This window comes from Geotrypetes seraphini, chromosome 4 (genome assembly GCF_902459505.1).
Source record: "Geotrypetes seraphini chromosome 4, aGeoSer1.1, whole genome shotgun sequence".
Lineage (NCBI taxonomy): Eukaryota > Metazoa > Chordata > Amphibia > Gymnophiona > Dermophiidae > Geotrypetes > Geotrypetes seraphini.
In genome coordinates this window covers 271,030,556-271,174,734 of record NC_047087.1, presented here as the reverse complement: position 1 = coordinate 271,174,734, position 144,179 = coordinate 271,030,556, and the positions used below count along the sequence as shown (strand labels likewise).

Genomic DNA, 144,179 nt, shown 5'->3' with positions numbered 1-144,179 from the left:
TGTTGGGTATAAGTTGATGGAGGCAGAGACTTGGGGGCTCCTTTTACGGAGGTGCACTAGTGGTTTTAGCGTACAGTGCCACGTGTGCTAGATGCTAATGCCTCCATAGAGCTGGCGTTAGTATTTTCCACGTAGCATGGGGTTAGCGTGCGCAGCATTGAACTGTGCACTATAAGTGCTAGCACACCTTTGTAAAAGGAGCCCTTGATGATCTTGATGGCATCTTCAGAATAACAGGTGGTGCAGCCAGAAACATTTCAGTATGCTAATGTCAAAGCCATTCAAAAGAAAGATCAAAACAAGAGGAAAGAAAACATGAAACCCAAAAGAGAGGACCTATAGGATTGCCTTTGCAAAACAGGCTACATACAGACAGGTGGCAGACCTGGGAGCCACAAATCTACTGAATCCCTCAGTCTTCCAGGGCAGATCCTGGTCTGGTTTAGCAGGACTGAATGAAAGGACATTAACAGCAAAGAAAAAATTTCACTTTCCTTATCATACTGCTTGACCAGTCCATGTTTATGGGATGTACCAGAGCTCTTATCTCACATGGCAGGAGGAAGGCACAACACCCTACAAATATCTTCCGAGGCAATGGGCCCTGCTTCAGTCTCGAATGCAGCTTCTTTTCTTTGACGAATGTAGGCTGACTCAATAGTCAACCTAATCCAATGAGCAATTGTTGACTTTGAGGTCACATGTCCCTTGCATGAACCATAAAAGAAGATCCAACATCCAAAAAGAATTTGACCTCCAAAGAGTAGAAAAGAACTAGGTTTTAAAAAGTTTGGAAAAGTTCCTGGAGGAAAAGTCCTAGTCCATTATTAAGAAAGAGATGAGGGAAGCCATTGATTGCCCTGGGATGTTGCTGCTATTTGGAAGAGATCAAACCGGCTATGTCACTTGATGCCTAAATGATGAAGCTACGACTGTCTTATTTTGGTCACACTATCAGAAGAGAGAGCTCACTGGAGAAGGACATCATGTTTGGGAAGATCAAAGGAAACAGGCAAAGAGGGCAATCTGCAATCATATGGCTGGCCACATTGAAAACAATGATTGCTCCTACACCAGCTTACTTATAGCAGAGAACTGGCAGGCTAAGGGGTATTCCTTGACAAAGCTATGGCAAAACATAGACTCTATGTCGGAGCAAAATACCCCAGCAATTCATCTAATTTAATGACAGATGAGTATCAAAATAGTTAAATGTTTACAATTAATTTAAAGGATACAATAAATCGATTGATACAAATTTAATCAGGTTGCTATCAGGGTGTTATTCCAGCTCCAGAAAAAAATGAGCATGTAACTTATTACTATATTAATCTTTTTTGGCTGAAAATAAAGTTCAGAATTAAAAATAAACTATTGCTACTGGTTTACCTAAGTATATAAGGGTGTGCCCCGCAATATCTGATGGACAGTGTATTTCCTTACATCAGGTTGCAAAAGCTGTGATCAGTAACACAACATGATCTGGCAATTCCATCAAGAAAAGAGCTGAGCCTGCAAGCTGTGAGAGTGGGGGCATTTTCATGTTGTGGTCCAGAAGAGTGGAATAGACTCCCATCTTACATTAAACATCATAAAAATTTGGATGCCTTTAAGAAACTGTTGAAAAGACATCTGTTTTGTTGTATGAAATACATAGTATGAGATGTTGGTTGGTGAACCTCTGAGTTGTATTAAGTTGCTTGAGATTGATTCTTGGTATAGGAAAAGTGATTGGTATTGCTATTATTATCAGGCTGGTATTTTATTTTGGTTTTATGCTGAATATGATGTAAAGTCAAACCTCGATTTACAAGTAACATGGTTTGCGAGTGTTTTACAAGAAAAGCAAAACACTCAAGCAAATCGTGCCTCGCTAACTAAGCATTGACTTGATTTGCGAGCCCCCCTGCCTGCAAACTGGCATCGCCCGCCCAAACCCAAACCCTTACCCCGATCTGGCACCGGCATGCAGCACCAACCCACAGGATGTGCTGGTGGCTGAAGATCCCGCAGATCCTGCCTCTTACTGCTGAGAATCTCGGAGAGAGCGAGAGCCAGCAGGCTTTGAGCATGCGCAATTCTTCACAATCCACATGCGTTTTAACAACTTTGAACAGTTTAGTGTCATCTGCAAATTTAATCACCTCACTCATCGTTCCAATTTCCAGATCATTTATAAATAAGTTAAATAGCATAGGTCCCAGTACAGACCCCTGCAGCACTCAACTGTTTACTCTCCTCCATTGAGAAAAATGACCATTAAACCCTACCCTCTGTTTTCTATCCGATAACCAATTCCTAATCCACAGCTGAACTTTACCATGACACTTTAATTTTCTCAGGAGCCTCTCGTGAGGAGCTTTATCAAAAGCTTTCTGAAAATCGAGATACACTATATCAACCGGCTCACCTTTATCCACATGTTTATTCATACCTTCAAAGAAGTCAAGCAAATTGGTGAGACAAGATTTCCCTCGGCTGAACCCATGCTGACTCCGTCTCATTAAATCATGTTTGTCTACGTGTTCCACAATTTTAATTTTTATGATTGTTTCTACCATTTTGCCCGGCACTGAAGTGAGGCTTACCGATCTGTAATGTCCCGGATCTCCCCAGGAGCCCTTTTTAAAAATAAGCGTAACATTGGCCACCCTCCAATCTTCAGGTACTACAGACGATTATAGCGACAGGTTACAGATCACTAACAGCAGGACAGCAATTTCATGTTTATCACTTTTTAACTTGTTGATTTCACTTAGTACATCTTCCAGATTCACCGAGATTTCTTTCAGTTTCTCCGTATCATCACCCTCGAAAACCATTTCCAGTTCAGGTAGATCTCTTACATCTTCTTCCATAAAGACCGAAGCAAAGAATTAATTCAGTCTTTCCGCTATGGCCTTATCCTCCCTAAGAGCCCCTTTTGCTCCCTGATCATCCAACGGTCCCACAGATTCCCTCACAGGTTTTCTGCTTCTGATGTACCTAAAAATATTTCTAGGGGTTTTATATATATAGATATAAAAATGCAGTAATATACAACCTTATTACCAACCAAGGGACCCAACACGTTTTGCAGACGTTTTCGATTTTGAGATTTTTTTTCTGTATATCGATTTTTACAGGCAGTTGTTGTTACTTACTTTTATGCGGTTTGTTTCATACCTTATTTACCATGGACCCCTGAGGAAGGTGTGTTGTCCGAAACACGGACTGTGTCGGGTCCCTTGGTTGGTAATAAGGTTGTATATTACTGCATTTTTATATGAGTATAATAAACTTTGCCTGCATCTTGTACATAGCCTGCAGTTTTCGTTTGGTTTACTCCAATTGTTTGGTACACTGCAGATTTTGTTGGATTTTTCCTTTTGTTGCCGTTTGATTCAAGATGGAGAGCATGAAGAGCTAAACGCCTCTCATGGAGCTGCTGGAGAAGAGCCCCCCCCTGGTTGACCTTCATTTCTAAGTCAACAATTTGGGAAGTTAGTTCACCCTCATGTGCCTCTTCAAGAGAACGCAAGTGGGCCCATAGAGCAATCAAACGGCTGTGCATCACCACTTTATGGCCCTGCTGAGTAGCTGAGGACACCTCCCCTGTGTCATTAATATCAAGATATTCCATCAGGTTCCTTTCAAGCTGAACAACTCGCTCAGGCACAAGCAATCAAGCACAATCATCAAGATGCCACCTAAAAAACCTGCAATGTGGTTCCAAAAAAGCCAAATCTAATGTAAGGGGGGTATGATCCAACAACGTACGGGGCAGGATTTCAGTATCACTCATTGTACTTAAAACAATACAATCCCCAAACCAATACAATCCCCAAACCGGGAAAAAGTATTATAAACTGCTGAAAAATATGTATAATCCCTACTATGAGGATGCTGCTCCCACCATAGGTCCATTAAGTGCCACTGCTGTAAAACTTTTTAAACACCACACTGGCAGTTCCACCATAGGAAGCAGAAACAGGAGAGTTGTCCATAGTCGGGCTCAGTGACAAATTAAAATCCCCTCCCAACAGTAAAGAGCCCGCTGCATGTTTCAAAAGCAACTGTGAGGGACTCTGAAAATCCAGCCTGACCTTCACTGGGTAAATAAACATTCCCAAACGCAAAGATCTGGGATCCCATTGACACTTTCAACAACAAATAACGAGCCTCCCGATCCCGGACCACCTCTGGACCTGCCAAGGAAGGTCTCTAGATAATGCAATAAGTACTCCCCTAGACTTTTTTTCCCATTTGATTAGAAGCAGAAAAAAAAATTGCTATGAGTTTTTGCCACTTTTGCAAGTTTCTCTTCATATTCTTTCTTAGCTGTCTTTATCAATGCTTTGCATCTAACTTGCCAGTGCTTGTGTTTCTTCTTATTTTCTTCATTCAGATCCTTTTTCCATTCTTTAAAGCACAGGTGTCAAAGTCGGTCCTCGAGGGCCGGAATCCAGTCGGGTTTTCAGGATTTCCCCAATGAATATGCATGAGATCTATGTGCATGCACTGCGTTCAATGCATATTCATTGGGGAAATCCTGAAAACCCGACTGGATTACGGCCCTCGAGGAGGGACTTTGACACCCCTGCAAGTTTAAAGGATGTTTTTTTGAGTCTAATAGACTTTTTCACTTCATCTTTTAACCACACCGGCTCTTGTTTCCTCTTCTTTCCACCTTTGCTGATATGTGGAATACATCTGGTCTAGGCTTCCACGATGGTATTTTTAAATAACATCCACACCTAGAGCTCCTTTTATCAAGGCGCGCTACGGGGGTTAGCGCGTCGGACATTTCATCATGCGCTAATCCCCGCGGCAGCCTAAAATCCTAACGCCTCATCAATGGAGGCGTTAGGTACTAGCGCAGCAGGCAGTTTAACGCGCGGTATTCCGTGAGTTAAACCGCTACCGCGCCTTTGTAAAAGGACCCCCTGGTTTATAGTCCTAACCTTTGCAACTGATCCTTTTAGCTTTTTTTTAACCATTTTCATAATTTTATCAGTCGCCTTTTCAAAAATTAAATACCCCTACAGTAGATTTCTTTTGCAACGTTACTCCCAGTATCAGCTCAAATTTGATCACGTTATGATCGCTGTTTCCCAGCGGACCCAATTTGTGCTAAGTTCATAGTATTAGGACACCTAGTCTGAGATGTCAATTTACAGAATTTCCTTGCAAGTTTGTGCCTCAGGTGATGGAGCATTATATGATTTACCCAGAATTCCAAGAAGCATCAGTGGAATTTCAATCCTGGCTTCCCTGGTTCTTCGTTTCTGCTCTAACCATTAGGCTACTCCTGTTATGCTTCATCTGTAGGCCCTGACTTCAGCACCCTGAGGTTGTGGGTTCAAACCCCGAGCTGCTCTCTATGACCCTGGGCAAGTCACTTAATCCTGCACTGCCCCAGGTACATTAGATAGATTGTGAGCCCACCAGGACAGATAGGAAAAATGCTTGAAGTACCTGTATGTAAACTATTTTTAGTGTGGTTGTATAACTACAAAAAGGTAGTATACAAGTCCCAATCCCTTTCCTTTTCATGAACTTCCCTGTTGTTCTGGCTTATTTAAGCTAGTGAATTAGTTTTCAAAGAGGCAAGCAAAAAATTATGATAAATAAAAAGAAAGAATATTACAGGAGCACCTACATGATAAATAAATAAATAAAATATAGGAGCACCTACACGGTTGGGATGCTCTGTGTCCTCCAGCAGTCGACGTTTATGCAGTGCAAGGAAATCCATAATGAAATAGCATTTAATACTCTTCAGTCCATTGATGATCTTGTTCCAGACCTTAGAAGGACAATAGCATAAAATTAGAGTGGTATGTTACTAAGTAAAGACAGAGCTTTTGGGAGGTACTGAGCCCCGGTTTTGTTTTGTATTTTAGGACTCCTCTCATTTCCAGTATTCTTCCAGCAACCTTTCCTCTCAACTGGGCTGAAGATTCCTAGGAAGAAGGAGATGGAACAGAAGGAACATGAACAAAGGGCTCCTTTTACTAAACTGTGATTGTGGCATTAGCGCACGCTGAATTGCCACGCGCGCTAGACCTTAACGCCAGCACTGAGTTGGCGTTAGTTCTAGCCACGTAGCACGGGTTTAGCGCGCGCTAAAATCCTGCGCGTGCTAAAAACGCTATCGTAGCTTAGTAAAAGGAGCCCAAAGTGTTCTATGAATAAGAGCAAATGCACGGTGGGGATCCAGTGAGTGACCATCCACTTGACAATTACATAAGAACAGCCATGCCAACTCAGACCACGTCCCATCAAGCCCAGCATCCTGTCTCCATCAGTAGTCAGTCCAGCTCACAAGAACCCAGTAAATCCCAAAAGGTACATCTATTTCCAATAGTTCCCTTCCAGAGATGAACAATTACATTCACCATGAATAAGGCCCCCATCCCTTCTGGCATTTTTGCTATAAATAGAATGCACATGGGATACCATAGTGGAGAATAATCGCAGGGAGTGGGAGTGGTAGGTGTGCGCTCAGTTATTAGATCGCCACAGTGCAGCCATCTTGTAGCATTTGTCTCTGATTCTGCTTCATCTTCTTCTTCCAAGGTTGCTGGGGAGACCACTGGAGAGACAGCTGCTAACCAGGAGATGGAAGACAGCTGACACTTCAGGGTCAAAAATCTAAAGGAAAGCAAGAATAGCAGGAATGGAAGCAGAACTGAAAGGGTTGGGGTGCTGGAAGGGAAGGCAAAATTGAAAGAGGGGCAACTGAATTAGTAGTGAGTATGAGAACTGGAGGGGAAGAACTTTAGAGAGCTGGAGGAGCTGAAAGGAAACGACTGGTGAAACCTCATCTGGAACACTTCAATTCTGAAGCCAATAAATCAAAAAAGATACAGAATAGAGGTGATCCACAAAAGTGCTGCCCAGTTAGTGCAAAAGTGGCTTAAAATGGCTTCTGAAATCAGACATATCCATATCCTAGTGCAGAGAGCAGATGAGAGATATAATAGAAGCATTTTCAAATGCTTGAAAAGTTAAACAATGCAAAGAAGCAACCATTTTTCTGTGGGGTAAAAAGGCTCTAGAATAAGAAGTTATGCAATGAAGCTGAAAATGGGTAAAGTCAAGCGTAATGTCAGAAAATATTTCTTCACAAAAGCGTAATGGATTCATGGAACAGTCTCCCAAGGATGGAGACACAAGCAATTATAATTAGGTTGCCCAGATTAAGAGAAGGTGACATCTATGACTAATCTGATAAAACAGAGGGAAAAAAAATCTAGAAAAATAAACTAGAGAACAGATAGATTCCAAAAGGCATGGAGGGGCGTTTTCAATAGGACGTATAAGCCTAAGGTTGGACGTTTTGGGCAGGACATTCACAAAACCAGGAGAAAAAAATGTCCATTTTCAAAGCTGCCAAACATCTATCTTTTAATTTTAAAAATGACCTAGGTATAAGAACGTCTACCTGTGTTAGCCATTTTCAAAAATAAAAACTTCCACGTAAAAAAAGCACAAAAGCAAGTTTTGTAGATGTGCCCTACTACTTTGTCTGATTGCAGCAGAGAAATCCCCATCAGCTAAGCTGGTTTCAGGAATTTCTGCCAGCTCAGCAGACAAAGACCCGAATGGTCCATCTAATCTGCCCAACTTGATTCAATCTAAAAATTTGTGTGTGGGGGTGGGGGAGGGGGGTTTCTTCTTCTCCTTAGCTATTTCTGGGCAAGAATCCAAAGCTCTGCCCGGTACTGTTCTTAGGTTCCAACTACTGCAGTCTCCTTCAAAGCTCACTCCAGTCCATCTACACCCTCCCAGCCATCATCAGATACCATCACACTGTGAATCCTTTCTCTGGTCCATGTCCATAAACTTTTATCCCCCAACACAAAGACCCCTCTTTTTGATTTCTGCACCCCAAATGCATCACGCTTCACCTTAAAAGTTTAACTGCCAAGCATTCAACCAGTCTGCTAGGTTTTTTTTTTTTTAATTTTAAGATAAATTTCTCATTTTGTTTACTCCCTCAGGGGTTTCCACTCTGTTGCACAACTTCGTGCCATTTGTTAAAAGGCAAACTTCTCCGTCGAATGGACCCTTCAGCAATACCAGTCATCAAACTTGAACAAAAGCAGTCCCAGAACTGATTACTGGGGGGCATTCCATTCCTCTCTATTCTTTCCTTGGAGTGAATTCCATTTGCCATTACCCTCTGTCAGACAATCAATTTTTAATCCAGGCCACTACCTTGGGATCCAGTGCTCTTTGGGCTCTTTTTATCAAGCAACAGTAGAGCCTTTTACTGCGGGCTGGCGAGGTAAATGCTCTGATGCATATTCAATTCCTATGAGTGCGGAGCATTTACCTCATCGGCCTGAAGGAAAAGGCTCTAAGGATGCTTGATCAAAGGAGCCCTTTGTTTTGTATCCCCTAACAGTTATCAGTTAAAAATATGACAGTACCTCCTATCCCATTACTTTAATTTCCCTTAGTTTTCATGAAGGATTTTCTCAAATGCTTTCTAAAAATCCAACTAAACTATATCCACTAGCTTGCCCTTATTCTCGTGTTTATTTTTTATACCCTCACATAATTAAGTCACAACTTCCTTTTCAACCTAGGAAGACTTCCCAACCCTCACCCCGACCCTGCAAATGAACCCCAAGCTCCCCACCAACCTCCTTGACACCACAAATGATTGCTGCTGTCCCTTGCACCCCTAAGGTATCTCTGATCGGTGGGATTATGCATTTTTACAGGACTGTTCTGGGAGGAGTAGTGTTGCTGAACTTTGTTATCAAAATATAATGGATGGAGTTAGGACCTTGAAAATGAATTGGAGGTGGGAGGTGCAAGGCTGACAGTTTGCCTAGTGCACTTAATACTTTTTTGCCTCTGCTCTGCCAGTCCGTAAAGTGATAACTAAAAGAAAATAATGAACTGCCCATCCCTCGCCCAAAGCACAGTTAACAATCCCATCCCCCATCCTAACCTCATATCAGTCATACAGCACTCGAACAGCTCCGCCCCCGCCGCATCCCCCCTCCCAGCCAGAGAAACCCTCTTCTCCAACTCCATCGCTAACCACATCCTTTTCTTCACCTTCTCCTTTCTGCCCGTCGCCCGCCCCAGAGCAGAGCCGAGAGGCAGAGGAAACTGGGCACTGGAAACAGAGGAGAGGCGAATACCAATCGATTATATATAGGAGCAGCGTTTCCCGGGAAGCTCGCGACCTCCAGCTGACCGCAGCTCCCTTCCAGACGCGCGCTCGTCATACAAACAGCGATGGGGGAAGGGGAGGTGCTCTTTTTTTAACTTTCACATTACTTGCGGTCCTCCCGGATAAAAGGGGAAGTACGCTTGGTCCTCCGAGAGTCCTGCTACAACGTGTAGCACGTTCAGAAATCATTGCTTGCCGGTTTCTGCACGTAAGAGACGGCAAATCCAGGAAACTTACTGATTCAGCGAGAAGTTCGTTCTGTTTCTGAAAAAGGAAGGGACCTCCGCCGAGTCCAGCCGGGTATCTGTACTTCTTTCCCGTCTCTGGCCGGGCGCAGAGCTGGCTTTTAGCCCGGAGCGAGTAGGAAAGGCGCGAATACAGGTTGATGCTGCTGTTCCAGGCCTGCTGCACATGTCTTACTGATAGCTTTAGTTTCTCTCTCTACTTGAAATACACTTGGTTGCCACCTAGCAGCAAAATCTAACCATCACATGCCTGCCGGAACATACAACATGCAGCTCGTGCAGAATACACAGTTGGATGGGCCAAGTCTTGCCTGCATACAGACATAATTAACCCGGTGTCAATAGATAATTCTTATCTTAGAAAAGCTGTTTTTATAGATTAAAGAGGTTCAAAGTATTATAGAGCAAAGTTACCTGACAACATGTACAAGTCTCCTTTAAAAAAAAAAAAACCTTACTGAGGAAGACAGAGAAGTGTTCATTTTTATCCTTTATTGTTAATGCATATTAGGTTACAAAAATAAATCCAGATGTTCGAATATCATTTGCCCTGTATATGTCAAATCTCAAAGGGTTGTTTCTGGTCTCATAAAATCATAAGAAAGCCATCTAATTTAAAGTTCCCAGGATCTAGCTTCTCAACTATTTTTCTCATTATACAGTACTGTGATATTTTGAATTTAGCTCACACCTTTCTCAGTAGTTCAGGGTGAGTTACATTCAAGCATAGTAGGTACTCTCCTATCTGTGGAAGAATCTACAATAAATTAACACCTGCAATTTAGTACAGTATTTGGGACTGCTACCTCATATTGCATGTCCTGGAACTGGAGTATCGTGCTTTGAAGCATATGAGACTAGGGTGGCCAACTCAGAGATCCCAAATAAGAGGGCATAAATCTGCACTGAATTTTCATATATAAAACTTGAACATGCGGGTATGTTTAAATAGATGCAACATTATTAATTACTATAAATAGAAATACAGCTCATCCTATTGTAGGAGAGTAACCAAAGTAACTTGGACATTTGTCTGAATTCCTATCCAGATGCCAATTGTTTAATTTCTCATAGACTCAATCTTCCTTCTTAAGATTATTTAACTTGCATGTTGGGAGCGTGTGTGATGCATGAGTGGAGGGTAGACTGGAGGTATGAGTTAGGGAATGAGAAGGTGTCAAAAGTGTATAGTTGGGATCAGTGTATGCCTGATTGAATGCAAGAGTGTGGCAGTAAATTTGAGCATGACACCTTTACTACGAAAATTGCATTGGCTACATACCTTTTAAATCTCAAGTAATAATAATAATAATTTTATTCTTATATACCGCCAAAGCCATGAAGTTCGAGGCGGTTTACAGCAAGAAGTGCTGGACAATCAGCGAAGAGGTCACAATTCAGAGTCATCAATACAATCTTAGTGTTTAAGGTGTTGGTATTGATTTTTCAAGCAATTCACCTAGGGATACCGTGGTACCTTTCACATGCTGTGACATTACATCAGCCCTGTCGATCCTTAAGATCAGAGAACAATAATGGCTTCTTTTACAAAGCCGCGCTAACGGCCCCGAAGCCCATAGAGATTTAAAGGGCTTCGGGGCTGTTGCCACGTGGCAGCCGCTAGTGCTATGGCTATTTCTGTGGAAGAAGTGAAGCTTTGGAATAATCTGGTTTGACAATTGAGAATGAATAACTTTCAGAGTTTTAAAACATTATTAAAAACATCTTTTTATAGAAATTTTTTAAATGGTTAAGAAGCAATGAATGAAGGAATGAAGTGATTGATGGAAATGTTATCTATATATTGTTTTGTTTTATTGTGTTTTATACTTTTTTGGTGTTATTTTATGATTTTTTTAAAAATAATACGCTTAGGTATAACAGGAATACAAGTTTTGTAAATAAATATTTTTTTGGTTCTTATTTATCATATTTTAGGAGTGTTGCTCTGCAATAATTGAACTATGTATGTTTGTTTAACATTTTATGCGTGTTATTATGTAAACCGTATAGGTAACATACGGTATATACATTTTTAAATATAAATAAATAAAATATATATATGTGTGTGACTGAATGGATTTAGGGGTGTATCCAAGTGATTGCACTAGTAGAGAGTGGGCGTGGTTAATTTCAGAGGATGTAAGCGCTTAATCTCACCTTTCCTTCCCCCTCCCTTCTACTTTTTCCTTTGGCTTTTACTTTACCTCCCATTCTTTTTATTTTCTCTCCATTCTGTCTCCTCTCAACATTTTCCCTTTCACCTCATTTCCATGTATCTCCTCTCTTGCCTTTTCTTCTAAGCAAAGGCTCATGGGCCTTCAAACTGAACACTCATCCACTCTTTATCTCCTCACTGACTCAGGCGCTCATTCATTGCCTCCAGCAACTTCAGGTTAACTCCTTCAAGCACATTCCCTCATTCACATCCTTTCCAGGCTCATTCAGTCTATTCTTCCTCCTCTTCAGGCCAAGCTTCCCAGTCAGTCCATTAATTAACACCATAGGCACTAACCCCCTTTCTCAAAATCCAAGACTTATTTATTCCCTTAGCTCATTCCTCTTCCTATCTTCCCTCCTCCTCCTTTACCCAGTTTTGCCCCAGCCTCTTCTCATTTCCATTCTGTACAGCATCTGCCTTCCTCTCACCTCCTGCTCCCCAGCACCTGCTAGGAACATCCTTCTCTCCTCCAAAGCATCTGCCACGTGATGCTTTGAGTATTGCAGGAAAATGGTAAGGAAGAGGAAATGAGTGTGTGTGTGAGGAGATCAGATTTGAGGCAATGTGTGTATGTGTAGAGTGAACAAAAAAAAAAAAAGTATGAGGATGAGGAGAGTGTGAAAAGTGAACCCATTTTCCCTCTTTTTCCTGATTCTTAACCTCTCCCTCTTTTTTCTTTCCCCTTTATCAGGTCACTGTAGAAAAGCTAGTCACAGACATATTAAGTCATAAATGTAATAAAAAGGTATTACCTAAACCTTGTTTGTTGACCTTTACTTCTACATATCTAAGTGGACTAGTACAGAAACTGTACCATTTTATTGGAAAAGACACAGATTGAAACTAAAATGTTGTATTTGTTATCCCCAAGGGAGACTTGTTTTCTCTAGAGTTTTTAAAATGGTGCTCCTGTCTGAAAGATAAATTTTGTTTTCTCAGCATTCTGACAAGTGTTGATGAGCTCTTGTCTGTAATACAGATTTCTTGTTTCTATCTGTAATTGTCTTTAAAAGGGAAAGAATAAGAAATTAGGTTGTCCTCTATTTGAAGAGGGTTGTGTGAGTCCTAGCACAATGCCTTATAAGTCTTCACACTGTTGTACATTTTTCACATTCTGCTGTCGAAAAATGCAACATAAAATGAATTAAAATAACATACTCTAAACTTTCAATATGAAAGAACAATTATAGAAGTGGGTTATTTTCAATATGAGGTCCAAATTTGAGTTTGGATATTTTGCGGACTCCACACAAAAATCCAGTAATGAACATGACTATTTTCGAAACAGAAAAATATTTTATCTTTTTGTTTCAAAAATGGTAATTTCTCAGATGTACTTGTCCTCACTAGGTCTGTCTTTTGGGGGGAAGAGTGTGGTGTGGTGGTTAAAGCTACAACTTCAGCACCCTGAGGTTGTGGGTTCAAGCCTGCACTGCTCCTTGTGACTCTGGGCAAGTCACTTAATCTCCCTATTGCCCCAGGTACATTAGATTGTGAGCCCACCAGGATAGACAGGGAAAAATGCTTGAGTACCTGAATAAATTCATGTAAACCATTCTGAGCTCCCCTGGGAGAATGGTATAGAAAATTGAAAAAAAAAAAAAAAAATAACCCTTTTCAAAAAATGCATGGCCAAAAGAAAAATGCACAAAACAAGCCATTGAGATGTAGGAGCGGGTCAGCATTTTTAGTAGACTGGCCACATAGACATCCCAGCAGAGCAGTGGGGCACAACAATGAACTTCACATAAAAAGGCCTAGATATACATATGACCATAACCCCCTTTTGTCTACGTACTTCTGTTTTTAGTTTTTACTTATTTTGTAATGTGTGGGTCTAACTGTTCAGTATGTGTGAGATATGGTTTTCTGTTAGCATTGATTGTGCTGGATTGATCTGTTCTAATTTATTTATTCAGTTTTCTATATCATTTTCCCAGAGCACAGAACGGATTACATAAATTTGTTCAGGTACTCAAGCATTTTTCCCTGTCTGTCCCAGTGGGTTTACAATCTATCTAATATACCTGGGGCAAAGGGGGATTAAGTGACTTGCCCAGGGTCACAAGGAGCAGCATGGGTCTGAACCCACAACCTCAGGGTGCTGGGGCTGTTGCTATAACCCTGTGTCATATTCTCAGATATAGTGTGGTAGGAGATAGCATGGCAAGCATTGTCTGACAGAGATGGCAGACATAGTTAACAATAAGAAGAGAGAAGTCCAACAAGTCTGCAGTGAATGTTGAACAACCAAAACAAAAAAAGAAAACTGCAGGACATATGTATTTGATGCAGGTACTTTATTAAGTCAATCAAAATATTGTATAAAAATGATCCACTTTTGTTCTAGAGCACATGTGTCAAACACAAGGCATGCGGGCCGAATCCAGCCCACCTGGCCTTTTCATGTGGCCCGCGGCAATGCTCCTGAACTGCCCCTTCTCATAGCTCAGCATGTCCTCCCTCCCGCATCAGTCTGACATCGCCGTCATGCCAGAAAATCTGCCGGCGTCGGCAGTGATTCGGTAGTGTTGTCTGTGGCTCCCCCTCCTACATTCCGTCTGCCGCGGTCCACCCGGGTAGAAACAGGAAGTTGCACGTCATTGGAGACAGATGTGGCAGGCGAAAAGCAGGAGGGGGAGCCACGTACAACATTGCCAAATCACTGAGGCTGGCAGACTCCTTGGCTTGGCGGCAACATCGGACTACCACCGGAGGGAGACCCGTCAGGCTGTGAGGAGAGAGGGACTGGCACTGGAGGGAAAGGCAAGCTGTGCTGTGAGGAGAGAGGACCTGCGCTGGAGGGAAAGACATGCTGGGCTGTGAAGAGAGCAAGATGAAAGGAGAGAGGTTGGACCTGGGGTAGTGTGGATAAAAATGGAAAAAGATACTTGAAGGGAGAACAGTTGGGAAGAGAAAGGGAGAAATGGTGGACCTGGGGAGAGGGAGGGAGGCAGGCAGGGAGAGAGATGGGGATGGGGGCAGTTGGGAAGAGAAAGGGAGAGAAGTTGGATCTGGAGTTGGAAAATTGATAGGTAGCTGAAAATTTGAAAAGCAGAAGGATGAGAAAGAGGGCGAAATTTGAGTGGACAGAGGCAGAAAAGATGAAAGGGAAAAATCAATATGTTGGAGACAGGGATTGGAACAAGAGAGAAGAGGAGAAAAAAATGGACAGCAGACACTGGAAAGAGAATTAGAAGACAGACAAAATCAGAAAGAGAAACTGGGACTAAAAGCAAAATGACCAGACAACAAAAGGTAGAAAAAATATTTTTATTTTCTATTTTGTGATTACAATATGTCAGAATTGAAATGTGTATCCTGCCAGAGCTGGTGTTAAGACAGCAAGAATGAACTAGGACCTAAAAGAGAGGAAAAGTCTTTTTTATTTTGTAGCCGGCGTGGGGTTGGAGAGGTTGTATTCCTATACTTCTACTAAGACTAACCCCCCTCCTTTGCTGGCGTGAGGCGTGTTTTGGCGGTGGTGGTGATTGATCTGATGCTCACAGAAGTCTGAGCGTCGAAGCAGCCACTGGCGCAGGGGCCCACGCTGTGCGTCAGCAAAGGAGGGGGTATCTTAAAAAATCCGGCCTGCGACTTAGCCTGTGCTTTAGATTTCGGCCCTTATGTGATTTGAGTTTGACACCCCTGTTCTAGAGAAATCAGGACCCAACACAGTCCGTGTTTCATTTAAAACATCTTCCTTAGGGGTCCTAGTGAGAAATGAGGGATGATTAGATGTTGAATGGATGTATTGCATGGGAAAGGTGTACATTAAGGTTATGCTCTGTGTTATAAATACAACATTGGTGTAAGTGTTTATGCAATTTATAACGTGAATGCTAGTGTGATTGTAAACTGCCAAATGAAAAAGTTCTGGGTTACCTTTCCATATCGAGAGTTCGTTTAATGCCAGCTTTTTATTTCCGAGTAGTAGTTTGGATACTTCGGCGTCTCAGTTTGAGTGGTAGGTATGTTGTAGGCAAACGAGTGAATCTTTATGTGGTGTTTTAAGGTGATGTCTATCACTTGTCTGATATAGAGGTTGAAAAATAGAGGGGACAGGATAGCACCCTGCGGAACTTGATATTTTATCAGTTTAAGTTATGATACAGTAGATTTTAATACAACACTTTGGGTCTTATGGCTCAGGAATAACAAGAACCACTGTAGCACTTGATCGCAGATTCTGATATTTGCGAGTCTGGCAAGGAGGCTGGGGTGAGCGATATCAAAAATGGCAGCAGCTCATCGTTCCCTTATCTAGTATGTCCCAATGTCGATAATTCCTGCCAGGACCATTTCCGAGCTATGGCATTTCCTAAAGTCAGATTGGTAAGGGGAGAGAACATTCTATCTGTCGACGATAGCCTGGAGTTGTGATAATACGTTTTTTCCAGGATCGTGGAGATGAAAGGAAGGTCTGTAGTTGCTGGGTTTGTTCAGATCCAAGGTTGATTTCTTTAAGATCAGCCTGATTGCCATTCCAGCTTTATAGTACTGTTCCCAATTACAGGGAATAATTTATTAGGTAGGATTGATTTGATGAAGGCATCTTTTGTGGCCGGAGATTCTGCAGGCACAGGTCAAGGGTGGATCCAGAGGGTCGTAGTCTGTTGTTTTTGCTAGGTCTTCATGAGGCCAGTTCAAAGCAACAGAGGGTTTCTGTTCTGGGTTCTGTGCAACTTTTTTGTCAGTGTGAAGAGGTTCCTTGAACTGTTCGGAGTTTTTGGTAGGAGATTAGTATAGTAGGTCTTTTTTGCATCATGGATTGATAGTTTGTAATCATGTAGTAGCTTTTTCCAGTGGGTATTGTTTTCTTTATCTTTGGATTTGCACCAATTTCTTTCAGCTTTTCTTAGTTCTCTCTTTTTTTTCCTGAGGTTGTCTGTAAACCAGGGGGAGGATAAGTTGCAAGTGTTAGGTTTTATTTCCTTGGTTTCCGCTAGGTTTTCATACAGGATCTTGACTTGCATGTACCAGTTTGACGCGGCTACTTCGATGGGTGATGGATCGGCCCCAGTCGTTTGGGCTATTTTAAAGATGCTGGATGATAGCTTTTCTAGGTTGACTGAATTAGGGTTGAGTATCTTGCATAGGGTGGTGTCCTTGGTTCTGTAGCTGTGTTCGTGAGATGGAATGTGATGAGGTAGTGGTCAGACCAGGATACTGGCTCGGAGTTGTAGTACTGGATCTAAGGGTTGGTCTTTTTGTGTGAAGACAAGGTCCATAGAATGGCCTGTAGTGTGGGTGGTTGAGGAGACGATCTGGTGGAAGCCTAGGCCTGATGTTGTTATGAAGTCAGCTGGTACACCGGTAATGTTGGAGTAATTTGTAATGTTGAAGTTGCCAAGAATGGTGATTCGTTGGTTAGAGATGACTAGTATGCTGATGACTATTAAGAGGTCATCTAGGGCACTGTTCTTCAACCGCCAGTCCGCAGGAAATTTCTGCCGGTCCGCACAAGGCCAGCGAGATTGATTAACTTCAATGTCCTGCTGGACAGGAGGAGGCAGGGAGAAGGAAAAAAGGAAGTAAACAGCTGGCAGGGAGATTAGATGAGGGGAAGGGGAGAGACAGGCATGAGAAAGTAGAGATTGATGATGGGAAGGGGTCATCAGAGAAATAAGCAGAGAGGGACAACAATGCTAGATCTGGTGTAGGAGAGATAAAAATGAAGAGAGCAGTGAAGCTGGAATGAATCATGTAAAAAGGAGAGGGGGGCACAGGCTGGATGGAAGGGGCGCTGGATTGAAGAGAAGAGAGGGCAGATGCTGGAAGGAAGAGAGTGAAAAGAAGATGAAAGCAGAAACCAGAGACGACAAAAGGAAGAAAAAAAATAATTTTATTTCTATTTTGTGATTAGAATATATCAGATTTGAAATATATATCCTGCTAGAGCTGGTGTTAGACATAACTGGGGACTGCAAGCCCAGGCAGTGCTTCTTTAGCTTCCAGCTGGCTTAGGGCTCTCTCGGACCAGGGGGCACTCCCCTAACACTATTCCTGTCATGTATGACTGCAGTATTCTGTTAGCATATTTCTGTGTAGCATTCTGTAATACATTACATTACATTAGTGATTTTTATTCCGCTTGTACCTTGCGGTTCAAAGCGGATTACATAAGAAGAGAACTGGACATTTCCAGGAGGGTACATGACATTGGAGAATACAGATTGAGGGTATAGACTTAATAACAGAATGAGTGTATAGACATAATAACATTGGAAGATAAATCAGGTTACATTACATTACATAGCAAATTGTCTGTTTCCATACGTTGGTAGGTAATCGGTTTCGGTAGGATGATATAGGTTCCAGGTGGCTTTGTTTTTTTTTGTTTTTTTTATTGGTCGATTGAGGTTATGGTGCCAGGAAGTGTGCAGAACCTGGTTGGTGTAAGTGGAGAAGAGAGGGAGAATAGGAAGATTGTAATGGTATTGAACAGTAGTGTTTTGATTTCTAGGGGAAGAGGAGAGGGAGATTAGGTAGATTGTATATACTTTTTGAATAGCAGCGTTTTGATTTCTTTACGGAATGCTTTGAAGTCAGATGTTGAGGTTAAAAATCTGGTGATGGAGGGTTCGAGTTCTGGGTGGAAGGTTACGGTTTAGGCGATCGTTTAGAAAGGCAGGTGCTGTACCGTTGATTACTTTGAAGATTAGACAGTATAGTTTGAATTGAATTCTGGCTCGGATCGGTAGCCAATGTGAGTCTAGGAAGGCATTGGTGATGTGGTCAAATTTTCCGAGGGAGTAGATTAGTCTGAGAGCTGTGTTCTGAATGGTCTGTAGTTTTTTGATCATGTTTGTAGGGCATGGTAGATATAGGATATTGCAGTAGTCCACAAGACCTAGTACCAGGGATTGTACAATGATCCTGTAGTGTTCTTTGTCAAAGAATTTCCTTATTTTTCTTAAGTTGCGCATTGTGAAGAATGCTTTTTGGGTAGTTTTGTTGATTTGAGTCTGCATAGTGCAGCATCTGTCTATCAACACTCCCAGGATTTTGAGGGAGGTTTGGATTGGGTATTTGATTGCTTTAATTTCCAGGTCTGTTATGGATGGGTTTTTTTCCATTTCAAGTATTAAGAATTTGGTTTTGTCCGAGTTTAATTTAAATTTGTGGTTTGTCATCCATTTTTCTACTTCATCCAGTATTGTTTCCAGGTGCCCTGTTGAGGTGTGGTCTTGGGTTTTGAAGGGGAGGAGAATAGTTATGTCGTCTGCGTAGCTGAATGATGTTACATTTAGGTTGTCTAGAGTGGTACCAAGGGAGGAGATGCAGAGATTGAATAGAATGGGTGAAAGTGGAGATCCCTGCGGGACTCCGCATGGATTTGACCATGGGTTAGATTTCGTATCATTTATCTTAACTCTGTACGTTCTTGTTTTAAGGAATCATTGGAACCAGTTGTAAACCACCCCTGAGATCCCTATTGCATCGAGTATCTGGAGTAGTATGGTATGATCAACTAGATCGAAGGCGGCGGAAAGATCTAGTTGGATAATTAGGATCCTGTATCCTTTACTGAGGTATTGTCGGGCTATGTCCAGTAGTGTTGCTAGTAGTGTTTCCGTGCTGTGGTAAGATCTAAATCCTGATTGAGATGAGTGAAGTATATTGTGATCAGCTAGGTAGTTGGTGAGGTATTGAGCCACAAGTCCTTCAATCAGCTTGACATATAATGGGATCGAAGCGATAGGTCTATAGTTGGTAGGTGTGTCTATAGGACCTTTTTGGTCTTTCATTAGGGGTGTGATTATAATCTCTCCAAGATCTTGTGGGAATTGGCCTTCTATGAGTGCTTTGTATCCATTGCGTGAGGCTGGTTTTGAATTTATGGGAGGCATTTGTAAGTAGATACGATGGGCAGTAGTTCAAGTCGCATGAAGTGTGGCTGTATTTTTTGTATAGTCGGTTCATATCAGGCCATTGTAGAGTTGGGAAGGTGGTCCATGTTCTGTCTGCAGTTATGGCTTCTTCCGTTGTGGGGGTTGTTATTAACTCCTCGAGTATGGTAGTTGAGTTGTTGAAGGTAGCTCTGATTTTGATGATCTTGTATTTGAAATGGTCTGCTAGTTGGGAAGCTGTTGGTGTTTGATTGCCTTGAGTGGCAAGGAATGGGTTTGTGTCCGTAAGTTTTTTTACTAAGTTGAAGAGTGTTTTTGTGTCGGAGGTGTTTGTGCCAATTAGTTTAGTGTAGTATGTTTTGCGCTTTTCCTTAAGTTTGATGTTATATAGTTTGATTTGGGTTCTCCAAGCGAATTTGGTTTGGTCATTTCTCTTTTTTCTCCAAGATCTTTCAAGTTGTCTGCAATGCCTTTTTAGTAGGAGGAGTTCGGAGTCGAACCACTTGTCTGAGGGTCTGCAGGTTCTGTGGTTGGTTTTTTCTGGGGCTAGCTCGTTCAAGGTTGTTTCACTTAGGGTGTGCCAGTGTTTTACGAAGTCTGTAGGGTCAGTGGGGACGATTGTAGGGTCCACTTTGTCCCAGAATGTGGCTGGTTCAATTTTCTGTCTAGATTTGAAGGTTGTTTTTTGGGGCTTAGGTTTTATGTTATTTTAATAATTTGGCTTGTTCAGTTTTCTTGATAGTAGAGGGGATATATGTGAAGGGGAGGGGAGACAGGGGTTTTGTTGATCCTTGCTCTGTATTATTTGTATTTATAAAATGACAATTGCTTCTTTTTATACCTTAATAAAATATACATTCAATATAAAATCATAACTGAGGATTGTGTGAATGGTATCAGATGATTTGCGGGGACCGACTCGCGGAGATGGGGCGGAAACGGGGGTTTTAAATTTTAGTCCTAGTAGTTTGCCGGTCCACAAAATAATTATTTTATTTCTGCCGGTCCACGGGTGTAAAAAGGTTGAAAAACACTGATCTAGGGCATTCATGGAGGAGCTTGGGACTCTGTAGATCAGGGCAAAGGGGAGGCTTCTGGTATGACCTGTGGAGATGAGGTTTTAATGCCATTTAGTGTGATAGTGTCATGGGGTGATGTTTGATTTTATAATGGCTGCTCCTCAACCTCTTTTCTTTGTTTGTTTGAGAGTATGCTAAGGCTAGGTATCCTGGAGGGCATATCCTACCCAGTGTAATTCCTTTGTTATCTTTCAGCAAGGTTTCAGTGATTAGGAAAATGTCCCAGTTTTTTTCTGTGAGGTCATTTAGTATGATGTCTTTGTTATTTACTAATTTTGCATTTATGAGGATTTTTTTGTTGTAATGGTGATTGGGGAAGTGGGTTTTGGCATTAGGTTGTGTGGGCTGTGTGTGTGAGGGGGGGGGGAGGGCTCTGGGGCAGTTTTTTAGGTCACCATATCTGCCCTGACTGATGATGATTGGGATAGCAAAGTACATGATGGGTATGATTGTTAATAATTTAAGGAAGTAAAAAATTTGTGCTATTGAAATTGCATTTATAATTTTATCTTAATTTTCTTCAGGTTGGATTTGGTTGATCCTAGGGGTGGGTAAGCCCAGGGCTGAGTACACAGAGTGGCTGTATCTCAAAAGGTCTCCTAGAAGTTGGTATAATCTTTGTCCAGGAAGTATCTCCCATAAACGGGGGTCAGAAGTTTATAGTTCACAGAATAATATTTTACATACTTTTAAGGTTTCCCCCCAAAAGAGAAGCTAAGTAGAGAGCAAGTTCTGTTTATATAGAGCAGGGACAGTTTCTGAGGTAAGTAGAGTTACTGAATGATTTAGGGCTCCTTTTACTAGTGCAGATATTACCATGCGCTACACGGCTATAACTAACGCCAGCTCAATGCTGCCATTAAGGTCTAGTGCGCAGGGCAATGTAGCGTGCGCTATTCTGCGCGTTAAAGCCCTAATGTAACTTAGTAAAAGGAGCCGTTAGTGTTCTAATAGATGCAATGATGTTCTAGTGCTCATTGAAATGTTTATGGTGGTCTTTTGCTAGATAGGCCATTATGTTTCTTGTGGAAGTTACTGCTTTTATGGAATGGTAGAATTTTTCTGCAGGTCCTGAGTGACATTTGTAGTGTTTTGTATTATTTCATAGTATGGTCCAAGAAAAGAAGTAGGCAACCGGTCTACAAAAGCCAGAATGACAAAGAGAGTGAGTGGGCCAAAAGAAGACTACAGAATCCAAAATGAAATCCAAATATCAATTTTATTTTTCAACAGTAGTGGAGGGGTGCAAAAACAGCACACAACTTAGCTAAGTTTGGCCCTACTGGGCTGCATCAGGGGCCTAAAGAGCAGATGTGAAACAACAAAAATTTGCACCAAAAAGTGTTTTATTTCCCTCAACCAGAATTTGCATGTTGTTTATAGAACAGCACTAAGCACCAAGATCTGCACCCCATTTTGGGTACGAGGATCTATATAAACTGAAACCTGATAAAAATCCTCACACCTAAATTACGCGTGGGTCTGCCTAATTTCAAGAAACAGCCCTGATCTGCCTATGCTCCTCCCATGGCCATGCCTCTTTTATGGATGCAAATGGAAAATTTGTGCATGCATCTTTATAGAATCCTGACTAGGAAGATGCATATGTAAATTTAGTTTCCAATTTGCACCAAAAATGATGTTCCTAATTATTGTCAATTAAGTTGTATGCACAGTTATGGCATATGTCCGTATCTATCTATAATCTGAGGGTTGATGTGCTATGATTGTAAAAAGCTGAGTAATAAACACATGAGCAGGGCAGAATTAATTCTTTGAGGGCCCCTAGGCACACAAGTACACTGGGCCATCTGGCCCTGCCCACCCCCATTTACTTACCTGTTTTCTTATTTGTTTTTATGCTTTTTATTAAATGAATATATATATACTGTATATAGGACGAGAACTGGTGGCGGCCGTTCAGAGAGCAGCACGGGGGCCAAGCAGGAAGAGCTCAGCCCTGTCGGGTATACCGCTGGCCATGAAAACGGAACGGGGATGGAAAGACTAAGCATAGGTCAGGGCGTGGAAAGATCGCTCCTGCCCCGTACACCGCTGGACCACAAGGGATTAAAAATGGCGCAAAAGGTAAGCGCGCGCCGGGGGGGGGGGGGGTGTTTAAAAAAAAGTTAGTTGGCCGGAACGGGAGACAGGAGGCATACCTCCTGTCTCCATACCTCGAGAGACCCTTGACACAGCGCCTGTTGGTGCGAAAAATGTTGGGTTAAACTCCCAGCCGTTGGCTGACCACAACTAGGCATATGAGCTAAGTACACTTATTTTAGTAAAACTGCAAATACCTTAAAAAATATTTATAAACACTTTAATGAACAGGAATAAATACGGTTATGAGCAACCAATGATGAAGTGCCACATAATTCTCTCCGCAGTCAAGAGATAGCACAGCGGTGGAGTGGTGGGGCTGAGGCATACTCATACTCTATTGAAATAACTGACTCTAATACATATACCGGGTTTTGGCTTACTATTATATGGGTGCAGATCCTGGCACTTGAATATTAAGCCCTGTCTTATATTTGAGTCAACCATTTTTCCTCCTTTTTGGGGGAAAATGTGGGTCTTGACTTATATTCGGATCAACATATTTGAGTATATACGGTATATCCCCTTTTCCTCATCTTCTATCTCTTCTTCCCTCCCCGCTATAGTTTTTAGCATCTCTCTCTCTCATTTCCTCCACTCAGATCTGATATCTGTCTCCTTCCCCGTTCTTTGGCATCTCTCTCCTTTCTTCCCTTTCCTTCTCTGGTCTTCTCTATTTTCTGCCTCCGTCTAAATTAAATTCTTTCTTACTAGTCAGTCCTCAGTTTCCCTCTTTTCACTGTGTCTACTCACGGCTTGCCATCCCTTCACTATCTCATTAACTATTTTCTTCCCCCATCCAGCATGTGGGAAAGCAGCAGCAGTGATGAGGTGAGGGCCACTCACCTCCTCACCGCTGCTGCTTTCCTATATGTGCCTGATGCTGAAAGCACAAGTTCTCCCCCCTTCCATCTTTCTCTTCTCCCCCTTCCATCATCTGCCCACTTCTCCAGTCCCCCCTTCTCCCCACTTCCATCATCTGCCTCCTGGGCCTAGGCAGGCAGAAGGGCCTCTCCCTCCCCCCCCCCCCCCCCGAGGCAGGCAGGAAAGACCACCTCCCCCCGGTATCTTTTTTTAATCTCAGTGGCTGCCTCCTGTCCTGATGTCTTCTGGCAGTGGCAGAGCGGCGCACAAGGCAGGCACAAACTTTTTGCGCACCTGCCTGGTACCGTGCCACTCACTGAATGGCTGCTGGTGGCATGTTCTAGAGAAAGTAACTCTGCATGGGCAGGGGGTGGGGGAGGTAAGAGAGATACTGCATAGGCTGGAGGAATGGGGAAGATAAGAGAGATGTTGCAGGAGCTAAGGTGAGGAGGGTTTGAGATGCTGGAGAGGTGGGAATGGAGGGTAAGAGAGATGCTGCACTGGCTGGGGATGGGGAAATGAGGGAAAGAGATGCTGCCAGTGGGAGAGGGAAGAGAAAAGGGAGAATGGTTGGACATAAGTACATGGAACAGGAGGATGGTACACATTGGTAAAGGAAGTGGGAGAATTGCTGGACCTGGTGCTGGGAAGATGGGAGAAACATACAATGTTGGACGTGGTGGTGGAGGGAGAGATGAATTAAAATGCTGCAGAAGGGTGATAGAAGAAATGGGCATAGAACTGATGGGGAGGAGTGAAAGAGCTGCACAGGGGCTGGGGGATGAGAGAGGAAGAAATATTGGATGTGGCAATAGAGGGGGTAGGAGACCTACACCCTGGAACTCTCTTTGCAGCAAGGGAGAAAATGAGATGGTGGACAGTGAGAGGGAGATATGTAGCACATAGGGGTGGAGGAGAGGAAAAACTGCTGTGCAGGGGTGGGAAGGACAAAGGAAACTGATTCAGGGGCAGAAGGATGTTATACAATGGGTGGGAGAAATGCTGGACCATGGTAGGAGGAACAGAACAAGGGACAGGATGATGCTAGTTGTGGGGCTGGAGTGAAATGGAAAATGAGGGTGGGGAGGGGAGAAAGAGGGGCAGATACTGGGCAGGAAGGATGAAGGGAAGAAGCTGGGAACGGTAGCACTATTTGGTAGAGGTGGGAGGAAGGGGTTGGCAGGGAAATACTGCCACATATGAATGGTAGTGGCATGCCTAAACACTATTCCATAATTATTGCTAAAATGGTTAGTGCACAATTGTCAGAGGGAAATTTACAAGGGAGGGACATGGGAATGCCATAGGCTGTGGCCGACATTTACATGGGCTACTTACCAGACACTGTAAACTATGCATGTAAATATGTTATTTAGGCGCTAACATTTACATGAGCCGCAGACCTGCCATAAATGTGTGTCATTTTGGCACTTTGATGTGATTTTGCACTAGAATTCTATAAAATCATTTACATGCTTAAGAGTTCTTATAGAATAGGCTCCCTACCGTGAAAATATGGTACCTAAATGTTGGCACACTATTACAGAATTACCTCCATAATTATAACACATGGCTTTATTACATGGTTCCCTTTGATCCAGAGTGCTGCTTCCTGTGCCGAGACCGTGTTGTTTGGCAACATGCATGTAGATGCTGTTCCTTATTGGTTGTGGAGTAGAAAAAAAGGAATAGTGGGGTTGGTTGCATGAGCCAGCCAGAAAACGCCATGAGCTAAAAGTTTGAACTCCTTCCCAATGAACTTCAGAAGGAAGCACTCGTTGGCACAATGTAAAATTATTAACAAGAGCGCTAGCGGTGAATCTTGAGAGTGAAACCGCAGCTATCATCATTTAAACTGGGTTCATTCCTTTTATGGTATGTGCAAAGTCATTTGACCTCTGGACAAGCTCAGATACTATTATGATCAACGTGCATTACCAAATGGCGAGTTTGACCTATAAGGCTAGTCCTTTCTTGATCTTAGTGCAAGACATTGCACTACATAACAAAGCACCTTTTCACCCGACTCCACTAGGGATACGGTATTACAGTCATAGCAGACAAATAAAAACGGTTAGATTAAAAATAAGCACTGTATGTGTATCCACCCAAGATAGTATAAAACCTATTTAAAAAAGAACTAACTTAGATAAGTACAGTACTGATATCCCACAATCAAAGTTCTAGGCTGGTTAAAGAAAATGTCCCAATTCTGACTTTCATAAGTGTTAAATTAAAATTAAAAAACAAACAAACAAAAACCGCCAAAAACAATCATTTTGACAAGTGAAGGGTAAGCCAGAAGTAGATCAGGAATTAGCAGAGCAAGCAGGCGCTTAAGGTTCACCGCCGCCTTTTCCTCCCCGTGCGCGCCCCGCAGCTGCAGCTCTCTCTCTCCTTCCATAGCTGCTGCCGGCCGCGGGCGCTCTTTCCAGCTCTCGCTCAGCTCCGGAAGCATGGCGGCTCTAGCGGAGGTGCATTCCGCCGAGCAGCTGGACGAGCTGCTCCGCGACGGCGCCAGGTACGTGACTCCTCGCCCCTCTTCCAGAGAAGGAACCCGCTTCAGGGCTGACGCAGGCCGGCAGACGAAGCCGCGGGAATCGTGGAAAGGGGCAATGCGGCGACTGGGCCCGAAGCGCCGGGCTCGGGTGGCGGAGAGGTGGAGGGCTTGCGAGGCGGTTGCGCGTCCCCACCGCAAACCCTACATAGCGGGACACTTGTGATTTATTTCATAGATGTGCGCGCGGTAGAGGAGAGGGCGCGCTGTCTCGTGCTAGGGGACTTTTTTTTTCTTCTTCTTTCATTAAAGGCCTCGCGTTCCGGGGCCTTTGCTGGCGAGCTTCGTAGCCTTTGCGGCGGTTTCCGCTGAAGTGAAGGAGAGCCGGGGATTGGGGAGGAAGGGACGTTCGGGCTCTGAAGGAAGGGAATCATGCTAAAAACGATGTTCCCGCTGTGGAAGAGGAAACCGGAATTAAGGATATTAAGGGCGCCTTTTCCCTAGGAAAGTTGGCGTCGCCTTTTGAGACCGCGGAATCATTTTTCCCAGAAGCCCTTTAGTCTGTTATTTTTCCCACGCTGCCGCCTGCGGCTCATGCAGGTCTGCTGTTACCCTTGAAAACTGTTTGTTGATTCGGTTTTTTTTTTTAAACTTCCATGAAACTTTACTCTACAGAAGTTAAAAAAAGTTTTGTAGTATGAAATTAAAATAAATTGGGGTTCCCCCCCCCCGCAACAGCGTAAGAGATAAATGAAATAATTACATACATAGTGCTATACAAGTTTTCAACAAAAGTCTAAATATTTATTTGATTGGGTTTAAACGACCAACGAAAAGATGTTAAGTGCTTTCCAAATTGAATAGGTATTTTCTTGTCCTAAGAACTCAAAAGAAATAAAAAAATTTGTACCTGAGGTATAAATAAAAACCCTGATACTCAACAATTGAAACAAACGTAACGCCTCTCTACTCAACTTAACGCCCGAAGAACCACCTCATCTCTACGAACCAATCTAACTATTCTATAATTCCTCTGGAAATGGCCATAGATCCTTTATGTAATCCGCCTTGAACCGCAAGGTAACAGCAGAATAGAAATCACTAATGTAATGTAATGTATAAGAATAGACCTTACTGGGTCAGACCAATGGTCCATGTAGCTTAGAGCCTGTTTTACAAAGCCATGCTGCAATAGCCCTGAAGCTCTTTAAATCTCAATGGGTTTCAGAGCCGTTACCGCATTGTAGCCACTAGCATGGCTTTATAAAACAGGCCCTTAGTATCCCATCTTCACAGTGGCAGCCAATCCAGGTCAAAAATCCAAATAATAGCAACATTCTATGCTTCTGATCCAGGTCAAGCAGTGGCTTCCCCTATGTCTCAATAGCAGACTATGTATTTTTCCTCCAGGAACTTGTCCAAACTTTTTTTAAAACCAGATATGTTAACCTCTCTTACCACAACCTCTGGCAATGCATTCCAGAGCGTAATTATTAGAGGGGTCCTTTTATTAAGGTGCGCTAACCAATTTAACGCACACAAAAGATTAGCACGCGCTAAATGCTAAGGTGCCCAAAGAATATAATGGATGCCTTAGTAAGAACATAAGATTTGCCACTGCTGGGTCAGACCAGTGGTACATCGTGCCCAGCAGTCCGCTCACGCGGCAGCCCTTAGGTCAAAGACCAGTGCTCTATTTGAGTCTAGCTTACCTGCGTATGTTCTGATCCAGCAGGAACTTATCTAACCTTTTCTTGAATCCCTGAAGGGTGCTTTCCCCTAAAACAGCCTCTGGAAGAGCATTCCAGATTTCTACTATTCTCTGGGTGAAGAAGAACTTCCTTACGTTTGTAAGGAATCTATCCCCTTTTAACTTTAGCGAGTGCCCTCTCGTTCTCTCCACCTTGGAGAGGGTGAGCAATCTCTCTTTCTCTACTAAGACAATTCCCTTCAATATCCTGAATGTTTCGATCATGTCCCCTCTGTCTCCTCTTTTCAAGCGCGCGCTAAATCGGTTAGCACGCCTTAATAAAAGGACCCCAGAGTGAAAAAATATTGCCTCCTATTGGTTTTAAAAGTATTTCCCTGTAACTTAATCGAGTGTCTCCCTAGTCTGTGTAATTTTTGATGGAGTAAAAAATCAATCCATTTATACTTGTTCTACACCACTCTGGATTTTGTAAACTTATCTCCCCCTCAGCTGTCTCTTTTCCAAGCTGAAGAGCCCTAACCTTTTTAGTCTTTCTCATATGAGAGGAGTTCCATCCCCTTTATCATCTTGATTGGTCTTTGAACCTTTTCTAATTGCACTATATCTTTTTTGAGAGAAGGTGACCTTAATCAAATACAATATTCAAGGTGAGGTCACACCATAAAGTGATAGAGGCAACCCCCCTTGGCAGCTAGATGGATGCCCAAGCAACAGCCCCCCGACAGCTCTCACTGGGCCTCTGACAACCCCCACCCCCCTTGTTTACGAAGGCCTGCCAGAGGGATACCTACTCCTTCAGGCCTGCCTCCTCAAAATGGGCCTTCCCCTCCCTGGTGCATCCTGGGAAGCGCTGGGGAGGGGCCTAAGACTCTGATTGGCCCAGGTTGATTAAGGTCTCTTCTATGGGAGGGGCCTTAGGCATGTGGGCCAATCAAGGGCCTTAAGCAACTTGGGCCAATCAGAGCCTTAGACCCCTACCTGGTGCATTCCAGGATGCACTGGGGAGGGGAAGGCCCGTCATTTTGAAGAGGCATCCCTCCGGCCAGCCTTTGAAAACAAGGTAAGGGGGTTGTTGGAGGCTTGGGAGGGTCATCGGGGGTACACAGCAGTGACAGGAGGGAGTGGGAATCCCACTGCTTGGGGGGAGGAGGGGTTGCTTGACTCCATAAGGGTGTGAGCATCCCTCCCGCTGGTGGGGGAGGGGGGGAGGTTGCTTGACGGTAGCAACATTTTCTGGCAGTTCTGAGCTGTCAAGCCTTACTTTCCTATGAATGCCTGAGCCAGTCAGCACTCAGCCACTGACCAGAAAGTATGGTTAAGGCGATAATAGAGAATCGCTCGGAGTGCTCATTTAAATATTAAGGACTTTGTTGTAGTACATTTGAATGGCAGAGTCGGAGACTGCTATGAAGCTTGGAAAAGCTATTTTGATAATCTGCCTCTAAAATACATGAACGCTAAACCAGCTGCAACCGGTTTAGCGACCACATTAAAGTTCTGAGAATCTTCTCCTTAGTTTTGTTTGCCATCCCTTTTCTAATAATTCCCAACATATTGTTTGCATTTTGGCTGCCGCTGCACATTGACCGGAAGGTTTCAGTGTATTGTCTACAAAGACACCTAGATATTTTTCTTGGCCACTAACTTCCTACTCTGGCACTTAGGTCCAATAGTAGCGGAGTATATTTTCACAAACTTAGAGACCCTTTTACAAAGCTACAGTAGCGAGTCCTAGTATGGCAAATGTGACACAGCAAATGGGATTTGAATGGGCTATGTTGCATTTGCCATGTAGGAACTGCTACCCCGGCTTTGTAAAAGGAGCCTTTAGACTGTTTTAATTTATTTTTTTGCCAATCTTTTGGTCTTGCCCTATTTCATTTTCTCTAGCTCCTGCCTGGGCCCATGCCGCCTTGTCCGGTCCGTACCCCTTTAAATGTCTCCCATTGCTTGGTGGTCCAGCAATGTGTCGGCCGGCAGGCGCAAGCTTTCCGCCCGCCTTCCTGGACCAGCGCCACCCTCCGAATGGTGCCTTCAGTTCTTGCGAGCGACTGGACCACCAGGCAATGGGGGACATTTGAAGAGGTACGGGACGGAATGGGTGTTTTAAGAAAGGTACTTGGGTGTTTTAAAAATGACCAAAGGGGTGTGTGTGTTAAAAATTTGGATCTTCGCTACATAAGAAGTGCATTTTATGGAGCAAAAAATATGGTACATACAGCTGGCACTCCCGTGGGAGTTTGTCCTTCCAGGCAGTTCTAGTGAATGCACTATTTCATCAGGGGTAACAAGCTCTGGGACTGGCTTTAGGAAAGATGTGCGAGTCTCCTCCTGATTGACACTGTCCAGACCTTTTCCTCAACTTGGATTTTTAGGATTCACAATGTAGATGGGTTTTCATTCACATTTTGTATCTGTAAAAATCCCTACTTGCACCTCAGTAGAACTACCCGCACTTACCTTTTCTCTTCCAGTAGGCAGAAGAACAGTTGCCTCTAGTTGTCCACTTTATCATATTGTTTTCTACATACTTTAGTTGTTTGCACTGTTTTGTGGTTTGTTTTTTTTGCAAATTATCTTTTCTAACAAAACTTATTGAAGGCTTTGCTGTTATTTTATTCTTTTTGTTATTTTACCGTGTATTGTGAACCTTTATTGTTTATTGTTTATTTAGTTATTTGATTAAACGCTTTATCGATTCTACAAAGCGTTGTACAGAGTAAAAAATTTTTCCTTTAGACAAACAATATTACAGTTAATACATACTTTCTAAAAACTACAAAGCGAACAATAATACATGCAAAGTTATTGTGGACGAACGAACAAAAGACACACAAGGTAAAGAGGGAGGAAATACAATAGCTATAGTAAATGGAAGAAACATTAATGGCAAGTACAAAAGGGCAGGGAGTTAAAAAAAAAAAAAATTAAAATAAAACATCAGTTAAAATCAACTTTGAAAAAAAATAAAACTTCAGTTAAAAGCATCTTTAAAAAGGAAGCATTTTAAGTTGCTTTTGAATGTTTTTAAATTATTTTCCATTTTTAAATAAAGCGGAAGAGAGTTCCAAATCGTTGGGGCTGTTACAGAAAAAATGGTAGTATGGCGTGTGCCAATTATTTTTAATGAAGGGATATTAAGATTAAATTGGGATATGGATCTCAAAGATCTTGGTGGGTCATAAGGGATCAATAATCTGTCGATAAAAGCTGGAGAATTAGTTTGCATGGTTTTGAATGTCAAAAGGGCTATTTTATAAGTTATCCTATGTGAAATTGGCAACCAGTGGGCATCTTTTAGCAAAGGGGTAACATGATCGTACTTTGATGCTCTTGAAATTAACTTAATGGCCGTATTTTGAATTAACTGCAAATGTTTCAAATCCTTATGATATATTCCTTTTAAAAGTGAATTACAATAGTCTATTTTTGAGATTACAAGTGAATGAATCAGAACGTTAAGGGAATTGGTGTCAAGAAGAGGGGCCAGTGATCGAATCATTCTTAGTTTGTAAAAGCAGTTTTTAACCAAGGCGCTTATCTGTGGACGGAAAGTAAGCCTACTGTCTATAAGGACCCCTAAGATTTTTATAATTGTAGTTGGTGTAAGTGGGGTGTTATCGATAATAACTGGGGAGATTAGTTGCGCCCCCTCTTTTCCAGGGAATAGGAAAGTATTAGATTTTGAAATGCTTAATGAGAGCTTATTAGAATTTAACCAGTCATGAACTATGCTGAGTTTATGGTTGATTGACTGAATCTCAGATTTCCTTTCCTTTGAAGTTTTGAATTAGATATCGTTTAGGTGATATTTTTAAGTACAGATTTATTTTTTATAACATTGATTTCCTGTGCAAACAGCATACGATTCCTTATGGATGGGTTGTATACCCCAATTTGCGAGTTGGATTATAGAAGGCATCAATCATTTTTCTCATTTCTGCTTCCTTATCTCCCTGGGCAGTGTCATCTGTCTTCAGTATTAACTTCTACAAGCAAGTTGAGAAGGTATCTCTTCCTCTGCTCTGCACTAGATTTGTTATTTCATGTCTTAATCTAATCTTTTTTGAGGCTTCTCAGTGCTGAGAGGTTCCCAGTAGTCCTGGGACAGCTCTGCCTAGGAGAAGGATCAGACATTGGGGTCTTAAGCCAGAAGGACCACACTTTTAAAAGAACACCTGTATGGCTAGCTTGCTCCAACACTTGGAGCTTGGGAATAGGTTTCCTGAGAGCGGTGTTCACCTCTGCAGAGTCAGGCTGATTAGACCCCGCAACTGGCTGAGAGTCTTGGTGGAGGTCAGATATCACCCCTCCCTCCCCCCGCAGATCCTTTGGGACTCAAGGGATTGCTCTAGTACACTGTTCTTCAACTGCCGGTCTGCGGACTGGTGCTGGTCGGCAGAAAATTCCTGCCGGTCTGCACAGGGCCGGCAAGATCGACGCGGTTAAATTTCCTGCCCTGGTGGTGTTGGCAGAAATCTGCTGTTCCTCCCAGCCTCGGGCGATCAAGACAGGCTGCTGACGTCGGGCATTCCCTCTATGAGTCTCGCCTATGCGGAAACAAGTTGAAACAAAATAGGCGGGACTCAGAGAGGGAAGGTCCCGACGTTGGCAGCCTGTCTTGATCGCCACCCCTGCCAAGTCGCCGAAGAGGGCCGCGAGGAAGGTGCAGGTAGAAGGGAGATAGTCAGCGTGGATTGGGGCCTGGGAAGCGTCTGTGCTGAGTCTGCCCAGAGAGAGGAGGCACAGGCTGGATGGAAAGGGGAGAGTGGCATAGAAAGAAGTCAGATACATATGGAAGGGGGAGAGGGCAGACGGTGGATGGAACGGGCAGATGGTGGATGGAACGGGCAGATGCTGGATTGAAGAGACAGGGAGATGCTGGAAAGAAAAGAGTGAAAAGAAGATGAAAGCTAGAGCTGGTGTTAGACATAACTGGGGACTGCAAAGCACAGGCAGTGCTTCTTTAGCTTCCAGCTGGCTTAGGGCTCTCTCTGACCAGGGGGCACTCCCCTAACACCATTCCTGTCATGTGTGACTGCAGTATTCTGTTAGCATGATATTTCTGTGTAGCATTCTGTAATAACTTGGCTTGTTCAGTTTTCTTGATAGTAGAGGGGATATATGTGAAGGGGAGGGGAGACGGGGTTTTGTTGGGCCTTGCTCTGTATATTTATATTTATAAAATGACAATTCTACAGAATATTGTTTCTTTTTATACTTTAATAAAATATGTTCAATATAAAATCATAACTGAGGCTTGTGCGGATGAGATCAGATGGTTTGTGGGGACCGAGCTTGCGGAGACGGGGCGGAAATGTGTTTTTTTATTTCGGTCTTAGTAGTTTGACAGTCCACAAAATAATTCTTTTATTTCTGCCGGTCCATGGGTGTAAAAAGGTTGAAAACACTGCTCTAGTATATCCCATCAGTAAGGAGCATATGCTTATTTGCACAGGAAAGAGGAATTAGGTTCTTACCTTGATAATCCTCTTTCCTGTAGAACAGCATACAATTCATTATCCCAGGGCAAGCAGGCATGATATTCTCACATGTGGGGTGACGTCATCTATGGAGCCCCGATGCGGACAGCATTTCAAGCAAACTTGATTGAAGATTCAAGCTTGCTGTGCTGCACTACGCATGCGTGCCTCCTGCTCCACTAGAGGGCGCATCCCCTCCTCGTGATCTCCAGTTCGTTTTTTTCTGCAGTGCTAAGAAGACTTGTTTTTTCCTAGCTCTGCCCCAAGTGCCTTCTTGCACCTCGATTTATTGTTTTTTCGTAGTTTAAAAGTCGCTGTGCGTATAGTTATTTCTTTTTCCTGCTCATTGCGTTTAAACGCGCTTTCGTTTGCGACCTGGGGGCTCCCGGGTCGTCGCGGCCGCGTGGCCTGGTAGGCCACGGTCGCCTGATTTTTTCTATGTCCTGGCCTGTTACCGGCTTCAAAAAGTGCACCAGGTGCGAGCATCTATTGTCGATCACAGACCCGCATCGCTGGTGCATCCTTTGCCTGGGGGCCGATCATCCGACCGAAACTTGCCCCCGGTGCGCAACCTTCCAACACCGGGCGCTCCGCCGCCGCCGGGTCCGCATGGCGGACCTGTTTGCTGCCGACCAACCCTCGACCTTGGCCTCGAGGTCGGCCCCGGCTTCGGCCCCGGCCTTGGCCTCGGTTCCCTCGGCCCCGCCTCGGGACTCGACCTCGAAGACCCCGAGTTCTCAAAAGTCTTCGGCTCCGGGTAAGTCCCCTCTTCCTTCCTCAGGTTCCATGCCTTCGAAGAAGCCAACCTCGGGGACAATGGCCGGGCAGGGGAGGAGTTCCTTACCCACGGTCCCGGCGAAGCCCTCGAAGACCTCTGGACATGCCTCCACCACTCGGGAATGCTCAAAATCGAGATCGCCCTTGGTGGAGTGCACCGCGGCCTCGGACATGCCATCGATGCTGTCTGTGCCGGTGTTCCAGGACATGCTCCGGGCAATGATCACGACGGAGCTATCGGCTGCCTTGGCTCACCTTCACCCGACCTCGACCTCGCGTGCGCCGGACCAGCCTGAGCCCCGCGTCGAGACCCCTCGGGGCAAAGTGCGCCGTTTCCGCCGCCTCTCTTCTTCCTCAGATTCCTCTCCAAGGCACTCGAGGCGTTCGTCCCCGGCGGAGCTGCGCGGGGTGAAACGTAGATCTAAGCCCCTCGACTCCTCGGGCCGCCGACATTCAAAACAGGCCCGGAATTCACCACCGACCCGAGGCCGCTCGCTCTCGACTCGATCGGGGGGAACTGCTACGGGTTACTGAGCTGTCTCTCGCTAACCCCAAGCTGTTACTGACTCCCCCTCGGTCCGGGGCTCCGGTCCGAGGCTCTAGGCTTTCGCCGAGGGAGTTCGGGGAGAGGTCTCCGACCCGACATCGGTCGGTGCCCCTTACCCCGGCGTCGTCCCCGAGGGGCTCCTCGTGGCGACGCAGGTCCTCGACCCCGTAGCGCTTCCATAGCGCGTCCCCGGTGTCGGATCGAGGGTCCGAGCGAGAACCTCGCTTTTCGAGGGAGGCTTCTCCTTCCTTCTCAGTGAGGCGGAGGTCTCGTTCACCGTCCCCGCAAGGGGCCACGGGATCACACCGGCCTTCCTTTACGAGGTTCGTCCAGGACATGGGACGTGCCCTTGACTTGGACTTACAATCTGACTCGAGGTACTCCAAGGAATACCTGGCGGAGCTGGATATGCCTTCTCCACCCCGAGAGTCCCTCCGGCTGCCACTGAACCCGGTGCTCCGGCAGACCCTCATCAGGAACCTCGAGACTCCTTACATGGTGACAGCCGTCCTATCTAAAATGGAGTCTAAGTACCGTACGGTACCCTGCCCGGGGTTCGAGCAACCACAGTTGTCCCACCAATCTTTACTGGTGGAGTCTTCGTTGAAGAAAGCTCACCCCTCTAGGGTATCGGCGGCGGTCCCTCCGGGACGCGAGGGCAGGACACTAGACAAATTTGGCCGCCGTTTGTATCAGAACTCTATGATGGCCTCTAGAGTCCTCAACTATACATTCACTTTTTCCTCTTATTTGAAACACCTCATTGGGCTGCTGAGCGCCTTCTCGGTGGATTTACCGGCCCCTCGCCAGGCAGCGTTTGGCCTCCTTCTCGAGGATTTTTCAAACCTCCGACTGCACCTGTTCCACGCCGCTTACGACGGCTTCAAACTTTCATCCAGGGTCGCTGCCTTCGCTGTGGCCATGCGCCGGCTGGCGTGGCTGTGGCTGGTCGATATGGACCCCCAACCTCCAGGATCGGTTAGCTAACCTTCCTTGCGTCAGTAAGGAACTGTTTGACGACACTATCGAAGCAGCGACGAAGCGGCTATCGGAACACGAACGTTCCTTTGCTTCACTCGTCACGGACAAGAGGACATGGTTTGAAGCTAAGGGGGGACAAGTCCAGGACAAATGTCAGGAAGTTCTGCTTCACACAGCGAGTGGTGGACGCCTGGAATGCTCTCCCAAAGGAGGCTATTAATGAATCCACTGTGTTAGGATTCAAAGGCAAATTAGATGCGCATCTCCTTACGAGAGGCATAGAGGGTTATGGGTGACTAAAACTACATCAGGTATATACCGGATAGGGCCTCCGCGTGTGCGGATCGCCGGACTAGATGGACCATGGGTCTGATCCGGAGATGGCAGTTCTTATGTTCTTATGTAAAAGCCTAAACCGCCGGTCTCTCGACCTTTTCGGGGATTGCCTCGCCGCTACCCCCAGAAGTCCACCCCGGCCTTTTCCAGACCGCCGCCTCGGCGCCCCCAGACTCATTCTAGGGCTTTACCAAAATCTCAGCCTACTGCGTCTGCAAAGCCGTCTCCGTCCTTTTGACGGGATGAGCGGACGGGGGCGGGCCCCCTCCGCGCCTCTGCCTGGCCTCCTTCCCATCGGGGGCCGCCTATGAGCCTATTACCCTCGCTAGGAAGCTATAACGTCGGACTCATGGGTCCTTGGCGTGATCTCATCAGGGTACTCACTCAACTTTCGAGAGGTTCCTCCCGACAGCCGACCAAGTGCGTGTCCCCCCAATCGAGCGCAGTTGTCCCTCCTCCTCTCCGAGGCATAGGATCTCCTTTGCCTGCAGGCGGTGGAACCGGTACCCCAAAAACAGAGGGGCCAAGGGTTTTACTCCCGTTACTTCCTGGTACCGAAGAAGACGGGAGATCTGCGCCCGATTCTGGACTTAAGGCGCCTGAACAAGTTTCTAGTGCTGGAAAAGTTTTGGATGCTTTCCCTTCCGATTCTTTACCCCTTGATCAACGAGGGCGATTGGCTCTGCTCCCTCGATCTGAAGGAGGCCTATACCCATGTTCCGGTGCACCCTGCTTGTCGCAGGTACCTGCGCTTTCAGGTGGGAGACCTCCATCTGCAATATCGGGTCCTCCCCTTCGGCCTGTCCTCGTCCACCCGAGTCTTCACGAAGTGCCTTGTAGTGGTCGCGGCTGCCTTGCGCTCCCAGGGTCTGCAAGTATTCCCCTACCTGGACGATTGGTTGATCAAAGCCCTGACCAGGGAGGGGGTTATCTCAGCGACCCGACAGACTATTACTTCTCTTCAGAGTCTGGGGTTCGAAGTAAACTTCCTAAAATCCCAGCTGTGCCCCTCTCAGTCCTTACAATTCATCGGGGCCATGCTGGACACGGTCCGTCTTCGTTCCTTCCTCCCTCCTCAACGTCTGGAGGCGCTGGTAAATCTGAGCCGTCAGATCTCGAGGTCGACCTCTATCTCGGCGCGACAAATGATGACGCTCCTCGGCCATATGACCTCTACTGTCCACGTCACTCCGCTGGCCCGTCTTCATCTGCGGTTACCACAATGGACTTTGGCCTCACAGTGGCGTCAGGATCCTTGCAAAGATCGCTCCGTTGGTGGGCCGACTCTTTGAATCTTTCCAAGGGTTTGCTCTTTCTCGCCCCTCCACACCACAAGGTCCTAACCACGGACTCGTCGGAGTATGCTTGGGGGGCTCACCTGGATGGTCTCCGCACTTAAGGCATGTGGTCGACAGAGGATCGTCGCTGCCACATCAACGTGCTGGAACTTCGGGCCATTTACCTCGCCGCGGTGGCGTTTCAACATCTGCTTCACGACCGGGTGGTTCTAGTCCGCACGGACAACCAGGTGGCGATGTATTACGTAAACAAGCAAGGAGGGACGGGGTCATGGTCCCTCTGCCAGGAGGCTCTGCGTCTCTGGGAATGGGCGGTCTCCCAAAACATCTTCCTTCGAGCGATTTACATACAGGGAGAGCGGAACTGTCTGGCGGACAGGCTCAGCCGCCTTCTCCAGCCACACGAGTGGTCCCTGCATTCTCATGTCGTGCAACAGGTGTTCGACAGGTGGGGGACTCCTCAGATAGATCTGTTCACCTCCCCTGACAACCAAAAACTGCCTCTCTTCTGTTCAAGGATATACTCCCCGGAACGTCTCAAGGCCGATGCCTTCCTCCTCGATTGGGAGGGGAAGTTCCTCTACGCGTTCCCGCCTTTTCCTCTGATTCTGAGCACGCTGGTTCATTTGAAATTGGTGAGGGCCACTCTGATCTTGATTGCTCCTCGGTGGCCTCGCCAGCCTTGGTTTTCCCTGCTACTTCAACTCAGTGTCAGGGAACCTCTGCTTCTGCCTGTGTTTCCCTCTCTGCTATCTCAGAGTCGGGGTTCACTGTTACATCCCAATCTTCGATCTCTACATCTGACTGCTTGGTTTCTGTCCCCCTGACTTCTCTCCCCGTGTCTCAGTCGGTCAGGGAGGTGTTGGAGGCTTCTCAGAAAGTCTCGACTAGACTCTGCTATTCCCAGAAGTGGACTAGATTCTCGTCCTGGTGCTCCTCTCATCGCCAGGACCCGGTGTCGGTCCCTGTGCTTTTGGTTCTGGAGTATTTGCTCCATTTATCCCACTCTGGTCTGAAGACCAATTCCATTCAAGTACATCTCAGTGCGATTGCTGCCTTTCATCAGCCCCTGGAAGGGAAGGCTCTTTCACTCCATCCCTTGGTTTCTCGTTTCATGAAGGGTCTTTTGAATGTTCATCCTCCCCTCAAACCGCCTCCTGTGGTTTGGGATCTTAATGTGGTTCTGGCTCAACTGATGAAACCTCAATTTGAGCCTATGGATAAATGCCATCTTAAGTTTCTCACTTGGAAAGTGATCTTCCTACTCGCCCTCACTTCTGCTCGGAGGGTTAGCGAGCTGCAGGCTTTGGTGGCAGACCCACCTTTCACGGTATTCCATCATGACAAGGTGGTTCTCCGCACTCACCCTAAGTTTTTGCCTAAGGTGGTATCTGATTTTCATCTCAACCAGTCCATTGTTCTGCCTGTGTTCTTTCCCAAGCCCCACTCTCATCCTGGAGAGGTGGCGCTCCACACTCTTGACTGCAAGAGGGCGTTAGCTTTTTATCTTAAACGCACTTAGTCTCATCGGACAGTTCCACAATTGTTTTTGTCCTTCGACCCTAATAGGTTGGGACGCCCAGTTTCCAAGCGCACCTTGTCCAACTGGTTGGCTGCTTGTATTTCTTTCTGCTACGCTCAGGCTGGTCTCGCGCTGCATGGTCGAGTTACGGGGCATAAAGTCCGAGCGATGGCAGCTTCGGTAGCTTTCCTCAGGTCCACGCCTATTGAGGATATCTGCAAGGCTGCCACGTGGTCTTCGATTCATACTTTCACCTCCCACTACTCCCACTAATCGGTTTTACGTAATCTGTTTTCTTAAATTGCCAACTTCCCTCCGCCCCTTTTTATTAGCTTGGAGGTCACCCACATGTGAGAATATCATGCCTGCTTGTCCTGGGATAAAGCACAGTTACTTATCGTAACAGGTGTTATCCAGGGACAGCAGGCATATATTCTCACAACCCGCCCACCTCCCCGGGGTTGGCTTCTTTGCTGGATATGTGAACTGGAGACCACGAGGAGGGGATGCGCTCTCTAGTGGAGCAGGAGGCACGCATGCGTAGTGCAGCACAGCAAGCTTGAATCTTCAATCAAGTTTGCTTGAAATGCTGTCCGCATCGGGGCTCCGTAGATGGCGTCACCCCACATGTGAGAATATATGCCTGCTGTCCCTGGATAATACCTGTTACGGTAAGTAACTGTGCTTTACGCGCCGCCCTGTCATAGATGGATACAGTCTGTGCTGAATAATAATCTAGGTTGAATTTTCGGTGTCTTGGCTCATGGCAGCCAGAAGAGAAGAAAATTATTTCATAGTCGCGCGCGAAACACCAGCATGCTGACAATCGAGCACTGACAGTTCAGTGCAAGATACCAGTGCGCCGCGGGAAAACTTAGTTTTAAAGAGCTCTGAAGCGGGGTGTGAGTGGGGAACCCCCCCACTTTACTGCATAGTGTTCGCGCTGCTGTTGGGGGTGGGTTTGGGGGGGGTTGGAACCCTATATTATAGAGAAAATGGAACACCCCTTCCAACTGCAGCGCGAACAGTATGCAGTAAAGTGGGGAGGAGGGGTTCCCCCCACACACCCATCGGAGCTCTTTAAAACTACATTTTCCCGCAGCACGCTTGTGTCTTGCACCGAATTGTCAGCGCTCGATTGTCGGCGCGCTGGTGTCTGGCGCACAATTGCCCCGTCACCAGAAAATCATTATAAGGCAGTGGGATAGAGTTCACTGCTCGCTGTATGCTGTTTTCACATAGTTATACAAGTGTTAGTGCTGGTTGCACATAGGTAGGTGGTGAGTTGGTTCCACCTTTAGTTTGCAGTTGCAATGTTTGTTTACTGTTTTTTGTTCCTGTTGCAGAGCAGAGCAAATTTAACGTTATTGGGGAGTCCCCTGACCCCTCCTTATTGTCATTTCCTTTCTTAGGAATTATTGTTTGTTTTGGTATTGGACAGAAGAGAGAGGGCACTACCTAGGGAGACAACAATGATAAACCTCTTTCCTCTCAGAGGTCTAACTTAATTTACCCCTCCCCATCTTCTCATTTTCCCATTAACTACTCAAGTGCTTTCAACTTCGGTCTTATTAATGCCCGCTCCTTAAAATCCAAATATCACTTACTCTATGTATTGTATTGCATAATAAATATGTCATTCTTTGTATTACTGAAACTTGGCTTGTAGAGGGCGAAGAAAGCTATCTCTCCTGTTCATGTCCCTCAGGCTACTGTTACCAATACAATCAACCGAATGGGTAAAAAAGGAGGCGATTTAGCAATAATTCACCGTGGAAGTTTAGTTACTAATCTTGAATTCTCCTCCAACAACAGTCCCTTGGAATTCCTTCAGTTTCGCTTAAAATCTAGGCCTCTCTCTGATTACTTTATCTTCCGCCCCCAGTTAGTGACCATACTTTAACTCTGCTTCAATCGACTGTTTTCAAATTTAGTACTTCTTTTAATCCTGTCATTTTAGGTGATTTTAATGTTCATTTTGATGACCCCTTTAGCCATGTTACCTCAGAATTATTGATCATGTTGAAGGATTTAAATCTTTTTCCTCTGATACAAGGTCCTACACACATAGCAGGTCATTCCTTAGACATGATTCTCGTGCTGACTTCTCAGAAGGACCGATTCCAAATTAAATCTTGCATACCTGTGCTTTGGTCTGATCATTTCCTTATTTCTTTTTCCCAGCTTATTAAGCCCAATTCTTCAAACCTTAGCCCCAAGATCCCTGGTTCAATTCCAACTTGTTAAGAAACAATTACATTCTTTGGAAAGAAAATGGCGGTATAACAAATCTTTAGATAATTTAAATAAATTTAAGGAACAAGTTAATTATTACAAAGCCAAAATAACAGATCCAAAAGACTATTATTCTAAACAAATAAAAAAGCTAGAAACACTTCTACATTATATTCAATCGTCAGATCTCTTACTATGCAGAAGACTGAGCAATGTTTGTCAGTCTCATTACCGACAGCCCAATCAATTGCTTCTTATTTAATCAATAAAATTCAAAGTATTAGATCCTCTTTTTCCCAAACACCGGTCAACAATGCAACTTTAACTCAATTTAACACAGGAGACTCAGTAAATTTGTCCTTATCGTTACGTCTCCCGTTCTCAAAATGTTCCAGATTTACATTACCTATTCTTCAAGATCTCCAGAGAACTTTGAGTTCACTAAACCCAAAGGGCTCTAATCCTGAAGTGATTCCACCTTTTATACTAAAACGCTTTTTTTCTTTTTTTGGTCCAGACATCCTAAATCTGATCCATACAAGTTTGTCCACAGGAATAGTCCCTAAAAGGTGAAAAGAATCTATCATTAACCAATTCTCAAAGATCATAAAATCAGTCTGCTCGATGTCTCTAACTATCGCCCTATCGCAAATATTCCATTTCTAGCCAAACTCACTGAAAAAATCGTCTTTCGACAAGTCTCAGATTTTATCGAACAAAGGTGTTACATCCAAATCAGACTGGATTTCATCAACACCACTCCACCTAACTTTCACTTATTGGGCTGACCACCAAAATTCTTTATCATTTTAGATCATCATCAGTCGGTATTACTCATTTCATTGGATCTTTCATCAGCTTTTGATACCATAGATCACAAACTTCTCACGCGATTAGAAGATATTGGTATCTCAGATCTAGTTATTGACTGGTTTTCCTCTTTCTTTTCTGATCGGATCTCCAAGATTATCTTTAACTCATCATCTTCTGGCCCCATAACTACTGCATATCAAGTTCCAAGTTTAATAGTGTTTGATTTTACGCAATGTCATATAATTCAATGCGTATAACATGTGTCCATTATATATATATATATATATGGTATCCTGCAACGCTCATTTCTATCTCCCTTACTCTTCAATATCTTTTTAGTCCCTCTCCTAACCTTAGGCCAGTCTATTGGATTTACAACATTTGCCTACTGAAAGCTCAAGGTTTGAAAAATAATAAAACATGCAAAATAATAATAATAATAATAACTTTATTCTTGTATACCGCAATACCATGGAAGTTCAATGCGGTTAACAATAGAAGAGACTGTACATTTACAGCGATGATACATATTACAGTGTTGTTACATTTACAGCGAAGTTACATAAATAGCAGTAATAAAAAGGCATATACTAAGGAGGAGACAGTACGTATATAGCGATGTTACATGTTATAGCGGTGGTAAATGGAGGCAATGAAAAGTCAGGGCAATTAGATAAAACAGAGATTGAGAAAGAGAGGCCATAGTGGCTTGGGAGGGGGGCGTAGTCAGAGGGAATGGAGGCATGTCGAGGTCAGGAGGGTGCAGGGAAGGAGGGAAGGCAGCGTTAGCGGAAAATGACACCAGCGCGATGTTTTAAAAATTATAATTAAGATTTATTGAATTATTGTTTCTATTTTTCCATTATGAAATTCAAAAGAATAAAGCATAATTGCTTGCATTAACAGTTGCGCTAATGGGAGATCGTTATAGTTACCAAATGCTGGCCTTCTGATAACGAGCTCACCTCAGGATCTCATGACCCTCTATTATATACTTTTGGCTCAGTGACATCATCATTTTGACAACCAATAACAATTAACAAAGGAGGTGTTTCAAATTAGACAAAGACAAAAGTTTCAGAAAAGTACATTTGTTTGCTTATAGTCGTTTCTGAATATAAATCATAATTTTCACAAAAGTATATTAAGAGAAATTATTTGTTAAAAAGATGCTGAAATGTTCTCAGCCCTATGAACCATGCTGAAAATTAGTCAGCCTTAGAGAAAAAGAGGACTCTCCCTAAATTGACAGGTTCAAATTACATAGCCTTACACAGAAGCCTTAGTCTGGAGGAGGAGGGGCTGGTTCCCTCTCTCTATGCTAGAGACTGTTAATTATGTCCAGATGTTGTGCCCTTTAAATTTCTTTAGGTTGCAAATATATATATATATTATGTTCTTCTACCAATTCTTTTGTTCAATACACAGCCATACACACACTCCAGTCATATTTGCTTGGCCAAGCATTCCATACATAATTTTCATTCATAACTATATTTAATTCCTGTTATATCTTAGTTTGGGACACGTTATCTTCCTAACTAGTCTAAAGCAAGCACATGTGGTATTAATTAACACCACGATGCTGAGAACAAAGACTTGGAAAACAAAATGGATTCCAAAGACTGAGAAGATATAGAAAAGACAGAGAACCCAAAATGGATTCCAAAAACATAGCAGATATAGCAAAACGAAGAACCAAAATGAAGTCCATGTATCCTTTATGATTTCCTCCATGATCTAGCCTAATAGCAAAGTACATAAACAGATATTATTATGCTTTCCCTTATATTAATCTGTAGTGTGTTTTTCTGGCTTTAGCTTCATTTATATTCAGATTTTTATTCACCTTTTTTCGTACGCTTCTATTGGGCGTGGCCTTAACTAACACATATGCTTGTATCTAACTAGAATTACCCAGAATCATACGAAAAACAGGCACTTTTGTAGAAAAACTCCACAAAAATACTGCACTATCATGCTCAGACATCCATTCCATTACCGTCCCATAAACATCACCCCCTACTGGCCACGAGCCACTACTCCTCACTATGCGGATGATGTTCAACTAGTTCACCCAATAGACCTAAATAACCCTAATGAAATTATTCTCATTAATCAAAAATTAGAAAAGATTAACTCCTGGCTTGACGTACACAAGCTTTCTTTGAATGTAAACAAGTCAAAACTAATGTTTTTTCCAGTTAAAAATGGCCTTTCTCTTCAATCCCCGCTAATATTTAAAAATCTACCTATCAAAGTGGTATCCTCTCTTAAATTGCTGGGAGTTACATTTGATAGTAAATTTTCTTATCATTTACATATTAGTTCAATTGTTCAACGTTGTTTCCACCGATTATGTATGATTAAAGCTTTAGCAAAATTGTTAGAGCCCTCTTCTCTGAACATTTTAATCCATTCACTTGTCATTTCATGCTTAGACTACTGTAATGCCCTCCTCAAAGGCATTACAAAGAAGGAAATAAGAAGACTTCAAATAGTACAAAACACTGCAGTAAAAATCATATTCAAAGCAAAAAGTATGATCATGTCACTCCCCTCTTACAGAAAGCTCATTGGCTTCCAATAGAACATAGGATCACTTACAAAATCCTTTTACTTACTTTTAAAACCAGAGCAAATAAACAACCTGAATTTATTAACAACCTACTTATTCCATATAATCAATCTAGGACTTCAAGATCCACAGCTCACAACCTTCTAACTATTCCCTTGTTGAAGTATATCAGTACAATGAGGGCTACAATTTTTTCTGTTAGTGCCCCCTTGCTTTGGAATAGTATTCCAAATCACTTACGTGAAATAACAAGTCTTGCCAATTTTAAGGCGAAGTTAAAGACATTTTTATTCCTTGATGTCTTTGTTACTTAAACTGCCCTTTTAAGGCCAAACCAGATTGGAAAGGTTTTAACTCCAGTCTCCCTTCTGTTTGTTCTTTTCCTTAGGTTTTCTTTCTCTTTCTATCAATTGTAGTTCCACCCCTCTTCCCCTTCATTCCCGTTCGTCAATGTCTTTAAAAATTTGTCTTTTTCTCCATTTTGTCTTTGACTACACTCTGACTCTATTTGGTACACTATTTTGGTATTTTTGTACACCGCCTTGAAGGTTTGATCAGGAGGTATAAGAAATTTTAAATAAACTTGAAACTGAAACTTGAAACAAGCAGGTGGAACTGTGAAAAACGATTGATGCCTTCTCCAATCTAACTCGCAAGTTGGGATATAGAATCCATCCATAGGGCATCTTATGCTGTTCTATAGGAAAGAGGATTATTGAGGTAAGAAACTAATCCCTTTTTTATTATTATTACAGTTCTTTGGCAGTTGTCCATTTTTGGGCACCATGGGCGCCTCAGTGTTCTCAGATGAATAGTGTCATGGCTGAATTAGCCAAGGAGCATGGACAAGCTACATTTGTGAAGGTAACTGTCTATTATATTATCTTTTATAGGACCTACAATAGCAATACATTGATTAGTATAATATGGCAAATAAGAATCTTTAATATTTATCTTTGTTTATGCACAAAAGTACACAGCATATATTAAGCAAGTGACAACACATTAACTACTACTTATCATTTCTGTAGCGCAGCTAGGCATACACGGCACTGTACATTAAACATTAAACACTGTACATTAAACATGTAAGGGACAATCCTTTTATGGTAGAACTACAAGGTGACACCAGGAAATTCTTTTTCACTGAAAGAGTGGTTGATCGCTGGAATAGTCTTCCACTACAGGTGATTGAGGCCAGCAGCGTGCCTGATTTTAAGGCCAAATGGGATCGGCACATGGGATCTATTCACAGGGCAAAGGTAGGGGAGGGACATTAAGGTGGGCAGACTAGATGGGCCGTGGGCCCTTATCTGCCGTCTATTTCTATGTTTCTATGTTACTTTTACCAAGCATTACTGCTTAGACCAAGGGTTAGCTCAAGATGTTCGCTTTGGACAATCAGTTTTAAGTAACCTCTTTGCATTATAGACTATTTTCCACCTCCCTTATGGTTCCTCAGCTTGGGACTCACCAATCAAGTGGGGCTGCATATCCCCTGCCTGTCTCCGGAGAAAGCAAAGTTGCTTACCTATAACAGGTGTTCACCGTAGACAGCAGGGGAATGCAGCCACACTTGCCCACCTGCCATCCCCTCATCTCTTTTGCTAGAGAATAAACTGACAGAGGGGAGGGGGCTCGAGGAGTAAGCAATCCTGCACATGCTCAGTAAGCTCAAAAGCTTACTATAGCTATAGGAGAGAGTACTGACGTTATTGGCTCAGTCAGAGATTTCACCAATCAAGTGTGACTGCATTCCCCTGTTACAGGTAAGCAACTTTGCTTTCCCAGAAGGCTGTCCAGTTCCTAATAAATCTATATCCCTCATCCCTGCACCATCGTATCAACCACACATTGAGACTTTGGAGCTCTGCCTGCCTCTTGGTTCCTGCACATGGAACTAAGATCATTTTAAAAACTGCTACCCTGGAGGATCTGGATTTCAGCTTTTACTTAGGAGCCTAAATTTGGCTTCCAGAACCTCCTTCCCACATTTTCCTATGTCATTGTTACCTACATGTACCAAGGCATCTGGCTTCTCCCTAGCACTATCTAACATCCTATCTAAGTGATGCGTGAGGTCCGCCATCTTCATACCAGGCAGGCAAGCGACCAGACTATCCTCATGACCACCAGCCACCCAGCTATCTACATACCTAATGATCAAATTGCCAACTACAACAGCTGTCCTAACCCTTCCCTCCTGAGGAAAAGCTCCTAGAGACACATCCTCAGTGCAAGAGGATATTGCATCCCCAAGTGGGCAGTTACTGATTCTCTCTGTTTAGGAGACCTCCCTCCTCCAAGGCAGCACAGGGGCTGCCAGACTGGTGGTGGGGCTTCTCTACAACATCCCTGTAGATCTCCTCTATGTACTTCTCTGTCTCTCAGCTCCTCCAAGTCTGCTGGTCTAGCCTCAAGAGAATGGACTCATTCTCTGAGAGCTAGGAGTTCTTTGCAGTGAACACACACATATAACTTCTCTCCAACTGGGAGATTATCATACATGTGACACTCAGTGCAAAAGACTAGATGGCACCCTTCTTGCTGCTGGACTACTGTTTGCATCTTTTTATTGAGTTGATTAATTAAACCATATTAAGCTACTAGGAATACGTTAGACTAGTATAGAGAGCCTTAGAATTATATTGCATGCTTTATTTAGCGTTTTTCTTAGCAGATAATAAAATATAATAAGAATATGTAAAATAACTCCTGTTATCCTAATTAGAATAATTGACTATAAGCAAAGAAATGAGCTAGGGATGGGCGGGAGTGGGGAGGGTGGGAGGGGGAGATTGCTGGAAGACACCGGACTTGAGAGAGACTTGGGTGTGCTAGTGGATCCATCCATGAAACCATCCGCACAGTGTGCAGCAGCCTTGAAGAAAGCCAACAGGATGCTGGGCATCATCAAGAGGGGCATATCAACCAGGACGCGGGAAGTCATCATGCCGCTGTATCGAGCGATGGTGCGCCCACATCTGGAATACTGCGTTCAATATTGGTCGCCTCACCTCAAGAAGGACATGGCAGTTCTTGAGAGAGTCCAAAGGAGGGCAACGAAACTGGTAAGAGGGCTGGAAAACTGCCCATATGCTGAGAGGCTGGATAAACTGGGGCTCTTCTCTCTGGAAAAGAGGAGGCTCAGGGGGGGATATGATAGAGACCTTCAAAATACTTAGGGGCATAGAGAGGGTGGACAGGGACAGGTTCTTCAGACTAAAAGGGACGACAGGTACGAGGGGGCACTCAGAGAAACTGAAGGGAGATAGGTTCAAATCAAATGCAAGGAAGTTTTTCTTCACCCAAAGGGTCGTGGACAAATGGAATGCGCTCCCGGAGGAAGTGATCCGGCAGAGTACAGTACAGGGATTCAAACAGGGATTGGACAGATTCCTGAGGGAAAAGGGGATCGTGGGGTACTGAGGGAGGTGCTGGGGTGTTGCATAAGTATAGACAGCTCACCAGGTCGTGCAGGTGCAAGGCCGGAGGGTTAGGACATTGATGGGAAGATAGGACTTCGATGAGAAACCTAGGGGGCAAGGGGGCCCCTTCTGGTGATTAAGGCAGGTCATGACCTGTTGGGCCACCGCGGGGGCGGACTGCTGGGCGGGATGGACCTCTGGTCTGACCCGGCAGAGGCACTACTTATGTTCTTATGTTCTTTACCCAACGCGTGGTGGACACCTGGAATGCACTTCCAGAGGATGTAATAGGGCAGAGAACGGTACTGGGGTTTAAGAAAGAATTGGACAATTTCCTGCTGGATAAAGGGATAGAGGGGTATAGATAGAGGATTACTGCACAGGTCTTGGAACTGTTGGGCCGCCGCGTGAGCGGACTGCTGGGCACGATGGACCTCAGGTCTGACCCAGCAGAGGCATTGCTTATGTTCTTATGTTATGTTCTTACTCTGCCTGCCAGAGACTATCATTAGCAGAAAGCCCAGGTTAAAATATTGTAAAACTATTAAAGACTTTTATTCTATGGAGACTAGCTTAGTAAAGTTTGCTCTTTTAAGGTCTCAACAGTCTATATAAAGGAGCCTACAATTTAGCTTTTATTCCCAAACTAGAATAAAAGAATGGCCTCTTCCACCTAGAAAGAGAATGGCCTCTTTTTTCTCCTCTCAGAAAGAATGATCCAAAAATTAGAAAGTGAACAAGAAATTATGAAGATTCCTAGTTTTTGTATGGAAGTATTTTGGTCCATGGTAGTAATGGTCTAATTGTTGAATTTAACAGAGGTGCACTTGCATATTCCTGTTTGATGCATCAACGTTTCCTATGTTTCACTGTTTCGGGAAGGCACTTTAAGAATGTCAAAGCAACAAAAAGGCAGTATTCAAGTCCTCATTCCCCTTCCCTATTTGCCCTGCCTTTGGGCTGACCATGGCTCTAAAAACCTTTTCCAAAGTAGTTGTGGTTGTGGCAGCAGCGTTGAGATGAGAGGGGGTATTGCTACAGCTGTACTTGGACAGTTGGTTGATGAGCAAAATTTTACCAGGATAGCAAGGAGGCCACAGCTCAGGTGATAAGTTTTCTAGAAGATTGGACTGGATGGTCAACTGAGCAAAAAGCAATTTAAAATAGCAGAAGGTGATTCAGGAGCAATACAGAGATAAGTGAATCTTATGGTCCAGTTGTGTAACGGTGTTCCCTCAGAACAGCATTTACTGGTGATAGAACAAGGCTGGTATTTCTGTAAGGGAAAGTGAAGATTGCATTCACTGAGAAAGCACTCATGATAAATCTTTGAGAACTGAAAGCTAGTCAGAACTGTATATGAATTGAAAGGTTCAGAGCTGTTCAGATTGCTCCCATCTGGAATTGTTACATTTTGATATATCACTTAGTCATAGTTTCTACAAGTTGCAAATATATTAGTGCAGAACATAAACCAGGTGCTTCAGTTCCAGTTGCAAAATTGTTACATATATCCTACCAAGTCCTAAGTAATTTTGACTTACGGCCTTTATTTCTACATGTAATTACAAAGTGTCATGGCACACCTTAATACAAAGTGAAACAATGCTAGATCAGACTAAATAGAATAATTGTGCTAAGCCAGATGACATTTTAAATATAACACATGAAGGTCTAAAAGACACTATAAACTAACAGAGAAGGCATGGCAAAAATACTCACCTGTCTGAGTTAAATAAAATATGGCACAAAATTGAGGAGCTTATAGCCAAAGTCTCTGAAACTCCTGCAAACCTGCATAACATAGAGCAGCTGCAGTCTAATTTCAACTCGCTGCAGAAAGGTATTTTAAATTCTAGCAAAGGCTAATACAGTAGACTCTCTGTTAACCGGAACTCAATTAATCAGAACTTTCAAGCAACCAGAAAAAAAGAAAAGAAAATCAATTTCTGGCAGAAATTTAAGTGTAAATTTGACATGCAACACCCGAGTATGCCCACGCTTTGCCTACCTGGTAGTTTGTCTGGAACAGTTTATGGTATAGCATAGTATGGGGTATAGTATTAGTTAGGCCTATTTTTAATAGTAACTCTCAAGCAACTAGAAACTATATTTATCCAGCATCTATCAATCCCCATGGGTGCCGGTTAACTGAGAGTCTACTGTACTGAGGAAAGCTTGCAGGAGTACAGCCTTTAAGAGAGTACAGCCAGAGAACGGTAGCATATTCTATGGGAAACAGAGAATTAAATAAGGAGCTTATAAGGGACAATATATCCTAGCACTTTAGCGCCTCTAGGCATAACTCCAGATCCTCAAGGCCACATAATGCAGGCTGTTTAAGCCAGTCCACAGCTAGTTCAGCTGCTATTTGGTACAGGCTGAAGCAGATGCACTAAAAATGTGTGCTCTTTATGGCCAACAAGAAGCAGCCCTGAAGCTAGGGAAGCTCAGACAAGATGAGGAACAGAAAGCAGCTGCTTACGCTGCATACAAGAAAGCTAAATTGAAAAAAGAGGAACAGAAAGAAGCTGCTGCTGAATGTAGGAATTCTGAATTGGATGTTGCAGCAGGAAGGGGAAGCAACTGTCATTGAAGCCCAAGCCAAGGCCCTTGAGGCAGCTACAAGGCAGAATGTAGGGAAGCACCATCTTAGTCACATTACCTCTGAAGATCCTGCACAGCAAACCATGTGTTGACTCATGCTTCAGCAAATACCAGCACACAAGCACAGTTGAACCCAGAGGAGTCCTCAGATTCTGAAAAAACATGGCCTTCATCAGTGGCTGCTTTGCCTGAAAGAAGCAAGCTTATAGGAAATTGGGTGCAAGAAAAAGTTGTGCAGTTTCTTTTGGGGAAGGCATAAGTTAAACACCATCTGCTCAAACAGGAGACATCTCAGTGGCTGCACCACACACCATTATTCATAGAAAATAAAAGGAACGAGCAGCCAAAGGGCAAATCTCACTATAGCCAGCCAGAAATGGCTTCTGCCATTCAACCTGAGCCTTCAGAAAGGGAAGTTTTAGCAAAATATATTCCTTGCAAAGACCTAGTGATTTTGGGGCTTGCCCAATTCAGTGACTTTCCTAAGGGCTACAAGGGATAGAAAACTGACTTAGGGATACTGTATCAGATATGAAGCTTACCCCAAAAGAAGAGATTTGTTTTGGCAAGTGAATCAGCTGCACATGTAAAGGAATTAAAGAATGCATATTTGCCCCCTCTAGAGATTGAAAGAAATGTGGGGAAGACTCAAAACAGTACTGTGAATGCCAGGTCAGAATTCGCTGATGGGAAGGATAAAGAATCTTTCAAGCAAAGATGACCACAAGCTACAAGAGAGAAGGATGGATTTTTTTTGGTTCTGGTGTCTTTTTGTGTGGACAAAACAGTTTTTATTGAACATTTCAAAGAGTGGAAAAACACTAGAAATAACAGTAAAACAAGTTACAGAAAACAGTAGCTGAGGTGCATTTGTATCACATCTCCCCCTGTCCACCCCATCCCTTCACCTCTCCTCCAACCCCCGGTTCCAGAATTCAAAGCACAACTGTCATAGTCAGTAGGCTTGGACTTTTATAACCCACTGAAAAGAGGAAAGTCAACACTCCCCCCCCCCTCATACCCCCAAAACTAAAGAGACACCTCTCCTCACATTACCCCCCGCCTCCCCCCCCCACCGCTCAGCCCCAATCTCAAGAAAAATGAACATTTTATTATAAAGAGTTTAAAATATCACTCTTGGCCTTCGGCGACAAAGACTGAATATAGGGATCCCAGATCTGAAGAAATTGCTTTAGTCAAAGTTTATGCTTAAAACTTTGACTAACAGATCTCCATTCCAAAAGCAACAAAGTGTGTAGGAGATTTCTTCAGGACCAATAAGAAGGCAAAGTATCACTGATCCAGATTGAGAGAATCACCCTTTTCCCCAAGACACCCACCCTTTTCATTAAATTGACCTTCCATTTTATTTAATATTTTTATGTGTTCTTTGAGATTTGTTAGTTTTGACAAGGGGGAGTATCTTTTCTCTCATGCAGATGACATTTTTGTGGTTGTTACTCTTCCTAAGGATCCCTTGTTAATCATATAAAGATTTTAAATTATATTCGTAAGATAAAGACATGGAGGGGCATTAAAAAAAACCCAAAAACCATCTAAATCCAACTTGGACGTTTTCAGCTGGCTGTCCAAAGTTGGAGGAACAGAAATGGCCATTTTTGAATGACAAACTGCTGGATGTCCAAATATATATATATTTGAAAATCATCTACTTAAATGTCAAGGCCACCAGAATGTCTAACTTTATACTCCATTTTCAATCAGAAAAACATCCATGTTGAAAATGTCCAAATTCGGCCCATTTGGAAGTGGGAGGGGCCAGCATAGTAATGGATTGGCCAGGTAGACAATCCCAACAGAGCAATGGGACACCTTGGAGGGCACTGCTGTGAACTTCACATAAAGGGTGCCAGATGTATATCTCACTATAACCCCCTTATAATTTATGGTGAGCCCTACCAAACCCCCCAAACCTACTGAACCCACCTGTGTACCACTCCAGTAACACTTATGGCTGCAGGTGGCATCTTTATGGAAGTATAGTAGGGTATGGGTGGGCTCACACTTTCTACCATAAATATGCCCAGGTTAGAGTGGCTTATGGGCCTGGGTCCTTTTGGTTCACTAGCCCACTCATCAGGCTACTTAAGACACCTGTGTGCAGCTCTACTACGCTCCCCCATACCAGATGCTGCTTTTTTAGAGACAGGTAGGTACTTTTTTTGTTTTCATTTTTGTGTGGTGGAAGGGGGGTCAGTGAGCACAGAGAGAGTGTGGGGGGTGTCTTAACTTGGCACTTAGACACTTCTAAAACAGTTCCAAACATCTAAGTTCCGTCCAGGACTTCTTGCAAAATGTTCAGTTATCACTGCAAGGTGTCCAAGTCTAACCCGCCTAAAGCCTGCCCATAACATGCCTCCACCACACCCATCTCGAGCTCTGGTCTAGAGAGCTGCACGGGAACAGGGACCACAGGAATCCTGTGGAGTCCATGAGGATTCCGCATAGATCCTCTCTAGGTCCTTTAGGATCCCACGGGGACCCCCTGCAGACTCATGGGGATCCCGCAGTGATTAGTCATCTGTGTTCAGGGATCCCACAGGGATGGTACCTTCCTCTGGCACACTCCATCCCTCTTTTCAGGCCGCTGGCAGCGCTCCTTCCTCCACGCTACCTGCAGCTGACCCTGAAACCTTCCCTCTGATGCATTTTATGTCAGAAAGAGGGCTTCCCTATGATGCAATAATAATAATAATAATAACAGTTTATATACCACAGTACCGTTAAGTTCTACCGTGTTTCCCCCATTATAGGACCTCCTCCTTTAGTAAGACACCCCCCTTTTTTTCCCCACCTGGGAAATATAAGGCCCCCCCCGAAAATAAGGCACTATTTGGCAAGCACCCCCACAGCCTCCCGACCACCCCCATCATGTAGAAGCTCCTACCGGTGTCCTGCTGCTTCCTCTTGGCGGTCCCGACACGATTGGGGCAAGAGGGAGCTCAAGCCCTCTTGCCCAAGCCAACCGTGGCACCCCCGACACGATCGGGGCAAGAGGGAGCCCAAGCCCTCTTGCCCCCCCGACTCCCCGATACTATCGGGGCAAAAGGGAGCCCAAGCCCTCTTGCCCCGCCGACTCCCCAACTCCCCGACAATATCGGGCCAGGAGGGAGCCCAAGTCCTCCTGGCCCTGGCGACCCCTCCCCCCCCCCCGCTAGTTGTTCGGGCCAGGAGGGAGCCCAAACCCTCCTGGCTACGGCGACCCCCTACCCCCATCCCGCACTACATTACGGGCAGGAGGGATCCCAGGCCCTCCTGCCCTTGACGCAAACCCCCCTCCCTCCAACGACCGCCCCCCCAGCTGACCCGCGACCCCCCTGGCTGACCCCCACGACACCCCCACCCCCTTCCCCGTACCTTTCTGTAGTTGGCCGGACAGACGGGAACCAAACCCGCCTGTCCGGCAGGCAGCCAACGACGGAGTGAGGCCGGATTGGCCCATCCGTCCCAAAGCTCCGCCTACTGGTGGGGCCTAAGGCGCCTGGGCCAATCAGAATAGGCCCGGGAGCCTTAGGTCCCAACTGGGGACGGGGCCTGAGGCACATGGGCCCAACCCGACCATGTGCCCAAGGCCCCGCCCCCAGGAGGGACCTAAGGCTCCCGGGCCTATTCTGATTGGCCCAGGCGCCTTAGGCCCCACCAGTAGGCGAGCTTTGGGACGGATGGGCCAATCCGGCCTCATTCCGTCGTTGGCTGCCTGCCGGACAGGCGGGTTTGGCTCCCGTCTGTCCGGCCAACTACAGAAAGGTACGGGGAAGGGGGGTGGGGGTGTCGTGGGGGTCGGCTAGGGGGGTCGCGGGTCGGCTGGGGGGCGGTCGGAGGTTCTTGGGGGGGCGGTCGTTGGGGGGAGGGGGGTTTGCGTCGAGGGCAGGAGGGCCTGGGATCCCTCCTGCCCGTAATGTAGTGCGGGTTGGGGGTAGGGGGTCGCCGTGGCCAGGAGGGTTTGGGCTCCCTCCTGGCCCGAACAACTAGCGGAGGGGGGGGGCGCCAGGGCCAGGAGGACTTGGGCTCCCTCCTGGCCCGATATTGTCGGGGAGTTGGGGAGTCGGCGGGGCAAGAGGGCTTGGGCTCCCTTTTGCCCCGATCGTGTCGGGGGTGCCGCGGTTGGCTGGGGCAAGAGGGCTTGAGCTCCCTCTTGCCCCGATTGTGTCAGGGAGTCGGGGTGGGGGGCAAGTGGGCTTGAGCTCCCTCTTGCCCCGATCGTGTCGGGGAGTCGGGACCGCCAAGAGGTAGCAGCAGGACACCGGTATAAGCTTGTACATGATGGGGGGGGGGGTCGGGAAGCTGTGGGGGTGTGAGCGGTCCTTCAGGGTGGGGGTGCGGGTGGGAGTGCGTGCGAGCGGTCCTTCGGGGTGGGGGTGCGAGCGGTCCTGCTTGGGGGGGGTGAATCGGACGTCAGGGGGGGGCATCAGGCTTTCAGGGTGGGGACAGGACTTCAAGGGGGAGAGGAGAGTCGGGGCGGGCGAAAGGAGAGTCGGACGGCGACGGGAGAGTCGGGCAGCATGCGCGGTATACGGGTGTGCGCGGTATATAAAAATTTCTGTACATAAATTTGTGTTTTTCGCGCACTATACCCGTGTGCGCGTTTTACACGGGTGCGCGTTATCTACGTGAAAATACGGTACTTGTAGTGATACCGTACATAGTGATGCTGCCATCTAGTGTTTTAAAAGCAAACTGCAAATCTGTATCTGATCTGTACGGTATGTGGAGGATGCTGTTTTCTAACAGATTTGAAAGCTGATTTCAAGTTCAAACTTTACAAGTGTACATTTACCGTGTTAAGACACATTTCCAAAAACGTTAGCTTGCCATGTAAAAGGTAAATAAAAATTGGCATGCAAATCCTTTAAACCAGATTGTTAACTGTAAAATCAAAAATCTGGTTTAAAGGATTTGCATGCCAATTTTTATTTACCTTTTACATGGCAAGCTAACGTTTTTCTCTCCATACTGTTAAGATGGTAACCGCCCATCCCCCTGATTCTCTTGTGCCATTTTGATTCCCCCCTCTGATGCCCTCTGTATCATTTTAAAAGATCACCCCCCCCCCACCCAGGATACCCTAGTGCCATTTTTTATTCTTTTACCCTTAGGCATGGCCACAAAAAGAAAAAGCTACTCTGTGGAGTACAAGAGGAGAATCGTGGAAGATTCTTGGGGCCAAAATCTTGCTGCTTTCTGCAAAGAAAAAATGTTGAATATACGATTGCTCCGCAAGTGGCGAGCAGAGTATGGTAAACTAGTTGAACAAGTGGAAAAGGGAAATTCTAACAAACGCAAGTGTGGATCAGGTCGGAAACCAATATTTTCTGAGGTGGAAGATCTGATCTGTGAATGGCTTGTTGACAGGAGAACAAAGGCTTTGGTTGTGAATAGGGCTCATATTCAAGAATTCACCCTTGCAATGGCACCACAGTTTAACATAGCCTCTGAAAATTTCAAAGCATCACAACACTGGCTGGATAATTTCCTTCAGAGAAGTGAATTGTCTTTAAGAAGATCCACGACATTGTTTAGGCTGGAAGATGCTCAAGTGATTAAGCGAGCACTTGCATTCAAGTCCTTTATTGATGAGATTGACTTCTCTAAATACAAGCTTTCCAACATGATTGCTATGGATGAAACTGCAGTGTTTATGGGCCAATCATCTCAAACAACAATTGAACAGCGGGGTGCCTCCTCAGTGTACATTCCCTCCACTGCTTATGAAAGTGCACGTGTGACCTGTATTTTGGCAATTCGTCTGGATGGCACTAAAGTCCTACCTCTAATAATTTCTAAGGGCAAGAAGGAAAAGATTGAACGTGTTTCAGGAATTTTTGTCCTTGAAACTGAAAAAGCCTGGGCCACACAAGCTGTTATAAGAAAGTGGGTAGATTTAATGCTGCCACTTGTTATGCGAGGAGGACAAAGAGGTCTGCTAGTCTGGGATGCAGCTAGCACTCACCGTGCTAAAGATATGAAGTCATTTCTTCATGAAAGAAAAATAGATCAAATAATGATTCCTGCGGGAATGACGGCCTATCTCCAGACCCTTGATATTGCAATCAACAAGCCATTCAAGGACAATCTGCGCATGGAAATTAATGACTACATTGAAAATAGAATGGAGAGAAATCAGCGTGGAAACTTTGTGAAACCTAAACTGCAAGAGGTTGTGACTTGGGTGAAGAATTCATGGGATAAAATCACTGACAGTTGCATTGAACATGCATTACGAGCAGGCTACCTTGATAAGAAGTACTCATTTGAGGACACTGCTATTGCTAAACATGAGAGATTTGGTCCACTGATTGTGAAAGAAATGGAGTCCCAAGTAATTGACCTGGAACCTCAGGGTGTGAGTTATTATGATGATGTTCCAGAAGATGATGACTTGATTGTCATTGATTAAATGTGTAAATGTATCATACTGTAAACTGTTATACAGTAAATGTTTTTCTGGTTTGTGATACAGTTTTTTCTGGTTTGTGATACAGCTTTTCTGGTTTGTGATGACCTGTACCATATACAGGTAATAAATGTCTTTTTTTTCAGCAATAAATGTGTACTGTATTCTTCTTCATGGAAAAATAAGACATCCCCCTGAAAATAAGACCTTGTGCATATTTTGGAGTTTTTAAAAATATAAGACAGTGTCATATATTCGGGGAAACAGGGTATGCGGTTTACAAAAGATTAATGAAGTACAAGTTGAGAGAACTTAGGGGATGGGAAAACAAGAGGGGGATAGTGTAAGAGAATCGTTATAGAGGGGAAAGAGAGGAACAGGTCAGCTGTCTAGATACTTCAGGAACAGGTGGGTTTTGAGGCGCTTCCTGAATACCTCGTAAGTGGTGGGCGAGAGCAGTTGTTTTAGATCCTTACCCCATAAAGGTGCTTGATGTGAGAGAAGGTGTTCATGGTGTTTTTTTAGTTTGCAACCTCTAACCGGGGGAGAAACAAAGTGCAATAGGGAGATTCTCTTGTGTCTATTGGCTGAGAAGGAGAAGAGATCAGTTATGTATTTAGGGGCTAGACCGTAAAGAACTTTAAAGCAGAGGCAGGCGAACTTAAACTTCACACGAGCTTCCAACGGTAGCCAGTGTAGCTGTTTGTAGTATGGCGTTACGTGATCAAATTTCTTTAGACCGAAGATAAGGCTGACCGCAGCGTTTTGCATTAATTGTAAGCGTCGCATATTCTTTTGGGAGATTGCTAAATGGGCGATGTTACAGTAGTCGAGTTGACTCAGTACGAGGGATTGTACCAGGATTCTGAATGCAGAGTTGTCGAAATATGATTTAATGGATTTAAGCTTCCAGAGGGTGAAAAATCCCTTTTTGATTAAGGAGTCCACCTGGTCTTTCATGGTTAGGCATGATCAAGAGTTACACCCAGTATTTTAATGGTGGGCTGTATGGGGTAGTTAAGTTTGTTGATGCCTAGTGGTGTTTTGGTGTCAAGCGGGTGTGGTGAGGCGACAAAAAATTTTGTCTTCTCTGTATTGAGCTTGAGCTTGAAGTCTGTCATCAAGTGCTCCATCAAGTTTATGGCTTCTGATGCTTTGGGAATGGTTTCCGAGATGGAGTTGGCAAATGGGATGATGATTGTAAAGTCATCAGCGTAACTGAATAATTTTATCCCCAGCTGGGTTAATTGTATGCCCAGTGAGGTCATGTAGATATTGAAAAGCAATGGGGATAGCGGGGACCCTTGCGGTACACCGGATGGGTTGCTCCAGGAGTTGGGAAGGCTTCGGGCCAGCTGCCGGTAGCATGGAGAAGCAAGGATCACTGCCAGTGGCCTGAAAAGTATGAGGGAGTGTGCCAGTAAGACACTGCATGGGCTTGGGATGGGTGGGAAGAGAGGAAAAAGATGCCGCGTTGGGAGGGGATGTGTGGAGGGAGGGAGGGAAGAGTTGCTGCATGCGTGAAGTGTAGCAGTCGCTGGTAGCATCCCTGAGCCACTGAGGTGCCAGCATTTATGACTCAGAGACACTGCTGCTGCCAAGCTTGGCAAAAGGGACCCCCAGCCTCCTTCAGAGTAAGTCCTCAGATTACATAGCTTCAGGGTCCTAATCAGCTGGAGGCAGAGACCCATTTACAAAGTATATATTATTCTCAATTAATATTTCCAAATTAATAAAGTGTCTTTTGCTTATTTGTAAATGGGTCTCTACCAGAGACTTTAATTCAGTAGCATAATTAAATGAAATAAACTGCTTCTGTAGTTTATGGGGACGGGCAGGGATGGAAGAGATTACTTGCGGGGATGGGTGGAGACAGAAGAAATTACTTCCGGGGACAGATTTGATTTCAGCGAGGGCAGTTGAAGACGGGTTTGATTTCTGTCCCCGCACTACTCTCTACTCTGGACATACAGAGGCTGGGACACCTCACTAGTCATCCAGAAAAGTGTTTTCAATTATTGGCACTTGGACATCCTGGCAGGATTTAGGATGTTTTTTAGACATTTATATTTTTTGATTATGAGCCCCATGATCACTTTAAAATCGGCTAAAATTTAAATTTAGCCAAGTTGAAAATTTTATACTTGGGCAATGAACCCTACTGCCTTTTCTTCTGTTTTTATGAATAGTAAAGATAGTTTGACCATAACTAATTCTTCCAGGTTTCTAGGTTTATTCTCAATTCTACTCTGTGTTGTGATGCTCAAATTAATGATTATAAGAAATGTTTGTGGACAGATTGAAACATTTGAGGACAGTTCACCATTATTTCTATGAGACTCAATTTGCAGTTTTAGTTTAGGTTTTAGTCATCTCACAACTGGACTATACTAAAGCATTATATTAAATGATCTCAGATTTATTTATGAAAAATTACAGCTTTTGCACAATACCACAGTAAGGTTAATCTTTGAAAAATCACAGTTTGAGCATATATCCCTTTTATGGCAGCTGTTGGTTGATTTCCCATTAAGGCTTGGATCATGTTTAAGCTAACATGCTTGATGTTCATAATATTGCACGGTTTAGCCCCCAAAAGCCTAAATGATTTGATACAATTTCCTTGTCCCAGAGTTGCATCTAAGCTGATAGATACTCAGACCATGATTTTTCCTTAAAGCTATGAAGTAGAAAATCATCATTTTCTTAAAATGAGTTTAAATTTGGAATAATTTCTCTTTTGAGATGAAGAAATAATTCTCTTACTTTGTTTTGCAAAAATCTTAATACTGAATCATTTTGAAAAAATTTGACTTAGGGCTCCTTTTACAAAGGTGCGCCAGCGGTTTTAGCGCGCTAGCCGCTACCGCCTCCTTTAAAGCAGGTGGTAGTTTTTCGGCTAGCACGCGCTATAGCACGTGCTAATCTTGTTTGTGCGCTAAAAACGCTAGCGCACCTTCGTAAAAGAAGCCCTCAATGTTATTTCTAGATTCTTTTAAATTCCTATTTATATTGTATGTATATCCTTCTGTTATTGTATACTGCTCTGAACCCTAAGGGGGAGAAAGCAATCTAGAAATGTCAGATTAGATTAGAAGAGTTAGGAGACCTCCACAAACTGGAAGCACTCAAAGCTGAGCTGAACTTCCTAGGGCTTTCCTACTTAGACACATTTTAGGACATAACTGATTTTGGTTGTAAAGCTGCCATATGACACAAAAGAGAAATGGTCCTCATTCGGCATGAAGTATAAAAGAAAACATTCTTCACAAAGAAGAGAAATACACACCTGAAGCAAACAAGACAAGCCATTTTCTGAATGAGAAATCAGCCAAGAAGTATGGCAATACCAAGAAACCTATATCTGTACATAAAATAGAGGTGTCGCCCATAACATCTACACCGTCTGATCTTTCTTTCTGTGATCTTCCTCAGATAAATCAGAGGATCCAAATCGACAGTCTGTCATCCTCTCAGAAAACGTTAAGGGGCTCATAATAATGAAAAAAAATGTTCAAAAAGTGGCATAAATCGGTTCTTGGATGATCAAAAAGACAGATCGTCCAAGCACCGATAATCAAAGCTGGTTTTAGATGTATCTAAAACCAGCTTAGGCTTTACCCTGCCTTTGAACCCGAGGAGTGGATGGGGCGGGAGGTGGGCTGACCTAGACTTAGTCGCCTGGCAGCCATAGCCAAAAAGGTTTTAAAGGTTGCTAAATGAAACTTATACATTTTGACTTAGTCCAAGTCAAAACAGGTATAAGTTCCAAATAGGGGCTGCTGAGCTAATCGCAGCTGCCGCAATCAGCTCAGCAGCCCTGGCAACCTGTCCACCACCCACCGCAACAATCGTGGAAGGAGTTTATGGGCTTTTCCTCCAGGAACTTGTTCACACCTTTTAAACCAGCTATATTAACCACTCTTACCACATCCTCTGGCAAAGCATTCCAGAGCTTAACTATTCTCTGAGTGAAAAAATATTTCCTCCTATTGGTTTTTGAAGCATTACTCTGTAACTTCATGGAGTGTCCCCTAGCTTTTATAAATCTTGATGCAGTAAAAAATTGTTCCACTTGTACCCATTCTATACCACTCAAGATTTTGTAGACTTCAATCATATCTCCCCTCAGCTGTCTCTTTTCCAAGCTGAAAAGCCCTAACCTCTGTAGTCTATCCTGGTCGCTCATCTTTGAACCTTTTCGGAGACGTGGGTTTCGATGCGGACAGTCCTTTCCATTTTGCCAAAAGTGGTTTTGGCTTTCTATGTCAATCAGGAAGTGTGCTTGCCTGTTTTTCAGCCGATGGGTTCCAAACATCAGGATCGGCTCCTAAAGAAGTTGGATGTACGCAGTGTGCTTCTGCGTTATCTGGCAGTCACTTAATGAGTTTCGCCTTTCTGATCATTTGTTTGTACTGACTCATTCCTTGAAGCGAGGTGCTCCCGCTTCCAAGGCCATAATCTCCAGGTGGATCCGTAGAGCTATTTCGTCCACTTACATTCTTGCAGGGAAACAGTCCCCTGTGGCTGGTAAGACATATTCTACCTGGAGTGTGGCTTCTTCGTGGGCCAAAGCTAGATCTGTTTCTCCAGGGGAGATTTGCAGGACGGCGACATAGTCATCTCTTCACACGTTTGCCAAGTTTTACAGAGTGGATGTTGCTGCCAGACAGGACTCGGCTTTCAGGTCTTCAGTCTTAAAGGCCAGCGCAGCAAGCCAACCCTTACTCTTTGGGGGACTGCTTTGGTACGTCCCTATGGTCTAGAATAGAGAGCTGCACGGGAACGGGGATGACGGGAATCCCGCGGGACCCGCGGGGATCCCGCGGGTTCCCCCTTTGGGTCACGGGGACCCCATGGGGACGCCCCCTAGGGTCGCGGGGATCCCATGGGGACGCCCCCTAGGGTCGCGGGGATCCCGTGGGGACGCCTCCGAGGGTCGCGGGGTTCCTGCGGGGTTGGATCGCAGTGCATTCGAGCCGCGAGGGTAGTCTCCTCCTCCTTACCTGCACTGTCGCAGCACACAGCCGAACGGAAGTCTTCCCGATGTCAGCGCTGACGTCGGAGGGAGGGCTTAAGCAAAGCCCTCCCTTCCTCCGACGTCAGCGCTGACATCAGGAAGACTTCCGGTCGGCTGTGTGCGGCAGGGCAGGTAGGAAGAAGGCAATGGCGAACGAAAGAGGGGGGAGGGGGCGGTCTGCCCCGAAGAATGTGCACAGCCGGTCAGGTCCCCCGATCGACCGACAACAGGCCCGGCCGACAAACCTCCCTGCCCTGTAGCCGCGAATCTAAATTACCTCTTACAGCAGCTTCAATACTCCAGCTGCTGTAAGAAGGTAATTTAGATTTGCGGCTACAGGACAGGGAGATTTGTCCGACCGGGCCTGTTCTGTTGTCGGTCGGGTGCGGAAACGCCACAAAGGTAAGGGGCAGGAAGGGAGGAAAGGTGGAGTGGAGAAGAAAAGACGCTTAAGGGGGGAGAAGGCCGCTGAAAGCACTGGGGTAGACAAAGGGGTGGAGAAGGACGCTGAAAGGACATGGGGTAAACGGGAGGAGGGGGGGAAGGATGCTGAAAGCACATGTGGAAGACAGAGGGGGGTGAAGGACCCTGAAAGCACTGGGGAAGACAAAGGGGTGGAGAATGCCACTGAAAGGACATGGGGAAAACAGGGGTGGAGAAGGCCACTGAAAGGAAATGGGGAAAACAGGGGGGGAGAAGGCCGCTGAAAGGACATGGGGAAGACAGAGGGGGGAGAAGGCAGCTGAAAGGATATGGGGAAGACAGAGGAGGGAGAAGGACGCTGAAAGGACATGGGGAAGGCAGAGGGGGGAGAAGGATGCTGCCTGACAGGACATGGGGAAGATGGTGGGGGAGAAGGACACTGGAAGGGAATGGGGAGAAGACAGAGGTGCCAGACTATGGGGGGAGTGGAGGGAAAAAGATGGGTGCCAGACCAATTTGGGAGGGGGGAGAAAGGGAGAGGCACAGTAACAGAGCAAATAGAAGACACAGAGAGAAGAGAGGCAGTGGATGGAAGGAATTGAATGAGAATATGAAGAAAGCAGAAACCAGGCAACAAAGGTAGGAAAAAAATTCTTTTTTTTTTTTTTTGCTTAAGGATAAAGTAGTATATTAGTTGTGTTGATAAAAATTTATAAACATTAGAGGCTCTGGTAGAAACCCGTTTACAAAGTATGTATTCTTCCCAATTAATATTTCCAAATTAATAAAGTCTTTTTGCTTATTTTTAAATGGGTTTCTACCAGAGCCTTTAATTCAGTAGCATAATTAAATGAAATAACTATTTCTGTAGTTTATAGGGACGGGCGGGGACATAGGGGATTCCTCACGGGGACGTAGGGGATTCCTCGCGGGGACGGGCGGGGACGTAGGGATTCCTCGTGGGGACGGGTGGGGATGGAGGGATTCCTCGTGGGGACGGGTGGGGACGGGTGGGACTTTGGCGGGGACGGGTGGGATTTCTGTCCCCGCGCAACTCTCTAGTCTAGAATGTCTCACCTTTTTTAGCGACCGGCACGCTTTCAAAGAGCCGCGCACGCCCGGCTGCTCAAAGTACAATATTCTGCTCTGCTGCAACTTCCTGTTTCCGGTTGGGTCAGAGCAGAAGATTGAATACTGAGCAGCCGCGCATGCGCGGCTCTTTGAAAGCATGCCGGTCGCCGAAAAAGAAAGCCGGCAAACTAAGGTGAGGTGGAGAGAGGAAGCTGGTTAAACGATCGAGCCAGCATGCGGGTGGGCAGGTGGGGGCTGCGGGGACTGCGCGATCCTTGATGCCTCACTGCGGTGACAAGACCATTCACCGCTCCACGGGGCGGTGAATGGCCTTGTCCCCGTCCCCGCAGAGGCTGCTATTTTTCATTCTCCGTTTTGGCGGGTTACCCGCGGCTAAACGCGGTAGCCGCGGGTAAACCACCACCGTGTCATTCTCTACTCTGAATCTCTTCAGACATTAAAGCTGCAGTCTGAGCTGCCTGTCACTGCAGAATGTTCCCTCATGAGTGACTGGAGGCAACAATTTGCATCTTTTTCTGATCATCCTGACCTCATTTGGATTCTTACAGACATTGATGAGACTCCTGAGGGTTCCTTGTGCTGTGCTCATGCCGTGGCAAAGCTTTATTCCCTGGTGGATATGTTTAACAAGGGCTTTGCTTCCCTGAAGGTGGATTCCTCGATGGCACAGGACACCAAGTGCACTTCTCTCCCCAGTGTGAATTTTGTCCTTAACTGTCTGTTTGCTTGATTTGGGGGCCAGTGGTGTTCAGGCGGCATTGATCTTTTCTTCGTGCTCGGGCATGCCATTCAAAGCTGTGCCATGATCCTGTCACTGTGGTGCTTCATAACTTGGATTTTATAATTTGGGGAGTGGATTATATGGCTGATGCCTTGTATGACATTTTGAAAGTCTTTGCTAAGTTTTCCACCTGTTCTGTTTCAGCTCTGGATCCAGCAGTGGTCTGGCAATTCTTCTAAAGTAACCTTGAGCTGGTTGTTCTTTAAGGGACAGCTGCTGTTCGGCCAGGGTCTGGATGACCTTATGGCCAGTGTGCAGGATCGCAGACCAAAGTTGCTGCCTGTGAATAGATCCCGCTGCCCCAGAGGTTTGGAGCATCATAATTTTTGTCCCTTCAGGCACTTTTATCCATACTCGGGCTCTTCCACAGGACAACAGTCCTGCTCATCTGCCAGACAGCGCTTTGGTGGGTCTCGATGTGAGCCATCCACTGGGAGTTGTCCAGCGGCTTCTGCAAGGAAACAGTTCTGATTTCAAGCCGTTGTCTCCTCCCTCGGGCATCGGGGGAGAGGGGGGCGGTTGTCGGGCAGGCCATTTTCTCAGACTGCTGGGTCCTTGAGGTTCTAGGGATGGCTACAAACTGAAGCTTCTCTGTCCTCTGACCGAGCATTTTCTGGATTTACCCGCGGGCCGCACTGAGAAGGTGGTTCAGGTGCAGGCCACAGTGAAGACTTCTGGATATTGCAGTCTTAGAACCCGTATCAGAGCGAGACTCGGGCTCTGGGAAATACTCTATATACTTCATTGTTCAAAGAAAGGATCCGACGATTGGAGACCGATTCTGGACCTCAAGGCAGTCAATGTGGCGCTGAAAGCGCCTCGCTTACGCATGGAGATGGTGCGCTCAGTGGTAGCATCGGTTGCGCTGGGGGAGTTTCTAGCCTTCCTGCAGCATTCTCTCCCTTTATCTGCCATGTCCAAAGTTTCTCTCTGTCTCCTCAGGTACCATTTATCCCTCCCCTCCACCGCTGTGTCCATTTCTCCCTCTCACCACTTTCATCCCTCCTGCAACATATATCTTTCCTCCCTTCCCTCCACCAAACTCCAATCCCATTCACAACTAACATGCTCTCTCTTACTTCAGTGGATCAGCCTTTTCTCTGCTGCATCTCACCCAGGCAGAAACAGGAAGCTCTGACAGAAGGCGGAACACAGAAGAGGAGAGACTTCCATGTTAGTGGCAGGTAGCTGTAGGAATTGCTGCTGCTAACCCATTGAAAACAAGAAAGAGAGAAGTGCGGGAGGTACAGTGATCGTGGGAGCTCATTGCAGGAGGTAAAATGATTGCTGCGGCGGCAGACAGCAACATTGGCTCCAGAAACTAGTTGAGAAGGAAGGAGAGCAGTAGACTCGTGCAGTGCGATCTATCCCCACCAGCGTTTTGCATACTCCTTGGGGTACACGAACCACGTATTGTGAGCCTCTGCCATAATACACAGATGAAGAGCATAGGTAATGAATCCTATGGTGTCGGGACAGAGTGCCAAGGTTCCCAGATTTTTCAGTTGAAGACATGAAATTGGGCAGAAGTTTAGATGTGTGTGTTCAGCTGTGGCCTTTGGGGACCCTGTTGTATGAGTTCCCTCTGTGGCCACTGCTTGGGATAAGTTACTCAGAATTTAAATGGTCAACAAGAACCTGTGACGGTAGAGCTGATTATGAGCTGATGTCCCATTGATGCTGTCAGTGGAGGCAGGTCTTTTATGTCAATGCCCAGTTCAGATGCTAGATGCAAACTAATTATTTCTTACAGGTTGGTTGTTGAGAGAGATATTACTCTGCTTGGGTCAAAGCTATGCTGTCGAAGTTCAAGAAAGACCTTCACATCCTTGGCAATATCAGAGTGTGGTAAAGGCTATCTTCTTGGTGGCTATCTGCTCTGCAAGTTAGTTTTCACAGCTGCAGGCCTTGTCTTGTCAAAAGCCTTTCTTGGTCATTTCTCAGGAGAAAGTGATTGAGGCCATTCCCTTCTTTTCTCCCAAAGATAGTACTTTCCTTTTCCATATATATCTATTTCTCTTTAATTTTTTAGGGCAATTCAGAAGGCAGCATTTAGCACAAATTTATCTTGGTTGGATATATGAAGAGCATTCCACTCTTATTTGTAAAGATAGAAGGGTTTAGGATCAGTAGCATGAAATGTTGCTACTTTTGGGGGTTTTGCAAGGTACTAGTGACCTGGATTGGTCACCATGAGAACAGGCTACTAGACTAGATGGACCCAGAAGGCTATTCTTATGTTCTTTTATTGTTCAGACTATTTGTGTTTGGTAGAGAGGGTGAGGTGACCTGTAAGGTGACAATTGCCTATTGGAATAAGGTTTGATTGTTTCTGCCTACCTGCTTAAGGGCCATCTGGTTCTTTTGGAGTTGAAAGCACATTCAGTGAGGTAACAGGCTTCATTTTGGACAAAGTACAACCACATATTTGTGTCTGCACTCCTTTGTGTGCCCCTACAGATTGAATGGCCAAGCAATGGCAGGTGCAGCTTTTAAGGCTTGGGTGTTGGCAGGAAACAGACAAGCCAGCCCTCCTGAAGTTTACAGCTTTGGTACTTGTTATGACTGGTCTGTGAGACACTCAAGTTTGTATCTAGACTGGTCTGAAGAGGCACTCAAGTTTGTGAGATTAGATCTTACTTGCTACTTTTTTTCCCTTTAGTTCCTCTAGACTAGTCTAGATTGCCCTGTGGAGTTATAAGTCAAGATGAAGAGGTGTTTTTTTTTTTTCTTAGCAATGATGGCCAAACTGAGGGCTTTTATTTTTTTCCTCTGCATTGTTTGTATAGTTTAAAACAAGTTATTTTGGTTTTGGTTGCTCTCTTGTTTCTGATGGAATTCAATTTTTAGGGATTTCTATGTTCTGTTTGGTTATCAAAATACTGACTAGGAAGTTACTGCATAGGATATTTAAACAATGATGTCACTAGAATAGTTCTCAGTCTCCATCTGCTGACTAGAGAAGGGAAACCCACACATCTTGACTGATTTGGAGGTACTAAAGGAATGAAAATTAATAGGTAAGATCACATTTCTCCTTTGTCTCTTCCCTACATGTGAATGAGTAAAATGGCATGGCTTGTTACAGCAAGGCTTGATGATTTTTTCTATAAAAGGAAACATGATAAATTAGCTTTTAATAGTCTATACTGGAAATTTCAAGGGTGCAAAAAGGGACATCTTAGATGTGTTCCTGCCTTGGGCAGGAGTAAATATGTTCAGTGCTGTGTGGTAGCGATTAAGTGCTTATGAATATAGCAGAAGTTAATGGCTCTGCTTCCTGTGAGCCCCAAATTTCTTTATTTGATCTGTGCCAAATAATTTTTCAACACTCTTCATGTCTCCCAAATAGACAGTTTTATGACTCTCTAGATTTCCCAAAGAGCTGGGGCGAATTGTCAGTAATATGTTTAAAGGGGAAGTAGATGTATAGACTAATAGTCTAACAAGCCATATCTGTCTTGATATCTAACAGACTTCCAAGGGTTAAAAGTAAAATTCAGCAGACATCAATAGTTTATTGAAGAAATACTCCTTTTTGCTTCATAATTTGCAGAAGGCTGCAAATGTCAGTCATGATGTACTGCCTCTTGAAATTAGTCAATAGAGCAAACAGCAAGAATTGCTGTGGGCAGAAAATAAGCACTGTAATCATGACATAACTGGGGTCAGTGATTTATGGATTTCAATATAGTAGTAGCTGCATATGATTGAAAATTTACTAGGTCACTAGTGCACCAAAAATTTTATTCGCAGCCTGCAGGCATTTTTTGAAATGTGCAACAAAATAAAAACCTCTGAACCTGTTTTGACACTATGCAAGCTCAGTGGATGACATGCCAGCCCAGAGAGTCTCATTTAAATGTAAATGTACAACAAACTTTTGCATCCAGCTCCTTTTAAACATATAGAATGCTTACAAATATGCCTCTGAGAACATTCTAAATAAGACTGACATATACAATTGGAAGAAAAAAATATTGCAAGTAAATTTAAATTACTCTTTCTGTTTATTTTTTAAAGCTGGAAGCTGAAGCAGTTCCTGAGGTATCTGAAAAGTATGGAATTAGTTCTGTGCCAACAATTTTGTTTTTTAAGGTAAGAAAAAATACTGTAGTGAAACATTCAAGTTTCAAGTTTATTAATATGTTTGATGAATCGCTTATTAAAATTACTAAGCGATGTACAAAATCAAAATAGAGAATAATATAAAGAAACTAACATTTTAACAGTATACTTTCATAGAATACAAACATGAGTCGGGAGGGAAAGAGTAAAAGTTACAATTTTCAATTCTCATTTAGTATTAAGTCAAAGTTTTGGTCCTTGTTAAAAGATGGTTTTGTAATATAGATTTGACAGCTACACATCATTAAATAATTTGAAGTATTACCAGTGTGTAAATGTGACAATTTGCATGCACAAAAGACTAATCTTAAGAAAAGAGATGGTTAGACGTATCATGGATGTTACTGTAGAATTCCTTTCCCCTCTACTTTTAAAAAAGAAAATGGAACCTATTTTGAAAACCAGTTAACTTGACTTATTCAAATATACATCTGTTTATTTATTAGGTATCAAACTATGTTTATATTACAACACTGAAAATTGCAGCTACTTAGTAGAAACAGCAGTATATTTCACCTTGCACATAAGTGGGGTCTGTAAGAGATTTCTAGTGCAATAATAGTGTTGTACTGCTGTGGTTGACTAAGATATGCATGGAGAGAGCTAAATTAGGCAGTGTTGCTGTTTTGGTCTTATTTATTATATCTGCCTACTGTGCCATTATCTTTGTACACCTGGATACTGTTGAGCTCATAGAAAATGTTTCCAAGTGCCTAATTTCAATTTTTTTCTAGAATTCTCAAAGGATTGACAGACTAGATGGTGCACATGCTCCTGAGCTAACCAAAAAAGTTCAGCGCCACCTAGCTAGCTCTTCTATACCAACTAGTTCTAATGAGAAGCCTCCAGAAGACCTCAATGTGCGCCTGAGGAAATTGATCAATGCTGCCCCTTGCATGTTGTTTATAAAAGGATCTCCTCAGGAGCCCCGCTGTGGTAAGAATTTGCTAAAGTTTCAATGTTAAATAATCTGTTTTTAAGTTGTTTTTTTTGTTTGCTTTTGCAGGGGAGGACACAATTACTAGCACAAACATTAACAGAGTAGATGCTGGAAGAACCAATTAGCTTATCCAGGCTTCCCAATTTTTTGGTTCATATCACTAAGGATATAATCCCAATTGCCAGCCATAGAACATGACAGTTTCTCAAATTATTGCTTCTTATTCAAATCAGGTCTTTCTCATTGATTCTTATCTTTTCTGGGTAGATGAGCATACAGGTTTTCATACTTAATCTAACATTCCCCACTCCCATGTCATAAATCTAGCTTTCTAACATTATTCCAGAAACATTGAGACTGTTGCCTGATCATGTGATTATATACTGCCGGTCCTCAAGGTCTTACTGGATGTTAAATGGCGGCCAATAAATTGGACCTAGTGGATTTCTGAGGAATTGTACCATCTGGTTTCAGCCAAGCTACTCATAAGAACATAAGATTTGCCATACTGGGATAGTATGCAGCAGATGGGGTGTTAGCAAGAGTCCCTGTTTATTTCTACCATTAGTAGTTCTAGTGAAGCAAGTGTTATAAGAACATAAGAACATAAGAAAAGCCTTCACCGGATCAGACCGAGGTCCATCCAGTCCGGTGATCCGCACACGCGGCGGCCCCTTTAGGTACTCCCGAATGGAGACCCAGATATACCTTTTTAATTAGATTCATTACTTAAATAATTGGATTTAATAGTATAACTGTTGACTTTTAATCGCATTACATTAATTAACTTCTAATGGGGGCAAGCCTCAAATTTAGGAGAACATGTTTCCCAAAATGGGATTACTTAAAGAGAGAAACACATTGCTCTCTTATCTCCTTGAATAAACGTTTAAAACATTGATAGGAAAGTCATTGATTTAGTGAATTCAAGATTGTCTCAAAACATATGGTCCTTTAAAGAAAGTATACGTTTGATTTTTTTAGTTTATTTATTGAATTTATAATACTGAAGCACTTTCACTAAGCACTTTATAGTATGCACTTTAAGTATTAGTAACACTATTAATATTTTGTGGTTAATATTTTGAGTACCTGATTGTAAAAAACGCTTAGATAACCTTGATAGGCGGTATATAAAATCCTAATAAACTTGAAACTTTAAACTTGTAATCAGTGAAATATGTAAGATACATGAATTGATGAAAATAATGGGATGAAATTGTAATTAACAACAAGAGGAAATGAATTGCAATGAAACTGAATAAGAATTTTAGATGAGATATCTTGATAAAATTTAATTAGGTGAATATATATGGTTTGATACGAGTTGGTCCTGAGTTTCAAAAATGGTATGCTGATCTATTTCAAGTAATATATATCCCATACCAAAATAGTTTTTGTAGTTTAAATTTAATAAGCTTTTAAGGATTCAAATTAATAAAAGAGGAGGTATAGTGTTTAGAATTATTTATTTATAAAAATTAATGTAATGTATTTAAAAAAAAAATAGAGAATTAAACATTTGATTTATCTATATTGGTAGGGAGGTGGGGTAATAGCCGGTGATGTTATAAGGAGATAAGAGAGCAATGTGTTTCTCTCTTTAAGTAATCCCATTTTGGGAAACATATTCTCCTAAGTCTGAGGCTTGTCCCCATTAGAAGTTAATTAATGTAATGTGATTAAAAGTCAACAGTTATACTATTAAATCCAATTATTTAAGTAGTGAATCTAATTAAAAAGTTGGAATATAGAAGTAGTGTCTATTTTTGATGGAATATACTGAACATAACGACATCTTTTGTATGAGGGATTTCATATAAAAAGTCATAGAAATTCTAGTTTAAGATTCTATTCACCAGCAAAGAAGCTTGAAATATTCTGCATCCAAACTTATACAGTGTTCTGCCTTTTGCCCCGGGGGAGAACTATGAGCCTTTTTCAGGGCAGATTCCATAACTAGAGACTGATGTTGCAACTGTGGTCTGTCAAATCTAGAATAAGACTGTATGCGATACAGTGAGTCCAGTCTACGTGGAGCCACTGCAACATGAAGAGGAGATTCCCAGTTCTTCAGTAATTCCTCCTTCATGAAGTTGTGAAGAGGAACCTTTATGCAGTCTGGAGGCAATTTTTTATAGTCAAGTGCCTCTTTAAGCTCAATCTGAGACTTTGAATCAAACTCCATTTTTATTGGGAGTTCCTGTTCCATCTGTCTAATGAATTAAATGAAAGACAGATCTTCTGGGGGTGACTTACTATGAGGCAGGGGAGGAGATGAAGAAGAAGCATAAGGACTCATATGCTGACAACTCTGAGCAATCACTAGAAGAGCACCAAGTTAGATCAGAGTTACAATCCTCGATACCAGGTTCTGTTAGGGGAGAACATTAAGGGGATTGTTGAGAGGAGCATCAAGAAGATAAAGGGTGACATTCAGATGAATGTTGACTAAGTACCTCAACAAACACCAGTAGGAGTGCTGAGAATAAGATGAACTGTGCTCTCTTGATGAAGATGCATGCCTCGATGTAGGCACTTGACATCTGGGCACTGATGGCGTGCTGACGATACCCAGATGATAAGATGCTGACGATGTGCATCGGTCATTTACGTCGATCATAGATGCTGATGCTTGAGGTTGCATGCTCCAAGAATGCCGCCTTAATTGAATATCCAGGCAATGTTCGGACTGAGCTGAGGCTGGCATTGTTTGAGCAAGAGTTTGCATTGTTTGCGACTGCAGCAACAGAGCTAGCTCTTTCTGAAACAGCATGGAAAGCTATTCCTGCAGAGATGGAGCCATAACCGGTGCATGCCCTGGTATCATAGGTGCATTAGTTGAGCATCAAAGCACTGGTGACCCCAGGATCGAAGCACGCTTCAAAGGTGACACCAACTGTACAGATGGTGATCTGTCATTGGTGCATTGGTGCTTAGTGCGCATCAGTGGTGAAGATGCCTGAGATGATGCTGAAGTGTTTCTGAAGGGGGAAGTGTGTTTATACTTCTTAGCCTCCTTATGAGGTTCCCCAAATGCAGGTAGCACCGATGATGAAGATGATGTCAATGCCGTCGGTATTGGAGTTATCAGATGCTAAGGATCGCCATTGGAGATTCCCACTATTTCTGACATAGAAATAGATGACCCAAAAAGTTTTTCAAACTGTAATTTTCTGGCTTTTAGTGATCTTTTCTGTAATTTTAAAGAAAGTGGGTACGAAAAAAATCACGATGATCAGGACCTAGGCACTGAACGCAACAGCTATATGGATCAGTATGAGAAATAGCCCTGTGACACAGAGAACACTACTTAAGTCCACTAGAAGCTATGGACATCAGAGGAAAAACCGCAGATACGAAGTCAAAAGACTCAATGGTTTGAAAAGGTCGAGTAGATTGTAAACTGATAAAGTCTTGGTAATCCCGACCTGATGACAGGCTTAAGAGGGCCCGAGGGCCCAAAATAAAAACTTGATAAAAAATGAAAAACAATGAAACCGGGTTAACAGGAACAAAAGTACTAATAGAAAACATACGCACAAAAATGCATAAAATAGACGCATATAGTATGTGCGCCAAGAGATACTGATAGAAATGGTTTCTCAGTTCCGCAGAAAACTAAAAACTGATGATCCTGCGAGCTGGAGGTGGGCAGAAAGGCATTCACACATGTGCAATGCGGGCTGTCTTCAAGTTTTAAAGTAACACTTCACTTGTGAACTGTCCATTCTGGGCTCCATGGATGACATCATAAGAATATGCTGCCTGCTTGTCGTAGGCTCACATTACATTTATACTACTTTGCATTAACTTCAATCCTCCAGCTGAATCTGATTAAGGAAAATCTTCACTAACCGAGTCTACTACTTCCAAGCCTTTCATCTTCATACTTATCACAGACTCACCCCATACATAGAGACCACCCACAATTCACTACTATATAACTTATTCTACCAACTCAAAGTAACCTTTCCACCACATCCACCTTCCCTACAAAAGGAACCTTACATTCCACCTGCAGACTCCTTCCACCACTATCTAGCACTGACCAACACCAATACCTTCTCAAGTTCCATTTTCAACCAATATCACTGGTGGCATCTGCCCAGACACAATCATAGCAATTAATAACACCTACAGGCTATAGAGAACCAACCTCTGAGCTTGAACCAACTCAAATACAATTACAGCACCTAACCATATTTACCTGCCAAAGAATGCTAATATAGAATATAGAAGTAGTGTCCATTTTTGATATTGTGCAAATGGTTTTCAATAGTTTCATATTTTGTGAATATAATACCATTTGAAGTTTGTATTGTTTTGCAGTATATTCCATCAAAACATCTTTCCTCTTACCAGTGTCTGGCAAATGATCTCCTGGAAATGATGTGCTCTACATTTGATGCTTTTGACATCTTTCCTCATACCTCTGCAGTCTCAATAGCTATGCGCAGACAAGCCTGGCTGAGAATCTCTGATCTAGATGCTAATGTTCAGGACCGTCTCTCTAATATACCCTGTGTGTTGAGGCAGCCTCGCAAAAAAATAAAAATATATACTGACAGCATGACTACTTTGTCAAAAATACAATACATCACAATATATTTATAAAGACTTCATATACAATAAAACTTAAAATCTAAAACAAAAAATTTACAATAAAAATTTCAAAAATTTCAAAGTATCAATAGTATTACTAAAATAGAAGACTTCAGTTATTTCAATGAGTGGTTGCCAAGGTTATCAACCTTGAATTTCTCTAAACTCTGAATTTGTGCATGCAGAGATAACATGCTTCTTCACAGCAAAAATATTATAAAATATAGAGCTCCTTTTACTAAGATGCGCTAGCGGTTTTAGCGTGTGCTACAATGCCTTACGCGCTAGATGCTAACGCCTCCATAGAGCTTGCATTAGTATTTTTTGTTTAGCGCGAGGTTTGCGCGCACTAATCTTCAGCGCGTGCTAAAAATGCTAGCGCACCTTAGTAAAAGGAGCTCATAGAGTTGAGAAAAAGACCTTAGCCCTTACCTCTTAAGTTCTAAGTTTCTATAGCAGCACAGCACAAGCAGCTATGTGAGAGGGGCAAGCAGTAAAACTGAAAGTGAAACCTTTTGAGTAGAATACTCCACTAGTCTTAGAATCTTTGTGTGTATAGCCTGAGGTTTATCATATTCTCTCATTAGAGGAGAAAACTTATAACTGTAGCAAGCTATAAAGAGACCCCTGGGAATATTTTAATGATGTTCCTCTGCCTATGGGTAAGGCATGATTTAAATCAAATCTTTCACTAGTGACTTAAATCATTTTTTTAATTGATTTGATTTAAATCAAATCTACCCTGGAATAAATAATCTAGGTGCTAACACTTACACCTGCTCTAGAGCTTGTCTGCACTTGCAAAGTAGGCACAATTTTTGCTACTTATGCTAATATTCTGTAAACTCAAAAAATTTTTTGTAAGACTATTTTATAAAGACACATAGATGCCTATCTGTCTTTATACATTGCAGCTAAGAAGGCTCTGCTTTGCCCTCTTAAACCAGGTGCCCTTTTTTAAAATTTGCCTTTCTTATCTCCCGGTATTTTTTGGTTATTCAGACATCAGAGGAACATTATTTCACATACTAAAGATTGTAAATAGGAAGACTTCTGTAGCTTCAATCTTCAAAAGTAATAACACATAATAGCTAAAAAGATGTCTCAGAACTGAAGTATGTCTTCATTATAAAGTACACAATAGAGAACAATCATGAGAACTGAGGCGTATGCCAATATGATTTTCAAGTCATTTATGTGTTTAAGCATGAGTAGATTGAGATCTTAGAGAGGCTCAGACCCACAGATGGACATCTTCTATAAGGTTCATTCTTCTCCCATACACATCCACATGAGTCGTGCATGCCATAGCAGCCTTTCTGTAGTATACTTTGCAAAGTGTTGTATATTTGTAGCAAGTTTATATAAATAATTCTTTACAAACAACTGCCTTTGGGGCAGACAAAAATGATAAAAGGAATGGGATGACTTCCTTATGAGGAAAGGCTAAAGTGGCTAGGGCTCTTCAGCTTTAAGATATGGCTCAGAGGTGATACAATAGAGGTCTATAAAATACTGAGTGGAGTGGAAAGGATAGATGTGAATCGCTTGTTCATTCTTTCCAAAAATACTAGGACTAAGGAGCATGCAATGAAGCTACTTAGTAGTAGATTTAAAACAAACTGGAGAAAATATTTCTTCACACAGCATATAATTAAACTTTGGAATTCGTTGCTGGAGAATATGGTGAAATCAGTTAGTTTAGTGACATTTCAAAAAGGTTTGGATACTGTATATACTCAAATGTAAGTCGATCCGAATATAAGTTGAGACCCCCATTTTTCCCCCCCAAAAAGGAGGAAAAATGGTTGACTCAAATATAAGATAGGGATTTAATATTCAAGTGCCTTGCCCTGTCAGTATCTGCACCCAGTGTCCTCTCCCTAACGCCCTCCCCTGCCAGGCTCCGCACTCAGCCCGCCTCCCTGCCAGGTTCTGGACCCAGCCCCCTTCCCTCCCTGCCCTGCAAAGCTCGGCACCCAGCCCCCTTCCCTACCAGGCTTTGCACCCAGCCCCTTTCCCTCCCTGCCCTACCAGGCTATTCAGCCAGCTCCTCTCACTACTTGCCAGGCTCTACACCGCACCCTATCCCCTCTCCCTGCCAGGCTCTGCACCCTTTCCCACCTCCTCTTCCACCTTTGGTCTAGTGGTAGGCTGGGACCGGAGAGATTCCCTCCTGTCCCAGCCCGGCCGATACTAATAATTTTTTTTAACAACCCCCCCTCTCACACCCATATACCTTTTCTGTTATCCCTGGTGGTTCAGTGGTGTATGGGCAGGAGCGAACTTTCCGCTCTACCCTGCGCACCTCCTTCCGAGCTCGCGGCTTGTGATGCACAGGCATGCATTAGCGAGCTTCTTGAGCTCCCGCCTGGTCCTGCGCCACTCGCTGAATGGCTGCCGCCAGGTCCCATGAGAACTGGCGGCAGCCATTCAGCAAGCGGCGCAGGGCTGGGCAGGAGCTCGAGAATCTCGCTTCTGTGTGCCTGTGCACCGCAAGCCCCGAACCATGAGCCTCGAGCCTGGAAGGCGGTGTGCAGGGCAAGAGTGCAGAAAGTTTGCTCCTGCCCATACACCGCTGGACCACCAGTGATAACAGAAAAGGTACACGGGGGTAAAAAGAAATTATTAGTATCGGCCGGGCCGGGATAGGAGACAGGAGGGATCCCTCCTGTCCCGGCCTATCAGAGGCCTGTATCAAGTGCGGGAGGGGGTTAGTGATGAGACTCCCAGTTTTGGGCCATTTTTTTGGCCCAAAATCTCATCCTATATTCGAGCATATACGGTAATCTTCTAAAAGAGAAGTCCATAGGCCATTATTGAGATGGCTTGGGGAAATCCACAGCTTATTCCTCGGATAAGCAGCATAAAATCTGTTTTACTACTTGGGATTTAGCTAGGTACTTGGGTTTGATAGACCTTCGATCTGTCCCAGTATGACAATTCTTATGTTCTTTTCATCTACTACCTCTGGGAAGGAAACCCAGGACCAACTAAATTCATCTGAGAATTCTCTCACCCAGAACTAAATAAGCCAGGCATTGAGCCTGAATCAGAAGACTTGGACCCAACTCCAAATATTTCCTACATCTACGCTCTATTACAGTTAAGTTCCTTACTGAGATTATTGTATAGATATTTGGTAATAGCATAAGTATTTCTATTAATGCTAGCAACTCCCTTATTTACTTAGAGTTTCAAGGGGAATGATTAAGAGGAAAAAAATTTCAAAAGCAAGATAAGTCAGAAACAAGAGATTCTTATCAGTATTGGTGACTGAATTATTCAGTATCTATTTTTGGTAAGACTAGTACTTCAAGATAATGAAATATTTCTATGAGAGGTAAGAACATGAAATACAAGAAAAAAATTAAGGAAATAAATGTTCTATTGCTAAAACTGAATTATAATGGCCAAACTGAAAATGTTAGGTATTCAGTATAGTATGTTTGGCAGGACTGTTAATGCAGAAGAAAGCAGTGTTATCTGTGAAGTGAGGATAATATCCTGTAAATACAAGTTTTCATTTCTCCAGGGTGCAGCAGTGTGATACAAGAAACATTTATTAAGTTCTTAACCTATCTATAGATTTTTCTGGGGTTTCTCCAGCACATACAGAATACATACTGCCGTTAGTTATTGCTTTCCAAGTTATAGTATATATTATGAATGAGTAGAGTTGCCTTGTGTCATTGATATCATCCTTATCAGAAATTGTTCCTTGCTCATAAATCAGTGACAACACTGAGGTGCAATCCATACCTGTGAGGTCATTTTTAATGTTAATTCTAATCTTTCATGTTTTACTAACAAGATTTGGACTGAACTCAAGTGTGGCTGTGAATCTCTAGGGAGTAGCTTTGTTCTGTTGGGAATACTGTTAGAATATCCTATAAAATGCACCTAGTTGGGTTAGCCCAGTTTTTCTCCAAATGCCAATTTTCTCTCTCTCTCTCTCTGACTGTTTAGCTGAACCTTGATCTACATATAAAAGGTGTAATTCAATTCATAATTTACAAGCAGTAGTGATTTCAAATTCACTTTTAGAAATTTGATAGCTCAATTCAAACCTATTTTATATTTTTGTTATACTTTTTGGTGTAGTGCTCCCCATATTTAGCATCCTATTGATCATATAGACCAGGTGTATTCAATTTAGGGCTCCTTTTACAAAGGTGCGTTAGGGCCTTAATGCGCAGAATAGCGCACGCTAAAATGCCACACACGCTAGCCACTACCGCCTCCTCTTGAGCAGCGCACCTTTGTAAAAGGAGCCCTTACTATATAATGATCTAATATGCAAAGAAGAAATTTTAAATGTGATCAATTACCTTGATTTAATTTGGAATTTTTGTTGTATTCCTTTTAAAATATGAGTAATTTTTGACGGATTCTGGAGTAGTTAAAGCTATAGCAGCTTTTTTATTTGAAAACATGAACTGGATACATTTAGCTTTTGATCTTAATATTCCAGAAAATCCTGTTCACAGTGGCTCTGCTGCGTGGGATTGGGTATTATTTTATGGGACAAAATTGGATAGTGGCAAATATGGTTAAAAAATATAATGGCGCTTATCAGGATGTGAAAGATGTACAAATGGAAAAGAATGAGGCCATGGTTTGATAACCTTCCCCCCTCTCCAATATGTTTTTCTGTTTATAAACTTTGAGTAATAGAGTGGAACATTACTTTTGCAGACTGGTCATTTGAATCTGACTTCTATAAATGGCGCTTTGAATTGCACACACAAAATTGAATATGCACAACTTAATTGAATGAGTCAATTAGCGCTGATTGGCTTCTTAACAAACAGCTTTTAGCATTAATTGGTTTTAATTGAAATTTACACACATAAATTTAGGCATTGAATCAGCGCCAAAATTTATGCATGGTGTCAAAAAGAGGGTGCAAAAATGGGAGGGTCTTGGGTGGATTAGGGGCATTGCTCAAAAGTTACATGTATAATTATAGAATAAGGGGCATCCGAGCCTAAATTTAGGTGTGAGGTTTTGCACTATGTTTCTGTTGATGCAAATGGTTACATCTAAAGTTAGGTGCAGCTTGCAGGCGAAAGTGCTGTTTTGTAAACCACACCTAACTTTATGCATCATTTATAGAATAGTGCTTAGGTGGATTTTTTGGGCACCAATTTTTTAGGTGCAATTTATAGAATTCAGTCCTCAATGTGATGTGAGATGATCTTTTAAATGTTGTTTTACTCCATAAGCAAAATCTCTTTAGCCAGCACTCAGCTAGTTGTATATGTTGCAACCACTTTTAAGCAGTTTCAATGGCTACCATATCTTATTTTTATACTAATCTTTGTGTTAAGAGTGTTTGGGGGTGGAATGCTCAAAGACTGAATGACAGAACTAAAAGAAGGGAGGTCCAACCTTGTCTGAAGTAAAAAAACCAGCCAGGAATAAACAAACCAAAACTGCAGATACGTACAACGATGTAGGCAAATTTTATTGTGACAAGCAAACTGTATATTAAAACCTTTTTACCAAACGGGGGACCCAACACGGTCCGTGTTCCGGACAACCTTCATCAGGGGTCCTATTAGGTACAGATATAACATAAAACACAATATTAAAAATACAATTATATAAACAGTTGTAATAATAATAAAAATGAAAAGATAACAAATATTAAGAATAAGATAACAAGATGATCAATTTGACCATAGACTATAATATTAAGAAATTTAAAAGCACGAGGACAAATATATGTTTTAAAAGGTGATAAGTACGCATGCCATGTCAATAGAAATGCGTGCAGAAAAGACAGAATTGATAATAAATGACTGTTAGTGTTAAGTATGAACGAACTGTGACGGAACATAAGCCAAGACTGAATGAGCAAGATATAGATTGATATTCCAGTGCAATAGATGAGACATTCTAGACCAGTGTCTCTCAAACTTTCTCGAGCCAGGACACACTAAGGTAGTGGCCAAGGCTTGAGGCTTCCAGAAGTGTGTGGACGTCACCGTGATGACATCACGCATATGTGTGACATCATCACATTGACATCCGCGTATGTGCAGAGGCCCTCCAGATGGGCCCTGAGATGCCAATAGGGGGTGCCAGCAGGGAAGAGGGCCAGAGAGAAGGAGAGGCACTGGCGCCAGCTGATTGCCTACAGCAGTGTTTCTCAATTACTTCAAGCTAAGTACCCCCTAAGTCTAACAAATATCAACTGAGTATCCCAACCACAGACATCCCTAGGCCCACCCAAGCTCTGCCTCAGATCTCATCCCATTTACTAATTATAATACAATTTTTTCCATTCATTTTTCATATATACACAATATACACAGCAGATATAAATTCTCAAAACTCACACATTTCAATCACTATATTGAAAATAAAATCATTTTACCTATCGGATATCCTTTAAAGGTGAGACCGGGAGGCCAAGGCGGAAGCCGGAGGATGCTAGAGAGAAGGGGGAAACATGCAAGTAGAGAATGACATGGTGGCTGTTAGCCACGGGTAACCGGCCAAAACGGTGGGGGAAAAACTGTGCTCACCGTGGAGCGGTGAATGGCCTTGTCCCCGCAGTTAAGGGAGGGAACGTGCGCGGTCACCTATTGCACTCCCTCCCTACTGATCGCTGCTGCTGCTGCTGCCGCCACCCAGTCCTAACATCTCCCTACTCCCTCCCTGCCCCTTACCTTCATGGCCGCGATTTCTAAACTGCCTTCTTACAGCAGCCGGAGCGTTGAAGCTGTGTGTGGCTGCCGTAAAGGTCATCTCTGACGCAACCAGAAGTTGCATCAGAGACAAGCTTTCTGGCAGCCATATGCAACTTCAACACTCCTGCTGCTGTAAGAAGGCAGTTTAGAAATTGCGGCCATGAAGGTAAAGGGCAGGGAGGTTTGTCAACACAATTGTGCATTGCAAGCAGGAAACACTCCTGCTTGTCGGACCGGGCCTGTTGTCTGGGGGAGGGGCGCGGGTGCATGGGGGAAGCGGCTAAGAGGTGTTCTCGCTACGAGGGGGGGGGTGAAAGCACCACGAAGGTAAGGGGCAGAGAGGGAGAAAGGGAGGAAAGGTGGGGTGGAGAGGAACAGATGCTGAAGGGAAATGGGGAAGACAGAGTGGGGAGAAGGACGCTGAAAGGACATGGGGAAGACAGAGTGGGGAGAAGATGCTGAAAGGACATGGGGAAGACAGAGTGGGGAGAAGACGCTGAAAGGACATGGGGAAGACAGAGTGGGAGAAGACGCTGAAGGGAAATGGGGAAGATAGATTGGGGAGAAGACGCCGGCAGGGAAGAAGACAGAGATGCCAGACTATGAGGGGAGCGGAGGGAAGAAGATGGGTGCCAGACCAATTGGGGGGGGGGGGTGAAGGGAGAGGCACAGTGACAGAGGAAATGGAAGACGCAGAGAGAAGAGAGACAGTGGATGGAAGGAATTGAATGAGAAGATGAGGAAAACAGAAACCATACTACAAAGGTAGAAAAAAAAAAATCACAATTTTGGTGTGAATATTTTGATGACGGCCATCTTGGATTTTTAGCGATCTTTTTGTTTTTTTCTAAAGTTCCCTGTTTCTTCAAAACTGTAAATTTTGCCTAGAAACCTGTTAGGATGTTGTGCCACGTGGCGCAGCTGGGGGGGGGGGGGGGTACAGCATCCAACCTAGTTTCTCCCCTGCTGAAGCAGGTGACCAAACATTAGATTGTGAGCCCACAAGGACAGATAAGGAAAATGCTTCATTACCTGATTGTAATCCGCTTAGATAATTTTGATAGGTGGTATATAAATACATAAAATAAATACATTAAAAAAAAATAGTTGTTGCTTTTGGGGCTCGGCACGGCTTATACTTCCATCAGCCAGCCTGTGGACTCTTTGCAATCTAAGAAACACAAACGTAAGTCATCTAAGGGTGACTTTATGCCCCAGGAGCTGGACACTTTTTTTTTAAATTTATGAAATTTTTGTGGTCGGAGTTTCAGAACAAGTGTTCCTCCCTGAGCAGTCTCAATCAAGTTTCAAGTTTATTTCAAATTTATTATACCGCCCACTCAAACCTTCTGAGCAGTGTACAAAATACCTTAACATTATACCAATTAAAAAATAATTTAGTCTAAAACAAACCAGGGGGAGAAAAAAAAATAATAATAATAAAAAAAAAAATAGATCAAGAACGATTAACAGACACGGACGAACAGGGACAAAAGGGAAGATGGGATTAGAAATTACAATTGATAGAAAAAGAGAGAACACTTAGTGGCAGGGTGCCTTTGGGCATGTCTTTACCTTAACTTGCTGCGGCTTTTGCGCTACCTGATTCTGATCTGGGGGATCCGGATGCTGATATTTCCTTTACTGATCCCTTGTTAGCAGGTACAGCGCTTCCCGGAGCGGGAGATCAGGGGCTGTGTGCAGATCTGTGGATCCCTCTGGAGTCTTGGATCCTGTGGATGATCCTACTGTACTGCACCTATTTAAGTTCACGGCTCTGCCGGACCTTATTTCTGAGTCGTTGCAGGAATTGAATTTAGTCACTCAGCCGGCTCCTTCCACTTCTTCCTCCTGGCTATGTGGTGCTTGCTTGCAGATAGCTACCGTTCCCTGGCACCCAGATATGAATGTTCTGGTTCTGAAGCAGTTTGACTTTCTGGAGGATTCTCTGAAAATTTCTAGAACTATATCCCGCTTGTATCCTGTGACACAGGAGTGTCACCAGCTTTTGGGTCAGCCCAGGGTGGATTCTTTGGTAGTGCAGATCACTAAATGCACCTCTCTCCCCAGTGAGGGTGGTGGTGTGTTAAAGGACATGTAGGACCGCTGTGTGGATGTGGTCCTCGGGAAACGTTTTGATGTAGCTGCTTTAGGTATCAAGGATGCTTCGGCGATGTCTTTTGTGGCACGTGCCTGTCTCTTGGCTGCGTACCCTGGAGAGGGAGGCAGTGGATCCCCCTCAACTTCTGATGGCTGGGACAGATTATATGGTGGATGCATTGTATGAACTCATGAGAGTTTTGGCAAAAGTGTCAGCGTACTCTATCTTTGCTCGCTGAATACTCTGGGTTTGACAAAGGGCTGGTGATTCCACTTCCTAGGCTACATTGGCTAGGCTGCCTTTTAAGGGGCAGTTATTATTTGGCAAAGGTTTGGATGTCCTTATGAATTCTGTGATGGACCATCACCTAAGACTCTGCCCAATAATAGATCCAGACCCTACAGGGGTTCTATTCACTCTAATTTTCATGGCTCACAGCGTTCCAGAGTCACAGCGTTCGCGGCTCATGGCGTTCGCAGAGATTTTCACAGGGCTCCTGACAAAGGTATACTGGCTACAGGCATTCCCAGCCTTCCACCTTCCGTTCTGTGCCTTCTGCCAGAAAGGCTCAATAGCGCCAGGCCCCTCTGCAGATAGGGGGTCGGCCCTCGGCGTTGCTTCCTGCCTGGATGCACATTACGTCTGACTAGTGGGTCTTGTACATTATTCGGTAGGGCTATAAACTGGAATTTGCTTGACCTCTGACAGATTGGTTTGTGAACTCTCCTTCAGGTTTCAGCGCTTGCTGGATATTCAAGTTATAGAGCCAGTATTGCCCGACCTCTTGGGCTCAGGCAGATACTTCATATATTTTATTGTGCCAAAGAAAGGCTCAGAAGAATAGAGGCCTCTTCTGGATCTTCAGCACATGAATGTGACTCTCAAGATTCCTCGATTCCGAATGGAGACCGTGCGTTCGATCATTGAGGCAGTGGTCCCAGGAGAGTTTCTTGCCTCTCTGGATCTCACGGAGGCATACTTGCACATTCCTATTTTTCCGGCCTACTGCAAATTTTTGCATTTTCATGTGCTGGCACAGCATTACCAGTTCTTGGCCCTGCCCTTTGTGCTGGCGACAGTGCCCTGGACCTTCACCAAGGTGATTGTGGTAGTGGTGGCTTACCTGTGAAAGATGGGTTTCCAGGTTCACTCTTACTTGGACAACTTGCTGATTAGAACTCCCTCACTGACCGAGAGACAGCACACAGTGGAGCAGGTGCTCCAGGCACTGGAGGACCTGGGTTAGATTGTCAATTTCAGGAAGAGCCATCCGACACCCACATAATCGCTAGAATACCTGGGAGTTCTTTTCAACACGGTGATGGGCCATGTCTATCTACCAGAAGCCCATATGCAGATACTGTGTGCCCAGATTTTTTTCCCTATTACAGCGGCCAGCTCTGTAGGCATGGGATTATCTTCAAGTTCTGGGAACCATGGTTGCCACACTGGATGTGGTTCATTGGGCGAGGGCGCACATGTGTCCTGTTCAGCATGCTTTGCTCTCTTACTGGGCTCTGCACAGGGATACCTTGCAGGCCTGTCTACCTTAGACTCTGGAAGCCCGAGCAAGCATGGACTAGTGACTTCTCCTGCAATCGCTCTGCAGGGTTGTACTGCTACATATTGCCTCCTGGGTTGTGGTGATGTCAGATGCTAGCTTTTGGGGCTGGGAAGCCCATTGTCCTATTTAGGGATGTTGGATACCCTCTCAGCAAAAATGGTCAATCAACAGGTTGGAGCTCAGAGCTATTCAACTAGCTCTGATGAGATTGTAGAAAATTTGGGAGGGTCAAACAGTCAGGGTCTTTTCTCTGACAATGTGATGGCAGTAGCCTACGTCAATCGCCAGGAAGGGACCAAGAGCACTCTTCTGGATCAGGAAGCCCACCTTCTTTTTCTTTGGGCAGAACATCATCTCCTAGCACTGACAGCAATGCATATGATGGAAATAGACAACATTCAAGCTGACTTCCTCAGCAGACAGACTCTGAATTTGGATGATTGGGCCTTGTCCCCAGAGGCGTTCCAAGCGATAGTGAGGCACTGGGGTTGGCCCCGCTTCAACCTCATGGTCACAGTAGGAAACAAGAAGCGGATTGCTTCTTCAGTTAAAGATCTGAGCCTGGAAGCGAGGGGCTCAACACTCTAGTGCAGCCGTGGCTTCGTGAGATTTTCCTGTATGTCTTTCCTCCTTAGCTGATGATTGGCTGGGTCATTCGACAGATTGCGGCCTATCATTCTGGTGACTCCAGATTGGTCTCACAGACCATGGCGCGCAGATCTGATGCGTCTGTACAGGGGTCACAGCCTTTGGCTAACGCCTATCTAGACCTTCTCACATTCTACGAGTCCCTCAGAGTCCAAGGTCTTTAAATATTTTAGCTACCCTAATTTATTAAATGGAAGTGAATGACTGACAAAGTTATATGTAATAAAGTTAAAGGATGGGATGAGTCTGGAACCCAGACTTTCAAACTGCACAGTTGAAATGTGGCATAATTCCTTCAAGTCTCTGTGTTTTTTTTAATATAAAGTTTGTGTGTGTGTATGTGATCTGGTAGAAGGGGAAAATTCAAGACAGAGATGATGATGATGACTTAAGAATAACAGGATAAAAAGCTGCAATTTTTTAAAACTTTTTTGTCTTATATGAAACCTTATGAGTAGTGCTTTGTTCTTACCATTAAATGTGTATTTGGGCTTTGTTCCAGGATATCAGCTGAAGCCTTTTGTTATAAAAGTGAGACTCTATTGTTGTTTTATCCCAGAGCATAGCATTTCCACTCTGCCACTTTAACCCTTAAAATGAAATACTACCAATCAATCTTTCTAGTCTGCATGTAATTGCCTACAGCTAAAATAAAGCTTTCTTTTCAGCCTGGTACAGTAGAAATGAGCTAATATATTGGCAACAGACTAACCATCAGCAATCAGCCTTTAGCTGTTTACTAATGAACTCCCAGATGAATGAGAAATTTCAGATTCTCTGTTTTACTCCAGGCTGTACATGAACTTAACACTTCAGCAATAGAAAAATCACAAAGCAGATACTACAGAAATAAATACTGCTGTATCACATCACAATAAATTGAATTTCACAGACACTGTACAGATTAGACACAAAGCAAATTCATAACATTATGGTTTGATAAAGTTGGACCTTATTAAATTGTTTACTTTTGGAGGGTCCCTTTGACTTCTATTTATAGATAAATCTTAATTTTTCTTTCTGTATCTTAAAAGGTATGATATTTGTTTCAGATCTTTACATAAACTTGCTTAAGCCTTGGGATTACACTGATGACTTTGTACTGATTATACAGATATTTACTTGCTCCTTATAATATGGTTCTTATTTGCTTTATAGCAGCAGTAAGAGTGTAATTTTTCGATGACTGATCAACACAGAGAGCAAATCATTAAGATGCCTTTTTTAGTTGTGATTTATGTTTTATTTCTTGCAGGTATTAGTGATATAGGGTTTGTTTGGGTTTTTTTTTTTGGTTCAACAGTTTCTTCCATCTCAATCAAAAGTAGCCTCCACTGGATAACGGTGCCATGAACCTTCATTTACATCCACTTCTCAACTCTGTTAGCCCAGCTGTTGCCAAGGGACCATACCCCAGGGCTCTTTATCAGAACACAGCACTCATGAACCCTGAATCTAGCCGTTAGGTTTTCCTATTGCACAGTGACTGGCAGGAAATTATCTGCTGAACCTTCGCAGAACAAAACCCTAAGATAATTTTTAGATATGTAAATGACAAGAATAAAAGGTCCACACATGCAAATAATGAGTTATGCTCAGATATATCTCCTGGGATAGAGATTTAAAGGGGGAGGGGTCATTAGCTTGGGCATGCCTCAAAAATAGACACAGGAGATGCCTCATAGAAAGAGGATGGAAACATAACATAGCTGTTGAAGTGTTATCTTGAATATATGTGGAAATTCAATCGTGTAAGTCAGACTAAATGTAAAAACGCATTGAGGATACTGCTATGATAGCCTAGGACCATTCATACCACGTTAACACAAAACATTCATTAACATCACACCATCAATATAGGAAATTATAAAACAACGGAGAAAAATAAACCTCAAGTGTGAGAGGCCGGGACTACACAAGTACCCGAGTCTATTCACATCATCACTGGTTTATAAAAAAACTCCGTGTACATTTAAATCAATACTTCTTCATTCACACTCAATAATTTTTTAAGAGTTTTCAAAGAATATTTTCAAAAGTGTTTCAGGGTGATATATAAAGACCTATTCATGGCATGAACCAGATCCCAAACTAATCCTAAACAGCACGAGGGCTACAGCTCAGCTAAACAGGTGTATGCAATTTGTTGAGGCATGGAAATTTGGAGCACAAGAATGAGAACAAATAACCACTCATCTGAAAAAACCGGAGTGTCCCAAACACTCCGGTTTTTTCAGATGAGTGGTTATTTGTTCTCATTCTTGTGCTCCAAATTTCCATGCCTCAACAAATTGCATATACCTGTTTAGCTGAGCTGTAGCCCTCGTGCTGTTTAGGATTAGTTTGGGATCTGGTTCATGCCATGAATAGGTCTTTATATATCACCCTGAAACACTTTTGAAAATATTCTTTGAAAACTCTTAAAAAATTATTGAGTGTGAATGAAGAAGTATTGATTTAAATGTACACGGAGTTTTTTTATAAACCAGTGATGATGTGAATAGACTCGGGTACTTGTGTAGTCCCGGCCTCTCACACTTGAGGTTTATTTTTCTCCGTTGTTTTATAATTTCCTATATTGATGGTGTGATGTTAATGAATGTTTTGTGTTAACGTGGTATGAATGGTCCTAGGCTATCATAGCAGTATCCTCGAAGTGTTATCTTGAACATGAGTGATGGGAACAGAGGCCGATATTGGACAGACTTCTATGGTCTTTGTTCCGCAAATCACAAGATAGATAAAGTTTGGAAAACTCTAGTGTGTTGGATCATTTTATTGAAAGTGGGGGTGCTGTACAGCTTAGTGGAGTGTGTGTGGGATGTGTGTGTGCTGTGGGGGAAGGCATGAATAGTAAGGTGAATACTGTCAGCAATATTTGGAGTTTTGGTTATAATCCCATATCATCCCTACCATGTTTATCATGTTTTACTGCCTATATGGTTGGAATGGTGGTGACTTCACAACTGGCACTTGAACATAGGTGACTGTTACCTACATAGAGATTACATTACATTACATTAGTGATTTCTATTCCGCCTGTACCTTGCAGTTCTAGGCGGATTACACCAGAAGATAACTGGACATTTCTAGGAAAATTACAATTTTGAGAGGGGCTGGTTACATAATTGAGTCATTGAGGAGAAATGCAATTGAGTCTTTGAGGAAAAATTACAAGAGAGGTAGATAGTTGAGGGGGAAATATACATGGGGGGAAAGGAAGAGGGCAGATTGGATGGACCGTGAGAGTCTTTTATTCTGCCGTCATTTACTATGACTATGTTTTACAATGAGAGGTCATATCTGTAGCAAAATATATTAGCTCTTGCACCTTCCCCAAAGCCCACATAAGTAGCAGCTATATGTTTAGACCTGGAGTCTTAATCAAGGATCAGGTGCAGAAGCTGATGCTAATACTCTCCATCATCAGAACCCATGGAGGGGCATAATCTAAAAGGACGTCTAAGTCCATTTATATCCATATCGCAAGTCATCCAAAGTTAAAAAGAGCCTAAGACACATTTTCAAAAGATACGTCCAACTTTTTTTTGCTTTCGAAAATTGTCTAATTATACGTCCTGCCAATCTGATCGTCCAAGCCATTAAGTCGTCTATCTTTATACCACATTTCCGTCCAACATTCCGTCAAATCCAAAATGCCTAGAACAAGCTCTGTTGAACGAGGGAGGGGTCTGCAAAGTGATGGACTGCACACCCAGACATGCCACCTAAATAGTGGGGTACCTTACAGGGCACTGCTGTGAACTTCACAAAAAGGGTGCCATAGTTTCTCCTCACTACAGCTCCCTTATAGGTGACGGTGAGCCCCCCAAACCACCTCCAGAATCCCCTAGATCCACTTATCTACCACCCCAATGGCCCGTATGGCTGCAGGAGCCACTTATATGCCAGTAAAAAAGGATTTTGGAGGTGTATAGGGCAGAGCACATGTTTCAGTATCAATGTAGTGATTACAGGGGCTTATGGGCATGGGTCCTCCTCTCTATGGGTTCCTAACCCACCCCCAAGACGACTTAAGCTGCCTCTGGGCTGGACGACTAGGCTTTCCTATGCCATGATGGTCTAGAGGCTGAAATTTAAAGTTGTGAATAAAATTTTTATGGGGGTGGGGGTGTTGGTGATCACTGGGGTAGTGTGTGGGGGTCTGTGTTATGTGTTTGCAGTGCTTATCTGGTGAGTTTAGGTGGGTTTTTGTGACTTAGACCATGTTTTACATGGTCTGAGTCACAAAGTCCAAGTTCCGTCTAGGCTCTGTTGTTAAACTTTCGGTTATACATGCTGTACGACTAAGTCTAAGCCGGCCCACATCCCGCCAAATTCCCGCCTTTGACACGCCTCCCAAAACGCCCCGTGTAGCTTTGGACGTTGAGCAGCACTATGAAGGCCTAGGTCATTTTTAAATATGTCCAAAACCCAGTTTTATTATCAGCGCTTGGACGTTTTTGAGAAATGTTCGTCCAAGTGCTGACTTAGGACGTTTTTTGGACGTTTTTCTCTTTTGATTATGAGCCCCTTAGCTCTTAGCTGTTTCCAAAAGTGGCCGATTCAGGTCACAAATTCCTGGCAAGATATCAAGAGGAAAACAGATTTTATACAGTTTATCCCAGAAATAAGCAATAGATTTTCCCAAGTCCATCTTAATAATAGCTTATTAACTTTTAGGAACGTTTCCAAATCTTTTTTAATCCTTGCTAAGCTAACTGCTTTTACATTTACTTTTTGGCAACAGAGTTTAATTACATGTTGAGTGAAGAAATATTTTTGCCGATTTATTTTAAATTTACTACTGTGTAGTTTCAGTAGCTTCATAGTGTGTCCCCATCCTGTATTTTTGGAAAGAGTAAACAAGATTCATGTCTACTCATTTCATACAACTCAATGTTTTATTTTTTTAATTTTAAATCTTTTTATTAAGTATTTAAAATAGAACAATACTCTGTACAACTATAAAATATTGAATGGTTTTTGTTGATTATTGTTCTACACTTCTCAGTATTTTATACATTGCTATCATATTCTCCCTCAGCCATTTCTGCTGAAGAACTGTAGCCTTTTTAGCCGTTCATCATAGGGAAGTCATTCCATACCCTTTATCATTTCATCACCCATCTCTGTACCTTTTCTAATTCTACTATATCTTTTTTGAGATGTCGTTATCAGAATTGCATACAGTATACAAGATGCAGTCACATCACCGAGACACCAATGCATTATAATATTCTCAGTTTTGTTCTCTATTCCTGTTCTAATAATCCCTAACATTCCATTTGCTTTCATAGCTACCACTGCACATTGAGCAGAGGGTTTTAGCATATCAACAATGACACCTAAATCCTTTTCTTGGGCTGTGAATCTTAATATGGAGCCTTGTATCATGTAGCTATAATTTGGGCTCATCTTTCCTACATGCATCACTTTGCACTGCCAAAATAGAGGTTTCAACCTTGGCCCGGAGCGCTAAATGCTCCAACGCTACTCTGACGCTCATAGGAATTCCATGAGCATTGGAGCAATTAGTGCTCTTGGCTGCGGTAGAAACCTCTACTGCGGCTTACTAAATGTGTGTATGTGTGTGTGGGGGGAGGGGTAAATGACATCTGCTACTTGGATGCCCAGTCTTGTAAGATCCTCTTGCAATTTTTTCAACTTTGATCCCTATTTGCTACTGCTCTGCTGGGCATCCAGGTTCAAAATGGTGGTTATGACCCCATAGCCCTTGTCTTGCGTAGGTACTTGTGCAATATTTAAGATGCCAAATAAACTAAGCAACTGCGACTCTGGTGGTACATGGGACAGCACTACACATGTCTAGAAAGCTCAGAAAGTCAATGTTCCTATTATCTCAGAATTTAAAGGAGATATGTGTCTGAATTGAGCGTTCAAGCAAAATTGTAAAATGTGCTATGTACAGGTCCCTTTGACTATGATTCAGTTAGCAGGCTAAGGGAACGTAGTTACTAAGATGCAAAAGGTAATAACATATGATATTTATCTCTTGATATATATTAAATGGTAGAATTTTATATTATTTTGCCATAACACAAATTTCCATAAGATGCTACATCAGTGTTCTTCAACCTTTATACACCTGTGGACCGGCATCGGTCTGCGGACCGGCGGTTGAAGAACACTGGGCTAAATTGTGGGCCAGTCCCGCCCATCTCTACCCAATCTCCACCCCCAGACCCCGCCCCATACTAGTACTAATTGAAACACTATTTTTTCCATTCATTTTTCATAGATACACACAATATAATCTTATTAACAACACATAATGGTTAACCACAAAATTAAATTACACAAAGCACACTGACAGCAGATATAAATTCTCAAACTTTACATAATTCAATCACTAAATTCAAAAATAAAATCATTCCACCTACCTTCGTTGTCTTCCTCCCTCCATGCTATGCCTTACCTTCTGGCCTGCTCCTGCCTGGCCATTTTATGCCACCCCCAGTGTTATCTTCAGGCCGGCTCCCTCTTCCTCACTGATGAAGTGCACAAAGCTGCGGGCAGTGGCTCCTTGCACATCCCATGCCTCATCTGGAAGCCTTCCCTCTGATGTTGCGATGTCAGAGAGAAGGCTTCCGGTTCAGGCACAGAATGCACATAGGAGCTACTGCCCATGGCTTTGTGCACTTCATCAGTGAGGAAGAGGGAGCTGGCTCGAAGATAATGCCGCATCGATTGCACCGTGGACCAACGGTTGGAGAGCACTATTTTGGGCCTGATACACGTGCCGGCCCTGTGAACCGGCAGAAAATTTCTGTGGACCGGCACAGGTTCATGGACCGGTGGTTGAAGAACACTGTGCTACATAACGTTTTCCAATTTCCACTCTCTTCAATTTTTCCAGTTCCTCGGTTTCACCTTTTTCATCTACACTGATATTCAGCTTCTTCTCCCACTAGATTCTCACTCACTATCTTATTACCCATCCATTTCTGCGAAACTGGACAAAACTGATGACTGGCTTGCCTCCAACAAATTGAAAATTAACTCTTAGAAAACTGCAGTAATACTCTTCTCTTCAAGCAATCTATTTCTAAATCCATCTAACTTCAGTATGAAAGGCACCACTTTACCATTTACAACAACAACTAAGATCTTAGGAGTTGTGATAGATAACACCCTATCTTTCATTTCCATCTCTCAAAGATATCTCTTTTTCTTTTCTTGCTGTTTATTAAATCTTCTCTATTCGCTCACTTCTTCAGCCTGGCGCTCTCTGTATTGTTATACACTCTCTAGTTCTTTTGAAGTTTGACTACTGTAATTCTGTTCTTATCTCTCTTCTGAGTTATCAGCTTTTTTGGTTATAATTAGTACAAAACACCGCTCTCAGATTACTTTACTGTCACTCCAAATTTGACCATGTTACACCTCTTTTAAAAGCAGAGCATATTCTTCCTGTCTTTTACCAAATCCCTTTTATATACAACATTCTTTCCTACCAGATTCTTTCCAGTGGTCTTCCATCTTTCCTGTTCAGCTTTTTAGTTCAATATTCCCCACAGTGAACTTTGCTCATCACATCAACACTTAACTGACTTTCAGGCAGCTATTTCTCGATGTCCATAGAAACTCCTCTTTTTTCAGTCATGGCCCCAATTCTTTGACACTCTTTCCCTTTCTATCTTCACACAGAAAGCTCATTCCTAACATTCAAGACTCAGTTAAAAAGCTTGTTTTGCTCATTGCTTTATTTTCAGTCCTTGTTTACAATGAACGACTTTATCACTGAACAAGAATATTTTATTTACCCTAACGTCTTTTACGTTTTTTTTTCTCGCCTTTTTCTTGTTCTCATCTTTTGATTTTATTGTAACCTTTCCCCATCGTTTCTTTTCCTTGTGTACCATTGACATCTGTAATGTCATCATTAGTCTACCAGTTTTTGTTACCCTCCTACATATTATTTCATTGTATACGGCTTAGATTTTAACCTTGGTTTTATATTGGCAGTATATCAAATAAAATGAACTTGCACTTCAAAGTATCTCATTATTATGTAAATTAATGAAGCTTGTTTTGAATTTTTGTAAGCAACATTTTATCCATGGAAAATAGTGCCATATATGAGTTGGCATTTTTACTCCCTGGTAGTGTCAGGTTGCTAGCATCTTTAAAGCGATGGTGCTATAATGGCATTCAGTCATGGACCCACTACCCCAGAAAGTATCTCCCAGCTCCTCCTGCCAGAACAGAACACCAGGAAGCAATACATGAAACAATATCCCTCCCAGAACACTCCCCCTTGATCTAACATTAGGGAAGGTTCACTGGGTTCTAGCGATGAGAGTAATTCCCAGGTTTCTAAGTTCAAAATAGTACCAAATTACTCCTAGTTGTTGTCTCATAGTACTACTTTCAGGGGTCAAACTGCCATACTACACAAAATTGATCACAAGTCCTGCAGTAATGAGGCAGGTTAGTGTAACTTCCTAATGGGCCCTTTTACCAAATTATAGTAAAAAGAGGCTTTAGCTCATGGTTACATCTATCATTCCTGCCCACTAAAGTCATTTTTATCACATGGGTAAATGTCCGCTTTTTCAATTTTTTTTAAATTATTATAGGGCTCTTAGTGCATGAGCACTTACCAACACCTATTTTGTAGGTGGTAAGGGCTCATGCACTAATCGGTTAGCTTGCGGCACTATAGTTGCGCTAACCAATTAGCACAAAACATGCCTACTCGCTGCTCCCAACCCACAGCCAGTTCTAAAAATTAAAATCAAATTTTTAACATTTGGGAAGAACGTGCTGATTCAAAAATTAGCATAGCTTAGTAAAAAGACCCCTAAGTATTTGGGCAGTGGAACATTATCCTGATCATTAAAACACTGAGTTCAACAACGTTGTAATTCTTTCATCTTGAACAAGTATCTCTGACTAATGTACTGGTTTATTTTGCTGCTGATAAAATTTTGCTCATAAGAACATTTAAAGAAAAATTGTGCTCTTAAGCATGAGCAATTCTTAATTAGGTGATTTTCTATTTTTTTAAATTCAAGATTAAACATGAACATTAGTAACAATGTTTTAACAAATCATTTGTTCTGAGCATTATTACATAATTTTTCTTCTATTTACAGGTTTTAGCAAACAGATTGTTGGGATTCTTAATGACCACAAAATTGTCTTTAGCAGTTTTGACATCTTTTCTGATGAGGCAGTACGACAAGGACTGAAAACATTTTCTAATTGGCCTACATATCCTCAGTTATATGTTGCTGGTGAGCTGGTTGGAGGATTGGATATTGTAAAGGTTAGTCACACGCATTCTTTATTGTTTGTGTTCAGAATATGTATGTATGTGTAGATATGTGTAGATATGTATATATGATTTATCCCAGGACAAGCAGGCAGCATATTCTCACATGTGGATGACATCATCCATGGAGCCTCGGTATGGACAGCTTGAAAAGTGCTTCGGAACTTTAAGGTTTAAGTAAAGTTCACAAATTGCCCGCACCATGCATGCCTGGTTGTGGTGGTGGCACCATTGAGAGCTCAAAATCTCCAGGTATTATGTATCTGGACACTTCGCTGATATATGCTACCTCGTCACAGGGACTGCTTCCAGCGAATCAGTTAAAAATTATCTAGCTTCAGCAGTTGGGCTTTGATGTCACTTTTTCCCTAATTACAACTTCAACCCTTGTAAACTCTGCAATTTCTTGGCGCTCTGCTCGACACCATTCAGCTCAGAGTGCTTTTCTCCTCAACAAAGACAAAACTTTGATTCAGCTTTCCAATCAAATCTTTCAATTTCCATCAATCTTGGCCAGAAACATGATGATGTTCCTCAGTCACATGCCTTTCATAGTGCATGCCATTCCATTTGTGAGATTTTATCTCCGGACACCTCAATGGTCTCTCGCATCTCAGTGGTCTCAAGCTCTCAACCCGCTGTCTCAACAGATTACTGTCATTTCAGCCATATCTGCAGTGGTGGAAGATCTCTTCAAAGTTCTCTAGAGGGTTATTCTTTCCAGCTTCTCTACATCAGAAGGTTCTCGCCACAGACTCGCCCCCATATGCTTGAGGATCTCATCTGGACGGTCTTCGTACATGGAGTTGCTAGTCTGCCCAGAAATAGCAGTCCCATATCAATCTCTTAAAGCTTAAGGCCATACATAATGCTCTAATGACTTTTTTCATCTTGTAGCACTCATGTCCTTCTAGTCAGTAAAGACATTCAAGTTGCAATGTATACATAAACAAGCAAGGAGAAATGGGTTCTCTCCTTCTTTCTCAGGAGAACCAGAATATTTGGATCTGGGCGATTGCATATTTCTCATGGCAATGTACATTCCTGGGAACAGAATGCTCTTGCACACAAGATCAGCAGGTTTCTTCAGCCACACGAGTGGATGCACGTTTCTTCAGCCACATGAGTGGACGCACAACTCTGTAGTTCTTCATTACAAATTCTCTCAGTGGGGGACTCCTCAGGAACACCTATTTGCTTCCCCTCACAATCAAGCTGCCCCAGTTTTACTCCAGGCAGTTCGTTCTTCAGCATCTGGCAGCAGATACTTTTCTACTGGATTGGATGCACAAGTGTCTCTGTTCGTATCCTTCTTATCCTCAAGACACTTGTCAAGCTCATACAGGAGTCGGCCATCATGATTCTTATATTTTCTTGGTGGCCCAGACAATCCTGGTTCTCCCTTTTACTTCAACTCAGTATCAGGGAACCAATGCCTCTTCAGGTTTCGTCCATCTCTTCTTACGCAGAATCACATTATCTCTTCTGCCTTTACATTTGATTGATACCTCTCGGGCTGACATTGGTTGAGGTTTATCTTTCTCATTTTGTTAGACTTATCTTAGAAGAACCCAGAAAACCATCTACACAGCACTGTTACCAGCAGACATGGACATGGTTTTCCACCTGGTGTATTCTTCATCATCATGATGCTCAATCCACCTCTGTATCTTCAGTATTGGATTCTCTTCTATATTCTCCATTTCAGGTTTCAAGACCACTTCGATTAGAGTTCATCTCAATGCTATCTCTCTTTTTCATAGTCTGGTTCATGGTTAACCTCTACCTGCTCATCCTTTTGTGTCCAGATTCATGACAGGACTTTTCAATGACAAACCTCCTTCAGTAGTTTGGGTACTCCATATTGTTCTCTCTAGGCTTAGGAAGCCTCCTTTTGAATCGATGTCTTCGACTCATTTTCGATATCTCACTTGGAAAATGGTCTTTCTCTTCTTCCTTATCTCTGCTCGAGGAATAAGTGAACTTCCAACACTGTTGGTGGATCTACCATTCAGTGTTTCATCCTGACAAAGTTGTGCTTCCCATCCGAAGTTCCTCCCAAAAGTTGTTCTAAATTTCATCGCAATCACTCTATTCTACTTCCAGTATTCTTTTTCTAAGCCTCATTCTCATCCTGGATCATACTTTGGACTACAAATGAGCTTAGACTTACTACTTACAGAGAACTCAGGTATATAGAATATCTCCTCAACTTTTTGTCTCCTTTAATCCTACCAAGTTGGGACGTCCTGTATTCAAGAGTACTATTTTTACATGATTAGCAGCTTTCTATTCCTATTGCTTAAATCTGTAAAGCTGTTACTTGGTCCTCGGTTCATAAATCACACTTATGTCTGGAATCTTCTTCCAGACTGGATGGCTACTTCGGCCAAGCAGTATTGCACAGTTTATTTTCTTAATGGCCAATACTCCCTCCATCCCATTCTAGTAAGCTAGGGAGTCCCACATGTGAGAATATGCTGCCTGCTTGTCCTGGGATAAAGCAGTTACTTACCGTAACGTGTTATCCAGGGACAGCAGGCAGATATTCTCATAACCCACCCACCTCCCCTGGTTGGCTTCTTAGCTTGCTTACGGAACTGAGGAGCCATGAGCCTGTGTCGGGTGGGAAGGCACTCGCGCATGTGCGGTCTGGGCAGTTTGAACTTTATTTAAATCTTTAGTGGCAAAGCACTTTTCAAGCTGTCTGTACCGGGGCTCTGTGGATGACGTCACCCACATGTGAAAATATGCTGTCCCTGGATAAACACCTGTTACGATAAGTAACTGTGCTATATATGATATATAATTTTTTAATGTTCCAAATATATGTTGTGTATAGCTGTTTTATAACTAATTTCCCAAGTAGAATATATATTTTTTCACAAACTAGAGAAGTTTATATTTTATAGGAACTTGCACAGTCTGGAGAATTGGACAAATTATGCCCCAAGGCAAAAAACTTGGATGATAGGTAAGAGCTGAAATTTTTTTTTATTTGCTGAATGTTTACTACGTACTATAATTTAATGTGGATTTTAAAAAGTCTTCTAGTTCATCAAAGGATCCCCCAAAGTGGTTTATAACAGTGTAAAAATTCATACAAAGTTATTAAATGCATTTGTAAATTAACCTTACAGAGCATCTAACTTGATCACAATCATTGGCACAAATGCAACCAAAAATTCATAGGTTCTTATTTTTAGCCATGTTCTAGCTGTTTTTTTTCTGTTTGGAATTATTAAACTATTTATATATTGGGATCCCTTTAAATGGACCAGCAAACCCCCCCACAAGAATACCAAAACAACAACAAAAAAACCCAAAGGTATCACAAAGGTGCTCTGTAGTCACAATGACAAACAACCTTTTCTTGAGACATGACTTGTGGTTTTTCCAAAATCACTATACCAATCAGCAGATACACTAGTTGCATCAAGAAGCTGTCTTGAGAAGTTGGAGTAGTACTTAGGGAGGGATTCATCAACGGGCTCTAAGTGATTTAGTGTGCACTAATGATTAGTGTCTGCTAAATGCTAAGATGTACATTATAATCCTATGGTCTTAGTGGTTAGCGCATGCTAATCATCAATGTGCGCTAAATTGCTTAGCACCCATTAATTAATTCCCCCCTTAATGCCTGTATTTGGGAACTTGAGCCCCAGCATTAGTACTACAAGACCATTGCTAGTGTCAAGATGCCGTTTTGAACCAGGTTGGCAGTGGGGTTTTGAACCAGGGAGCATCTGGGGTTCACTTCTGCCTGCCACTTTACCTCCATGGAAACCCCCAGAAAGTCCACAAAAAAGGAGAAACAATACAATTCCACCATGGGATCTTAATGTTGTTCTCTCCAGGATTATGACCATCTCCGTTTGACCCAGTGTCTTCAGTTTCTATGAACTATCTGGCTTGGAAAGTGTTTTTTCTCATCGCCCTCACTTCTGCTAGAAGATTAAGTGAGATTCAAGCGCTGGTAGTTGATCCACCATTCACAGTGTTCCATCATGACAAAGTTGTGCTTCACACCCATCTGAAGTTCTTTCCAAAAGTAGCCGCTGATTTTCACCTCAATTGGTCTATTGTACTTCCAGTATTCTTCTCTAAGCCTCATTCTCACCCTGGTGAAACAGCCCTTCATATGCTGGACTGTAAAAGTGCTTTGGCTTACTACTTAAAGAGAACGCGGCCACATAGAACATCTCCTCAACTTTTCATCTCCTTTGATCCTAGCAAGTTGGGATGACCAGTATGCAAGAAAACTATTTCTACATGGTTGGCGGCATGAATCACATTCTGTCAGGCTTACTAAATTTCAGGAAAGTGATAAAAACCCATCTTTTTACCTGACTCTCTTAATCACACCCCTAACCTTTATTTCTACCCCAGCAAATTTATACTGCCTCACTGAATGTGCCCTCCACTCAACCTACAGATGTAACTAACCCCCTCTTCTACGAAACCACGCTAGCGGTTTTTAGTGCAGAGAGCCGTGCTGAATGGCCCGTGCTGTTCCCAATGTTCATGGAAACTCAATGAGTGTCGGGAGCAGCACGGGCCATTCAGCGCGGCTCTCTGTGCTAAAAACCGCTAGTGCAGTTTCATAGAAGAGTGGGTAAGTCTCTAGTTGTACACTCGGGGCTCAACTATGCAAGATCTTACCCCCTACTACATGTACCTATACCAAGAATTCCTACTACATGTACCTGTACCAAGAATGTAGTTCTTAAGAGCTGTCCCTCTGTTGCTGTCTATATAGTTCATGAAAAGCATCCCTCTGTTGCTGTTCTTCCCTTTAATCTATTGTTCTATACATCTTATATGTGAATTTGCATCCTTGATGCCCATAATTTGCCATGCTACAATGCTAAGTACTCAAAACATGTACATAAGAATTTCTACTATTGCTTTTCCTCTTTAAATGTGTTCTACATGCTGTATGTGAAGTTATAGCCTTGTTGCTAAACCTCTACTGTGTATGTAAACTTGTAACCTGTTCTGGGCTCTTCTGGGAGGACAGGCCAGAAATTTGACTAAATAAATAATGCACAGTCTGGGCTACAGCTGGAAAGTTGTGTCACAGCCCACAGGGTTAGAGCTATCTATGTCAGCTTCTGTTGCTTTTCTACATTCCACTCCTATTGAGGAAATTTGTAAAGCTGCTACTTGATCCTCAGTTCATACATTCACATCTCACTACTGTCTGAAATCTTATTCCAGATGGGATGGTCACTTCGGCCAAGCAGTATTACAAAATCTTTTTTCATAATGGCCAACTTTCCCTCCATCCCTTTTTAGTAAGCTACGGAGTTCCACATATGAGAATATGCTGACTGCTTGTCCTGGGATAAAGCATAGTTACTTACCGTAACAGGTGTTATCCAGGGACAGCAGGCAGATATTCTCACAAACCTCTCACCTCCCCAGGTTGGCTTCTTAGCTTGCTATCGGACCTGAGGAGCCATGGGCTGGCGTCGGGCGGGAAGGCAGTAGCGCATGCGCGGTGCGGGTAGTTCACAAACTTTCTTAAAATCTCTAGACACTTTTAAAGCTGTCCGTACCGGGGCTCTCTGGATGACATCAGCCACATGTGAGAATATCTACCTGCTGTCCCTGGATAACACCTGTTAAGGTAAGTAACTGCTTTTCCTGAGATTTAGGTGGGAAGTTATCAAGCTGTATTAAGGCACTGATCCTGTTTCTTGACCCTTAAAGTTTTTATTAAAGGGCTCAAGTGCTAGGTGTGAGTAGCAAGAAGCTAGTCTTCCTCTTTTCCTGACCTTCCAGACATCGCACACATGCTCACTTGAGAGGTGCCGGAAGACAGCAGATGTAAATTCACATTTCAATTATTGAATCTCTATATATAAAACCCTAAGCGCGCATGCGCTGTTGACAGATCGTGATTCCTGGTGTCTTGAGGTTTGCTTCTGTGCCAGTCCTCATGGCGCCTGCGGTGGCTGGAGGCGCGTGAGTGTGCAGCTCTTTCAATGGTGGTCGGCTTCAGGCGCATGCGGCTGTGTTTGGCAGTTTGTCGGTCCCCTATTAGTTGCGCCTAGAAGACCAGCAGGAGAGTGGCGGTTGCGCCGGCAGTTTGTCCCCTGTTAGTAGCGGCAGAAGAGTGTCCGACAGAGGGCTCCGTTTTGAAGCTGTGGCTCTCATTGAATTGCCAGTTGGCCAGCTCCCTTGCCGGAGTTATTTTTCAGTTTACAGGTGCCGCAGCGGCTCCTCTCACGAACCGCACCTGCGTCAGAGAAGACTTCAGATGCAGGGGATCGTTAGAGGAGCCGCCGCAGCACTTTTAAACTTAAAAATAACTTTGGCAAGGGAGCCGGCCAGACTGTGGGAAGTGTAGTGGGGATGGAGAAATCCTGCTGCTGCACAGGGAAATGGAGGGAGAGGGAATGCTGTGGCTGCTGCACAGGGAAGTGGGGGGAGGGAAAAAAATGCTGCTGCACAGGAAAATGGAGGGGAGGGAATGCTGCTTCGGCTTTTGCAAAGGGAAGTGGGGGGAGGGAAAACATGCTGCTGCACATGGAAATGGAGGGAGAGGGAATGCTGCGACTGCTGCACAGGGAAGTAGGGAGGGAGACAGAAAGAAAGGAAGAAAGACACAGGGGCAGGGAGAGAGACAGAAAGAAACAGACAAGGGTAGGGAGAGAGACAGAAAGAAAGGCAGACATATTCTAGCACCCGTTAATGTAACGGGCTTAAAGACTAGTTGAAAATAAAATCATTTTTCCTACCTTTGTTGTCTGGTGATTTTATTTTTCTAATCATTTTTATCTCAGTCTCTGGTTGCACTTCCTTTTGTCTATGCTCTTAACTCTGTTTCAAGAGCCTTCTTATCCATTGACTGTTTTTCTCTCCTTCTTCATTTTCTGCCCTACTTCCATCTTTAGCATTAACTTTTAATGTTCAACTTTTCTTCTATTTTTTTGCATTCTTCTCAAATCTATTTACTTTCTCCATTTCTTACTTTCCCATATATTAATGTGCACCATCTCCTCTTTCGCCCTGCTCTTCCCTTACATTCCCCTCCCCATCCATGTATATTATCTACTCCTACTTTCTTCTCCCCTATTCCCATCTATCCATAAACATGTCTTCTATCTCTCTTCCCTTCCCTACCCTTCCCTATGCACCTTCTCCTCCCTCTCTGTCTTCCCCTTCCTATGATCTATTATCTTTCTCCTCTCTTTCCCACATTATAACATTTCTCTCCCCTCCTTCCCTTCTTTTTCCCCAGGCTGGAATTTCTCTCTTCTCCTTCCCTGGTCTGGCATCTCAGGAAATGCTCAGGAAAGAATCCCACTCTTTCCTGCCTGCTGCCACTGCTGGACACACTACTAATGCATTTTCAAAATGGCTGCCAAGACTTCATGCGTTAGCTTTACAATACTTCCACGAATCTCACAAGGCTGCTGCATGAAGTCTCGGCAGCCATTTTGAAAATGCATTAGTGGTGGGTCCAGTAGCAGCAGTGAGCTAGAAAAAATGGGGTTCTTAGGGAAGGCCTGGGGATAGTCAACTGAGGCTCAGGGGTGGTTGGCCTGCTTTTCCTAATTACCATGAGAGTACCACAATATCGGTCCCTGTTCCCACAGTACTACCGCGGAATGGTCTACCATTACCATGGTAATTCCAGGTAATTTTCTGACTTTTTTCCCATTACTGTGGTAATTACCATGGTAACCACAGTGTTACTGCGGTAATGATTACCTTGTCACACTCTAGTTGAGAGCTCTTAGCTGCTTCATTTGTTGATTGGATTAGGCTGATTCATTTGCTGATTGGATTGGACAGAAGTAAAGCTGAGCTTTTGCTTTCTATACTACTTTTGTTTTTTATGCTCAGCAAGCAGCTGTTAAGCTTTCTGTTTGTAGCAAACAAAAAGCTGTCCTGCTAGTTTTCTTCCTTCTCTCCTGCTTTTTTCTTAATGACATGTTCTGCTCATCTTCTCAGTGAGCAATTCTCTCTTCTTGCAGCTTCTGCTTTTCCTTAGCTAGCGATTTTCCCACATCTCTCCTTTCTCTTCTTAGCTACAGTTGTCATGCTTAATGAGCAGCCTTTCAGCTACTGCTGGTCTCTTAGTCAACTTTATTCACCTTCTTAATGGCCTGCTTACATTTGTGGGCTCTTTTCCTGTTGCTAACAAGACTGCATTAATGTTTTGCAATCCCTCCAGACAATCTGCCAAAAAAAAACAAACCAGGTGGGAGGGGGGGAGGGAGGAAGAAAGCTCTTTATAGGGTAGTTACAAAGGTCTGCTCGCATTTGTGCAAAATCTGTTTGTAATTTTGCCTCTGGACTTTGCATTCTTTCTCAAAGAGCAAGCATACAAGTTTTTTACTTTTAAAAATTGTCCAAGGAAATAGAATCCACCAATGTTTGTGCTTTTTCTGTAGGAACATTTTCTGGCCAATGAAATTCATGTTTTGGAAAATTCAAAACTGTGCTATTGCTCTCACCCTGGGAATGTTTCCATGAAAATATGAGTAAAAGTGCATGTTTGTGGAACAGTTCACCATGTGCACAGGGTGTTCAGTTTTCAACTACCGTATTTTCGCGGATATAACGCGCACCCGTGTAAAATGCGCACACGGGTATAGCGCGCAGAAACCACACTTGTATGTACGGAAACTTTTGTATACAGCGCTCATGGGTATACCGCGCATGCTGCCCGACTCTCCTCTGGCCACCCCGACTCTCCTTTCGCCCTCCCCGACTCTCCTCTGGTTGCCCCGACTCACCGTTCACCCGCCCTGACTTTCGGTGCACTGCCCCGCCTCTCCGTGCGCTGTCCCGACTCTCCGTTCACCTGCCCTGACTTTCCGTGCACTGCCCCGCCTCTCGGTGCGCTGTCCCGACTCTCCGTTCACCTGCCCTGACTTTCCGTGCACTGCCCCGCCTCTCCGTGCGCTGTCCCGACTCTCCGTTCACCTGCCATGACTTTCCGTGCACTGCCCCGCCTCTCCGTGCGCTGTCCCGACTCTCCGTTCACCTGGCACATGGTCGGGTTGGGCCCATGTGCCTCAGGCCGCGCCCCCAGGTGGGACCTAAGGCTCCAGGGCCTATTCTGATTGGCCCACGCGCCTTAGGCCCCACCAGTAGGCGGAGCTTTAGGATGGATGGGCCAATCCGGCCTCATTCCTTCGTTGGCTGCCTGCCGGACAGGCGGGTTTGGCTCCCGTCTGTCCGGCCAACTACCAAAGGTACGGGGAAGGGGGGTGGGGGGGTCGTGGGGGTCGCTAGGGGGATCGCGGGTCGGCTGGGGGGGCGGTCGGAGGTTCTTGGGGGGGGCGGTCGTTGGGGGGAGGGGGGTTTGCATCGAGGGCAGGAGGGCCTAGGATCCCTCCTGCCCGTAATGTAGTGCGAGGTGGGGGTAGGGGGTTGCCGTGGCCAGGAGGGTTTGGGCTCCCTCCTGGCCCGATATTGTCGGGGAGTCGGCGGTCCTTCGGGGTGGGGGTGCGAGCGGTGGGGGTGCGAGCGTCCTTCCGGATGATGAATCGGGCGTCGGGCGGGGTGTGAAATATGTAAAAAAAATTTTGTATACCGCGCTCAGGCATATAACGCGCGAAGGGTATGCGCGGTACGTAAAAACGCGTATAACGCGCGCGTTATATCCGCGAAAATACGGTAATCCTTTTACATTATAGCCATTTTACATTGTAAATGGTTTTTGACAAAAATTCCCTTTTCATAATTGAGTGGACCCATCAGTATTATGTATATATTTCTCCCAGTGCAGGCACCAATAATTTTTGGAAAAGTATGCATATACTTCTCTAGAGAATTTGTGTGCCTACATCTGTACTTAACTCTAACATACACAAATTTACTGACCAAATTTGTACACAGAAAGACAAAAAAGGTCCACCGAGATAGTTCTACAAAAATGGAAGAAGAGCAGAAGGCAAAAAAACTGTGGAACTGATGATCTAGATAAAAACTTTATTTGAACATGGTGCAGAGATTAACAAAATAAAATATACAGTAACACAAAAGAACACAGTATAAAATGTGTGGCATAGACCTGACATGGGCCGTGTTTCGGTCATGAAATGACCTTTTACCGGGGTCCTAAAACAATATGGAAACAAAATAATGAAGTTATGAGAAAGGAGAAAAGAAAAGCTGAAAAGGAGAAGGAAAAACTCCTTGGAAAATGTGCATGGCAAGGTTGATGTGACTGACAGGTGCACATACATGCATATTTTAAAAAATATGTATGCAAATTTAAACTGTGTCCCAGTTCCAGAATGATTTCACATAGGGCTCCTTTTATCAAGCCGCGCTAGTGGGGTTAACGCGCGTGACATTTCATCACGCGTTAACCTTCGCGTTGGCCTAAAAACTACCCCCTGCTCAAGGGAGGAGGTAGCGGCTAGCGCGGCCGGCGGTTTAGCACGCGGTATTACGCGCGTTAAAGCGCTAGCACGGCTTGATAAAAGGAGCCCATAGTCTGGAAGGTGTGAATACACATGTGAATAAAGGCTTTTGACAAAGTTCCTCATGAGAGGCTTCTGAGAAAATTAAAGAGTCATGGGATAGGAGACAAAGTTCAGTTGTGGATTAGGAATTGGTTATCGGATAGAAAACAGAGGGTATGGTTAAATGGCTATTTTTCTCAATGAAGGAGAGTAAACAGTGGAGTGCCGCAGGGATCTGTACTGGGACTGGTGCTATTTAACTTATTTATAAATGATCTGGAAATTGAAATGATGAGTGAGGTGATTAAATTTGCAGATGACACTAAACTGTTCAAAGTTGTTAAAACACATGCGGATTGTGAAACATTGCAGGCAGACCTTAGGAAATTGGAAGACTGGGCGTCCAAGTGGCAGAAGAAATTTAATGTGGACAAATGCAAAGTGATGCATATTGGGAAGAATAACCCAAATCACAGTTACCAGATGCTAGGGTCCACCTTTGGGGTTAGTGCCCAAGAAAGGAATCTGGGTATTCTATTGTAGAGAATACGATGAAACTTTCTGCTCAATGTGCGGCAGCAGCCAAAAAAGCAAACAAGATGCTAGAAATTATTTAAAAAGGAATGGTTTGCAATGCAATAGAAGCCATGCTAAGGTCTGTGTCTGGGTTTTTTTTCAGTTTTTAAGCTTTTGCAAATTAAGTTACATATGCAATCTATATTTTTTTCATGTGCTTTCCTTGTTTTCAGTAATGAGCTGATTGGAGCACTGTTTAGTCAGAAAAAAGGGGTAGCTTTTTAGCAAGAAATCAAAAGCTGTGTTTTTTCATATGTTCTGCTTCAGTTAATGGATGTTTTCCTCTAATTAGCACATAACTTTGCTGTTTGTCCACAAAAATAGAAGGTTTTGCATGCACTATATCTGTTTATGTTGTGCCTTATTAAATGTATTTTGAGCTTAATAAAGCAAAAATAAAAACCCAGAAAACTATTTAGCAGATTGCATTAAGGATGTCCAAACTATGCCTAAGTTCCGTCCATAGAACTCAGGTCTATCTGAAGCCCAAACTATGCTCAAAAGTAGGACCTCCTTTACAATGTCTATAGGACCTAGTTTTACAATTGCTGTGCAACTTGCTAGCTCATTGTGTAGCACACTGGTTAAAACTACAGCCTTCTACACTAATGTTGCTGGTTAAAATTCCAGTCAATGATGGAATAGAAATAAATAAAAGCAGTAAACAGATCCAACTCCTACTGTCACAATTATAATGAAAAACACCATAAAATTGCCATTCTAATAACGTCATAATAATAAAATATTATATCATTAAGGACATTGTTTGGACATCTAACTCTCATCTAAAACTCAATTCTCTAAAGGACGTCTAAACAGTGTTGAGTGTCACTGAGCACAAATCTACAAAGGACGCCTATCTTGGATGTTCAAACTGCGCTTAACTTTAGACGCGCTTTGCAGAATCAGGTTTTTTTATATTTTCAATTGAAAGGAAACAATTTAACTTCTCAATTTTTTAAAATATAATTTGTCATAATTTTCAAAAATTGCTTGTGTTTACATCCTCCACCCCCCCCCCCCCCACCACCACCACCATGCGCCAGCCCAGCTCAAATCAACCACTGCTCAGAACACATCATGACTTGCACATCTACTTCCCTAGCTTAGAGGGAACATTGCTATTGAGCCTGAATTTTCCCAAAACATTGTGTGGGCAGTTTTGGCTCTTGTACCTGGTAGCCAGCTTTCAAAAAGAAACCACTCATGTCATTTCTATTTAAAAATTAGTCACCATATAGTATTTGTACTGTTTACATACCTTGCAACTTTAATTTGTGCAGGCAGTTGAGTGGGTGAAAATAGTGTACATACAATTGAAAATTGAATGTAGTGCACTGTTTTACTCCTTTAATCTGTATATTCCAATGACAAGGCCTTTCTTTCACCTGTTTTACTCCTTTAATCTGTATATTCCAATGACAAGGCCTTTCTTTCACCTGGTTTAACTGACTTGCACTGTGGAGCCTAAGGGCCCCTTTTACTAAGCTGCGATAGCGTTTTTAGCGCACGTAGGATTTTAGCGCATGCTAAACCCACGCTACATGGCTAGAACTAATGCCAGCTCAATGCTGGCGTTAAGATCTAGCGCGCGTGACAATTTTGCACGTGCTAAAACCGCTATCACAGTAAAAGGAGCCCCAAGGAGGCTGATTTTCAGTAAGGCCATTTTACCCAGATAAATGACTTTCAAAATTGCTTTCTATTGCTGCAGAGTTTAAATGAAAGTGTTCAATAAGCTATGCTTTGATAGCAGTTTATAATTGCAGATTATAATTGTATGGAATTTAATAGCTATGCTATGATAGCAGATTATAATTATATGAAATATAAATGAAAGTGTTCTATGATAGCAGATTATAATTGTATGGAATATAGATTAAAAATTCCACTGGCTAGCTCATATGGATATGGGATGTATGCCAGGAATAGAGATTCAGCATCAAGTACAGCACTTCAGAATCAACATAATGATTATTAGTTACGTGATAGTGTAAAATAGACACTGGAGGTGAAAGGTAAATTGCTGAGAACCTAACAGAAAAAATTGCATTCATAAATGATATAGTAGATGATACTCTAAATCTGTGGCTCTTCACTCAGTCCTTGGGCAATTTTCAGTAAGATTTTCAAGATATCACAATTTATATATATGAGATAATTTACATACAACAGATGCAGTTTATATGATTCTAGTTTCAGTGTATTATGGGTAATTTTAAAACCTGACTGAATGTTCAGTTACTTTGTACTAGAAATCAAGGAATTCTAAGGAAGTAATTCTATAGTTGGATGCCTCCATCTAGGCACCCAAATAACAAACAGTGTGCCTATTCTATAACAGCATTGAGAGCCAGATTCTATAAAGGGTGCCTAAGCGTACCTGCATTGTAGGCGCCACTTGACGCAGTTGTCATCGCTTATAGAATCCTGCCAGTTTTTACTTGACCTAATTTACCGGCGCCTAAATTAACTGTGCCTATCCTCCGTCTCAACCATGTCTACTTTTCAGGTAGGTGTTGGACGGCACCTCTACTTAGGCTTCACTAGGTATCCGAAGAGTTTGGTTCTGAAACTCTTAATTGGTTATTTTTTATTTTTTTTTTGATTGACTGAAAACCGGTGTGGTCAATTATCACACTAATTATGCCAATTAAAAAAAAGTTGAGCACAGATTCCAAAGTTAGGCATCGCTAGACATCCTTGATTAGGGTGCCTAATATAGGCGTCCCGTACAGAATCTGGCCATTAATGTGCATGTGTCCTTGTAGAATGCTAGCATAATTTTAACAATGATATGCTTAAATGTAGGTGTACTGTACATATGTATGTCGGGTCTATGGCTGGAGTAAAAGGGGGAGGGGACACCTAAATGCAACATTTATGTGCTAACCCCTGGATTCTATATATGGTACCCAAATTTGGATGAGTTGCCCAGATATGGATGCAAATTAATTGGTCAACAAGCTCTTAACCTTCAGTAACTGGGTGCTAACAACCAGTTATTGATGTTAATTGGTAATCATTAAAATATGCATGTGCATCTGGCTGCATGCTATTCTATAAGGCGAGGCATCTAACTTCATAGAGTATAACCCAAAGGAGGCATAGCCATGGAAAGGGCTTTCTCAATAGTTATGCGCATAGGTGCGTGGAGGTATTCTATAACTAACTTGAGCACTAGCGTTTATACCAAGTTTCATCAAGCGCAAATCTGGTGCCCAAAGTCAGAAGCAGGAATTAGTGCTACATGGGATTCTATAGAAAGCATGTGCCTTTTATAGGATAGTTCAATGCTGGCGTTAAGGTGTAGCGCGTTCTAAAGCCCTAGCGCACCTTAGTAAAAGGAGCCCTTAGTGTCAACTTTTTCTGGTGCCCATTTTTGAGCAGTATTTATAGAGTCTCCCCCTCAGCCATTTTATCATGTAATTACAAGACTCGTAGACTATCACTTTAGGCAGACTACTGCCATTTACATGTTGGTGTACGCTTAAGTGCTTGATTACAGTATTCTATAAATGTATTTATACAAATGACGCTTAAATTTAGGTGCTGTGTGTTAGAATTTTCTTAACTATCACATCACTTGGGAATCGCCTCATCTGCTGCATCTCGCCAGTAAATATATATATATATATATATATATCTAAAATATATATATATACAGTGGTACCTCGGTTTATGAGTGCACCGGTTTGCAAGTGTTTTGCAAGACGAGCAAAACATTAGCAAAATCAGCGCCTCGGAATCCGAGCTTGCCTCGATTTATGAGCGCCCTCCCGCGATCCGGTACCCTCCCTCCCCCCCCCCCCCCGCGATCCAGCACCCCCCTGTTGCGATCCGGCACCCCCCACCGCGATCCGAAGTCCCCCAGACCCACCTGAACACGCTTGTTACTTTCATCTGGGCCTCGGCACCGGCACCGGCATGTCCTGTTCGTTGGTGCCAGTGCCCGAAGATCGGCCTCCTCTTCTTGCTGGGCCTTGAGCATCTGCGCATGCTCAAGGCCTGCGAGTTCACGCTCTCTCCGAGATTCTTGGAGATCTCGGAAAGAGCGTGAACTCACAGGCCTTGAGCATGCGCAGATGCTCAAGGCCCAGCAAGAAGAGGAGGCCGATCTTCGGGCACCGGTACCAACACACAGGATATGCCGGTGCCGAGGCCCAGATGAAAGTAAGAAGCGGTTTCGGGTGAGTCTGAGGAACTTCGGATCGCGGCGGAGGGGTGCCAGATTGCGGGGGGGGGGGGGGGGAAGGTGCCGGATCGCGGTGGGGGCCTTCGAGGGGAGCAATGCCGGTTCTCGGGGGGGGGGGGGATAGAGCAGCGCCACTGGCCTCGGGGGGGTGGGAACGTATCAAAGCGAGTTTTCATTATTTCTTATGTGGAAACTCGCTTTGATATACGAGTATTTTGGATTACGAGCATGCTTCTGGAACGAATTATGCTCGTAAACCAAGGTACCACTGTATATATATATATATATATATATATATATATATAATTTTTTTAAGAGTGCAGAAGTAGCCTAATGGTTAGAGCAGAAAACTGAGGACCAAGAAATTCTGATTTAAATACCACTGACATTCCTTGTGATCTTGAGCAAGTCTTTTTCCCTTCCATACAAACTTAAATTATAATCCTTTTGGGAACAGTAAAATTCCTACTGGACCTGAATATAACATACCTTAAAGATCTGAGAAAGGCATGAGCTAAATCCAGAATCTTTTTACCAGAAAGGTAAATACAGGGATGAAAACAACATTTTAGTTTGATCAACCTTACATTCCCTAGACCTCCTCAGATATGAGTGATTGGTGACCTCCATGCAGGCATCCATTATTGCCAAAATACTGCTAATTGTAAAGTTTTGTTTAGTGTCTGGTAACCTGTGGTCATTCCTTCTGTAACAACAAATAAAAAAATAAATATGTAAGGGATGGCTTGTTACAAAATTTTGCGTTCTTTGCTTAAATCATTTTCTCTCCTTTGCTCCATTATTGATAAGATTGTGAAGAATTAATTGAGAAGTCCAGCCATGAGATTATTCCTGTATCTGAAGCTTAACTATGAGATTATTCCTCTATTTTTAATCTACATCAATAGAACCAGAAAGTGATCAAGGACTGAACTGTCTTCATCCTCTGTAAGTGGTGAATTGCCTTGGAAAATCAATAGCAACCTTAGCAGAAGAAGTAATTTATTAGAGTAACTTATCAAGCACTGGCTAGACTGGTGCCTTTCTGTCCTAGTATTCATTAGGAACATATAATTTTTTATGAGTGAAATGAAAGAGACTCACTAAAAGACACTTTGGAATTTCAACATGACATTTCTGTCCACATATTTATCAGTGAGAAGAAGTTGGCATTGCTTTGGGAATATGGTTCTTGGTATTGCCATAAATGAAAAGTAAATATAAACAAAAGCTCTTCTCGTGGATCACTTGGCACATTTCTTTAGGACTATTTTCATAGTATAGTGATTAGACTGATGAAGAGAGGAAAAGAAAAAATATATAAAGTCATTATCTATGAAGTAATTGCTGAGTTTTTCCCTTTATTATGGTGGACTTTGCCCTTCTATTCCTCTTTGACTCCCTGCAGTTAACTATAGTGTAGAATTCTAATTGTCATATAAGCTCTGGAGAAAACCTGGATAGATGAAGAAACCTGCATGTTCTTGAAAGGCTCATGAAATCTGACTAGGAAATAGCTGATTTTAATCAAATCCTCATAGAAACATGATGGCAGATAAAGGCCAAATAGCCCATCTAGTCTGCCCATCCGCAGTAACCATTATCTCTTTCTCTCTCCAAGAGATCCCACATGCCTATCCCAAGCCCTTTTGAATTCAGACACAGTCTCTGTTTCTATCACCTCTTCTGAGAGACTGTTCCATGCATCTACCACCCTTTCTTTTAAAAAGTATTTCCTAAGATTACTCCGGAGCTTATCACCTCTTAACTTCATCCTATGCCCTCTCATTGCATTTTTCTTTCAAATTAAAGAGACTTAACTCATGCGCATTTACATTACGTAGGTATTTAAACGTCTCTATCATATCTCCCCTCTCCCGCCTTTCCTCCAAAGTATACAAATTGAGATCTTTAAGTCTGTCCCCATATGCCTTATGATGAAGACCACGTACCATTTTAGTAGCCTTCCTCTGGATCGACCCCATCCTTTTTATATCTTTTTGAGGGTTTGGCCTCCAGAATTGTACATAATATTCTTAATGAGGTCTCACTAAAGTCTTATACAGGGGCATCAATACCTCCTTTTTCTTACTACCCATACCTGTCCCTATGCAACCTAGCATCCTTCTAGCTTTTGCTATCACCTTTTCAACCTGTTTGGCCACCTTAAGATCATTACATACAATCACACCCAAGTCCCGCTCTTCTGTTGTGCATTTAAGCTCTTCACTCCCTAATCTGTACCGTTCCCTCAGGTTTTTGCAGCCCAAATGCATGACCTTGCATTTCTTAGCTTTAAATTTTAGCTGCCAAATACAGACTATTCTTCAAGCTTCACCAGATTTTTCTTCATGTTATTCACACCATCCTAGGTGTCTACTCTATTGCAGATTTTGGTATCATCTGCAAAGAGGCAAATCTTACCCAACAGTCCTGCACCAATATCGTTTATAAAAATGTAAAAAAGAACAGGCCCAAGAACAGAACCTTGACGCACACCACTGGTAACATCCCTTTCCTCAGAGCGATCTCCATTAATCACTACCCTCTGTCGTCTTCCACAAGTTCTTGATCTAGCCTGTCACTTTGGGACCCATCCTGAGGGCACTCAGTTTATTTTTTAGACATCTGTGTGGAACACTGTCAAAGGCTTTGCTAAAATCTAAATACACCACATCTAGCTCACATCCTCTATCCAATTCTCTGGTCACCCATTCAAAGAAATTGATCAGATTTGTGTGACAAGACCTACCTTTAGTGAATCCATGTTGCCTCTGGTCCTATAATCCACAGGATTACAAAAACTTGACCATTCTCTGTTTTAAAAGTGTTTCCATTAATTTGCTTACCACAGAAATCAGACTTACCGGCCTGTAATTCCCTACTTCCACTTTTGTGGAGAGGGACCACATCCACCCTTCGCCAGTCCTCCGGTACCACATCTGATTCTAGAGACTCATTGAAAATGTCAGTCAGTGGAGCTACCAGAACTTCCCTAAGTTCCTTCAGCACCCTAGGATGTACACCATCCGGCCCCATTGCTTTGTCTGCCTTTATTTTAGCTAGCTGTTCACGAACACAACCCTCTGAAAATCGATCAGAGACTATTACTCCTCCATCCCTATTCACATTTGTCTTCTGCGGTCCCGCTCCCGGCGCTTCAACCGTGAACACAGAACAGAAATATCTGTTAAGCAATTCGGCCTTTTCTTGATCAGCTTCTACATATTCCTCCCTTTCACCTTTGAGTCTCACAATGCCACTTTTGCACTTCTTCCTATCACTAATATATCTAAAAAATGTCTTAACTCCCCAATTTACCGTGTCAGCTATTTTTTTCTTCCATTTGCATCTTTGCTTTCCTGACTACAAGACCAGCCTCTCTTTACTTTTCCAGATATTTTTGTCTGTCTTCCTCTTTCTGCTTTATGAAAGCTAACCACTTATTCCTTACCTTCTCAGCTACTACTTTTGAGACCCAAAGTGGCCTTCTTTTCCTCTTCCTCTTTCCTCACAAAAAGTTTTTTCGCCCTTACAATTGCTCCTTTCAGTTTTGCCCATTGCATTTCCACTCCTTCCAGATGTTCCCATCCAGACAGTAATTCCTTGATGTAAACCCCCATCCGAACAAAGTTAGTTTTTTTAGTCTATAACCTTTGCTTTTGAATGAGCCCTCTCTTTATCCATCTTAATATTAAACCGTACCATGCAGTGATCACTGGATGCCAGATGATCACCCACTGTAACATCAGAAACACTTTCCCCATTTGTAAGCACTAAGTCCAGTATGACCCCATCAGTTCTTTTAAAAATGGACTCCTTATGGGTCAACCAGGAGCTTCCAAATAGAGAGCTGCACGGAAGTGGGAACAACGGGAATCCCGTGGAGTCCGTGAAGATCCCTTCCAGACTCATGGGGATGGTTCTGTTTTTTGGGGAGATCCTGCAGGTGTGGTACTGTAGCACCCCCTAGCTTCAGTGCAACCTTGTCCCAGTCACACAGAAATAGATCAAATTTCATAGTGGTCTGTTGGTAAAAGTTAGAATCCCCTAGGACAAGGCCCACTTCTGCTAATTTGCTACTGAGGTTTTAAAGAACTCCAAAGTACATATAAGATTCCCAGTGAGATCTTAGCGTATCAGGCAATTTAGTATGTATATTTCTTTCCCTACTTCTTATCTGGCATTTGGAAAATCTATGAAGACAGTTTTATTCAGGAAATATTTTAATTAATTAACTGTGTTTATACCATGTACACCTGCATTTAAATTTTTGTTAACTGCACAGAACTGCAAGGTAGCTGCGGTATATAAGAAATTTTGTTATGTTGTGCTACACCAGAAAAAAGAGACCTTTACACCAGTTTACCATTCACAATTAACAGTTTTATTACACACCAAAGGTAGTTCAGGAACTCTCAGATAAATCTTGTTTCAGAAAAATTCTTCACATTTAAAGATTAGCAACGTCTCTAAATGGACAGTTATATTTAACAAATTTATTGGAAAAAACAGAGGTAGAAGTGGTGGCCTCGGCTTCACTGTTCGTTCAGCTGGCATTAGTTTCAGATAGAGAATGGTTGTTGAAAATGTTCTTTAAACATCAGAATAAACTATTTATGAATCAAAAAATTAGAATTTGTCTGGATGTGTCAAGAACTACCCAGAAGAAGAGGAAACAATTTTTACTTTTGCAACCCCAGGTGTTAAAATTAGGGGCTACCTTTATACTTAGATATCCTTGAAAATGTATGATTAATCTTCAGGGTGTTAAATATGTTTTTTTGTTTTTTTTTTAAAGCCTCACAGCTAACTAAATTTATAGCTGGTAAAGGGCTAGATTCACAAAGCAAACCGATCATGTACCGATCGTTTAGCGACCTCGGCCCATTTCACTTACCTGTCTTCCGATCATCCTCCGATCCACGCATGAAAATGAGGGCAACGGCATGCAAAGTAGGCAGGGACGTGATTCACTAAACAAAACCCTTCAATACCGACTGGGTTGGCCAATCAAAAAAAAGCGACTGCTGAGGACCAATCGCTGAAGCCCTTTGCGACTGCCCTGTCTTCTGCAGCCCTGCTCTCTGCCCTGTCAGCCCCGATTTGCCTGTCCCGAACTCCTGCAGCCTGATCTCTCCTGCCGCCCCGATTCTCCCACCCTTCCCTGTGTGTGCACAAAACCCTTCCCTTAAGAAGAGGGAACAGTAGTGTCCCGGTGAGTTCTACATCCATCCCTCAGTTTCTCTCAAGCCCCTCATCTCGCTCCAGCACCGCCAAGATCTTAGAGCCAGATTCCCCATGGTGCAAGCCCGTGTTTTTGACCTGCTGGCTTAAGTAGGTTAAAACCACGGGCTCCAAACATCCTGTTTCACATTCCCTTTCCCTGTGCCCTAGAAAAAAAGGAAAAAAAATTAAGTTAAAAAAAAAAACAGCCCCGGCTCGAACGGGCATGCGCAGACCATCTACAGATGGTCTGCACATGTGCGTGGATCACCTCCATCTGCATATTTTTCCTTTCAGAATTCGTCGGATCGGGCCCGATCGGGAAGGTTAGTAAATCCTGGTAAAAGTGGTTGTTTCTGCTAGTACCCATTTAGACTTGCAGGCACATTCTTTGTAAGAGGAAAGCTAGTCCATTAAGCGGGATTAGCCATCTATTCTTTTCCTTTAAAATTTAAGTGATGTAATCTCCATTATTGGTATCATCATCTCTCTATATAATTGGGGACTAACTAACAGTACAAGATAAATGATTTAATTCCTTTCATTTTTAATTCATAACTTTTGTTTTATTTTTTCTATTGTACAGTGATTTATTTTGATCAAGGAAAAATTTGAAACTTTAATAAATAAAACAACAAAGCAACTTGGTTGTGAACATCAATATGAATTATCTTTTTTTTTTTAAAATGAGACCTTTGCTCTTTGGACCCTCGATGCTCTCCCTTGTTGTCCTGCCAGCTGCCACTTTGGTTTCAGAATTGGACCACCAGGATCAGGAGTGCATCACCTACTGACCTATCTTAACCAAAATAAAGGGATGCAAGATCCTATCTCCCTCTGTTGTAGCTTGGTCAGTGTCTTCAGAAGCAGTGAAGCCATGTATTGCTAGCTGGAATAAAACAAAATAACTGAAGGTCCCTATTCTAAATCTTCCATCCTGTGGATTGTCACAGCTGCTATTCACATTCATGCTCTATTAATGGCAGTAGTCACATCAGCCTTTGTCCTTGAAAATCACTAAATTGGACAAAATTCCTTTTGTCCCACTTCTCTGATGTGACTTTGGAACTCTCAGTCACTCTGTCACAGCACTACTGCAGTGTAGCTACTTGTGCTCCTCAGCATTATAACATTCTTAGTCTTGTTAACCATCCATTTTTAATCATTCTTAGCATCCTGTTTGCTTTTTTGGCCGCCACCACACATTGGGCGGAAGATTGATCATATTGTCTATGATGACACCCAGATCCTTTTCTTGGGCACTAACCCCCAAGGTGGACTCTAGCATTCGGTTGCCTTATCTCAAAAAGATATAACGGAACTAGAAAAGATTCAAAGAAGAGCGAGCAAGATGATAATGGGGATGGAACTCCTCTCGTATGAGGAAAAACTAAAGAGGTTAGGGATCTTCAACTTACAAAAGAGATGACTGGGGGAGGGAGATATGAATTGAAGTCTAAAATGGGTATAAGTGAATCAATTTTTTTTTACTCCCATCAAAAATTACAAATACCGGGGGACACTCAATGAAGTTACAGGGAGATACTTTTAAAACCAATAGGAGGAAATATTTTTTCACTCAGTGACTAGTTAATCTAGTATTCAATTTATATGCCAGGTCACCTCCTAACAGTGCTTGACTTGGTAGTTAAGCTCTGAAATACATTGCCGGAGGATCTGGTAAGAGCAGTTCACATAGCTGGTTTTTAAAAAAAGGTTTGGACAAGTTCCTGGAGGAAAAGTCCATAGTCTGCTATTGAGACAGACATGGGAAAAGCCACTGATTCATGCTTAAAATAAAAAAAATATATTTAGAAAGTTGATGTCTTGTAAATAAAAAAGGATCATTCTTGAGTAAATAGACCAAAGCTTAAGTAAATGAAAGAAAAATAATTATTTTAAAGAGGAAAAATAATGATTTTGCTAAACATCTCAACTGCATTTTGATATGATAAGAAGTAATTAAAAAAAACACCACATATGCCTACTTTCAAGTATAAAAAGGGATGGGGTTTGCCTTTCTGTGGTTGGAATCAAAGCAGTTTACATATGATATACAGGTGCAGTCGGCCCTCCATGTCCACAGGTTCTGCATCTGCAGATTCAACCAATCGTGATTCTGTTTCTCCTGCCCCAGATGTACCTTTTTATCCCGTCATCAATCCTGCAGCAACAACAGCAGCCATTATCAGAGGCTTTGGCCTGCACCAGGCCTTTTCCTTTGACCCAGCCCATCCAGGAAGTTGTGTCAGAAGGGGCGTGCCAGGTCAGATGGAAAGGTCCATTCAGAACACAGGCAGCCGTTGAATGTGGCTGCTGCTGCTGCTGTTAAAGGGTCAAAAGGATGTAAAGGTATACTGGAGGTAGGGGGACCTGTTAGAGCATGCTGCAAAATGCCAGACCATGCAGGAGGGAAGAGGAGGCGGAAGAGGGAGTGATTTAGACTTCAGCATCCATGGGAGGTCCTAGAACCAATCCCCTACAGATACGGAGGGTTGACTGTACTTAATTTGTACCTGGGGCGTTAGAGGGTTAAGTGACTTGCCTAGAGTCACAAGAAGCTGCAACAAGAATTGAACCTGGTTCCTCTGGTTCTCAGGCTACTGTACTAACCATTAGGCTACTCCTCCACTCCAAAAGCAAATTTATATGTGTAGATCATATGTAAGCGATGCTACTAAAGGTGCTATTTATAAAGTAATACATAGGGATTTAAAGGATGTATGTTTTTCTAGTGTATTTTATAACGTACACAGCAGAACTTTTGTCTGTCGCTATTTACCTGAGTTTAGGGGGGCATACATACAAGCTTTCAGACTGTTTGTCTATCATGTGAATTTGTGCATTGTTGATTTGGCTTAAGTGCCTATTGTATCTTCCTTTATACTGTATACCCATTTGTGGTTTGCTTTCAATTTATCAAATAATTTATTTGGACCCCTGAGGAAGACCATTCAGGCCAAAATATAAATTGTGTCGAGTCTTTCTCTTCTTATAAAATAAACTTTTATAAGTCCGCACACATTCTTTGTCTTTGTTTTATTTTGTTTTGGATTTTTCTATGGAGCAGCAGTTCTTCCTGTTTTTGTTTTGTTTTGTTTTTTTGTCACCTATTTTCTAATGACATACAGGGGGCATTTTTGATTATGATGTCCAAATACGAGTTTGGACATTTTGTGGAACACGCACAAAAATACAGTACTGAACATGACAGTAGTGAAAATGTGCTTGTTCTCAGTGCATCTAGCTTTTTTTGAACCACTTTTGGAAAAAAAAAAAAAAAACCCCAACCCAAACACGTCCAAAAGAAAAACATACAAAACAAGCCATTGAGATATACCGTAGAAGGGGCCAACATTTTTAGTAGACTATCCTTATAGACATCCCAGCAGAGCAAAGGGGCACCCTAGGGGGCACTTCAGTGAACTTCACATAAAAAGGCCCAGGTTCACATCTCACCATAACCCCTTTTATACTGTATGATGATCCCTCCAAAACCAACCCCAAACTTACTGGACACAACTGTACATCACACCAGTAACCCTTATGCCTGCAGTGGTCACCTACATATAGGTACAGTGGGATTTGGGTGGGTTTTGGAAGGCTCATATAATCTACTATAACCCCATCTTTTACTAAGGTGTGCTAACCGATTAACACGTGCTAATCGATTTAGCAAATGCTAACGCATCCATTATATTCTATGGACGCGTTAACATTTAGTGTGGTCTAAATCAGTTTGCGAGTGCTACTCGGTTAGCACACCTTGGTAAAAGAGGGGGTAAGCATAGTACTTAAAGTGGGACATGGGCCTGGGTTCCCATCTCTATAGTTCACTGCACTACACACTAGACTACTCCAGGGACCTGTTTGCTGCTCTACTAGGATTGGCCCTAACGTCTGAAGCTGTCATGCAGGCAAATATGCATTGTTTCATTCACATCTTTGGGGGTGGGAGGAGGTCATGCCTTCAGCAGCCATCTAGTCAGCTTGGGCCCCAAACATCCAAATGGGCCCTGGACGTTTTGTAAAACATTCAATTATTGTAGAAAAATGTCAAAATCCTATGCCCGTCCTAGTCCCTCCCAAATCATACCTCCAACACCCACCCTCCTTCATATTTAGAAGCATTCAGACAACCACTACGAAATCTGCCTAGAAAATGGGTTTTGAAAATAACAAATTAGGTCTGGCAAGAAAACATCCATCTGCCACATTATGCCACTTTTTTGACATTTTTCTTTTTCCAAAATGAATCCCAAAGACATCTATGTGTCTTTAACCATACCCCTCCAAATTTAAAGGACCTAAAATAAAGGTAAATATATTACTCATGCTTGGAAGCAGCTATAAATGTATATGTGTTTTTTCTAAATAATATGTGATGCTGCCCATGTTTCTCTCAAACTCCACATCTCAATATTCCTACACATGGATTGTGTAAAAATATTGCCCCAGGGAAATATTTTAAAATTCTAATCCTTTATAAATATAACTTCTGTGAGTCGACAGTTTATGCATTTTAAGTTTTAACATTTTATGTGTTTGTCAATTTTATATTTTTATATTTGTTTATTTTGTGATCAGTATTGTTCATATTTCCTGGCATTAGTGGAATCGAAATTTTATGAAATAGAAGTTACATATTTTAATAAGGTCTTTAATTATTGAAAAATGTTGCTTTATAAAATGTTTTTCCTGATCCAAATAACTTCAGTTTTGGGTTTGGCTCTTTATAATTTAGTTTGAAAATAGTCAAAATCACTATATATTGTACATGGGGAGAAAGTTTGCACTTTGGGAAATAACTGTGTGCAATGAATTTGATCTTGGAATTGTATAGAAGCAGGACTTCCAAACTTTATTAGCATGTGACCTCATAGAAGTAAGGCTAGATCATTTCCATCATTGATGGAAATGTAATTTACATTTAAGAGACATTAGATATATTTGGGTTATCTGTATAGTAAGGGCTCCTTTTACGAAGGTGCGCTAGCGTTTTTAGCACATGCACAGGATTAGTGCGCGCTAGCTGAAAAACTACTGCCTGCTCAAGAGGAGGCGGTAGCGGCTAGCACGCGCGGAATTTTAGCGCACGCTATTCTGCGCGTTAAGGCCCTAACACACCTTTGTAAAAGGAGCCCTAAACCTCTTTAAAATTACTTTGTTGTAGCAATAGGATGATTTTTCCAAAGAGGTTTTTGTGTCATAACAATTAAATTCTGTTGAGCAAATACTTTTTATAACAAACTAATCTGTCCCAGCTCATTCATAAGTTTTATAAATATTGCAAATATACTGTGTTGAGTAAGTTCATCTGATTATATTGTGCTTTTCTATTTTAGACTTAAAGCGCTGACAAATAAAGCTACTGTAATGCTTTTTCTGAAAGGAAATAAACAGGTAAAATATTCAAAAACTGAAATAATGTGCAAAACTTTTCCTTTATGCTAAGATAAATACAGCACCATTCTGGAATTTGTAGCAAAATTGTATGCCCTGTATTTACATAAATATAATTGTCAAAATGTCAGAACTAATCTCACATTTATGCAACACTTCATTCATCAGGAGTTACAAGCTGTCTTATTGATCCTCAGTGGGCCACCAGGCACTCAAACTTCTTTCATAGTGCCGGGCTTTATGCTCCCATTCGTCATCGGATCCAATTTTATAATTTGTTTAAATACTTTAAGTGTTTATGAATTTAATATTAAATCTTAAATATGTACTAAAAGTACTTAGCTGTATAAAGACGCTTCATACGGGAGTAGAGTCACCCCTGTATGAAGCATCTTTATACAGCTAAGTACTTTTAGTACATATTTATTTAAGATTTAATAATGAACTCGCAGGCCTTGAGCATGCTCAGATGCTCAAGGCACAGCAGAAGAGGAGGCCGATCTTCGAGCACCGGTACCAAGCACAGGACATGCCGGTGCCCAGATGAGGGTAAGAAGCGGCGGGGGGGGGGGTGCCCAATCACGTCGGGAGGGTGCCCAATCGCGGTGGGGGGGTGGCCAATCGTGGCGGGGGGGGTGCCGGATTGCGTCCGGGGGGGGGGGGGTGTGCTCGTAAATCGAGCCATGCTTGGTTTCTGAGGCACCAATTTTGCAAATGTTTTGCTTGTCTTGCAAAACACTCACAGACCGGTGCACTCGTAAACCAAGGTACCACTGTATTTGCTTTTACTCAATCCAAGCATTCTCGCAGTTCACACAGCCTTTTTAATTTTCCACTATCAAAGGCTGTCGTTACACAAAACACCACCAATCTTTGCTTTCTTATGAGGCGGCTTTCTGGGACAGGGAATTGAAACCTTTACTATTGAGTTCCATGTCATATAGTCATTTTCAAAAGCAATTGAAGACGCATTTGTTTGCCAATTAATTAATTTTTCCTACTGTGTATTTGTTAAATTTTGTAAATTGCATCGAACTTACTAGTTATACGGTGTAAAAATGACTTCTTATGTTATGTTATCATATCCTTCCTCAGCCTTAACCTTTTCAGCCCATCTTCATATGAGTCATTTCATCCACTTCATTTTGGTCACTCTTCTTTATATCTTTTCTCATTCCCCTATATCAAGTAGCAAATTAGCAGAATTTTACAGTTTTATATTGTTGCTTTGGTGGGATGGATTTGATTTCTGGCAGGGACGGGCTTGATTCCAGTGGGGATGGGTTTGATTTCTGTCCCTGCGCAATTCTCTAAGTCAGACCTCAAGAGTATGAAGATTAGGCTTTGTTATAAAATATCGGGGAAATGTTTAGACACTCTAAAGGTTTTTGGATAGGATATGTTTTCCAATGTTTTAATTGTTCATTTTACCGTATTAACATGTTATACTTTTCAGAGCAGACCAGAATTATATTTTGTGGAGTCTCCCCATACCTCTCCTTCTCATGTGTTTCTATATAGGGATCACCTGCTTTGGTACAAACTGAAGGGGGTAGTAGAGCCCTCTGGTGAAGGAGGAGGTATTGAAAAGCTGGAGTGGATTCCTCCATGGCTCGCAAGCATGAGGAGAATACCCTACAGTCCAGAAAGACACATTCTTGTACTTCTTTACAAGTAAAAGTAACAAAACTTAAGTAGTTACTACATATTCAACACTGCTAGAGAGGACTTGGAACTTTGGTTATATACAAGGGGGTGATGGAAAGTTCTCAGCCCAACCAACTTCCTAAGTTCTGAGCATTATTTTGCCACTGTAGCTGAAAAGAGTGTTATATTATTTTGCCAAGTGCTGATTTGCAGAACCATAATGTTATGTTTTGACATTGGTTCAGATCATTGATTGAACCATGTCAAAGAAAAATCTGGAATTTTCAAGTGTGAAACTCCGAGCTATCATGAAGTTCCTGTTCCTGCAGAAGAAAACTCCAAAGGAAATCCATGAATGTATGATGCAAACATTGAGTTGCAAATGTCCTTCATACTCCACAGAGAAGAAGTGATATGCAAACTTTTAGCATGTAGATTTCAAGACCGAAGATGCAGCAAGGTCTGGGAGGCCTGAAACGGTATCAACTCCTGAAATTGTTGACCATGTCCATGACCTGATTTTGGCAGATGGCTAATATTGACTAAAATAATTGCTGAGACATTACAGATATGTGTTGGATATATAATCCATGAGCAGCTGGGTATGTAGAACCTTTTAGCCAAGTAGGTGCCCAAATGTTTGAATGCTGACAAGAAACAACATCGAGTGGACATTTCCAAGTTGATTTTGCAGCATTTTCAGCAAACTGGTGCCAATGTTTTGGTACAACTAGTTACTGTTGATGAAACATTTTTATACCACTATGATCCTGAGACAAAACAAAAGTCCATGCAATGGCGGCACTCAGGTTCTCCAAGACGAAGGAAATTCAAGACCTAAAAGTCAGCAGGAAAGGTAATGGCCACAGTGTTTTGGGATCAGGAAGGTGTTGTAATGACTGACTACCTTCCAAGGGGCCAAACAGTTAATGCAGAATACTACTGTAACTTGCTGTGCCAATTAAAGGAGGAATTGAAAGAAAAAAAAAGAAGAGGAAAGCTGTGGAAAGTTCTCCTTTTGCAAAACGATGTACCTGCTCTCAAGGCTGGCAAAACTATGAATGTTTTGGCGCAGCTGGAATTTCAGCACATAGACCATCCACCCTACTCACCAGATCCTGCTCCGTCTGACTATTTTTTGTTTCCAAACCTTAAAAAGAGTTTGGAAGGGTGACAGTTTTAGTGATTTGGAAGTGAATGCAGCAGCAGAGCAATATTTTAGTGAACAGACATCGGAGTATTTTTTGGAAGGGTTAGAGAAACTTCAGACACGATGTGCAAAGTGTGTGTGTAAGGGTGAATATGTGGAATAACTGGTAAGTTTAATGGCTCCATATCATTCCCTTCTTGGTTGGACTGAGAACTTTACATCACCTCCTTGTATGTCTGGCATATATCCTGCTATACTTGGAAAACATTTGTTACAGATAAGCATTGTGCTATACCTGATTGCACTGCAGGTGGCTCATGGCTCAGTTTCGTGGAGAGATGTGGCTAGTTGGCAGGAAGTGGAGTAGGATGAAATTGCAGGCTTTTCTAAGGCAGGAAGTAGCAGCAGGTGGAAGGTATGAGGTGGTGATGATCCGTGGCCCATAACATCTGGGATGGTGAAATTATTGTAAAGTTACAGGAATTTGTGGCAGTTGTTACAGAATTATGTCGCACTGGGCAGCCTTCCTTATAAGATGTAATTTACTACAAAGCACTGATAAATAAGAATGCTTAAAGTTAATGAGGCATTTTTTTCTTGATTTTAGATGGCTAAATGTGGATTCAGCAAGCAAATTTTAGAAATTTTGAACAGTACTGGGTATGTATTTTATTTTACATATAATACATTTTCATTTAAAAGAAAGTCAAACTGAATTCAGTAAAGTTTTAGCATGCAGTGAAAATGGGTACAGAAATACCATTATCCTAGGACAAGCAGGCAGCATATTCTCACATGTAGGTGACGTCATCCACGGAGCCTGGTACAGACAGTCTTAAAACTGCATTGCCACTTTACGTTTTTAGAAACTTCACGACTGCCTGCACCATGCATGTATGAGTGTTTTCCCACTCAACGATGGCTCGCAGTACCTCAGCTCTTTGTTTTCCACAGAGCGAAGAAGTGCTTTATTTTTTTGGACTCCGTCCAAAGTCTCGTTGCCTTTCCGTCAACATTTTTCTCTTGTTTGCCCTTTGACTTTATTTCTTTATTTCCTTTCTAGTGCTCTTCTTTGGTCTGTGAAATAAATAAATAAATTTCTTTTCATTTTCTTTTTTGTACCTCACTCGGGCTTTTGGTCCCTATTTTTCTACTTGGCAGTTTTTCATCCTTAGTATCACCACTGAGTCTTTTGACTTTGCCACCGAGATTTTTCCATCCATGTCTAAACCTTCGAGCAGTTTCTGTCTGTGCCAGCGCCCTATTTCAGTCACTGACCCGCACAGTTGGTGCTTACAATGCTTGGGGCCTGAGCATCGAGTAGACACTTATACTCATTCTACACTACAAAAACGCTCGTTAAAGGCTTGACGTATTGTAACCACGCCGCTGTCCCGGACTGGGACTCAATGGCACCTCTAGTGGCTAAACCTAATAAGTACAGCAGCATGTGGCCCAGCCTGGAGTCACCCTGCAGGAACGGACTGACACACTAGTGGAACTTACAATCAGTGTTCCCGCTAAGCTGCGCTGGGGTGCGTTGGCGCACAAAATATTACCTCGCAGCGCACAAGTTTCTCGTCACAGCGCACACAGTGTAGAGCACAGTTCTTCAACCGCCGGTCCGCAAACAAAATCTTGCCGGTCCGCGAAGGATTCGGTCCCCGCCGCAACGAAAGGCCGGCGTCAGCTGACTTGCAACTTCCTGTTGCAGTCGCTGTGCCGGGACTCCTGCCTTCGCCGGGACTCCTGCCTTCCACCGCGTTTGCCTCCTGCCTTGTCTCCGCACCTCCAGACCAGCAGCGGCAGCTGTGTATGCTTTTAACTTCGGCACAGAGCTGCCCCTAATCAATAGTTTAGCGCGGTTTCATAAGGCAGCCTCGGGGCCTTTGCTAGGCCGGCCCACATCGCATCATCGAAGCGGGCCGGCTATCAAAGGCCCCGAGGCTGCCTCATGAAACCGCGCTAAACTATTGATTAGGGGCAGCTCTGTGCCGAAGTTAAAAGCATACAGAGCTGCCGCTGCTGGTCTGAACTCTTGGGCCACTGAAGGAGGGCAAAAAGCAGCTGTCCTGGAGGTTTCCCTTCCTCTCGCCTTTACAGGTTCCTTTTTTCCACCTTTTTTTTTTTTTCCTTCAAACGGCAACGGGCCCCAGCATCGACATCAATCAAGTAAGTTCCACTGTCAATCAAGCGGTTCTGCTCGGCCAAAGCTTCCCCTGTGACATGAGCCACCCTCAGGGGAAAGAAAGTGACCCACAAAGGTGAGGGGAAGGGGGGCAGATGATGGAAGTTGGGGGGGGGGAGAGAGAGAGAGAGAGAGAAGGGGCAGATGATGGAATGGAGGAGATGAGAGAGAGAGAGAAGGGGACAGATGATGGAAGTGAGAAGAAGGGAGAGAGAGCAGAAGGCAGATGGATGTCAGTTGAGAAGGGAGAGCAGATGCTGAATGGAAGTGGGGAAAGAACACATACTGGATGGAAGGAGGAGATAAATAAAGGGGGAAGAAAATAGTAAGATAATGGAGGGGTGAGGGAAAGGGGTGACAAGCTGTGTGTAGACACAGTGAAAAGAGGGAAACGGGACTAAATAGTAAGAAAGAATTTAATTTAGATGGAGGCAGAAAATAGAGAAGGAAGACCAGAGAAGAAAAGGGAAGAGAGAGCAGAGAATGATCAGATCTGAGTGGAGGAAATGAGAAGAGAGATATGCTAAAAACCACAGGGGGGAGGGAAGGATAGAGATGCCAGACCATGAGGGGAACAGAAGGAAGATGATGGATGCTAGACCAAATTGGGGGGTGGGGGGGGGCAGGAGGAGAGATGGCAGGGAAAGACAGACAGTGAATGGAAGGGGCAGATGCTGGACTGAAGAGACAGAGAAGGTTATCATGCTGCTGTACCGGGCCATGGTACGCCCTCACCTGGAGTACTGCGTCCAGCACTGGTACTTTAAGAAGGACACGGTACTACTCGAAAGGATCCAGAGAAGAGCAACTAAAATGGTTAAGGGGCTGGAGGAGTTGCCGTACAGCGAAAGATTAGAGAAACTGGGCCTCTTCTCCCTTGAGCAGAGGAGATTGAGAGGGGACATGATAGAAACATTCAAGGTACTGAAGGGAATAGACTTAGTAGCTAAGGCAGGGAGAACGAGAGGGCACTCTCTAAAGTTGAAAGGGGATAGATTCCATACAAACGTAAGGAAGTTCTGTGGTAGAAAGCAACATATTTATTTGGCTCATAACTTGCTGGCGCCCGATATTTTTAGCTCACAGTGAAAAAAGTTTGCTCACAACACCCGCCCGCTTAGAGGGAACACTGCTTACAATAATACAAAAATAAACACAAAGAAGGTATAAATGGAAAATGTTTCACTTTTACTTGGTAAACAAAAATATGTCAGAATGTCACCAATAATGCACAAAGCAGAAACTCAAAAGAAGGCAAATAAGCAAAGCAGAAAAAGTTCCAACTTTTTCTCTTCTTTAAACTCAGCCAGTAATGTTTGAGCTAAGGCTCTCCTTAGAGCCAGCACAGCCTGTATTACAAAACAGGTGCAAAATCAAATCCCAGTCATATGTGTTACTTTCAAACAGTTCACAGTTTCTCAAAATAAAGCCTCTAGCAGCAATTTGCAGTTCTGCTAGGATTAGGAGAGTGTCTTAGGTTTGCTAAAAAAGCTTTTTCAAAGGCTTTCAAAATTCCCTCCCTGGGTGACAGCAAACCTCTCCCCAGAGACACTCCCAGCTTCACAAAGGAAAAACCAAAATAGTAAAGCTCAAACAAAACAGTCCCAAAACCAAACAGTTACAAAACAAAACTCACTGTGGTTTACTGCTTGTGGCTGGTGGATAAACCAACCTCCATGGCTTCAACAGAAGGCTCCAATTGTTCAGGCAATAATTTTTGTATCTCCATCGGAAGCTCTATGTCAGACAAAGATTAATTCAGGGCATCTCCAGCTTCCTGTCCCTCCATAGGTGTGGTTTGGTCGCTCCTGTTTGGCCCAGGGAGATCCTCAGGGAGAAAAGGCCTAAACCTTCTCCCTAGCTTGCCTGCCTGTTTGTTCCCCACTGCTGGCTTTTCTATCTTAGGGACATGCCCTAACCTAGCTGAGTCAGCAGGGAACTGGGAAGCTCTTGGGCTCCTCTGGTGGCAACCCAAATACTGACCACCCACTAAATTCTCAGCTACATCAGGCTCCCCCTGGTGTTTGACTGGGAAATTAACATTATCAGGGCCAGGACAGACTCTACAAACTCCATTCCTGGGTTTACTTTTAACTTTCCCTTCTATGTTTGCTGGGAATCTGGCAGGCAAAGTGGCTGACTGGTCACAGTATCCAGAAGTAAAAGTTGTTCAGCTCAGCATTGGATTCCACTGATAAATCTGCGCCATCAGTACTGGTGGTACCAACATCGATATCGGATGCTGTTCCTCCATCGAGCAAGCCTGCTAAGAAGCCATTCTCTTTTCAACAAACATTGCAGGCCTCTACAGCTTTGAGTCCCTCGATGCAGCCAAGCATTAATGCCAAGGATCTCCTTCAGTGCAAGCAGTGTCTCCTACAGGACATGCATCCTCACCAAGGTCTCCCACCCCTCAACACCCTGCAGCACTGATGGTACAGGCTGTTGAGCTAAGCGTACCGGTACAAGTCTTCAGAGAACAACTGAAGGAGTTTTTCCACAGGCAGTTCGATGACCTATTAAAGTTGCATTCGGCACCTCTGCTTACATCACTCCCTCTGTATTGGCCCAGCCTGAACTTAGTACATTTAGGCTGCATGGTACCGATATGAGGTCTGCATCGAGACATCGCCACTCTATTCAACATTGCTGATCTACTTCTCAATATCGACAATCTCCATCACAGTATTGACGCTCCTCAATGCAGCATCAGCACTCTGCATCAAAGCATCGATGCTCTGCAACGCAGCATCACTGAACATCGACATCACATGCTTCTGGATCCAAGAGATCATTGCGTCGCTCGACATCATCATCAGATTGGTACCGACATTGAAGAAGCTCTTCTTAATGCTCTCACACTCATCGGACTCTTCAATCTAGAAAATTTTTGTCCTACAGAGAATCTCCTGGGGTACAAGATGTCGATTCTGGCCTGTCTCAACACAATACTGATACTGAGTATGAGCCTAAATTATCTGCTCCGGAATCATATGGTATCCCTTCAAACTATCTCCTCCACCTCCCAGAAGATCTCCTCCAGAGGGCCTTTCATTTACCAAGTAAACATAGAAACATAGAAAAAAGCGGCAGAAAAGGGCTATAGCCCACCAAGTCTGCCCATTCCAAGTATCCCCCCTCCTGAATTTACTCCCTTAAAGATCCCACGTGAGTATCCCATTTTTTCTTAAAATCCGTCACGCTGCTGGCCGTTATCACCTGGAGTTGGAGTCTGTTCCAATGATCCACCACTCTTTCGGTGAAGAAGATGGGGAAAGCTCTACCTGTCAAATTGGAGGCAGATACTGAGCCCAGAGCAGAGCTCCTTGATGTCTTAGATTGCAATGAGTCTCCTAAAGAGCTTCTTAAGTTGCCTCTGCACAATCTTCTCAAGGAAGTGCTCTTTAAGAACTGGGAGATCCCTCTCTTTGATATTATAGTTCCTAGAAAAATTGACTCTCTATCGAACCATAATTATCACATCATTCATTGCTTGTTGTATCAACTCTTAAAAAATCTTCCAGCTCCAGGGTCCAGGGCCACTGCACCACCATGATATGAGGGTCATATTATGGATACGTTTGGATGCTGTCTTTATCAGAACTCTTATGTTAGCTAACCAAGTTCTCAGTTGCAACTTCTACATGTCTTTATACCTTAAACCGCTCATAAAGAAGTTGGCTGATTTTGAGCAGTGTATTCCATCTGACCGTCATCCAGAATTTCAACAGACTACTCACAGTCTCCTTTAAATGCAAAAATTTATGGCAAAGAGCAGCATTTGATGCATTTGAGATAACATCCGGAGCATCAGCAAAGTCTGTTGCTATGAGACTTGCATGGCTGTGAGTCTCAGACATGGATATTAATCTTCAAGACCAGTTAGCAAACATTCCTTGTCTCTGTGAAGAACTCTTCGGTGATAAGGTTGAAGATGCTACTTAAAGACTTACTCGGCATGAACAGAGTTGGAATACTTTAATGGGATCTAAGACTAAGGCTCATTCATCTAAGCCATCTCAAAGATCTACTTCTGCCTATAAGAGGCATTATTCAACAACATCCTCTTCTAAGCCTCCACCACAGAAGAGGCTTCAGAAGCCCCAGTCTTCAGCTCCTAAGAAGCCAGCTCAATATTTTTTACATGCTTTTAGACAGCATAGCCAAAATTCCTTCCCAGCCTTTTCCCCAACCCATTGGAGGTTGACCTCTGTTGTATCATCTCCTCTCTGTACCAGCTTAATTCAGCAGAAGATCTTCTTTGCCCTGCAGTATCTAGCTCGCCTGAAGGTGGTTCATCTGGGCCATGCTCATCATTTTGATTTGCCTGAGGCTGCCCAACGTTTTCTCGCTGAGCAAATTCCAGAAGGACTTTCTTTAGCGGGTATCCCCGAACTTTGGCTGTTCCGTTATTTTGGCCTGGCTAGGGGCTAGCCCAGTGGACTTGTGTTCTTCAGTGGGGACTTATGTCTGTTGGTGAGATCTGACCTGTTTGGCTTGTTGGTGTTGAGAGTATAAAGGGGTGGAAGGGTAGTGATTGCAACTGAGGAGGGAGTGTGCGGTTTGATGGGATCGTTGGTTCTGAAGCATCATTGGGGATGGCTTCTCCTGACCGGTGGTTCTTGTGCCTCCACCTCCCTGGTCGCCAAGAGGTCCTCTCTCCTGGTTGGGACCTGGGGGGAGCCCTTATCTGAGGCCTGGACTTGGAGTTAGGTTGCTGTATTTGGGTGGAAACTTGATGGATGGCTGGGGCAGGGATAAAGGCAGGGGTGGCAGTATTGATGGGGCCCATGGGGGGTCTCTGTTTCCTGGAAGCGGCGCCTGGTAGGGGGTGTACAAGGAGAATGTTGGGGGAGCGTTGGGTTCAGGAGGGGAGCAGGGAGAGTGACCGGGAGGGTGGGTGGTTGGGATTTTCTTTGAGGATCAGGAGGGAAGGTGCTCAGTGGTACTGGGATAGGCAACCCAAATATTTGAACAGGGCCTGGAGGGTGGTGAATAGGATGTCTTTTGTGGTTTTATTGGAGCTGGAGGGATGGAGGCTCTTATGGAGGATAGTCTTCTCTGCATTTTTCCCTCCCAATAGACTTCTCTGGAGTACACGTTGACTTTGTGGAATTTAGGGGGGATACATTCCCCTATAAAACAAAATTTTACAATGTTTGAATTGTTCTAAAACATATATAGCCTCTAGAGCAGGATTACTCTCACTTATCTCAGGTGCATGGGATGCTTTCCCATATAGACTTCGTTCTTATTTCTTGAGCGCTGCTTCCCCAGGTGCAAGGGGTGGAGATGGGACCCATTGAAGTTTCCGACCATGCTTGGGTGTGTTTTTGTTGGAAGTGGGGTGATTCTTGGAGCAGTCGGAGGGGGGGGGGTTGTGGTTTCCGTGCTATCTCTACCGTGATGTCCGGTTTCAGGAGTTTTTGATGCGGCAGTGGAAGGATTGTGAGCAGCAACATTGTGAGGATCCCATTCATTATTGGGAAATAGCAAAGGCTGTGTTACGGGGAGAGGTCATCGCCTATGTGGCCCGAGAGACCACCCTCCCAGGTCATCGATTTTATTCTATTAATATGCTTTTATTTTTTTTTTCCTCGTGTACCTTTCCTTTTTTGTTCTGCTTTCCTATATTAAATTGTATTTCACTACCCCTTTTTACCTTATGTTAGGAATATGATGAGTTAATTTTTAACCATATTGTATTGTTCAAAGTTTGTATTGTATTGTATTGTTTCCCTTTGAATGTATTTTAAATTGCTCATCGCTTAGAACTATGATTAAGCGATTAATCAAAAGAATTAATAAACTTGAAACTTAGACACTAAACTGTTCTTGGATTGGAGCGTCGAGCGACCATGTTGAGACATCAATATGGTCAGCCATCTCTCATGCTTAGGATGCAGCTATTGGAGGTCCAACAGGAATTGAATGAGTTATTACACCTGGCAGCGATGAGGGCACAGGAGCATTTTAAGTTTCAACTGTTTTGCTTCGCCAGTAAAAGTAGCCGGTTGTTGGCACGTTTGGTCAATATGCATAGGGGGCGAGAGGACATTACAATTCTTCATGATTCGCACGGTGTCCTGCATCATAGATCAGTGGAGATATGTGAGATTTTGCAGACGTTTTTCGAGGACTTACATGCAGACCTGGGATCGGAGGTTCTGGATGGGCAAGTGTACCTTGATAGTGTGGATTTGCCCTGCTTATCTCCTAGGGATTCTGGAGCTTTGGAACATCCCTTTACTGCTGCTGAGGTGGAGTGGGCAATTAGGGTTAGTCCTTTGGGCAAAGCGCCAGGACCGGACGGGTATAGGGGGGAGTTTTATGACTTACCGGTGGAGGAGATCGCGCCAGTGTTGGCAGATGTTTACAACCTCAGTGTCGTCAAGGGCTTCCTCCCCTGGTATTTGAACTTAGTGCAAATTATTGTCCTCTTGAAGCCTGGCAAAGATCCTCACCAGAATCGTATAGACCAATCTCCCTTTTGAATTATGAGGTTAAGCTTATGGTTAAAATTCTTGATAATCGCTTGGCGCGGGTGTTGCCCTTGGTGGTCTCTGAGCACAAAGTGGGATTTGTAAGTGACCAGAAAATTTTGCTGGCGTTGGAAAGAGTACATGTGAAGGGTAGCCCCTCCTTGCTTATTAGCTTTGACGCCGAGAAGGCATTTGATCGGGTGAGGTTGGGCTACCTCTTCCCGGTGCTTCGAGCATATAGAATGGGTCCCTTCTTTTTTAATGCAATTAGGACATTGTACAGTGATCCTGCAGCACAGATTCAGGTCAATGGGGAACCATTGGGCTCCTTTAGGATACGCAGTGGTACTCGGCAGGGATGCCCTCTGTCTCCACTCTTATTTGTCCTTTCTCTGACATCCTAGCATACAATCAAGCATGTTTGTTGTGCCATATCAATAATTGGGTGTTAGGCACCTCTCTGTTCATGGATATTTCCTTGGAGCGGGACTATTTCTATCCTCTTCATCTTCTTTATCTCCTCCTTGCCCCCTTGACCAAGCTGCAGCGACTGTGCAGGAGTAGTGTTCTTTTTAGGCCTCTATGGGTGGCATGGCAGCGAATTCTCCGTCTGTGGAATCTGGATTCTCATGTGAGTGTGTTCTTGTCATTGGTAGGAAACCTAGCTTTTCCTCCGGGGGTTGGCCCTTTAATTTTCGGTGGTTGGCGGGCTCTGGAAATTGAGCAATTGCGGCATGTTCTGCAGAATGATGGGGCTCTTCTTTCCAGTGATGACCTGGTGCTGCAGGGAGTCCCTAGGGAGTCTTCTTGCCTATTGTCAACTATGGCATTACTTGAGCTTTCTCCCGGTGGGTTCCTTGGGTGGAGATTTTGGGATTCACTTCTGTGCTCTTTTGGAGGTAGATCCGGAAACTAATTACGGGAATGTACAGTCCTGAGAGCTTTGTATGTTTCTCAAAGTCAAGCCTATTATCTGGGCTGTGTTGATACTCAGTTATGTGTGTGTTGCTCTGTTGAAGTGAATTCTTATTGTCATGGGCTCTGGAATTGTGAGAGGGATCCAGGATTTTTGGAAAGCATCGGCTTCCTTTTTGTGGGAGCTTTTATAAGTGCCCATGCCTGTCTCAGCGCTTTCTATGTTTGTTCACTTCTCCCTGCTCTCTGTGTACACTTCTGCAGAAAAACTATTTCTTAGTAAATGTTTCATTTTGGGGAAGAAATGTATCTTGAATTGTTGGCTTTCTCCCGAACCACCCTCCTTTTGGTATTAGAAAAATAGACTACATGAGCTGATGGTCTGGGAAGCTCGTTTGGCGTATTCCTCTCGACGCCAGAGCAGAGACTTTGTTAATACTTGGATTCCATATTTGAACATTTTATCTCCAGAGAGTTCTAGCCGTATATTGAATCAACTTCAATTGTATACTGCCATACCTATATGACATCCCTCAGTCTGTGCATTGTTTCAGTTTGGGGGCTGGAGGGGGATTGGTGTCTGGTAGTAGCTGTGGAGGATATAGGAGTTCAGTCCTTCATAGTGGATAGATTCTGTTGTAAAACTTTGTTTTGCACATATGTTTTTATTACAGTTGTATTTGTTTAATAAAAAAGATTTAAACATAAAAGACCTTAAATTAAAAAAAAAAAGTTGATACTAAGAATGTGTGTTATGAATAAAGAGATGATGATGATTATACATGTAAATAAGAAAATAAATAGACTAATAGTAACATTTTTCTTTTGTCAGTGTTGAGTTTGAGACCTTTGACATATTAGAAGATGAAGAAGTAAGTAAAGGATATACAGTATAACTTTTGTTGTTGATTTTGACACTGTATACTTTTCATGGTAGAGCTTGCCTAACAGGTACTTCTGTCAATGTTTTCCACTTAAGGTACGGCAAGGTTTAAAAAGCTATTCTAACTGGCCAACATATCCTCAATTATATGTGAAAGGTGAACTTGTTGGAGGGTTAGATATTGTTAAGGTAAGAGGGAAATCTTGTTTTCATGGATTTGAAAAATGTTTTTATTGTGTTTTATTATTATGGGACTTGATTTTGTATTTGCAAAATAAACCAAACTATTCATTCAGGGTTCATATTCAGCCCACAGCAGATCGCAGCCTGGTTAACTCAGCGGATGAAGTTAGGACAACCTTTTTGCTGTCCTAAATGTATCCACTCATTTAGTTGCTAATCAGATAAGTAGTGGCTCCGCCCAGACTGCTTGAGTGCAGGCTGTGTTGCTTCCATGGTGGTTTTGTACCAGGATCAGGGCCAACTGTATTCCTCTTCCCACAACATCATGTGGGCTCCAGTGGGGGTCTGAGGGTGCAGTCCCTCGGGGAGATTGTACAGCAGTTGGAAGAAACAAGACGGTTTTCCTTTGTCAGACTTGTCTAAGGCAGAAATCTTCTCATACGTCTGACTAGAGGTTCTCTGTTAGCAGTTCCCAGCATCCAGCATAGCACAGTGAGTAAGGCTATTACAGCCTATGGGAAAATCAGGGGGGGGGTTGTCTTTATAAGTTAATTTTAAAGGTTTCTGAGGCTACCTAAAATAAAAAAAAACCTTACCTGAATTTTTGGTGTTTCATTTTTGCCTCCATGGGCAGTTTTAGGCGCTATAATCGCTATCATAGCATTCACCTTGGATTTCCTGATTTGAATTTAAAAGCCTCCATTTCAAGTTCAGGCTTCAAGTTTAATAAAATTTGATTAATCACATATCTTAGATTCTAATCTAGGCAATATACAATAATAATAAAAAAGGGGACTTTACAAATTTAAAATATAAAACAAAAACAAATGGCAAAGACAATGACAGACGAATAAGGAAACAAAAGAGAGAGGGCTGAACTACAATAAATGTTAAGAAAGGACAAAAAAGGGGTATATTTGAAGCTGCCTCATTTTTCATTAAAAAGGACATAAATGGACTTCTCATGTGGAAATTCTTTGGATTCATGTCAGATTTGAGGCAGATGTCCGTCCGGTGGGGGGAAGGGGAAGGAGGGGGGGCAATGTCATTGTTCCATGTGCGATGTGGCACGTTGGGAGGGAGGGTGAAAGCTTTGGGTTTCACCCATTCTTATGCCTCTAGGGGAATTGGAGGCCATATGGAACATTTACTAGGCCAGAAATTTGTCTGGAGTTGGAAACTAGAGAGGTTGCCCCACGAAGTGCAGGCGCATGCCGGTGGACAAACCGCAGCAGACAAAATGGGAGGTCCTGCCAGGTTCCTTCGGGCAATCTGGGCAGTGCTTCATTCCCAAATTCATATATATGATATATGAAGCATTTTTAAGCTACAGAAGAAGGCCTGGCCCCTCAGGGATGTCATAGAAAGTGGTGCCTGAGCTTCTTCCCACAAAGGGTGTGGGGTTCCCTAGTAAGTCATATTCAAGTGTCGGGGATCCAGGCAGCTTAGGATTCAGATGAAGATGGTTCAGAGTCCATGCCTCTGCTTTCTCAATCTTGGTAGGTTAGACCACATTCAAATGGCAGCCCTGGACCTTGGAATGGACCTGACGCTGTGCAGGCTTTTCAAGCCATCTGCTCTGCAGGGAGTCATTACAGGATCTCTTCAAGAATTAAAGCTGGAGCCACACCAGACCTCTGCCACAGAGTGCTCGCTTATGAGCAGCACAAAGGCAGCATACTTTCCCTCGCACCCAGATATTATCAGATGCTAACTGACCACTGGGAGGTCCCTGAAGGGCCCCTGACGATAGCCAAGTCTATAATAAAGCTCTATCTGATGGATGATGATTTCCAGCAGCTGTTTAATACGCCAAAGAAGGATTCTCTAGTGACACAAGTTACCAAACTTATCTCCCTTCCCAGTGAAGGTGGAGTGGTTCTGATGGATTCACAAGACCATAGGCTGGACTTTGCCATTAAGAGACAATTTGAGGCCATGGCGCTAGGTCTAAAAGTGGCAGCAGCAGCGTCATTTGTCTTCCGAGCTTGTCATTCAAAGCTCAGCTGAGTGGGAGACCTGGATGATGACAATGACCCCCAGTTCCTTCTGGCAGGGATTGATTACTTAGTGGATGCACAATATGACCTTTTTAGGGTCTTGAGTAAGGTTGTGGCATACGCAGTCTCCACCCACAGAATGCTTTGGATCAAACAATGGGTGGGAGATTCAGGCTTTAAGGAGAATTGATCAAACTCCACCTTTAAAGGCAATTGCTCTTTAGCAAGGGTCTCAATGATCTGATAGTCAGTGGAAAGCAGATCACGGGCCCCATGGGGGTCCAATCGGGGAAATTTTTGTTGGACAAGATGTTTGACAGTACTCTAGAGTGTCGGCTTCCCAGAGACCATTCCAAGGCTTAAGACAGAGGTTCGAGAGTGCCAAACGTCCCCAGGCATCTGGATCTCGCTCCACTATAGCCCCCAAGGATCAGCACAGCAATGATGCCAGGTCTGTAGCCCCCCTCCTCGAGTGGAGGGAAGGATGGTAGAGTTTTTGCATGCATAAATGCGGATCTCTTCAGACCGCTGGGTGCTGGATGTCTTTCGGAAGGGGTACACGCTAAAATTCTTTCAACCCCTTCCAGATCTCTCCATAAATTCTCCTGTGGGAAAACTAGACAAAGCAGCCATAGAGGCCATACCAGAAGGCAAATGGGGCTTGGGCAGATACTCAATATACTTTATCATGCCCAAAAGAGACTCAGACAACTGGAGATTGATCTTGGATATGAATTTAGTCAATGACCCCTCGATCCCCTGCTGCCACATAGAAATGATTCGGTCATTCATTGCATTGGTGGCTCCGGGGGAATTCCTTTTCTCCCTAGATCTGATGGAGGCTTATCTGCATATTCCCATCTTCCCAGCTCACAGAAATTTCTTGAAGTTCCATGTTCAACAACATTCAGCTTCTGCAAGTTGAAAGGGGGATCCTGACAGCATGGAAAGTTGAGTTGAAGCTCAAGTAGAAAATGTCACTTCCGAGGAAGAGGCTGGAACCTCCGAAATGGAGCTTTGTAGAGCCTTTAAATTTGCAACACGAACAATGGTGTAGCTGTGATATCACACACAGTTCTATCAGTGAGAAAAGTACATTTGTTTTCTGCTTAAGACTCTATCCAGCACTGGAATTTTTGTATGCAAGGGGAGAACAAAATCTTTTTTTGGAAAGTTGAATCTCAAACCGGATATGGTACACATGAGTATACTGGAGAAATTACATTATAAACTTTAGTTTTAATTTTCAATGTGTGTCACTTCAGCACTTTAGGTCCTGGGATGTTTCACACTGAAAAAAACCCGTTTGGGTTCACATAACTCTCAACTTGATATTATAGGCTTGTCCTAATTTTGAACTGTGTAAACTGAGGATCTTCACACCAAAAATTTAAAATCAACTTTATTATTAAGAGATATTGTTTATATTTCATGTGATTTCCCAGACTACCCATTTTTTTCTAGGAAGAATTACATTACATTACATTAGGGATTTCTATTCCACCATTACCTTGCAGTTCAAGGCGGATTACAAAAGAATTATCCAAGATGTATTACAACAAGAACTTACAAAAAAAAATTGGTCATTTTCAAAAAGAGTAAGAAATGGGTAAGGTTATTTGTTTGGGGTAGTTGGCCCTGAGAGGTGGAGTTTGAGACTTGTGGTATTATTTCTTTTTTCAGAGTTTTCTTGAAGAATCCTTTTGTATTAACAAGCCGGGGAGGGGGGGGGCAACAGGATGTTTATGTTTATTAAAATTTTATATCCCACCAAAGCTTACAATAGTTCTCAGTGGCTAACATTTAAAAAACACATAATAAAGGAAAGAACTGCATAATGTACAGAAAAGACCTACTCAACCATACAAGAAAATAAAATAAAAAATCCACTGTACAAAGGGTGCCTGTACACTTTATTAATAGATATGATCATTTTTAGTAATAGCTGAGCCGAAGGCTAACTGGAAAAAGAAAGTCTTTAAAAGAGTCTTAAAAGTTTTAAAATTTGATTCAAGGCGAATATAACTTGGAAATTTGTTCCAAGAACTGGTTGCTAAATTTTAAAAAAAAACTTTACGTCGAGTGGATTCCCAGTTGATCTTATTGGCTGCTGGCAGTATTAATCTATGGAGGAGAGCGTGGCGTAGTGGTTAGAGCTACAGCCTCAGCCCCCTGAAGTTGTAGGTTCAAATTACACGCTGCTTGCTGTGACCCTGGGCAAGTCACTTAATCCTCTACTGCCCCAAGTACATTAGATAGATTGTCAGCCCTCCGGGACAGATTGGAAAAATGCTTGAGTACCTGATTGTAAACCACTTAGATAACTTTGATAGGATTCATTGAAACATACAGTTTGACCAAGGATATGTGTATACACAAGTTGTGAGCAACATATAGATGCAAGTGTTTTTAGAGAAAACAATTCCAAATTACGTAAACATACATGCACACCTATACCTGTGCTGTATATGTAGTTGCGTGTAAAATGAGAAACTGTTACATCAAGTAATTGTCCTTAGAGACTGGTAGAAATCTGGGACGCTCTTCCAGAAGCTGTTATAGGGGAAAACATCCTTCAGGGATTCAAGACAAGGTTGGATAAGTTCCTACTGGAACAGAACATACGCAAATAGGGCTCTGGTCTTTGTCCTAAGGGCCACCGGGTGAGCGGACTGCTGGGCACGATGGACCACTGGTCTGACCCAACAACGGCAATTCTTATGTTCTTATTTCAGTTTTGAGTTCAGCTGTGTGTGTGTGTGTAACAACTGAATGGTCTTATCTTTGGAGTTCTTCTTTCTTTTAATTATAGATTGTACACCGCTTTCACCTTCTTGGAAATGGGGTATAGCAAGATAAATAAATAACATGATTGTGCCATTCCTTGCCATCTAACTCAGGGATCTCAAAGTCCCTCCTTGAGGGCGGCAATCCAGTTGGGTTTTCAGGATTTCCCCAATGAATATGCACTGAAAGCAGTGCATGCACATAGATCTCCTGCATATTCATTGGGGAAATCCTGAAAACCCGACTGGATTGCAGCCCTCAAGGAGGGACTATGAGACCCCTGAAACTAGTTCAATATGTGATCGGTATGCAAGATTATATAATCACAGACCAAGAATCCATACTAATCATAACACATAATTATTCTGCTTTTTTTTTTTTTACAGGAGCTGAAAGAATCTGATGAACTGTCAAATGTTCTTAAAGGAGAAAACTAATAGAAAAAAATGAATTGCTAATAATGGAATATGAAGTGACCAACTCAGAGAAATTAATTACATTTAATTTAATAATTGCATCCGGTAATATGACTAGTAATTGAGAGGACTCCAGTTAACTCTTACTCTGTAAAAAGTCATATTAAATGTACATGTTAAACTGTTGTGGATATTTAGGGCTGATGGATGGGTTCAGCATCAAGGAATTTGCATTTTATTCTTGAAATGTCACATCTGAGTGTATATTAATGCAAGTTTTCATCAAAATAGTGAACTATTAATGGCTGTTAATTAAAAGTTGAATATGGAAAATGTCTTCTATTTTTCCTTTTGATGAACTTTTCAGTAATTTCTCACACTTGATTAGTTGTATTTAAACTTTTAGATTGACCAGCCTGATTATAGTACTTATTTATACATATAGGAAAAAGATAGGCATCATGTTAAGAACAGTTTCACAGCAACAAACCAAAGCCAAGGAAAAGACCAGGGTTCAACTGTCTGCAGTGAAAAACAATCCAGAACAAACAAACCAAAAAGCTGCAGACTTTGTACACGATGCAGGCAGACTTTATTATGACAAGAAGATCTTTGATTAAAAACCTTTTACCAGGTAAGGGACCCAACACGGTCCGTGTTTCGGACTAACCTTCGTCAGGGGTCCACTTTTGATAAAGAAGAAAATTACAATGTTATCTTTTGTCTTATGCTGATATTTCTTTCTCTTAAACCTTAATAAAAATATTTGAACTAGAAAAGAAAAAACCTTGGATAAATAGCCCGGGCGGTCTTTTTCAGCGTGTCGCTGACCGCTATTTATCCAAGGTTTTTTCTTTTGATAATTTTCTTATTTATCAAAAGTGGACCCCTGACGAAGAACAGTTTTACCAAATGATTTCTTCCTGTATTTTTGTATGTTAGCCTCTTCAACTCACTCGGATTCCTAACTATCAGAAGCATTGTGCGGAAGAGTAGCCTAATGATTATTTTGGTGGTCTGAGAACCAGGGAAATTGGGTTTGATTCTCACTGCAGCTCCTTGTGACTCTGGGCAAGTTACTTAACACTTCATTACCCCGGGAGCAAAATAAGTACCTGTATATAATATATAAACCTTTTGTAACCACAGAGAGGCAGTATACCAAATCCCATTTCCCTTTCCCCTTCCCTTGCCTCCCACTTCCCCGTAAGAAATTTCACTCCCACTCCACTCTGTAGTAATATTAATGTCCCAAGACTCATAAATTAAACTGCATTTTTTGATTTCGTATTAATCAGATGAATGATTGCAGGAGTTTGCTAAGACTGTGATTGAATTAGGAATTATTGAAGATGCATGAATGGCCAGCAGTTAAAATAGATGTCTTGACAACTAAGTAGCGCTATAGAAATAATTAATAGTAGTACTGTTCATAAATTTTAAAACTTGTTTGCTGTCTTATACAATATATACATGGCAATTACTCTTCTAGAAAGTCTTGAAAATGATTGTGGATAACAAGGGAAACACACACATTCAAACTCTAGTAGCAGTCACTAAAACTGGGCAGGCTCTGGTTATTCTGCTATGAGCTCAGGGGGAAGACTCCATATTCAGGTAGCCACATGGCTATAGAAAAGTATTGTTCTCTAGTCTCTAAGTATAGCTTAGTATTGCTAATTTCTGAAGTACAACTTTATCCTCAGCAAATGTGTTGAATACACTCCCATATTCCCCAACCTCTGGGATGTGCTGGTTGAGTGTAGACTTTTGCAGAAGGCAACATTCATTTAGAGCAACTAAATTGTAAGTTTATTTTTTGAGTTCTGCATTAAAGAAGACTTACTTAAGAAATTCAGAGTCCAGTCTGATAATGTTATCAGATTACAGTGCTAATGAGTTTATGCTGACTAGGATCCTCTGGGAGAGCCAGTAACCATGCTGTTATGGTTATATGTGCTTCTCCCTATCAAGAATTTAGAAAACTCAGAATTTCACTAATAATAAAAATTTTATTTTGCCCTTTTTCTTGGTTAAGTATACACTTAGGCCCTGATTCTCCAAAAGTGCGTCCCGATTTTAGGCAGCTGTAGACGTCCTACAGCTGTCTAATCAGCCAATCGGGATGCACGTTTTTTTAAAAAAAATGCTCCCCAGGCAGGCCTGATGGCGCCTCCGGGAGCCTAGGGAGACCTGCAAGATGCCTAAGCTCGCCTACAGGCCTTAGGCGAACTTAGGCGGTCCTACGCGTCTCCCTAGTAGAGGAAGAGATGCTTAAAATGTAGGCCAGCAAAATGCTGGTCTACATTGTAAGTAGACGCGGCTGCTATACTGATCGCGGCAAGGGATCTCCCTGCTGCAATAAAGTATAGCGGCCGTGAACCCCGGAACCCCCTCCCCCCCAAACTCGTAATCGCCGACAGGAGGATGCCCAACTCCTCCTGCCGGAAAGCCCAACGACCCCCCGCCCCAACTAATCTCCCTCCCCCAACTAACCTTTCAATGTTGGTCAGCTGGACGGGTCTTGCTGCCGTCCAGCCGACGGGTCTGCCTCGTGGAAATGAGACGGCACGCCCCTTCCCGGCCCATCCCCGCTAAATCTAAGGCTTGATTGGCCCAGGCTGTAGAAGCCTGGACCAATCAGGCCTTAGGCATAGCGGATCCGCCCATCCCCACTAATCCTAAGGCCTGATTGGCCAAGGTGCCTAGCCTGGGCCAATCAGGCCTTAGATTTAGCGGGGATGGGCCGGGAAGGGGCGTGCCGTCTCATTTCCACGAGGCAGACCCGTCGGCTGGACAGCAGCAAGACCCGTCCAGCTGACCAACATTGAAAGGTTAGTTGGGGGAGGGAGATTAGTTGGGGCGGGGGGTCGTTGGGCTTTCCGGCAGGAGGAGTTGGGCATCCTCCTGTCGGCGATTACGAGTTTGGGGGGGAGGGGGTTCCGGGGTTCCGACAGGAGGAGTTGGGCATCCTCCTGTCGGCGATTACGAGTTTGGGGGGGGGAGGGGGTTCCGGGGTTCCGACAGGAGGAGTTGGGCATCCTCCTGTGGCGATTACGAGTTTGGGGGGGGAGGGGGTTCCGGGGTTCGGACAGGAGGAGTTGGGCATCCTCCTGTGGCGATTACGAGTTTGGGGGGGGAGGGGGTTCCGGGGTTCCGACAGGAGGAGTTGGGCATCCTCCTGTCGGCGATTACGAGTTTGGGGGAGGAGGGGGTTCCGGGGTTCCGACAGGAGGAGTTGGGCATCCTCCTGTCGGCGATTACGAGTTTGGGGGGGAGGGGGTTCCGGGGTTCCGACAGGAGGAGTTGGGCATCCTCCTGTCGGCGATTACGAGTTTGGGGGGGGGAGGGGGGTCCGGGGTTCCGACAGGAGGAGTTGGGCATCCTCCTGTCGGCGATTACGAGTTTGGGGGGGAGGGGGCTCAGGGTTCCGAATTAGGCATTCTCCTGTCGGTGATGGGACAGGCGGCCGCAACAACCGCGGCCGCTATACATATTGCAGCAGGGAGATCCCTTGCTGCCATAAGTATAGCGGCCGCGTCTAATTTAACCCGATTCTCTAAAGACGCCGGTTACAGAATCGGCGTTTAGTATAGGATGCCTCTCCCGGGCGGCCTGCCTGGGGAGCATTTTTTTTTAAAAAACGTGCATCCCGATTGGCTGATTAGACAGCTGTAGGACGTCTACAGCTGCCTAAAATCGGGACGCACTTTTGGAGAATCAGGGCCTTATACTTTAGAATTCAGAGTAAATAATGCCTAAATGCTTAAAAATGTAAAGCAATTCAAAGACTTGTAACAGTCTCTTCTCTGCCCCACTCCAAGGAAACTCCTTTTCCTCTCTGGTTAAATAGTTTATTTGGCCTCTTTGTCTTAGCTTGATATAAGTCAATAAAAATATCTGCAAATACTCAAAGGTGACAGGTTCCATCATTAATTACCATATTATCACAGCAATGAAGTTTTTACCCTATCTCTAGCCAGGCTACACTCGTAAATTCTCTTCAAGGCTGTTCCTTTCAGTGCAGCAGGGGAAAAGTATCCTCATTCCTCAAATAAACCTTACAAATACTTTGCTATAATGAAAATCTATAGGCCACAAAACAGATCTGGCCCTTTTTGGATCTCAGGTCCATAGTACCATTTTTTAAAATCACTCATTCCCCTCTTGGCCAGCCCCATACCTGCGAGCAGGTCACTCAGGAAAGCATAGTACAGATTTCAAGTTTTTTTTTAATTCTGTAGCAAAAGTCTCCAACATTACAGTCATGGGTTCTTCAGCACCTGTAGCTGTCTTGATTCTCCATATGAAAAATGACTGTCTTAGTAGTAACTGTAGTTAACCATCTATGGCAAAAAGCTAGGAGAAATTATAAAATGCAGCAAACTGAGATAGCAACAACTATAAATATGACTACCCCACTTAGTAGTCCACGAAAGGTTCCCTCAAGGCTTGAAAACCACTGAGTAAAAGTGTCCCACCAATTGCCAGGTGTCTTCAACAGACAGTTTTCACTAGACTTCTTCTTTTCTGCAAGGCTGCTCAAACTATATATGACCTATTAGTTATAACCCTACAAAAAAAATGCCTTACTAATTCCTCAGTTCCATTAGTCATATATAAGATATTATCCTTATCACCACCTTATTTGTTATCTTGTTCATAGATACCTAGGGCTCCTTTTACTAAGGTGTGCTAGCGTTTTTAGCGTGCACTAACCATGCACTACACAAAAAATAGTAACTAAGCTCTATGGAGGCATTAGCGTTTAGCACACGCGCTAAAACCGCTAGCACACCTTAGTAAAAGGAGCCCCTAATCCACTTCCATTCCATCTACACCAGTGGTCTCAAACTCAAACCCTTTGCGGGGCCACATTTTGGATTTGTAGGTACTTGGAGGGCCGCAGAAAAAATAGTTAATGTCTTATTAAAGAAATGACAATTTTGCATGAGGTAAAACTCTTTATAGTTTATAAAACTTTCCTTTAACAGTTAAAAGGAAAGATATATAAACTATAAAGAGTTTTACCTTATGCAAAATTGTCATTTCTTTAATAAGACATTAACTATTTTTTTCTGCGGCCCTCCAAGTACTCTATTTTTTTCTGCAGCACTCACATTTACAGTTCAATATCTTTTCTTTCTCAAAACTGGCACATTTCAATCACTAAATTGAAAATAAAATCATTTTCCTACCTTTGTTTGGTAATTTCATCAGTCTCTGGTTGCACTTTATTCTTCTGACTGTGCATCCAATACTTCTTCCCTTCTTTCAGCCTCCTGTATGCTTCCTCTCCTCCAGACCTCATTCCCTCCCCCTCATTCCATCTTTCTCTATGTCTGTCTTTCTCTGATTCCATGCCCCATTTTTTGCTTTGTTTCTGGTTCCCTGTCCCCCCTCCTTCTTTCTTTCTTCCTTCCTTCCTCCGTGCCCCATTTTTTGCTTTTTTTTCTGGCTCCCTGTTCCCACCCCACCTTCTTTCTTTCTTCCTTCCTTCCTGCCCTCCCCCATGCCACCGCTGCCGTGGCTGCTGCCGCTGCCACTATCGGAAACAGGCCGAGATCTCTCTGCTACTCTTCTGCACGGGGCCGACCAACTCTAGCTGCCCGATGTCAAT

The 144,179-nt window shown here is 43.2% G+C and overlaps 2 protein-coding genes across 2 annotated transcripts in view; one reads left to right on the top strand and one right to left on the bottom strand.

The window, feature by feature from the left end:
• C4H10orf143 (chromosome 4 C10orf143 homolog) overlaps positions 1–9,590 on the bottom strand; it is a 22,059-nt gene extending 12,469 nt beyond the window's left edge. Inside the window, exons 1-2 of the mRNA XM_033943636.1 lie at positions 9,416–9,590; positions 5,678–5,788 (exon numbers count right to left, since the gene is read on the bottom strand). Of these exons, the coding sequence (XP_033799527.1) occupies positions 5,678–5,737 (60 nt within the window). The 5' untranslated portion in view covers positions 5,738–5,788; positions 9,416–9,590. The remainder of the gene's footprint in view (positions 1–5,677; positions 5,789–9,415) is intronic.
• A 16,305-nt stretch (positions 9,591–25,895) lies between these two features.
• On the top strand, positions 25,896–138,892 carry GLRX3 (glutaredoxin 3). The gene is made up of 11 exons (XM_033942404.1): positions 25,896–26,064; positions 45,077–45,185; positions 68,111–68,185; positions 68,950–69,151; positions 93,897–94,069; positions 96,988–97,049; positions 119,851–119,908; positions 123,313–123,365; positions 133,123–133,162; positions 133,270–133,362; positions 138,530–138,892. Exons 1-11 carry the CDS (start codon positions 26,000–26,002, stop codon positions 138,578–138,580), a joined length of 981 nt encoding a protein of 326 aa, XP_033798295.1. The 5' UTR covers positions 25,896–25,999; the 3' UTR covers positions 138,581–138,892.
• Positions 138,893–144,179: the final 5,287 nt, after the last annotated feature.

Coding starts and splice junctions, on each gene's coding strand:
- GLRX3 (XM_033942404.1), top strand. CDS start 26,000: ATGGCGGCTCTAGCGGAGGTGCATTCCGCCGAGCAGCTGGACGAGCTG. Junction 26,065..45,076: donor CTGCTCCGCGACGGCGCCAG/GTACGTGACTCC, acceptor TTATTATTACAG/TTCTTTGGCAGTTGTCCATT. Junction 97,050..119,850: donor GCAAAAAACTTGGATGATAG/GTAAGAGCTGAA, acceptor TTTCTATTTTAG/ACTTAAAGCGCTGACAAATA.